The sequence below is a fragment of the Argiope bruennichi genome, chromosome X2 (genome assembly GCF_947563725.1).
Source record: "Argiope bruennichi chromosome X2, qqArgBrue1.1, whole genome shotgun sequence".
Taxonomy (NCBI): Eukaryota; Metazoa; Arthropoda; class Arachnida; order Araneae; family Araneidae; genus Argiope; species Argiope bruennichi.
In genome coordinates, this window is record NC_079163.1 from 53,348,215 (window position 1) to 53,492,393 (window position 144,179).

The window sequence follows — 144,179 nt, forward strand, 5'->3', positions numbered from 1 at the left end:
CAGAAAAAATTATATAGAATAAATTGGTTTCTTATGAAAGAGTATTACAGATACTGGGATGATTATTCATTCTTATTTATAACAATGGTATGGGGCTTTTATATAATTACTAATTAAAATAACTATGTAATAAAGAAGAAATAAAAAACCTTTATGGTATTTTTAGTTTATCATATTAAAACATTGGCTGTTGCGTGAGTCATATGTGATTCACATTTATTTTTTCTAATAAATTGATCAGCTTTCAACTAAAGTTAAGAGGAAACAAAACGTGGGCATGTAATAAGATAAATAGATCGAAACACAGGGTTGAGTCATGACAGAAAACGTGTTAACATTAAAAAAAAAAATCGAAATTTGAACATAATTATGCTAAAAATAAGTAAATTTTACAAAGAGAAATATTAAATAGATCTGATAAATTGAATTTAATCAGCTCTGATTTTCTTAATGAATTTAACTTTAAAGCATTCAGATGGGTTCAAATTTACTGCAAATTTCTTTAAAAATGCTGAATTTTGAAGATTGCAATGAATATTGCATTCTAGTTAGAATCTCATTCTTATACATTTTCATTTAAATTATCATGTTTCAAACTTGTAGAACTGTAATTTCGTAATCGCCTTTTAATTCCCTTCCTTATATGCTAGAATTTGTAATTTTGTATATTTGTGTGTTCTCTAAGACAATGCACTACTTTATTATATTCGGATTGTAAGTATTATTTAATCGTTTTATTTGGTACGGAGGGGTCATCTGGTAAATAATTTAGGAAAAATTATTTCAAGATTTTATAATATTATGAATAATTATATAAGGACTAAAAAGCAGAAAATAATAAAAATAAAAATAGGCACTTTTCTGTACAAATAGTAGCGTACTTTTAAAAATTGCTTTAATTAAATTTTTTCGATGCGTTTTTTGCTTTGACCAATTAATTGTGCCTTAAAACAATCCTTTTCAAAGATAATCAGGGAAAGTGGTCTGCCAAAATTTGTTTCGTATACTCTATAACAAAGGCGTCACTCCGTTCTCCCCCATAAAATTGTGGACTTTGGATAAGGCTGTGAGAGCTTTGCATGGCACTTTCGGACATTAGTTACAAAATATTGGATCCTTGGAGTAAATCTAGCATTTTAAATTAATCAAGCCTTTGGTGATATATCCCCGGCATGCGGTTAATACACAAGTACCCAAAAATAGATTTTGTGTTTTGGACGCCTTTTTTTATGCTGATAAAAACAGAATTTGGCATAACATTACAATTGTAGTCACAATATCACATACCTATTACGTTTATGAGTTATTGCGTTTACATATATGCAAAAGTACCGACTGCCACTCGGTCAACCCTAAAGGAATATTTGGTCCAAAATTTAATAAGAAACTATATTTTAGGCTCTAAATCTGTGTACCAAATTTTATCTGCCTAGATCTTTGCGTTTTGAAATTATCGAGCTCACTTGTAATCGACTTCCTCTAAATGGATTTTGTTCAAAATTTGATAAAAATTTTAAAATTTTGTCGTAATTCCATATACCAAATTTTATCCGTCTTGCACAAAACGTTTTTGGGTTATCTTGTTCAGAGACAGATTTGATTCCAAAAATGTGTTTCTTGGACTCCAGGAAGTCTGAAACGAGCAGATTTGTCAATATCTTGATATCTTTTTCGACAAAATAAAAATGGTTTTTGAACAATAATATGCCTCTATGATTTTGAGGGAAAACGTTAGCGTTTTGATTAATTTTTAATTATAAATCTAGTTAATATTTTGAAACATCCCTTCTTTGTGAGCACCAAATACTCAAGAGCAACTAGGTATTAAATCTGTTAGCATTCGATCCCGTAGTCTGCCTGTGTAGAGAGTTAATATTTTGAAACATCCTTTCTTTGTGAGCACCTAATACTCAAGAGCAACAAGGTATTAAATCTGTTAGCATTCGATCCCGTAGTCTGCCTGTGTAGAGAGTTAATATTTTGAACATCCTTTCTTTGTGAGCACCTAATACTCAAAAGCAACTAGGTATTAAATCTGTTAGCATTGGATCCCGTAGTCTGCCTGTGTAGAGAGTTAATATTTTGAACATCCTTTCTTTGTGAGCACCTAATACTCAAGAGCAACTAGGTATTAAATCTGTTAGCATTCTATCTCGTAGTCTACCTGTGTAGAGTTTTTAACTGTATTTCAACACACATGACGCAATTTGCAGATATTTTGCTAGTATATTACTATTTTAATATGACTTTCTGTCTGGGAAATGACTAAAAAAATTAACTTTACACACAATTTTCGAATAAAAGGTGCTTGAAAATATCAATTTGGAATGCGAATGCTACATTGATTGAATCTTATTAACGCATCAACTGTCACTACTTGTCTGATTGTATATTCGAGTGCTAACTCTTTGTCGTGACAGACAGCAGCATTCAGTTCTGTTTCATATAACCTTGATGAGATTACAACTGAAGCAATTGATCATGCGCTACTATGTAAATTTTACTATACAAATGAATTCTACTGATAGCAGACGTATAGTATATCACATTATGCTACTGCACATTGCGCAAATATAATTCCATGGAAATCATTGCGAAAGGCTTGTCTATGTGTTATCAGCTAATGTGCGTGACAAAACGTAAAGTTATGTTATAATAAAGCTAGTAATATAACCAGGAATTTACAGTAATTAATAGGTAGCATTGATAGTATAATAATATAATTCAGATGAAATCAAATGGGACTTTACAAGCATAATTATAGTAATAACGGTAATAAATATTATTATATCAAATGCTTTGTTAATATTCTATGCATCGAGTTAACTAAAAGTTACTTTTGCTAGTTATTACTGCATCATTTGATAACTAGTAATATCCTAATCCGTTGCACGAAATTTCATGTAATATTTAGAGATATTCACATAAACACACACACACACACATATATATATATATAGTGAAAATGAAATCTGGCACAACCTGCTTTTCAATTCTGTATACTGTTATCAAATTTACGTTCGAATAATAAGTCCAATTAATTAATTACGTACCAATTTACGTTCGAATAATAAGTCATAAATATTGACTCTCGAAAGCAATCTTGCACAAAAGAAAACTTTCGTTATACACTTTCTTTTATAAGTATATTATAATTTAGAATTTTTTTATTTTAAATTATTTTCTAGCTTTTAGTCTTTAAATTATAATTTGTTTTTATAAATATTTCAGAATTTTGAATTTAATTCGTTCTGAAATTTACTACCAGGCGGCGCCAGACGTATGAAATCAAAATTCAATGAAAATAATCAGTTACTGATGATTAAGTTATGGAAATGTTTAAAGTAGTACATTTTCATCGGTAACACTCAAGGGTAAAAAATTTTTATATGTATAGTACACCAAAATTTGAATGAAAAATTATTTACAAAAATCCTTTTACAATCACGGAAATAGACATACTAAATAAGAGTTTGTAGAAAAGAATATACAGGGTGGTTATAATTTAACTTGCCCTATAGACAGCATCCTACAACGTAAACGGATTGCAGCGAAATTTCGTATATAGGCTATTACACGAGATGCGCTCACAGAATTTCGAAAAAAAAAAAAAAAAAAAAGGTTCCAAAAGGTTCCACCTTTTCGGAAAAAATATTAACACAATAAACGTCTAAAACGGAATGCAGAAGCAATATTAGAAATCCAGAACAAGAATTATGAGTAACAAAATGTAAAAACGGGAAAAGCTCTCAATTCTAGGATTTAAAAAAAATGCCGAGATTTGCATGCTTGCGCAGAAGAGGAATTTTTTTTGCAAAACAGATTACGATAAGAAACATTTGCAAACATTGTCATGTTTTATGTCGATGTTTCCGGCTGTAATGTTGACGGTATGATGTTGCGACATTGATTGACTTAAAGAACTCCATGACGCTTCATGTGCGACGCATCACAACTTATCAGTTACGATCTGCTGTTAAAGACACTGTCCATCGACTTGAAATTTTGCAGGTGAATGAGGGTGGTCACATGCAGCATCTTTCCCTACATCATCCTGGACATTATTAGCAACTGCTCTTGTGCAATTTCGTCCTAATCTGTTCTTGTTTCTGCAAACTGAGCTGTTTTTCTCAAACAGTGTACTGTTATTTTTTCCGTACCTTTACATTAATATGGTTCGATGACAAGGTGATCAGAAACTGGTCAATAAATGTTAATATTGTTTCTGTATTCCGTTTCGGTCGTTTATTGTGTTAAAATTAATGTTTTTACGGAAAAGGCACCTTCTGGTGGACATTTTGGAATTAATTTTTTTTTTTTCGAAATTCTGTGAGCGCATCTCGTGTATAGTCTATATACCAAATTTCGTTGCAATCAGTTCTCACATTTGCGTTGTCTGATGGTATTTATAGGGGAAGTTTAATTATAACCACCCTGTATATGGTTGAGATATATCGATCTGTTCTTATTTAGTGCAACATTGATTCATCAGAAAGGTGGTTTACCGTATTTGTTCATATGATGGGAATTCAGATGATGGAACATTCCCAAAATTAGGTCTCTTTTTAAAAATTACTTTCATAATTTCTATGGTTTTGGAGAAAAAGGTATCATTACTTGTCATTAGATTTGCTCCGAGTAGACACAAATATCATTATGTTCCAATAAAATACATTTTTTTTCAGCCCTGCTACCATGGTTTAATGATTGAATATTATACTGTGAGACAAATGAATCAAATTGGCAAAAGCCTTTCAGTTAAACAGATGAGCAAAAAAAAAAAAAAAAAAAAAAAAAAAAATCGTGATTAGAGTTTTTTTTAATAGTACCATCATGGTAAAAAACGTAAGGGAATAGTTGAATAAGGATTTTGAGGGTTATATTGCATACTGAAATCTGGTGGATATCGGTGTTATAACAGATACAATTCCAGATAAAAATATTACAGTTGTCCGCAGCTACGGAATGATCAAAGAAAATGTAAGAAATGCGTAACATACTTTTTAATTATATAAATTTCATTAAAATCTAATAAAGCATCATTCTTCTGGAATGTTTCATTTTCTTGATTACATAGTGACCAATTAGCAGAATCGTTGACCGTCCAAAACTAGTTTACACCAGGATATGTTTCTGGATTAGGGAGGAGGGGATGGAAATTGAACACCTGTTTTTAGCTTTTAAATAAAATAAACTATTAATTTGATAAGACGCGTTTAACCCTTTAAAGGGCCATTTTTTTCTAGTCATATTATGTTAAAATATTTTTAGGCTTGAAATTAGAATAAGAAAAGGGATTCATTTAGCTTATTAGATAAATTTAATTTGATTAATTAATTAATTTGGTTAATTAATAGTTAAGTAACAAATTAAGACACATCATTTTGTCTGAGATAAGGATCTGAAGTATCTAAGTTTCTGACTTACTAAAAAAATTTGTTAGAACTTATGCCAACCTACATAATTTCATACAAAGATTGATAAATTTGATGAGAAGCATACTTCCCACGGCCCAAGAAAGGGTTAAATTAAAAAGCTGGAGGTATTAAAAATATTTTTCAAATGACTTGTCAAACGTTGTCATACTTTTATTAGATCATAAATAAATTTAAAAAAAACTATATGTGGAAAAATTTTTTCATTTAAAAAGATTGGACAAAATGTTTGGAATTTTATTTAAATACTGCTACATAGAAGAAAGTAACTGGTAATAATTTCAGATTGATAACTTCATTATTTTTTTGAAACATTCGATTTGATTGAAAAAAAAGAAAATCCAGGGTCTTCAAAAAACGTGAATGCGGAATTATGAAATGTAAACATTTGAAAAAAGAAAAAAATGAGCTTACTTTGTAGAGGCTGGTTTTCGAAGAATATTAAATACTGATGTTCGAGTGCGTAACAGTCATCACGGAAATGGTTCACGCTTAATAATTAATGCAAAATGTTAATTTCAAATTCAATTTTCAACTACCCTATTTTTCATCAATGAATTCGAATATTTTTTAAAAAAATTAATGTTGCTATAAATTTGAAATTTTTATTAGTTATTTCTTTCAATGCAACCCATATTTAAATATAATTCCAGAAATTTGGAACTAATTTTTTTTTTAAAAAAAGGAAACATATTTTTACAAATGTGCTCTTTTTTAAAATTTACTCACGACTTAATAAAACTATTGTAATGTTTGACAACTTATTTTAAAGGTCATTTTCGTATTTGCACCTTTTCAATTTAATATTTTTCGTTCAAATTAATAGCTTTTTATTCAAATACGAAAAACCAGTTGTTTCATCTACATCCCTCCTCTTATTTCGCAACATATTTGGGTGCATATATTTGGGTCTTTGTTACCCATATTCAAGTAGAATTGCAAACATTTTTCACGGATTAAAAAAAAATGAAAAGTATTTTTACAAATATGCACCTTTTTGGAATTTACTCATGACTGAATTAAATTATTATTATTTTTGACAACTTATTTTACATGTCATTTTAATACTTATAGTTTTTCAATTTAAACTTTCCCACTCAAATTAACAGCTTTTTATTTAAATACGAAAAGCCAATTGTTACATCTTCCCCCCTCCCCCCCTTTTATTCCTCAACATTTTTGAGTGAAAACGAAGAAACCTATTTTAACCCTTTAAAGGGCAATTTTTTTCTAGTCATGGTATATTAAAATATTTTGAGAATTGAGAGTGGCTTAAGAAAAGTGATTCATTCAGATTATTAGATAAATTTAATTTGATTAATGAATAATTAAGTAGCAAATCAAGACATAGCATTTTGTATGAGATAAGGAATTAAAGCAAATAACTTTCTGTCTTATTGAAAACTTCATCAGAACGTATGCCAACCTACATAAGTTCATACAAAGACTGATAAATTTGGTGGGAAGCATACTTCCAATGGCCTTAGAAAAGGTTAAAAAGGAAAACGCAACAGTTTAAAATAATAAAATTACCGTTTTGTGCTTTTTTCATATCAAAGTACAATTCAACTGAACGAAGAATCGGTCAGTTCTGAAGGGGTAAAAAAAAATGAAATTTGCCCCCTCGTATTTTGGAATCAACTCACTTGATACTGAAACTGCTCCCATTCGATTAATATTCGAATCGTTTCCTTTCTAATAAAATCTTTCTTTTTGATGCATTAAACTAAAAATGCGATGATTACAGATGTAATAATATTGTAAAAACATATCTCACACGGTTTTATGCCTGAACATCCTACAACCATACAAAGCCATATAACCTTCCTTGTTTTGTAATTATGTAATATATAGAGAACCCCTGTAGAATGTGCTGACGAGAAGAATGAAGAGAGGGAAAAAATAATAAAAGCAGATCTTCCAGAAGAGGCCAACCATTGGAAATTACCGAAAGAAAGTTTAGATTTTGGAGATTGCTCAACGCTCAATAAGCTCCAGCGTTGCTAAAGAAGGCGTAAATGGGCAAACGTACTGTAGTGCGACTATAGAGCCAAATGAGTTTAGTGAAGAAGTGCTGTGTGCATCAGTTTCAGTAGACTCATCTTTCTTCTTCAGAAGAAAGTTTCTACCTTATTCGAGATTTACTTTAGAAACGACGATACTAGAAAAGACAGTTTCAATTGAGTAGACTTCCAAATGAGCATAGTTATTTGACAGATAACCTAAAAAAAGAGATTCTCCTAATGTACTAGAGCATTAATGGAGTAATAGAGTATTCAAGGAGCAGATTTGAAGAATTTGTTATTCAGAGTTAGTCACAGATGATGTTAAATAAAAAAAAATATATGTATTAATGATGTTGAATTATTGTTGAAATGAAGCTGGTTGATTCCTTCTACGAAGATTACAAAGAAAAAAATATTTTTAATAAGGTTTATTTATTGCTCTAAAATGCAGAATTTTTAAAATAAAGCCCTTATTATATAGAATTGGAATATGAATGTAAGATGAATAATTAGTTTCTATTGAGAAATATTGATAACTAAATTGAAGAATATGATGCTTGGTAGTATTTAATAAGGATTAATTTTGAGATTTTTTTTTCTTTACAATATTTTTTGCAATAATTGCTGAAAATTGTTCTCAGTGGTAGAAACAAACTGTTAGTATCACTGGTGAACAACTTGCAAATTTCTGTCAGCAAGCCCAAAAATGATGGCAGATTCCTATTTGTCTTGTAGGCCGCTATTGGTTGGTGGTAAGTTCTCGGCTTTGGAATCGTAGTATTTCAGGCTCCACCGAAGAACCGTCTTGTAAGTGGATGTGGTGCACGTTAAATCAGTCTGAGCCAAACGTCCTCCCGCTGATGTAGTGCGGGAGTTTTATAGAGGAGGTACCAGCTCAAGGGATGTCCTCGTCATCTGACCATAGTTCAAAATGACGAGGTCAGTCCGGAAATAGCCCCAGTGTTGCTTTAAAACGGAATGTTAATCTAATCTAATTGAACTGAACTGAACCAAATCCTGTTTGTCTTGGAGTATACTATTCACATGCGCAAATGAGTTTAAGTGGAATCATATGACGAAATTGCAAACTTCCGATTTCCTAGCTCAACTCTACAGCAAGGTCACAAAACTTTCAAGGCATTATGAATAACAACCTTTAATTGTATATTGAGATATTTATTTCTACAAATTAAAATCTAAACAATCAACTTCTAAGATGTGCCAGATGTAAAAAAACTGTGAATACAAAAGTTGCATCATGATGAGAAGTATGAATAATTGTTTGTCTTCAATGCTAGAGAGTTAAAGGAAAATGAAAATTTCAGCACCATACCACATACATTTCACATTAAGCTCGATGACCCATCTACGAACTTGACTGATATTTTCATCCTTACTACAGCATATCCCTTGCCAACTGAAATCCAATAAAAATTACTCTAATTAGCAGGATATCAGGATAAACGGCTACATGCAATATAACGTACGCATCCCCTTCCACAAGAATTGCAAGAAAACAAACAACACACCAGTTACGGATCATTGTTCTTGGTGTTCTTGTGCTCACACATTCTTTCAAAATTCAAGATCATACTAAGCTTAAATTTTTTTGTAATTAATGATAGAGAAGTAAGACTTGTTTTGTTTTATGTATGCCATTACAAAAATAAATACACAAAATATTTATAAGAATATAAAAATTAAAATGAATGAAAAAAAAATGACATGATCTTTTCACAATTTACGAAAATCAATGAGATCTTTTAAACTTTAGTCAAGCGTCGTGTCATCTCAACACTAAAGCGGTGAAACGACGCTCTGCAATAGACTTAACATACATCAGGTCCCTGTGTAATGAGGATTTTTGCTGGAATTGAGATTTCGACATCAGACCACAAAGCCTTAAAGCAATATGAAAAACTGAGGTGGAATTTAGTCTCAAAACCGAGATTTTTCTATTAGGATACTGCTATCTAATTAATTTTCCATACGATTTTTTTCATCATGATTGAAGAGGAAATCCATTCCCCTCCACATAAAAAGTATTATAAAATGTCCGAGGGAATTATTGTGTTATTCTTTACTAACCGGTGACGGATTACCTTCTGCCCCATCTTTCCCATGTGTATTCTACATATATTATAAGGAATAAAGATCGAATGAACATGTAAGCTAGTCTATTCATTGCAACTCTTCACTTTCAATATCATCAACGCACACTACACGATGATAGCGAACATCATCATCGATGAACCTGGGGCAGTTACTATTAGCACTATGACAATTGTGTTATTCTTTACTAACTTACTTATTCTATTGTTTTATTCTTTACTAACCGGTGGCAGATTACCTTCTGCCCCATCTTTCCCAAGTGTATTCTACATATATTATAAGGGATAAAGATCGAATGAACATGTAAGCTAGTCTATTCATTGCAACTCTTCACTTTCAATATCATCAACGCACACTACACGATGATAGCGAACATCATCATCGATGAACCAGGGACAATTACTAATAGCACTACGAAAATTGTTTATATGAGTTTTTACAATAGTTTGACAATAAGTGTTTCCTATCCCTTTTTAAGATTTTAAGTTGCGTACCATGCCTATCCAGATTATAATATTACCTCCTCACTAACGGCTCACTTCCAGATGTTCATAGAAGAATATGCATAATTATACGCCAACTATACTGGCATCATAAATCGGATGATAAGCAAAATCTGCTTTCATTTTTGAACAGAACATTCCCCAACTTGTAATCAATTTCGTTGACGTATTCACGACGCCATTCATATATTTGCTTTACGTTGAAAATATCCAATGGAATGTATTTAATCAATTTACAAACAGTTCGATACTGTTTAATCTCTTGATCCTTGTTTAGTATAATATTCATATGTTTGTTTTTCTCTATATCCGTGGTACTAATTTGACAGCAGTTATGGATGTGATCTCTATATAACAGTTCACGCTTTCAGAAATTTTCGCTGGTTAAATAGAATTGTAATGTATAGTTACTATTCCAACAACATAAAATACTTTTCGTGATTGTGCAGTAACGCTTTTCGCATTTCCCTTAACATAAGATTATGACTTAACATAAATTGACTTTTTATAATTTAATCACAATATTAATCACCATTTAATCACGAAAATATTCCACATATGTTCTTTGATTCAAATCACTTACCAAAGAGGAAAAACATATCATAAATCATAACACATTGACATTATCTTTACTATATTATCTTGTCTCATATATTATCCGTTTATATGAATTAGATGTTTGTCGTATGGTTTACCATATTTGCATATTCATTAACCAATCATTAAAATCTGCAATCCATATCCGGCCACAATCCACTTTTGTATATGAAAATTTTATATTACCAATTAATTTTAGAACATCGGTGTATTTTTTTCTATCAAAATTACATTTCTTTATTAAAGACTTTTTGTTTAGTTAAATTTGATTTGTATTAATTGCAAAAAACTTAATCTGAACAGTGATAACAACGCTGAAAATACTTTATGTATTTAATTAATAATGTCAAACGCAACACTAAACATTGTTGTGTTGCTTATTGCGGAGCCACTATATTATGCCATGGGAAGCTAGGCTAAGGACATTGATCTCTGATATGTGACTAGAATCTCTAATAATGGAAAATGGATTCTTTTTATAGAGTTAGTCATGTGTTTTTTTTAAAATAAAAAAGTAGATTAAATGTCCTTTTAAAAATGCTTATCGCGAAAATTGTATCAAAAATTTGATATATAAGATAATGAAAAATTGGTTAAAAAATAACACACAAAATTTAATATGCATCTCTAAAGTTTAACTGCAGCAAAATATATTTAATCATGTATAGAGTAAAATATAGAAACTGAAAAAATGATCAAAATTCACAAAAGAAATTTTTACATTTAAAATATGACGCCTAAAAATGTTCTGAGGAATGCTCAAATAGTAAATAAAAATAGATGCAGAAGTCTGCAAACCTTGATTTATATTAAAAAAAACAGCATATATGAAGTAAATATTTCAAAACTGTATTTATCCTCAGAAGATTATTTGAAATTACTTTCTCCGCGATTGAAGTCATTTTGTTTATTAAAATCGGAAAGATTGATGACCGGATAGTCAGTTTTTTTCCCATATTGGCTTTGAGAATTTCTATCTTTTATAAAACTTAGTATTTTCTTTTTAGTTTCAAAATAAATACAAATTCTTATTTAATTAATTAGAAGAGGAACCTGCATTTTTTATAATTAAAAACTGTTCTTAGAGATTCTTATTTAACTTGACTTATTCATTTCCTGGAGTGTTTCGAGTTTTATAGTTTTGCATATAAATGTATTGATCAGTTAAAAGTATTGATCAGTTAAAAGTATTGATCAGTTAAAAGTATTTATCAGTTAGTAGAATTATTTAATTAAGTTTTAATTCAGTACGATTGTCTGTATCTGGTAGGAATTTGAAAAACATTTAAAAGTTCTTAAAATTTATAACAATGCTTTATAATTCAAAGTAATAATGACTGATAATTCATTGGAAGACTAAAAGAGATAGAAAATAATTAAAATAAATCTTGTACTTATTAGTACGCAAATAAAAATGTCTATTAAAAATTGATAATTTTTTGAAATTATCGTTTTGATAGAAAGTAGAAAGAATAGTTTAGTATGGTATTGAGTTTGGGTATTTCCTTGCATATCCGATCCTCTTGCTTTCTGTTATATTCCCGTTTGAATTATTATTATTTATTTTCATTTTATTAATATTTTCATTTTATTTTTAATGGAAGTCTCATCAGATTTCAAAATTTCCTTTTGATTTCTTAGATAACTCAATACCCGCTCTGAAAAAAAAAATCTTTCACTATTTTTTAAAAAAATTGATTGGGGTTTTGGGCCGCATTTTATTTTTTAAATTCTTTTATATTAAAATTAATTTTCAAAGAATGTAAGATATATAAACGTAACCTAATGATTAAATGCATTCTGTTACAAAATATTCTTGCTAAGAAGCATGGTAAAAATATATTTTTAGATTAATCGTTAGGAAATCAAGAAAGGAAAACCAATTACTAAGTGAAAGTATAAAAAAGTTAATCAAACTGATTAAGTCACTGAGTTAAATTTATCATGGCAAATTCTGGAAAAAGTTTCTAATTTAATTGAATTGTTCAATTTCCATTCCAGAGACTGGTGCTTGCAAGAAAATGATGACAAACAGCATTCAATAAAACTCGGAACTTCAATTTAGCGAAATTATTCGTTTCGTCCTTTAATTAATGCTTAAAAATCGATTTCTTAATTATATCCAACGAACAAACAAGACATCAAATAATTTTGAATCAATGAAATATAAGAATCTTTTAAAAGATTCGAGAATTTAATTATTAACTCAGAAGGTGTGTGTGATTGCTACGAGATTTAAAAGATCAGGTGAAAAGGTATTTAAGGCTGCGAAATGGAAGTTTTGTAAAGTTTTCCGAAACTTTGAGTGTTATGTCGGAAATTAATTTAAGATACCAACTTTTCAAAATATTTTTCCTTTTTGTAAATAATTCAAGAATGCGGAGTGCTTGCGCTATTTTTCAGAAAAGACTCCTGACGCTTTTCGAAGCTCTTTAATCGAGGGGTTGAACAGAAGAAGGGTGATAATAATTTATCTTCTTTAGAAAGTATTTGATTTTAAAGAGAAAAAGTTTATTTAATAGTTTAGAGCGTCAGACATTTATTTAAATAACGGTATATCTTTCGCCGAGTGCTATTCAAAGTTTCTTACTTTCGAAATAATCACCAGGAAAGACTGAATTATTTTGTAAGAATAGATTTAAACAAGATCTTTTAATATGAATGGCTATTGTTTCACCGATAGGTTTAGTAAAATTTTGGGGATTAGATATAGATGACGTGGGGGAAATTTATGATTGAACCTGTTTATATTAAAATTTTAGATACACCATCGCTAGTTTAAAGATTTAAATTTCTAGTTTACTTCATCATCCTTTTAGAACAAAATGCTCTGCAATATTCTCTGGTGATTAAACGATATCATTTGGGATTCAGAATATCGTAGATATATAATGCAAATACCATAAAATATCTTGTCCTTATTGGATATAAATGTGGCGAACTTTTGGTTAAGAAAGATTGGCGGTAGATGGGAGGCACAAATGATTAATATAACTTAAAAAATATATACAGGGAGATTCAAAAGTTAAAGCAAACTCAAAAATTGATAACTCGGTCGATTGAAAGTGGAAGTCTCTTGCACAGAAAGGATGGAAGGGATTTGAATTTTTCTTTATTGATATGAGTGCAAAATTTATTTCTTTACTTAGCTTATTGCATAGTTTATAATTTAAGCAATCCGATGATCTATAGTGACCAGAACGATATGTTGAAGAAAGGAAAAAAAGAATTGAAGTAACAACAAGTAAATGCTTACTTTCAATATTCCTTTAATTGAAATTTCTCTCAAGATCTCATGCTGTCAAACAAGGAACAGCACTTTTTCATGGCATTCATGCCATTTCTGGAAGCATGGCAGAAAAAGTGATTGAACGTTTCGTCTGACTTTTGACTTTGAGTCACAAACAATGAGTATAACCTAATTTTGGTAAAAGCACAAATACACAGTGAGAAAACCTATTTCACAAGACTAATTTATTACTGTTGTACTCAAGATTGATTGTATCATGGAATTGGAGAGAAAAAACGCTAAAAACAATGCCACAATTTCCTGTTCACTAATTCCAGTTGCGTCTGTTCTCCATCCGTGTGTCTTAGATACCTGATCCATCCGTGTGTCTTAGATACCTGATCCATTCGTGTGTCTTAGATACCTGATCCATTCGTGTGTCTTAGATACCTGCTCCATCCGTGTGTCTTAGATACCTGCTCCATCCGTGTGTCTTAGATACCTGCTCCATCCGTGTGTCTTAGATACCTGCTCCATCCGTGTGTCTTAGATACCTGCTCCATCCGTGTGTCTTAGGTACCTGCTCCATCCGTGTGTCTTAGGTACCTGCTCCATCCGTGTGTCTTAGGTACCTGCTCCATCCGTGTGTCTTAGGTACCTGCTCCATCCGTGTGTCTTAGGTACCTGCTCCATCCGTGTGTCTTAGGTACCTGCTCCATCCGTGTGTCTTAGGTACCTGCTCCATCCGTGTGTCTTAGGTACCTGCTCCATCCGTGTGTCTTAGGTACCTGCTCCATCCGTGTGTCTTAGGTACCTGCTCCATCCGTGTGTCTTAGGTACCTGCTCCATCCGTGTGTCTTAGGTACCTGATCCATCCGTGTGTCTTAGGTACCTGCTCCATCCGTGTGTCTTAGGTACCTGCTCCATCCGTGTGTCTTAGGTACCTGCTCCATCCGTGTGTCTTAGGTACCTGCTCCATCCGTGTGTCTTAGGTACCTGCTCCATCCGTGTGTCTTAGGTACCTGCTCCATCCGTGTGTCTTAGGTACCTGCTCCATCCGTGTGTCTTAGGTACCTGCTCCATCCGTGTGTCTTAGGTACCTGCTCCATCCGTGTGTCTTAGATACCTGCTCCATCCGTGTGTCTTAGATACCTGCTCCATCCGTGTGTCTTAGATACCTGATCCATCCGTGTGTCTTAGGTACCTGCTCCATCCGTGTGTCTTAGGTACCTGCTCCATCCGTGTGTCTTAGGTACCTGCTCCATCCGTGTGTCTTAGGTACCTGCTCCATCCGTGTGTCTTAGGTACCTGCTCCATCCGTGTGTCTTAGGTACCTGATCCATCCGTGTGTCTTAGGTACCTGCTCCATCCGTGTGTCTTAGGTACCTGCTCCATCCGTGTGTCTTAGGTACCTGCTCCATCCGTGTGTCTTAGGTACCTGCTCCATCCGTGTGTCTTAGGTACCTGCTCCATCCGTGTGTCTTAGATACCTGCTCCATCCGTGTGTCTTAGGTACCTGCTCCATCCGTGTGTCTTAGGTACCTGCTCCATCCGTGTGTCTTAGGTACCTGCTCCATCCGTGTGTCTTAGGTACCTGCTCCATCCGTGTGTCTTGGATACCTGATCCATTTATATGCGTAGGCAAATTATTTATCAAGGAGATACGCATGTCTGAGAATAAGCAGCTATTTATGTAAACGTATGAAGTAAATATATGAATACTAGTAAAAATCGTTATGTAAACTGGCAGGACATAAGTGTTCTGCCGCTGATGCGGAGCAGAAGCTTGGACAGGGGACGCCAGCACAAGCATTATCCTCGTCATCTCACCAAGATTCAAAATTACAAAATCTTCTCCAAAATATCCCCCGTGTTTCTTCGAAATAGTGTCTAACACTGCCTAAACTTAATTGATCTTGTGTGTGAGACGAATATAGTTAGTGCAGTATACAGTGGTTAAATTTTTTTAAAAAATATTTTCTCCGTTGACTGGTAAACACTTCAAATCCTTTGGATGACTGAATCGGTGGGTGTTGATAATTCGTACATTTAGAAATGAAGTAACAAAATCATATTTTACGAAAAGTTAAAAAAATATATCGTTGTTCATAAAAAAAACAAAATGATTAAAAAATTACGAAACCAACAGAAAATCATCAACTTCATCTTTAAACTAAAAGGTATTTTATTCAATACATGACTATACATCTCGATTCGCAAGTATCATAAGGTAAGAATTACATGGTAGTCATGGTTTATTTAGAATAATTATTTACATACAAGACTTTGAAATACGTATAATACTTGGGCAACGAATTAAATTTTTAAACACCTTTGGAGATATTATTAAGATACCAAGTATAACTAACTTCCAATTGCTGACTATACAGTTTCAAAATAATTGTTTTATATTTTAAAAATAAATAATTTCTTAGGTCGCAATACCTTCCTCCAATAAAACATTTTCTATCCATTTATTAAAGTTTTTGAAAATATTGCAGGAGAAAACTTTTTTATAAGAATATACTGAAGTTTTCTGTTAAAGGATATCTGATTCCACTTTCCAAAATGAAAGGCCAGGACAATATTTCGAAGTGAATTTCTGTAACTGAAATTCATTAGTTTGAATGACATTACTATTAAGTAATGAACTCATATTACTTAAATAACTAAGAGATTTCTGAAAATTCTGAAATTTACTAACCTCGGCCTTTTAATAGGTGAATTATCATTGCCAAGTAACACTGACACAATCTTATTTCCAAAATTATTTATTCTTAATTAAAAGGTGCAGTTTTTAGTATAACGATAAATTTCTTGTAAGGATTGTTTGTTTTAGATCATTAATTTCATACGTTTTTCATACGTTTCTTTTCCTAACCCTTGATTGGCCTATTTACTTTTGAGCACCTATTACAGTCATATCCCCCACCCCTTAAACCATTTCGTCCTGCAAAGAAATCTTTGTTAATAGTAAGTAGTAAAGAAATTGTCAGAAACATTTTTGATTTTGTATTTTATTAACTTTTACTTTCTTGTATATCAAATAAACAAGAAGCATTGTCGTAAAAAATCGAATTCGAGATTTTGATGAATTTCCAAGTTTTAGACCTCCATCGATACATGGAATTATGTACTTCTATGAACATGATGACTCAGACACATTTTGAGCTAGACGGATAAAATTTGGTATATGGTCTTTACACTAAAACTGTTGATTTGTGTCAAATTTGAACGAAATCTATTTAGAAGAAGTTTGTATAAGTGCAGATCAACACTATAACTACAAAAAAGTTAAAAACTAGATAAATAAAATTTGGTATGCAGTTTTTGTATCTAAAGTGTAGGCCCTATCAAATTCTGAAAGAGATTTCTCAAAAGATTGACAATCTATCGATCTCTATATTTGCCTGAATGTAAAAGAGATTGGGCAAAATCGTAACGAATTATATAAGTGAAATTTCATATGAGATCTTGTTAATAAAATACTAGTTTCGTGTCAACTTTTGATTACAATATATTAATGAAAATACATTTAAAAGGAAAATTCGTTTTTTTTACTGTATTACGAAACACAAAACGCTTATGTACCGGACTCCGAAAATAAAACTCTGAGCATTTTTGATGTTCAAAGCCTTGTCCAAGGCTCGCATCTTTATTCGGTAGAGAGAGTATGTTAGAAAGTCTCGAGAAGACTATTGCAGCTGGTTTTTATCATTTTATAATATTTATGTTTCATGTTTTCCCCCATAAAAAAAATTAAGTACATGCATCTGCAGGGGTAGAAGTACCTCAATGTGGATGCCTTAAAAAAAAGAAAGAAAAAAAAAAGAAGAATTAAATTCTATGTGTGGCATTATTTAAAATATAAATTTGAGATTATTAATCTATTTTAAGCATAGCGATAGCCCTAAAACGAGTCTTTCTCACCATGCTAAAATGTCCATGGTAATATAAAGATCGAGTAGCTGTGAGAGCTCAGGCATTAAGTTGAAAGCAAAATGACCCCCATTTCAGAGCATCTCATTCGTCCTCCCAACGAAGGGGGTACGAATCACAATCGACTCATCTCCCCTCCCACTATTTCTATTTCGACCGGCTACGAGATTATCTACTTAGACATCAATTTTTCATCTCCATTCACGACTCCTCCCCCCCCCCCCCGATATAAGGTTAGCAATAAAATAATTTTTGGAAGATATTATATTTAACTATATAATTTTATTAATCCAATGTATATAAATTATGTAAAAATGTAGTTATGTAATGCATGTAAAAATGTAATGAATTGCTGACAGTGTGAAAATTGTCAGCAATTCATTTTTCTACTTGTGTGAATCACGTCGCGCTTCTTTTTTTATTCTTTTCGAATTTTCTTTTTCTTTTATTTTGTTGCATCATTTAATAGAATTATTATTTACTGACTTCATTTGTTTAATTTAAGATTTCCCTCACGTTTTTTCAAAAAAACTGATTTTTGATTTTTCAATCTTCGAAAATAAAATTTATGGACGAAATTTCGGACTACAAATAGGACACCAGATGGAGATTCCGTAAAGTCAATATTTGTACAGCACTCAACAATCTAAAATTTGGGAAATCAGATAAAAAATATCAAAATATTTCGAGCCAAAGTCTAGAAATATCTAGGCAGATGATCCTGTTTTCTATTAAATAAATGAATAAACCTTGTTTACTAGATAGTTTAATATCATTTTAGAGGAGAATTTTTTTTTCCAAACTCGATTTTTTACTTGCTCCTTGAAAAATAAATAATTTCATATTAGGACTCTAAGTTATTGAAAATGAATTTATTTCTCTATGCATTAAAAAAATATAACCAGCGAACAGATTAGGACCACAAAATAAAATGAACATGTATTTACATTTGATTTGATTTGATTTTACATTAGATATATATAGAAGATGCTAAGAAAAAGTTATTGATGAGAATCAACATAGGGGAGAACCTGGTGTCTGAAATCTTTTTTTTTTTTAAAACATTGAAAAAGTTGAAATTCTTTTTAGGTTTATAACTGGAAGGGAGAGGGGTGGGGAGATAACTATTCAAGTTGAGACATAGTTTGTATATTTAACAAAATTATTCTGTTGTGTATAATATGTATAACATGATTTTAGATGTATTTTCCTCCTCTTGATAAGATATTTTCTGAAGTTATTCGAAATATATTATATGCTTTTATTTAATTTGATTCCTGTTCGTTTAGATGGAATTTTTATGTCATTATCTCTCACATATAAGCACTAAAGTTTTAAAATTTTGCACACTTGTGAATCTCGATGATAATATACTATTTAAAAATTTTTAGAACTTAATTATCAGTTAATTTATTAGGTTTATTCAATTTTAATTTCATTCGAGTACCGCTACTGAGTAGTGAAGTTGATAAAAAAATTAATTACAAGGTGCCATAATATTAAAGATAATCGGCTATAAATTAAAGACTAAAAAACTGAAGTAAAGTAAAAAATTTGACATTTTTGCACTAATAAAAGGAGTTTTAGGAACTGCTTTTGTAGAATTTGTTTTAGTTTGATATAATTGCTTTTAAATAAAGAAATTTCATAAATTTTTAGTTTTACAAACGGACTTCAGATTATTTTAAATCAATCAGCTTGTGACATACTTATAGCAAAAAAGTTTGTAAAAACTGTGTACTCTGTAAGTCAAAGTTGGAAGCATTTTAAAATGTTAACCTCTTTTTTTCTTAATGAATTCTAAAATTTATTAATAAATCGGACTTGTTGGACAAAAACTGAAGTGATACGATACTTTTCTATTCAAATTAACAATTCCTTTGAAGATGTGTTCTTGAAATCAGAAAATAATTAGTAAAAAAACTTAAGTTGATATGATGAAAAAAATGATGTGTTATATCATTGATTTCAGTTTAAAAGCATTTTAATGTGTTTAAAAATAGCCATACATGAACAGAATTTTGTTTTAACTACAGTAAGCAACACAGTTTGCAATAAAACATTGTATTGAAAATAAAAGCTTGATTTAATAATTTAATTTCACAAGCTTTCTATAGATCAATAATTGTTAAAAGCATAAATTAAGTTGTTCGATGATAATTCGGTCTCTTGTAATTTTCTGCTAAATCCCTCTGACTGTAGCAGCTGTCAATTAAGTTGTCAATAACTATATTGGGATTTATCTTTGCTCTATTATTTGTCAATTTTAGTCGCCAATTGACTGTAATGGGATTTGTTTTTGTTCTATAAATTATCGATCATTGATTTTAGTGAGATTAGCCTTTGTTCTATTAATTATCTATCACAAAATTTAGTAAGATTTTTGTCTAAGTCACAATTTTCTGTAGACCGATAATTAGTAAAAGCATGTATTAAGTTGTTCAATCATGAAGGCTAAATGCCTTTGTCTGTAGCGGCATCAGTTGAACTGTCATTGACTATAATGAGATTTATCTTTGATCTATTATTTGCCAATTTTAGTTGCCACTTAACCATAATGGGATTTGCTTTTGTTCTATTAATTTTTGATCACTGACTACAGTGAGGTTAGTCTTTGTTCCACTAATTATCGATCAATTTAGTAAGAATTTTGTTCTATTAATTGAAATCAATGAGTTTGATAAGATTTGTCATTGTCCTACCAACTGCCAGTTTGTGTTTTCACTGACAATGATATATGTTTGCTCTAAGAATTTTCAGTTTGAGTTTTCATTGACTATACTAATATTTGTCTCTGCTATATGAATTGTGAATTTAATTTATCACTGGCTCGGAGAATATTTGTTATTGTATTTAAATAAACCGATTGGTATTCGCAGGTTTTTGAATGTGCACGACGTTGTGTTACCATCTAGAAAGTTTATGCATGAAAGTTAGATTATATTTAAGAAACATTATCTCCATATCGGCATCTCGTCAAAAGTGCTAAAAACGTGATAAAAATGACAGCACTAATTTCAAATATTGGCACTTAGGATGAAATGGATGGTCAATTTCCTTCGTGGAGCCGATACCGAAGTAACAGCATTTAGGCCATTAAATGCAATTATGAAGTTAACTTTTCGGTGTAAAAAATCTCCCAGGTGGATTTCATGTAATCTGAACGCGAAAATCCCACAGAGCTGATGGGCATAAAGTTCGAGAAGCACGGTAGGTGCGATAAAAATTTATAAATTGCTCCTGGGACCACAGCACGATAAAATGCCTCAAGCCGTAGTCATCAATAATAACTTTCTTTCGTTCTTCAAACTTTATCTTTTTCTGTGATTTTTTCGGTATTTTTGCCGTCATTTCCTCTCTTTTCTTGCGGAAACGTTCGAAAATAAAAATTTCCTAAAAGATGGCAGGGTAGGAGGGTTGGGGGAGCGTAGCAGTAATGAAGAATGGGCGAAGGACGCTTTTTTGATATCAGAGGCTCTCATGAGCTGAAATTTACCGATTTTCATTTTCTTTACAGCCTGATTTATTTCGGTATTTTCTCCTTTGGCATGTGTTCACATTGGGGAACTTTGTCGCCCAAAGAGATGTTGTGCGCGCCTCGCTGATTTTCAATAAAATCTCGAATCTAAATTCTGGCTAGCTAAAGGATTTAGGGCAGATAAAAACTGGGAATTATAAAGTGTTATTTCGAATTTATAGGACTATTTCCGTGCTTTGAATTTTTCATGGTAGAAAATATTCCTCCCTTTTCTTTCCCAAGAATCATGATTCAGGTAACCCAGAGCAGTATCGTTTTGTCTTCTAGACCAGTGAATTTTTCATGTTTGAAATATATTCTGCTCTGTGGGATCATATATTCTGCTTTCTTTTCCGATTATGGATGATTTATCTGGTCGAAAGAAAGACATGATATTTTTCTACAACTGAAAATTCCTTTGACAACTCACACATTTCATGTTACGAATTCATGCTCTTTCGAGATTCTTGATGAAAAATGAATTAAAAATGAGAAAAGTTATTTCTAAACTGTCACGTGTAGGATTATCTAAAGAATCATTATAAGAATGTTATGTGCTATTTTCTCATATTCTGTCTCCTTTCCTTTAAAGCTATCATGTATCTCATTTCACAGGAAAAAAATTTCTATTAATCTTTCTCTTTGAATAAAAATAAATTAAAGGAGATTCTAAACAATTAGCTCAAAGCTTTGTAGCATAAAAATGCTTTCTTCTTTCTTTCTTTTTATTTTGTTTTTAAGATTTGCTTTTATTTATAAAGAAACACTGACGTAGACACACAAATTTTTTTTTTAATATCGTCACAATGCGCCTGAGTATACATACAATAAACAAAACAATGAAAAGCAATTTTGTGAAATAATTTTAAAGATATTTCTGAATGCTTCCGCAGAATAAAGAAAGAATCGTACGGTTATAAAATCGATATCATTGAAAAACTTATTTTTACTTTCTCGTACACGAAGTATACAAAGAAAAACATTGTAATCATCAAAAAATTTGACCTTGACGAATCTCCTTATTTCAGTCGTGAGTGAGAGTAGTCGGAGTCGCCGACAAGTAACAGAGGTTAGAGGGTTAGACAGCAAGCAAGCTGCTGAACTAGCGATTAAATGCGCTGCGTTATTACGACTGATTGGCGGCATTTGTAGAAAATTTTTTGCAACAATATTTTTGAACCTGTCTGTCTGTGAACCCGATAATTCCAAAATGCTTTATAGTAGATGAATGAGATTTGATATGTGGTGTTTTTATCAAATTCTATCAAATTTTGAGAAAAATCCATTCACAGGAAGTCTGCTTGGGAGTGCAGGTGAACAAAATATCTACAAAATGTAAAGAGCCAAATAGAATTTAAAAAAAAATAAAAAAAATCGTACACACTTTTAGCATAGAATGTGCAGATGTATATGAAATTTTGAACCAAATTCATCAAGGTATTAACCGCCTGTTGGTCTGTTTATTGGTCTGCATGAAACTGCTATAACTAAAAAACATAACTATACAAGTCATTTAAATATCACACCATAATATTGGGGAGACAGTAGACTCACAATGGTAGATTTAAGCCATTTCCATCAGACAGAAAAGTGGAAAAATGATTTTTATTACTTTGATTTTATTGCATAAAGTTATGCAAAACTTCCCAAAAATAGTATGTACGTAGAATTCTTATGTTCAACTTATCTTACTTTACAAGTATGCCTAATTTACACCCATAATTTAAAATATGAATTTTATTCTTTTTTTATATAAGAAGTTTTCACAACAGTTACCAGTTATTTTTATCAGCTTGTTTCAATTGATATTAGTTTGAAGCTACAGCAAGACAAGAAAAGCTTTATAATTTTGAATCTTATTTAGATAATGAAGTGACATCTGAGCACAACTCTGAACTAACCTTCTTCACGATATAGCTATGAGACATTTGAATAGTACAGACTAAATGTGCAATAAGTTTATACACATAAAGTATCCTTCATGAAATCGAGTCTCAAGCCCATATCTTTCAAGAGACCACCGCCGTCTTTCTATGTATTTAACACTGAAAACTGGAAAAAGCAGATAAGGAAAAAGATCATCTGATACTAGCAGTTTGATAATCCTTCATGAAATCGAGTCTCAAGCCCGTATCTTTCAAGAGACCACCGCCGTCTTTCTATGTATTTAACACTGAAAACTGGAAAAAGCAGAAAAGGAAAAAGATCATCTGATACTAGCAGTTTGATAAAATAATTTAAAGTATTAATATTCTAAAATATGCTTGGATAACAAAATTTATTGTATGTAGCTTTATAATATAAAAAGAATATTACCTGAACAGATATTACTTATTTGTAGGATTCATAAAAAAAACTGTGCATGCAGACTATCAGGAGTAGATTAAATATTCATAAATGTGATTACACAATTGTATTCTTTGAAACAAGAACATCTGAATTTGAAGTAGTTATTATTTTGCGAAAACTATTATGCGAGGATCATTACTTCTTATTCTTTTCGCTCTCTTTCTTTTCAGAAATGAATTTTGAAAGCAAATGATCCCTAGTACATCTTCAATTACGGAATGTAACTATATATTCGAAACTGATTTGAAAGTTCGACTCCGCCATTAAGATGGAACGAAGTTAATTATTGTTTCGAAAACTATTGTGAATCCCGAATCACAATCAGTATACATGTCATTATAAGACAAAGATATCTTCCTCTGGATTTTTAATGAAAATAAATTCCATAAATGCCAAAAGCACGCGACATTGTAATTACTTTTTGTGTCAAAGAGATATGTATGAGTTCTGGAGCACTTCTTTTCCAGTAATACTTTCTGAGTAAAATGAGCAAAGCCATGTTCTAATGAATCCATCTGTAAAGAGGGATGAAAAACTAGATTATTTTTTGCCTCGCGACTGACTGAAAAGTAAGCTTTGTAATTAATTATCTCAAACTATTGCTTAAAGGAACAAAAGATTGCTCAGTCATTATGATTCCTTCAATTCAAGTTGATTTTTCTCGGCATTCAATCCAACAAAAGTGTTCTTTTCTACGGTGGGCTGTTGTTAGCGGTAGAAACTATTGTAAGCAACTAAAGATTCAGTATTAATTGGGAAGGGAAGATTGCCATTCATAAATAAGCAACTAGAATACTCGTAAGATATAAAAATAACTCATTCTTTTCGTTTGAAAAAACTTTTGGAGTGAATATTTTTTTTTTCACTTCAATGACCAGACTGAATTCTAGGGTCTTGAAACCATGGAAGAAAAGTTTTGCGAATTTTAATGGAATAATTTAGTTGTTGTATCACCCCCCCCCCTCCCCTCACTCGGAATTCTTAAAGAAACTTCTTTTTCTAATTCTCATCCAATTTAAAAGTTGTTGATTTTGAAGTTTCCCAAAGCTAGTGAAAAATAATAAATACAAAATAATAAGTCTGCCCTCTCCAATTAGCTGAATTATAAGGGTTAGCTGAATTTTATTCAAATAAATCAGTTTTTGCTCGTAATTGATAAAGCAATTTGGATAATAAATGGAAGGATTTTAAAAATCAAAAGAAGCTCATTTTTATTTTTTCTCTGTAATAAACTTATGTAGCATTCAGAAATTCTTTATCTGAAGTTAAAAGTGGAAGGTGAAATTTTTGTTATTATGGAGCTTAATTAGTTCGTATTTGTCATTAATTCGAATTTTTCTTAGAAGGTTTAAATTTTATATTAACATAAAGCTAAATTATTATCTATACGTTGAATTAAATTTGGTTAATTCGAAGACTAATCTAAAAAAAATGTAAAAATTCTTTCTTTTTCTGCAGCTGAATATGCTCGTATATTGTGTCCTCCATGACTAATTTTTTAAGGCCTTTTGCTCAGTGTAATGTCTTAAATGAAAAACAACAACAAAAGTTTATATTTTTAATATGAATGCAAATTTTAAGTTTAATTTAAAGTTTTATTGATTAATTTTTAAATTAAAATTACAATATTCTTTTTTTCTCAACTTATTTATTTGTTGAATTTTTTATTTTAGAAATTATTATAAATTTTTGAATTATATTTATTGATTTATTAATTAAAATAAATATATCTTACTTTATTATATAATAAGACTGTTAAATATTAAAAAATAAATCCTTAACACCATTTTTATTTTGAAGATTGTCATTTTCTCTTGTAGACTTTACTTTTTTTACAGAGTACTTCTTAATTTGAAATTTTAGGTATCTCATTTTTGTTGCTGTCCTTTACACTTCATTTCATTTTTTTACAAAAATATCATTTTAAAATTAATTTAAAATTTAAAAATGATTTAAATTTAAATTAATTGCATTAATGAAATTAAATTAATTAAAATTTAAGTAAATAATTTAAATTAAAATTTAATTAAATAATTTAAAATTAAATTTAATTGAATAAATAAATTAAATTAAAATGAAATTTAAATTAATTGCATCCATGAAAATTTTTGAATATAGATATTATTTACGTTAAAAAGTTCGTTAAAAATGTTTATGAATGAAACGTTGTTATAAAATGTTTTTAATGCATTCAAAAAAATAATTCATATTTTCAACAAGGAAAATAGCAAGTAATTTTCAAATTATATTTAGACAAAATAGATCGAATGATGATAAATAGAAAAATGTTGCATTATTATAAAGTATAATAGCTTCTTGTCAAAATCTCCTGTTATATATTTGATTTTACCATAGCCTACATAGCGCGAGAGCATGTTAAATTTACTGTTAGGATAAAACACCCTTAAGTTGGATTCACATTAAGTGAGGTGACGGTTCAGGTCTCATCCTTATCATCTGAATGCATTTAAAAAATTATCTTTTTTTGCAATGCACTAATAAAAATTTATTCGACTTTCCAATTGTTATCATTTAACAACTTGCATTTCATGTAAAGAAAAAAAATATTAATAAAACATATAACATCCCTTTATTGAATCATATAAAACGTAATTTTGAAAAATGAGTCGTATCGATTAAACGTACATTCATTTTTACACTTTTTATTGTAATGAATAATTTCTTATTTCGCGAAATCGCAGTAATCCGCCTTTGCTATATTTCAGTTGTTATTTAACTAGTTAACTGTTTTCGACGAGTATACTCGTCATGTAAAAAGTACAACATTTTGCCTTATGACGAGTTTATTCTTTAAGAGTAATAATTGATCAGGAGACACAAGTATATTTTACGCAGTAGTTACAATTAATAAATAATTGATCAGGAGACACAAGTATATTTTACGCAGGAGTTACAATTAATAAATAATTAATCAGGAGACACAAGTATATTTTACGCAGGAGTTACAATTAATAAATAATTAATCAGGAGACACAAGTATATTTTACGCAGGAGTTACAATTAATAAATAATTAATCAGGAGACACAAGTATATTTTACGCAGGAGTTACAATTAATAAATAATTAATCAGGAGAGACAATTTAAATACGCATTTTCTTAACAGGTGGAAACAGTTAACTGGTTAAATATTCTTTAGACGCATTTACTATAATTATCTATTAATTAATTTGGACATTTTTCGCAATTTTAGTCTAATTAGTAATTATTTATTAAATTATTTAATTTTCTTCCTAATTACTTTCGAGATTCATTAAACCATTTACTTTAGATCGATAGTCAAAATGCACAATTAACTTCTGCTTAGTATATTATGTATTACATATTGCAATTCCTATGTATTCTTATGTGATATATTTTATATAATTGTACTGAAGGAAGATAAGACAGCTTTTTTAAAAGAAGTAATTGACGAATTTTTTAAAAATAAAAATACAACTGTACTGATTTGTGAAAACTAATATTTTGATCTTTATTTTTTATTTAGTCTGAAAGTTAAAGAAATGTTTCAGTATGTATTTCCATCTTTTTACTTACTTATAATTTCAAACAAGGGTTATTGTAGAAATTAAATATGATGCTACACTTTCATCAGAAAAATCCTTATTTTCTTTTTGAAATTTAATGTACGTAACCGACCTAAATCACTGCGCAGCAAGAGGGATCTAGTAAATGACTCGAAACAAAGAATCTTTTGGAGTTATCTGCGAAATTAGTTCTATCAGCAGAATTTTGCTTCTCACAAAGCAGAAAGAACTAACGCGAACTCCATTAACTAACGAGCAAAAGGAACATGGGTGGGGGCGTAGAGAAAAAAGTGCTGCTGTGACCAATGAGGATGCTATTAGACATAAAAGAATCCGCCCCTCACCTACCTCTGGACATCCTGTAAATCTGAATAACGACCGCCGCGAATAGAAATGTGGGTATTAAAGTCGGATGCAAAATAGCACTGACCCATACATCTTCTCCTCCCGAAAGAGGAGTAGGTGTACGACATTGAAATGAGGCCAATATTACAATACCATTATGCTATACCCTCTAAGGAAGTGAGAACAATGCTTAACTGCATGGTGACTTCTCATCCGAGTACTCGGGATGCCACCAAGAAAGACATTGAAAATGGAATTAAATAGGTTATAAAAATACAAATGGAGCTTAGGAACAAGGGAAAATCGCATGTATTGTAGAAAAAGAGAGTAGATAGTATTGTAGAAAAAGAGAGTAGATAGTATTGTAGAAATGAGAGTGTATAAGCATTGGTTCCGTTATAAGACGATTTTCGCTTTCATTTCAAAATTTTTTTTGATCCCCCCCCCTTTTTGTTTGCTTTTTAGAAATTACCAATATTGTCCCACAGTGTTTAACAAATATATATATATATATATATATATAAAATAAATAAATAAATCTTCCGTATACCATTCTCGTTTTTATATAATGAAATATAGGCATATATAACATTAGCCGCCTTTGGCGACCAGTCAGTTCGCCAATCTTAATGTTCGTTTAAATTTTAATAATTAAATGTTTTACGCAATTCCAACTTTAATAGATTCTTCATCAAAATATATTAAAACTTCAAATTTTGATAGTCATATAATTCACTCATAATATTATAAAGGCCTTCAGTCATAACGTAATATGTATCTCTCTAATTTTCTGTTACCTCTCTTAGAATTTATGCTTTAAAATTAAAATGGAAAGAATTAATCTGCAATTAATATAATAATATTTTTTACTGAAACAAAGCCTTTTCTTATAATATGATTACTGATAACAGAGTCACTTTGCGTTTAAACTTTATGGGCACTAAAGAATATCTTTCTTGATATATGTAATATCTCAAGAATTTGTCAACAAAATTTTCTCAGATTCATCATGAACAGATCGATTCATTAACAATGTTTAATTTTAAATGCATCAAACACTAAGAAAATAAAATGAATCGTTTAAAATAATCGGTCGAAAACAGGTTTAAAAAAACTACTTAAAAAATGATGTACTTAAAACTGTAAGCATATACAAAAAATATATAACTAACATAAATACGATTTACTTACAAAAGCATGCAACTAACCTAAAAATAATTTAAATCATCCGTTGATAGTGGTTGTCATGACAACAATCAGAACAATGCGCATGCGTGGATTTTCTTCGCCAGTTGGGTAACGCAAATGCGTGAATTTTTCTACGCCAGTTGGGGTAACGCTATGCAGATTATACATTTTTAATTTCCTTTATTCTGTGTTATTTTAATTCAAAAGTACTTCAGAATGAATCTGAAACATGGATTAATTAACAATGTTTAATTTTAAATGCATAAAACATTAAGAAAATAAACAGAATCGTTTGAAATAATCCGCCGAAAAATGTTAACCCTAGCCTTATTACTGTTGGGAGAAAAAAAAAGCTGAAGTCTTACTCATTTGGCCGTGGAGAAAATGGAAGATTTTTTTGGCGGGAAAGTTGGCGGTGGGGAAAATGGAAGATTCTTTTGGCGGGAAAGTTAGTTTTTAATTAATAATTAAAATTCTAATTAAAAATTCAAAAAAGGGACCCCAGGTGCACATTCCCGACCTCTAAGGTATACATGTACCAAATTTGGTAGCTGTATGTCAAATGACCTGGCCTGTAGAGCGCTAACACACACACACACACACTGAGCTTTATTATAAGTATAGATTATATTTTAAATCCACCCGGATCAGACATTTTCCTGCTGATATTGAGTGGAAATCTGGAGATGGGATTGCTAATTCAAGTGTCTTGTACGTGTTAAATACGCAGAATTAGAGATTTTGCACAGCTAATGAGAGGGAATTCGGAAATAGGTTCCTAATTGAAGTGTTGCCCTCATCATCTACCAATGATTCGAAAATGACGAGGGAAGTCCCAAAAGAATTCTCTTAATGCTTTTATATTCGATTTCAGTGAACTATAGGGCATGGGTAAAAGAAAAAAAAATGCAGACATTGTATGGTTTTATATTTTACAAATAAGATGTGTGAATGTTGAAGAAACGCTTTTTATGATTAATTATATATCCCAGTATAATTAATTATTGTTAATGAAATCAATATTATTATTTTTACTGGTATTTGAATTTTAATAGAAATTTCATTAAATTATGTGCATTTTCCTTACTTATGCTAATAAGATTTGAAATTAATTTTCAGTTTAAGTCTTCGCTAAATTGAAAATTAAAAGTCAATGCGTTGTTTAAAAAATATCTAAATTACTGTTGCACTTAAAGATTAAAAAAAAAAGCAAACTTTTATGTAAATCATTTAGATTACATATTATTTTCAAAAATGCATAAACAAAACATTGAACATTTCCCACTAAATCTGATTTCACTTTGTTGCTAAATTTTAACAAACGTGACATATGTATATAGATAATTACAAAATCAAAGACAAACCTAATATACAAATGGCATCGAAATTCCAACTATGACATGAGCGCTAAACTACATTCAACGGTAATTCCACATAATGTGTCATATTCCCATCGGGTCCTTTGAGGCATCTGTTTAGTTTAATATGTTCTGTCTCTCCATTCATAAGGTATTATGGGCACCGAATACTGCCATTGGTTTCTAATGGATCTAGACCAGATGATCGATTACGATTTCTATACTTGACTAAGTTTAAACATGAGCGTACTATTATTAAGCTCATTTTTCAACTGCAGCAATGATAGCAGGAAAAATGCTTTTCGAAATTTTTCTTGAATTTTCTGATAAAAGATATCTATATAATGGTACGTTATCCCTTTATCACAGTAATAATTTCCGAAACAGCGAAACTATTTTACTGCTGTTTCCAAAGTGGCAGCTATTTTCACGGATCTATTTTCATTGAGAATTTCATTTCGTTTCCGGTAAATCAGGTTACAAATTTAGCTCACGAGAAATGTGCAATCGCCACGGAAAAGTTTTGTTTTTACTTGTAAAAGCATGATTTAAGGTCATTTTTATCGCAAAAGCCATGAAGACTATACCTCACGTACAACATAACAGAGTCAGAGAAAGAGAGTACAGTTCGTAAGCTCACATTGAAACCATTAAAGGGGAAACAAGTTCTCTTTTAGTGGTCTCCAGAGACTTAAAATCCTGGCGCCGGTAGTTAATTTATGTCGGACTTGATAAATGCAGCTTTCGGTAGCCACCGTTTTGCCACTTCGGGAATGAACTCTGCTTCGACTGAGAGCAACTAACGACGAAAGAAAGTTATTTAACGTCATTTATTAGTTCTATCGTCACGCAGGTGGATCATATTTAAAATATTCTTCTAGAGGTGAATTCAAACAGTGGTAAAAATTTAGAGATTTGGGAAGAAATACTTAATTTTTCTTTAGATGTGAAAATGGATGTCTTTAATGTAATAAAGTTTGAACTGTGAGTATTTTGACTATAAACTGTGGATCAGTTATTTAACGTCATTTATTCTTTCTGTTGTACGCAGGCGATCATATTTTAAATATTCTTCTAGAGGTGAATTCAAACAATGGTAAAAATTTAGAGATTTTGGTAGAAATATTGAATTATTCTTTAGATGTGAAAATGGATGTCTTTAATGTAATGAAGTTTGAACTGTGAATATTTTGATTATAAAGCCATCCCATGTTTTATAAACTACGGATCAGTTATTTAACGTCATTTATTAATTCTATCGTCACGCAAGCGGATCATATTTAAAATATTCTACTAGAATTGAATTCAAACTGTGGTAAAAATTTAGAGATTTTGGAAGAAATATTGAATTTTTCTTTAGATGTGAAAATGGATGTCTTTATTGTAATAAAGTTTGAACTGTGAATATTTCGGTTATAAAGCCACTCCATGTTTTATAAACTACGGATCATGGACTTTAATTAAGTTGTATCTCACGATCTTCACATAACGATGCTTTCATTATATGATAATTTTCGACGTCATATATTACTTCATAGAGTCCAATAATATATTACTGTTTAGTGTAAGCAATTTTGATTAAATAATGTAAGCATTGAATTGAAAAATCACTTATGAAAAATGGTACGTCGAAGAATTATTTCTTGTGGTTGGTTCCTCACTGAGTTACTTGCATTTATTTCTAAATAAAAATATTTGTTTTTGTGTACAGTACCGCTCATGAAAGTTTTACTGATGAATTTTGAAGTACCCTGTGTATTTAAGAAATTTTGTCGATTCTTTGTGGCTCATTCCGAAGAAAGATTATATATCCTCTATATATATTTATTTAAAATGTACAGGATGTTAACTCTAATCATCACTCAATGTCTAATTTGTAAACATTTAGAGATAGAAATTACTTCTATCTGAAAAATACTTTAAGGGGCGAGAAAAATAATATGCCCGTTAATTCAATAAATATATTTCTGAAAAATGGTAAGTTTAGAATTCTTATACAATCCCAGTCATATTTAATAAAATATTTTTGATACACTAACATTTTTAATTAAAAAAAACTTATATTTTCTGAAATTAAACATGTTATGTTTCTTTAAATTTCTTTATCTTAGACCAACCAACGCCTACCTCTAGAAATCAACGTGTATTGACTGGCGGATCTTCTTAAAAGGACATTTTAAAATGTTATAAAATCGTCTAAAATGCAGATTTTTAAATCCACCTAATTCGAAAAGTTTTAACCATGGAAGAGTATAAGTATTTTTTGTTTTGTTTAAAATGTTAGTGTACCAAGAATATTTCACTAAATATAATCATTAGGAACAGAAGTCTGTGAAAATGTTTGGAATTCGTAGTTTTTCAAGATAGCATTTATTGACTCAAATAATGTAAAATATAATTATTTATGCATTAAGAGGCAATATTCTAATGGAAAGCATAAACCTATTTTTAATAATTTAGAAATTTTCTATTGAGCCCCGATTAGAGAGGACACCCTATATATAGTTGCATTATATTATATAACAGGATATTAATCTATTAGCTTTACTCTACATTTTTACTAATTTGGTAAAAATTTCACAAGCCTAGTTCTTCCTCTTTGTTATATAAATTTCAGCACTTTAATATGTTATTAGACATTTGCTCATCAAAAATCAATTAACCAATTCTTAACATATTGTCAAGATGTTTCATGCAAATAAGATTAAGAGGAAAATAGCTGAAATCTAATTATATTTCTACCTTCATAAGAAATTCCAGCAATATAAAATTAGAGCCTAGGTCGCTCTACACAGCAAAATATCAAGGAAAGCGAGATGAATTCTGCTTATCTTTATACCTTTAATATCAAGGAAAGCGAGATGAATTCTGCTTATCTTTATACCTTTACAAGACATTCCAGTGATATAAAGTTGGATTCCAGGAGTTGCTACATTCTGGTGAATTGTATACGCTTAAAGCAGTCTCGAGCAGATTTATCGATCGGAATGAATATCTTCTAATGTTTTTACTATACGTGACAATCTTTGAGTTGTTCAGGTCCAAAAGGAATAAAATACCATGAGTTTTAGCGTCATTCAGCAGAGGAGAAATAAATGTTCGAAATAAAAGTCTAATATAAAAGTGGGTGAAATAAGAATGGGATAACGGTGGGGATTTTTTTTTCCAACTGTAATTGCGACAAAATGGAAGTTCATCTAACGAGCCTTCAGTTGAGAAAACAATTCTGCCAGAATAGGCTCTTGCAACTCGTAGGAAGAGATAGAAAGACCGACACGTCTTCTTCACCTGTAAAACCTTCCCTGTACTTGCTAAAGCCTTTTCTGTCCCTTCTTTTGACGGTTCCTCATTATTTTCCCATTGATTTTTTTCCCCTTTCTGCCTTTTTCAGAATGCTTCTTGATTCGCAGGAATATTTCTTTTCCAACATACAGTGGATTATGTGCGCTGAAAATGTCATTCTTCTTATGTTGTCTTCGGAAAAACCTGTTTCCAGATGGATTTTATTTTAGAGCAGTCAGAAAATTACCTAGGTAGCGCAGACATTGAAAGTCTAAAATGCGGACAAATTGTCTGAAATATAACTATTTTTAGAGACAGGAAAGTATTGCAATAAAATCAAATTGCAGAGCCATATGTTAGTTATACTTGTCAAGTTTTCTAAGTAGAAATATTTGTGAGTTTTTTTGGATTTCGATTTTTTTGGATTTTTTTCGGATTTATATGAAAGTAAGAAAGTTTCAATCATTCCTTAAAGATTTTTGCTTACGTAAATAAGAATAATTTCAAGAAAACGGAGGTTTTTTGGAAAGCTTTTGTAAAACATTGTTTTTTAGGAGAAAATATTTAGATACGTATCACATATAATTACATATGAATATTTTTCAATCTTATCTGTATAAACTCGTCATTTAAATAAAAAATCATGATGACACTTAGTTCAATATATTATTCGACACGATTTGCTGTATTATAGTATTCATTTTACAGTTTATCTGTCATTACTTATATTTTTGAACTTGCACTCAGTTTTATCATATTGAAATTGGATCCTAGATGGCGCTATGTGACATTGTCAGCATGAGAGCAGATAGAAAAAGACTATAATAGTTATAAAACAATGTTTTTTTTGTGTGTGTAAAATCGCATTTTTTCAGGAAAGACACGTATTTAGATAAAAAGCAAAAACATTAAATATCAATACATGAGTAAAAAAATAAAATAAATAGCGGGACTCGAACCGAGGACCCTCAGCACACATGCCATTCATGTTGCTCTGACCACTATACTGTACTGCCCACACTTCGAAGCTGAAGTTCAATATATTTATTCTAATAGATAGTTATAAAAAATTTTTTTCAACGTGAAATTGCATTTTCCGAGGAAAGACACATAATTAGATAAAACGCAAAACCATATCTAAATATAAATTTGACCCAAATCGTTAGAGCCGTTTCCGAGATACACGAAATAAATTTACATACATGCTCGTTTTAAGTTATATGATAGCAGTAAATATATCTTTAAGTTGTAATAATAAAATATATAAATTTTTATGCAATGATAATAAACTATATAAATATCGATGTTATAAAATATAGTTATCATGTTATAAAATGCAATTTAAATATAAGTGTAGCATTCAATGATATGGAAGTGTAATACTAAAGAATAAATATTTTTTTCATTAACCTACTTTTTCTTACAAAAATTTAATTTCTAGCTATCTTGGACTACCATTTTTTTATAACTACAATTGAAGGCAGGCCCATAACTAGAAACTTAGGGAGACTAGAAGAAATATGTAATTACAGAGTGCCTCCTTTATTTTTTTCCTCAATCATAATCCCATTTTTTCTTATTTATGTCTATATAGACATGTCTATATATTTATGTCTATCTATATATTTATGTCTATGATATAGACATTTTCGCAAGAATTGCGCTTTATGAATTTTAAAGCAATGAGACATTTTTCGGTAAGCGTGACTTTAATGTGTGATTTAATATCATCTTTATGTTCCTTTTTAAATCTAAGAGTTACAAAGAATTTGATAACTGAATTCATCTAATGTAATACGGAGAATGGTATAAAATACATATAATACAATTAAACAAAATATTTATTAACAAATTATTCAAAAAATCGGGGCTAATTTTTTGGGTTGATTTTAAATTTGAGTATTAGAAATAAACTTTACTTCTAATAAGATAAATAATTTCTTAACTGAAAGATGAAAAAATCAATACTGTCAGCGGAGTTTAATTTTTCACTTTTTAAAAATAAAATCTGAGATGTAAGAAAATCGATATATTTGTTTATTTTCACCCGAGGGCGCCCTAAGCTTGAGCAACCAGGTTTACCCGAATTGTCCCGGTGGTAGTTGCTGTTCTAGTAGTCAGCTGTTTGATTAAATAAATAACGTTATTTTTTTTTTTTTTCAAATTCAACTTAGATTCACAGCTAATTGTTAAAAATTCTTTATTGCTTTTTTCCAGCATTCTGCACTTGTACTTAAGTTAAACTGTTTTTTATCTGTTATTTTTTAATAACATAAACTCTCTTTGTTGATATTTTGTTTTGATAATTGTAATTATTTTCACATTAAAGTGCATGGCAAAATTTAAAGAGTCACAAGGCTTGGAGAATTTCAAGTAAAATTTTACCACTTTAGGAAACATTTATTGTGAGCAAAAAGTAGAATTTCTTCGTTCGCTAGTTTATTTGTGATGAAATATCGTAAAAATCAGAATAACATTCAGAAAACACAAATCGCTTGATTCCTCTGAATTATTACCTACTATTTTAGTGTTTCGCATTTCTTTTTACTCTATTTAAATTAATGTCTATATATGGAATCTGAGTGACATGTGTTCCGATAAATTGCATTAAGAACTTCCAAAAAATGTCATTATTTAAAAAAATATATAGATAGTGAATGCATTCAAAAACTCATATAAATGTCAGAAACATCCTAGCATTTATGGAAATTTTTATTTGTTTTGATTTTTGTTTCTTATGCATATAGAAGTGTGATTTCTTCGAATATTGAAAAAACTTGCTGAAGAAGTTTATCACTTATTTTTCAATACCTTTCACTTTATAGGAATTCATATTCTTAGAGAGGAAAAACATTTTATTATTTTTAGGTATTTTGATGGAGTAGGTTTCTCAGAACCGACGCTTTCTAGTGAAACAATAGTCCAAATGCTATTCTACAACCAGCATCTATAAGATGGTATTGTGCTGTAGGTAAAGTCCTAATATATGTCGTTTTACTGTATTGTATATTTGTATAATATTGTATGTAGGATTTTATTGTATTGTATAATAAAATCTTTTCAAATGAATTTTCCTATTTATGTGATATTAGTTGAAATCTTGGAATTTTTTTAAATAAATTTCTAATTTTGAATTATTACTTTTTGAAAAGTTTTTTAAAACAGAGGCTTCTTCACTGATGGCAAACGAATTGCTAGAGGATTCAGACTACTTTTGATATCCAAATGTGAAGATGCCGAGAAAAAATAACACATGATCCGAGTACCATTTACCATTAATGCACGATGGATGACGACATGTCACAAAATATTGTACTAGTTACCTTTTTCAGAGAATATTCAATGTAACGCTGATCATGCGTGAAATATTATATTGCGCCACTGCAGATATCAGTTTCCTTTTACAGAGAATATTCAATGTATTGAGGATCAAATAAGAACTGAAGGGATCAGAATATGCATTTGCCATGGGTATTATCGATTGTTGGTGTTTCACTTTGAACAGTGAAAGTCAGCATAATTCGTACATCACACGAATTAGTGATCTATGAAAATATGGATATCATCATTGGTTAGATATCCCACCTGAGGGCACCTCAGATGTGAAAATGAGAAGCTTTTGGCATGGTTGTTGGTTCTTGCAACTCTGGTGGGGATCGTCTATATCCTTCCGATGACGGGACGTGCTTACCATGGGAAGGGTTGTACCTTGGCCGGTGATGGCCATTAGGACTCAATCTTAGTTCCGGCTAATGCTGTCTTGGCGATCTGGTCATTCAGCTTAATCCGAATGCCTTCAATTAGGTGGGGGAGGAGATACACGTGATACATAATTGATGACGACATGTGACAGAATATTATACTACGCCACAGCAGATATCACTTTCCTTTTGCAGAGAATATTCAATGTAATGCTGATCAAATAAGAACTCGAATATGCATATGGTATGAATATTACAGATTCTCGGTGTTTCAATTTGAGCATTATGAGTCAGCATAATTCCTACATTACACGAACCAGTGATTTATGAAAATATAGATATCATCGTTGTTATATCTTGGTTAGATTTTCCACTGGAGGACACCTTAGAGATGAGGATGAGGAACTTTCGGTATGATAGTAGGTTCTCACTACCCTGGTAGATACAGGAAAGGTGAGGGTAGGCTACCTCCTTCCAATGACGAGACGTGCTTCCCACGGGAAGGGTTGTACCGTGAACGGTGATGACCCTTAGGACTCATCTTTTGTTCCGCCAATGCTGTCGCGGTAATCTGGTCATTCAGTTTAATCCGAATACCTCTAATTACGCTGGGCGGAGTAGCCTTGTGTGGTTATCTTTAATACATGATGATGATATGGCACAAAATATTATACTACGCCACTGCAGACACTAGTTTCCTTTTGCAGAGAATATTCAGTGTAATTCTGATGAAATAAGAACTCTAGGGATCTAGAATAGACATACAGCATGGATATTATTGACAAAAGTATTTCAGTTTGAACATTACAAGGCAGCATAATAGGAATTATACATTACAAGGCAGCATAAATCACTGATTCGTGTGATATAGGATCACACGAATCAGTGATTTATGAAAATGTGGATATCATCGTTGTTATATCCTGGTTAGATAAACGTATTAAAATATCATAAATGGCATTAGTAGATCTGTTTCCGACATGAGTCGACTAAGTGATCCCCACAGATCACTTAGAGTTAATGTAAATAAATAATAAAAGAATCAGCAATATCAGCAATCATCTTTAAATATTATGAATCGTCGACCACGATATTTATTAAAAAATTTTGGTGCGCCGTTTAGTGATGTGTCACATAATAAAAAATAATCACTATCGTCAAGCGAAAATATTCAGTGATATTTCACAAACTTGATTTCTTTTTTCGTCATGCAAATACAAGAGTAGAAAGCAAGTAGAGATTTGAACAAAGATTTCAGACCAATTGCATTTACTATAATTAAGCTTAAACTTTTAAAGAAATTTAAGTTAATGCATAAATTGAAGCAAAACATGAAACAAATAATTTTCATATCGCTTATTAAAGAATAAATTTAAACACGACATCGTCTTTCAACAGGAAAAAAAAAAAACTGCATCCATCCAAAATAGCAGATTTCTTTGACAAAATTGTTTTTATTGTATGTGAAGAGAGAGAGAGAGTCACTAATTAATTTAAAATGATTAACGGAGTTTCCGCGGATTAAAGAAGTTTAATATTTTATAAATGAATTTGCGTAGGAACCTTGATTGTTTTATGCTTCCATTTGTAGCGCTTCCGAGAAAATTTTAATTAAATATTGTCTAGAAAATATTTTAAAACAAAGGTTGAAGAATGGACCGTCTTTTATTTTTGTTGAAGACATAAACTGGTACTAAAGCTTTATTTTTCCAGCTAAAGAGTAATTTTGCATATAGGATTAAAAAGCAGAAACCCTTTTTAAAATTATTGTTCTTTTTTTTGTATGCAATATTGAAAAAACACAACAGACATTCATTTTTTAAAATTTTTATTCTGCTTTAAAACGTGTATGCTATTATATTTTTTATAGAATTTAGGACCTATTTATCGATAGTAATGGATCTGCATATTTCAAGACAATAATAATGCGATTATTATTTTATAAACATATAAACATCTTGTATAGTTGCTTGTAAAAAAAATTATTTGGAGAATAGTACAAAAACCAAAAGCAATAGGATTTCCTTGTATTGAGTACCGAATTCAAAGAAATTTTATAAAAAATATACACCTTACATCTATACGTTTCATTAGCTATCTAGATATATCTAAGCATATCTTGTGGTTTAATATTATAAAAATAAAATATTTTTCAAATGATTATATTTATTAATAATAATATAAGTATTTCAAAGCTTTAAAAAAACCTGAATTATTGGAATATTGCCATTTTTTTGAAAAAAAAAAGGTCTTTGTTAACAAATGCAGTTAATTAAAAACATTTAAACAACGAGTTTAAACTGGCATAAATTTCTTTCCGAGCATTTACAGAAAAATAACTTGACCCCCATTTCATTTGCAGTCATTATATTGAAACTTTTTTTGAGATGATATATTTAACTTTTTATAAAAGGTAATCTGTAAAGAGTCGTAAACTTAAAAAAAATCAACGAAATAATCTTCTCATTGGCTATTAAAAATACAAATTCGGCATGGTATCATTTTTCATAAAAAAAAAAAATGGCATTCATTCTTTTCACTGTAACAAATCCCTTGTAATGGTGTTTTTACCGTCTTACTAAGGCAAGTAACTAATTAATGGAGAATGATTAACGAAGCTTCCATGGATTAAAGAGGCTTAATAATTTATAAAGGAGTTTGCGTAAGATATATCTAGATGTACGGTATTGTTTTCTTCTTCTATTGTAACGTTTCGATGAATATTTTTTTTAACTAAATGATGATTAGTAAATATATTTAAACACTCGTTGAAAGAGAAATTGTTCTTTATACGCAATAATGAATTTCCTTGAAATAAAAATTCAAATTTTTTTTTCCAAGTGATTAATAATTTTATGAGCGAGATTAACAATTACGATTCTTGTTTGAAGTTATTGTTTACTAAAAATATTATAGAAATTTGAGCAAATGTAAATTATATTAATATATTTTTCTGTATAAGGAATATGTGAATTATTCTGTTAAGAAATTTTTTAAAAATGAAAGAAACGTTTTTATCTATCGTCTAAAACTAATTAAAATCATTCGATAATGATTCAAATACATTGAAAAAAGAATCTTTTACAGAAGATTATTTATGCAAAAAAAGCTTTAATGATGTTAAAAGTAGCAATATTTAGAATTCTAGATCAGACTGGGAAATCCAGATTGTACTTGTATTCTGCGCAACATTGTATTTGTTAGAATACTTTGTTGCGAACTATTTTGAGTAATTCTCAACGTGGTGATTTACCAGAATCAATAGTTTGTAAAAAAATTGGTCAATTGAAAACGGTTCCGTTTCAAAGACAAGTAGTAAATTTCTTTTATTTGTTATAAAATTTAATTTATTAACTTTGGAATCGATTTCAAAGTGCTAGAGAGGCTTCTTTAAGATCAATCCATAGTCTTACACATTCAATAGCACACTCCAAAGATCATTATTTGTCCATAATGGATTTCGAAGAGAACAAGAAAATATCTATCTTTTTTGAGCTACAGGAAAAGGCACGTAGATATAAACCACAAGAATTTGATTTCATCAAACAATGTAGCTAAAATGAACATAAATAGTTTACTTGTATTCTCTTAAACGCAAGACATCGTTGAGTAAGTCAACCATCTAACTCTCCGACCCGCCCGAAGGCACACGGATTTAAACCATAAGACTGAATGACCGGACCGCCACAACAGCAACTTTGGTGGGAACTGTGGTTGAGTCCTAAGGGCCGTCACCGGCCACGGTACAACCCTCCCCGAAGGAAGTACGTCCCGTCATCGATGGGAGGAGCCAGATCCCCCACCTATTAGTGTACCCTCCAGGATGGCGAGATCCAACCACCATGCCGGAAGCATCTCATCCTCATTTCGAGGTGCCCTCCCGAGGGACGACATCGTTGAGTAAGGAGAAATTCGGCGTATAAATTCAGCACATGGATCAGAACAGAGGTTCGTCAAGTTTTGTTCACAGCCAAGATTTTGTTTGGAGTCAGTTAATCGAAACATCTTCCCATGGGGAAACTTGATACAAGAAATAACCTCACTTATGTGCACGAAAGATTTCAAAATCGGGCGATGATTACTGGGTGATGATTTTGGGCACGTGGACATGAAAATTTCTAATGGGTAGAAGATTCAGGGAAGACATTCTGGTGATCGGTATTGTCAAGCATTTTGAATGGTCACCATGTTCGTACGATCTGAATCTACTGATTGACGTATAGGAAACCCTAGAGAGAACTGACAGTTGCTCAGAAGAGGTTGTATGTGACAATTCAAGAGAAGTTCTCCTTGCGAAGGAATGGGAAGAATACTTCGGAGTTAAAAGGACCATTCGAAAATGCTGATTTTCAGTCTTTTTATCTACTCTGGGATACCATAAGGCGTACTGCTATCGTATAAAATTCTAAGAAAAATTATTTGTTTAAATTTTTACTTTCAAATATTAAAACTTTCGAAAAATTCCCAAGAGCTTGAAGCCATTGTTTCATCTGTTAAATGGAATAAAATGGATTTTATAAGTGACATTTTCCATTGTTATTCTTTTGCTGGACTATATAGGGCATTATCTCTAATTTTTCTGAAAGAAACATAAATGAAACTTGTGTATTTCTTTAAAACATTGATTAATCTGTACATTTATAAGATCAGTATCTGATGTCAGGATCTGCTTATGAATAGAAATTTCTTTGCACGCCGTTCAATGACGATCATTTAATTGCAATACCACAAATAAATCGGGAGCTTCAAACTCTTGGTGCAAACTTTAATTATTGATAAAACACAATTAGATGTCAAATCATCATTCATTGCATGATCGTAAAGGAAGCAGCGAAATGCTAGACAGACAGTCTATTTTGATGTGGATTTTGTAGCTAACATTCGCTGTATATGTAGATGTCATATAGAATGTTTGAGGACTATACACTGTACGGCAATCAAACTTATCGTCGCTGTACACCAATCATTATGCTCATAGAGGGAAACTTGTATTAATGCCGGACATTGTAATTTCAAGTACATTCTATAATTTGTTCCATAAAACATGGTTTTTCTGATCAAAATAATTACAAACACAGCCACCTTTCCACTTCAGCTTCGAACCAGGCAATTGCATTCATAATCGTCTAGATGCGTTCTATCACCTCTTAAAGTCTATATCCTGAATTTTGAAACATATTATATGGGTACTTTAGATTATCGGATAAACCTGCAACCGAAAACGTTATTTTTACTTTTTTGTTTAAAATATTCCGCTACTTTTAATCACTATTTATATTAAGGTTTGTATTAACTGAATGTTGGAAGAAAAACAAAAATTTATAAATAAAGCCTTTATTTGAATGACAAATATAGAAAAGCTTAGAGGAAATGCCATTACTACTTTTAAGCAAATAAAAGTTCACATATTTCATCCAACAGAAATTTTTCTTTGTATTTCTATTTCGATGGAGCATTTGCAAATGTGTTCAGATGCTTTTGAAAAGAAGTTATTTATATCCAACGCTATAAAGCATGAAGTAATATGACCTTTTAACATAACGTAATGCTGCGTTTTAATATGCTAGCACACCAGCCTACGAAAATAGGGGAATGCCACAGAAAGTGAACCAACTTCCAATCTGCGTGTAAAATTGATTTTCTGTACTCAAGGATACGATTCTATAAGAAACAATACTAAAGGCTAATTCAAAAACCTGCATACCATCGCATTATTTTTCATTATTGTTTTTTAAATGTCATTGAAAAAGATTTTCCATTGTTAAAATAACCAACAAATTAAATGATATAATGATAAATTCATACGATGTTTCAAATGTATATAAATGTTAATTTCGAAGTTTGTTGCACTTATTTTATTTGCTTATTAAACATTCTACTAGAAATCGAAAAAATTTGCATTTAAAGAATTTTGGATTAACTATTCGTGAATATATATTACTGTGAGCCCTTGAAGAAAGAGCAGAAGGGGTGTTATTTCATTGCGCTCAAAGTAAACCCAAGTCTCTCAATATTGATTTTCTGTGGGAAAAATGTGTTAAGTATTTTTTGAATTAAGAAAGTATTATAATTTTAACGAATCTAAATATTATTCTAAATAAGTGAGAAAAATTAAACAAATATAATTTGAAAGTTTTTTGCTTTTGCTTAATATGTAGGTACACAATGCAATTTGTTTCTAAGAAAGACATTGGTGATTTTTTTTTTGGGGGGGGGAGGGGTATGATAATGACTGGTGCACATTTTTAATGCTTGGGGTTAAAGAGGTTTGTACTTTCCTTCTTAAAGTAATATCTTCTTTTTCTATTTAATTCAATCTCCATTGCAAAATCAGACAGTTAGTGTACCTTTTTATAAAGCAATTCATTTAACGTCTTTAAAATGCTTTATCTTTTACACTATCTTTGCCTTCTATCTTCTATCGTTATTTGATCATGCAATTACTAATACGTCATTTCTCAATTGATTTCACCTATTTACATATATGAAAAATAACTCCTTCTATATTATTTCGTCACCAACGTGCTTGAAATTGAATGTATGATGGTATAATTTCTTTTATTTAATATTTAATATGGCAACATGGACGACGCCCTGCAGGATACCTATTTAAATGAAATTATAGTGTTGGGCAAATTAAATGGAGACTATTAAGATAAGAGGTATTCTCAAAATCATGTTCTGCAAAATCCTTCTTGGTAAGGGTTTACTATACCTGATTTGACAAGAGGAACAGTAATTACAGGGATCAGCGTTAAATGTTATAATGTGTGGCAGCATAGTTTTTGAGGCACAGGAATCACAATATTTTGATAATTTATTTCATTTATGAAAAGTTATTTACTTTTAGCAAGAGCAGATGTTCACTGAATAAATTTTATCCAATTAAATTTATCTTTCCTTGCTCTATTTTGCTTTGACTATCAGAGTGTCGGCAGGTGGTAAGGATAAAACGCGATTCATATTTGTGTTGATTAAACTGATGCATCTGACAATATTTGCGTTGATTAAGTTTTATGGAAAACATGAGATTATACTAGTTTAAAATTTTTAATGAAAAATAATGCTGCTTACTTATTTTAAATTCAAAAATTTCTGGATAATTTTTATTTCAGCTACATTTTGATTAAAACTTAATCACCGAATTTATTTTAATTTGGAGGAACAGGAAAAATTTAATTTTCTCGCCAAATTTCTTAAAATAGTTTTAATCAACTTTGATTAAAAATAGAACAATCGATAAGCGGGCATATAAATTTTCTCACCAATTTACTGCCACCTACGATGATTAGAATTCATATTTCCTTTAAAAATTCTGATTTTATTTGAGGTGATCTATATTCACGTCACATATATTGAAAGCTTAAAAACGAAACATTGCGATAAAAGATTATTATTTTCAATGATTTTTTTACCTTATTACTTCCGAAAATAATATATTGCTTAAAAGTAATCTTTTCTACTAAGAAGAACAAGAAATGCAAACCCCATTTTCGCCATCAATACATTTTCTTGACAACTTATTTCATTCATTTTCTATAGCTTCCTACCACCTTTTAGCACCTGAGGACATTGAATCAATTTTTCTTTGCTTACATTATGCATGCATTGAATTAAATATGGAATTTTATGCTTGGTCGGCTAGATTCGTTTCCCCCGTCATAAATGGTCTTTTTTTAGCCCCTTAACATAAATTTTCAAAGAAACGGCTTAGGTGTGCTCTAATAGGAAACATGCTTTAGAAAATCCCTTTTTTTCCTTTACAGCTCATAAGAAAGTGACGGAAAAGGTAATTTCAAGTAACTATGAAGCATGTAAAAGTGAGCCTTCTTGAAAGGTTTATGTCTTGGTTTCGAATTGATATAATCTGCTTTCGAATGAGTTGTTTCGGGACAGATATTTATCAATTATTAATCTGCTTCTCAGTTTTTTTCCCATCGTGTTTTCAGCTTGTTATTTTCTTTTGAAATGTAAATAAGTGGAGCGTAAAATTTTCGTCTTAATGCTCAGATAGAGACAATAAGATTTCTCGAATAGAAGACGAAGAATCTTTGTTAAGAAAAATTGTCACATAAAATCAAGTATTATTCGCTAAAGTCTCTAATTTGGAGTGAAAGCATTGGGATTAATATGCATTACTCTCTTATTTTTAAGAACGACTAGTAAGAAATGAACGAGATCTTAATAGGAAAAACAATAGCGAAATTTGTAATTGGAATTGCACGGAGCTCTAACGGAAAAACAAGAATTTTCCAGCATATTTGAATATAAAATGGAAGAAGGTAAAAAAATTACTTAATTACTTATTTGTTTCATTGGAGTTTCTATTAATGCCTCATTTTTATAAAAGCTAAGATTGCATTTTTTTTATCATTTAATGTTTTTAAATTGTAAACTGAAATTAGAATGTTACTGCTGAAATACAGAAGTAAAAGCATATGCAGTCTGTTAAGATTCATTAGTTTTAATCAGAAAAAAGTACGAGAAAAGTAAAACATTTTTCTTCTAATCATTAAAATAAGTGAACTGTATTAATATATTTATCGATTTCTGTATTTTAAATAAAAGTGAATTTAATGAAGAATTCTGTACTGTCACTAAATAATAATATTAAAAACATTTACTGATTTTGACTCTTTGAATTCCAAACCAGAAAAAAAAGGAATTAAAAAAATGGGCATGGTTCAAATTCTCAGCTATATGGAAAATTAGCTTCGTAATTCTTTTTAACTGACCTTTGTGGTTGACCGAAAAGTCTGTTTTTAGCAGATGGGCATGCATGATTTAAAGTGTGATCCATTTTTTAAGCCACAAAAAACCCTTCAATTTAGTAAAAAAAAAGGCGCTTTAGTCATAATTTTTTAATACAAATTTCTAAAAAAAAAGGATGAAAAAAAAACCTCTTGCTTTATTATTTTCCATAAAAAAGATTGGAAAGATTTATTTTGAATAAAATTATTCTCACAAAAAAAAACACCACATGACGTATAGGATGATGCTCTTAAATTTTGACATTAAATGAGCACTACTTTTGTAATGGCACTCGAAGTTAATGACAACACAATACAAAAGTTGATGGATTTTTATTGACGCTTAACATCACTAGAGATAGCGAGACAAGATGAATTATCAAAATAGAGTTGAAAGCCTTTTAAAACTTAATGAATATGCTAATAAGCTCACGGCGTGGGTCAAAGAAGTTTATCTCACTAAGCACGTTGACATCTTCTATGTTCTTGTGAAGTGGGGAGAAAAGAATGCATTTTAGACACATATATTATCAGATGATAAAAAGAGAACAGTCTTTCAAAATCTGGTACTAAAACGATCTTAGAACTACTCAAAAGTCTTTAAACGCAGATTTCACCAATCGAATTTTATTTTATATTATTTGGCGAGAATTCCTTTTTTTTCCCTTTCTTTTATTTTGATTTCAAGACACCGAAACATTAATCAACATTTTAAGCCTGGCACAGATGTGTTCAAGATTGGGTACAAGCTGGTACATCTGGCATAATATAATCTTATTAGGATACTCTCCACTCTTTCAACTTGTAGAGCTAATCAGTGGGAACTCTAATCACTCGGTAGATAATTTTTTCATTTAATCTTTTGCATCATGCCATTTGTGTTAACTAATGTAATTCAAAATGAACGAAGATGAGAATACGTAACTCTACAGAACGGTAGGATAATAAAAAAAAGAGGATCTTATTTTCGAATATAGAGAAATAAGAAAAAAATTTTTTTTACCAAAATTTCATTTTAAAGGGTATAACAATTTTAATCATCTTTAATTTAGAGGCTTTAATTAGAGGATATATCATTTTTTTCACAATATAATTATTTTTCTGAAGAAATCCAGCAACACGTGCAACATTGGCAATTCTTCAACAATTGTTGCAACATGGATAACTTAATATCCAGACTTGACTACACTCTGAAGTGAACTTCTTAATTTTAAAGAATAATTCAGTGGTTTGGATGACATTTGGGATGATTTTTTTATTTACCAAGTTTCTATATCTCAGTAATATCTGGGAATGTTTGAGATCATCGTTCATGGTACTGCAAGTATCTCAACTTATTCTTATATTTTTCGACCTTTCAATATTTAGGCTTTAAATGGTAGTAATGTAATTAAATAATATTGACAGCCACGTCAGATGATTTTTTTAATAACTGATGGATTTCTTCATCAGACCTGGAGATTCTGTGAGAGGATTTATACTCGGTTAGATGGAATTGAATCCTGCGAGTTTCTAGAATAGTTTGATCTATTGCGATATATTTTTTAAAACCTTCTTCATTTCGGAGTCTCTGGATAGCATTTGGGGCATCTAATTATTAATTCGCTTGTATGTATATTGATGCTTCGGTAGAGTCAAGTTCCCATCCATGACTATCCTAAAGAAACTGAAACTTTATTGCCATGCTCGAAATGACTTCTAAATAATTAATAATACCAAGAAGAATGATAATAATTCAAATGATTATTCGAACCTTTAAAATATACTTTCAGACAGGAATAATAGAGGTTTTCAAATTATTAATACTTATTATGATGGACAAGCCCAGAAAAGATAGTATAGTTGAGTTATGTGTTGTGCTTACAGAAAATGGCTATGATAGACGTTTATTCAAGTTAAACGGAGAGTAAATAAAATGCTTTACAGGAACTGGAAGTTAATTGTATGACTGGAGACTATGATTTTGTCTTGTGATTAAGTATTGGTCCATGTATATAAGTAGAGTAGAAACTTGGTTGAAAGTAGACGCGACAGATAAAAGCGTGCTCTTTGCAGATGCAGATCTGATGCCCCTGCAAGCAGTGCAGCTCTCAATATGACCGTTCTCTTAAAATAAGATATTTTCTCTTTGAGATACTGAATATTTCAATGTACTAGAGTTAATGAATTGAAGCCAAATCAGACTTCTGGCAATGAGTTTTATAATCTTCAAATTAGTTTTACTAGAATTATTATGGATTTTGAGATATTTTTTAATTATAAAAATATTTGTTTCGTTCATTTATCATTGGATTAAATTATAAAAATCTACATCATGAAAATAAGTATTGCATATTTTTCACTTATAATATTATTTGGATAAAATTCTACTTTCTTTGTTATTTGTGAAGATTTCAAATCGGGAATAGAGGATTAGGGTTATTTCAAAACGAACTATTCAATAAGCAGAATATTCAATATTTACGAGATTAAAAATCTGAAGAAACAAGATGATATATTTGACTGGTTAGAAATAAGTTATACAACACATCGTAAGGTTCCGCTTTATTATGTGCGTTATTTAATATTTATCTATATATGTGGAACAAGTCCATAAAGCCTTTGATTACACTTAAGGAATTATATAAGAAAGTAATTGAATTACATGACTTGCGGAAATCCAGAGCTGTATATTTGAAAAGCAATAAATGGTAAGATCTCACCAGCTCATGTAACTTTTATCTCTCCAGTTTCGACATTTGTCTGCTAGGTTTCGACAACGCCAGATAAAGTAATTATCCGTAGGTGCTAAAATGTGAAGTCACTGGGAAAACATCAATCTGGAAAAGCCTTCCGAATATGGGTAGTAAAATGCGATCCATCTTACCAATTCTGGTGAGATCAAGTCTCAGTATTTCGCTGTCTATCATTAAGCCCATTTTAATGGTTCTCTAATGGACATCGATTGCCAGTTAATGGATCAGCCTTTTGCAGCGCATCGCGCTGTCGTCCCAAAATTACACTTGCTCATTTTAGCTCTTTGCGGTTACTTTTCATTCCTACAGGCACGTCGAAAAGTCACTTTTATCAGCAACTTTGAATTGACTCGCGAGTCTTTAAAAGGAATGAAATGTAACTGGCTATTACTGAAAGGAATAATTCATGAACAGGAGTAGACTTTAGTTTTAAACAAACAAAGTCTGACGGAATTTACTCTCGCTAAGTTAAGCTCTTTTAATTCTTGTTACGAATAATCTTGGCTTATTTCAATGGCATGTTTCGAGAAACATTAAATGAGTCCATTCCTTGGTTATTTGGCATCGGTTGCTAGCTCTTATGTTCAGCCGCTCCACTTTATAAGCGGAAATGATCTTCAAAGCATTAAAAGCGATGTGCCTCGGTTAGTTGCTGGTTATCCACTCTGGCGTTCAATGAATGGACACCATTAGAAACAGAAATTTTCGACGATATGCTGGATGTCATATTTGCATCTGGGGCTGATTGTTTGGACAGTTGTGTTCACAGGAGATTCAAAAGGGAATTTGCTGCCTTAATGGAAGGCAAAAGGAAATTCTTTTTCGCACCCTTTGTAGAAACTTGTTCATTCATTTCTAAGATTATGGCATTAAAGTTATTCTTAATTATGCAATATTACAGAAAAGGATGGTATTATATTGACTTTTATTTTATGCTCTCTTAAATATACAACGGAATTTATATTTACCCTTTGGGTACATTTGATGTATGAGAACATTCCTCGTTTGTTTGAATTTATGTTTCCATTTTTTTTGTAGTTAGCTTAAATTATCTCAATATCATGTAGCAGTATATATTTTGAATAATAAGAAATAAATGAATTCTTACGTAAAAGCTACTACCTTCACTTGTTCAAAATACAAAAGTCGTTTCAAATAAATGTTGTAATAAATGTTCAAATAAATGTATTGTCAAAGGTTAACTAAAGTCTAGATTTTATAATCATATAGGATTAAAGAAATCTAGAATTAAAAATTTAAAAACGAAATATTATGAATAGTGAAAATTAATTTTTAAACTAAATTTGAAGAAATATTTTTCAACAAATCATTATTTTTGTAATTGTGTTATAATTAGAGAAATATAATTCCGAATAATTGGCATGCGAAATGGATAATTCGAGTTTTGAGCTATCTGCTACGATAGTTTAACATAACCATCTTAAACAGAAAAAAAAAATCAATTTATCATTTTGCTAAAATAATCATAATGTAAAAAGTAATTGAAAAAACAAAAGTTGATACTAAACAGTAGTTTTTATAGTAAAAGCATTTTAATGTCATACTAAAATGAGGAAATAATTTAACTTAATTCTAAAGTAAACTAAATACCATATTCATAGAAATATTTCATTTTCGAATGATAAAGGCCTTATAATTGCGTGCAAAAGCGATAAATATTTCTTTAAAGACGGAATAATGAGTAGTTTCCAAGAATTTTGATTTTAACTTCATTCAATTCCTACATGTTGATTCTGTTTAGCATTTTCCAATTCTTTTTCTTTTCTGAGAAATGATAACGCATCTTTCCAGAAATCCATCCATTTCCTTTGATATCTTTAAATTAATTTTCTCAGGTAGCTGAATTCTATTAATCTGTACAAATTAAAGGATGGTTGGCAAAATAATACAACCACGATTTTTAATAGAATTTTTAATACTCCAAAGTAGAAGTTAGTAGTGTCCTTGTAATAGCAAAATAATCCAATTGTATAGGATAGTTAATTCACAAGTAAGAATGTAATGGCTCTAAATTGAATAAAGCCTTTCTAAAATAAGAATAAAAAGCTTTTGAAAATGCGTTTTTTGTTATGAATAATAAAAAAGAAAAATCCATTTATCTAAAATAATTAGGTAAAAAAATTTAAATGCTTTTCACATTGATAGAAATATTATAAGCAAATTAAAATTTAAGCACATGTATAATGTATTCAATTTTTAATGAATATTTAATTTCCCTATAATATTATTTTCAGCGCTTTAACTAGTACAATTTTTTTACAGTGAAATGATATTTAATTTGTTAAAATATTAATACAAGAGCTTTTAAAGTTACTAATTTGAGTTATTTTCGATATTTTAATGATTACTATATTTCGTAACTTATTATAAATATAATGGGATTTTAAATTTATTTTTTCTCAAACTTGTTATAAGATATATTATGCATACACAATAGGTCGTACACAATGTGGAATACAATTTTGATTAAAATCTATCACAATTATGAATAAAATAATGTGCTGACTATACCACACCTTGTGCAAAATTTCAGAACTCTAGAGCATCAAATAGAAGGTGAAATATCTATTAAGAACTTCCATTTTACAAATATGAAATAAGTTGAAATAGATAAAAACGGTTAAAAAGACATACAATTGATAGAATACTTTCTATAAAATAGTAACGATTTTGAAGTTTTAAATAAGTTACACGGCAAAACTTTGGGCTGAAGTAATCTAATCAGTTTTACCATCAAGGATTAAACTCCGCTTTTGATCTCAAATCTTTTAAGAACTTCCTTCCGCTAGTGTGGAATGGAAATTTGGAGAAAGCATGACGTACATTTTCGTCCTCAACATCCTACAAGATGAGTCCCAAAATAACCTTACTGTTGCTTTGATATTGAAAATAAAGAAAACTAAAACGTAGACCTAAAAAGCGTACAATAACCTTACTGTTGCTTTGATGTTGAAAATAAAGAAAACTAAAACGTAGATCTAAAAAGCGTACAATAACCTTACTGTAGCTTTGATGTTGAAAATAAAGAAAATTAAAACGTAGACCTAAAAAGCGTACAATAACCTTACTGTTGCTTTGATGTTGAAAATAAAGAAAACTAAAACGTAGATCTAAAAAGCGTACAATAACTTTACTGTAGCTTTGATGTTGAAAATAAAGAAAACTAAAACGTAGATCTAAAAAGCGTACAATAACCTTACTGTAGCTTTGATATTGAAAATAAAGAAAATTAAAACGTAGACCTAAAAAGCGTACAATAACCTTACTGTTTCTTTGATGTTGAAAATAAAGAAAACTAAAACGTAGATCTAAAAAGCGTACAATAACCTTACTGTTGCTTTCATGTTGAAAATAAAGAAAATTAAAACGTAGACCTAAAAAGCGTACAATAACCTTACTGTTGCTTTGATGTTGAAAATAAAGAAAACTAAAACGTAGACCTAAAAAGCGTACAATAACCTTACTGTAGCTTTGATGTTGAAAATAAAGAAAATTAAAACGTAGATCTAAAAAGCGTACAATAACCTTACTGTAGCTTTGATGTTGAAAATAAAGAAAATTAAAACGTAGACCTAAAAAGCGTACAATAACCTTACTGTTGCTTTGATGTTGAAAATAAAGAAAACTAAAACGTAGACCTAAAAAGCGTACAATAACCTTACTGTAGCTTTGATGTTGAAAATAAAGAAAATTAAAACGTAGACCTAAAAAGCGTACAAATTTTTATCACACAGTTTTTTAATACGACCATTCTAGTTTTCTATGTGCTTTACATTCCGCATAACGCTGACTATAGAATGTATTTACTATATTATTCCACAGAATAAGTTGATATAGCACATTACAGGGTGATTGGCTTATTTACGAATGACTGTAACTTCATTGAAAACATGATAGGAAGAAAATAATTGAGTACAATAAAGAATGAATCACAAATATTTGTCTATGCGTGCACTTACTGTTCTATGTGATTCTTCTAGTCACATGAGCAATATCCAAAAGACAATTAATTTCATGCTGGACTTTTCCAAGCATATTCGTAGCCATTGATAACTACGCACTCTCTTTATACGTACATTCAATAGTTTTGTTTTTATTAATACTGATTTATGGAATGTTCGAGAAGAATTTAGAGTCAATACAAATATTAATTTAAATGCACGAAACCTAATTATTTTTTAGTTCTGTAAGTGCCCATTTAAATATTCTGGCATTGCTCCTGATATCGTTGGGCAGCGGTGGTTTTGTGGCAAGGTTTGAGGTTCGAGACTCGATTCTACCGAAGAACCGTCGTGTAAGCTGGTCTGGTGCGCTTTAAATCCGTCGGGGCCAAACGTCCTCCTACTAGTGTGGTGTGGTGTGGAAGCTTGGAGAGGGGCTTCCCAGATCAGGTGTCGTCCTCGTCATCTGACTGTGGTTCAAACTTAAGAGGTTCGCTCCAAAATAGCCCTAGTGTTGCTTTTAAATGGGACGTTAATATAACTAAACCAAACTTGATATCGTTGTTTCATGGGGAAACAGAAGACGCCGTTGTAACGTCTCAGTTGCTTGCAGCAGAGACCGAACTGTAAATCTCTCTGTCATATGAAGCATTTTCACTTTTTGGATATGGTTCGTACTACCAATAGTATATGACATATATTATTGGTAATATGGACAATATCTTGGATGTACTTTCTGGATATTGTCCATACTACCAATTTATTATATGATTACAAATAGCTTCCTCCATTATTGCGTACATTTTTTTACTTTAATTATTTACAGAAAATTTATATAAACAGGATAATTATTTGAATTATTCTGTATACTCCTGTTCAAAATTCTTCAGCCGGTTTCATTCAAAATAGGAAAATCTCCGATTTAAGTCTCTAGAAATTATCCAAGGTATTCACAGTTGAGAAAAGTTTGAGTAGAAAAAAAAATTAAAGGATATTAATCTATAAAGATTAATTGGGAGCTCCATGGTAAGAAAAGGACTGACACTCTCCCAATTAATCCCATGCTCGCCACAAACGGGTAGCAAACCGATTCCTTTCAAACCGAGTTGATCATTAGGAGGCGAGTATGTAGTTTTCCAGCTTGGAGTCCCTCCCATCTCATCTTTCTCTGCGGCCAGTGATTTACGAGCCATTAGGTTCTGAGGGCGACCCCACTGAGAAGGACGCGACACTAACTGCTGCTGATGCCACTTAGATTTGTTCCCGAGTGTTCGAGATCACACTGCTGAACAAAGACCTGCTGTTTCCCGGATTGAAATGGAGGTAGAGTGGGTTTCTCCAAATGCGTATTATACGCCCATACAATAAATGCACGCATGAATCTGCGCGTTGATGTTATTGAATTTGATTGGGCTTTCGATGGAACATATTCATTATAGTCCGATAGTTCTGCCTTGTTTATTTAGTCGGAAATCCGTAACGAATAAATTTAAATTGTGTTTCCAAACTGATTTGTCGATGACTAGGTTGATTCAGGGTTTGTTGGCGTCAGGTGGTGAATATACTAATTCTCTGTTCGAGGCACGAGAAGGGTTGTTTAAAACTGACGTGATATTGTTTGACTATTGTGACATGTGCATGCTTTGGAAATTTATTAAATTAATTAACCGTGAGTAAACGTAAAGGTAACACAATATCTGATTCTCTTGAATGGTAATATGGACTAATTGATTTTCGAGATCTGGACGTTAGCATTTATAAAATTTTAATAGTGCTTGAAGACTGAGATAAAATAGAAAGAAACATTCAGAACCTTAGTGTATGGTCTATAAATCATGTTATTTTTCGTACAATCATTTGATTTTAAATTGTAATAGGTACAAATTGTACAGCGATACAAATAGATACAAACTGTATATGGAATATTATTGTAAGTTCATTCGAAAGCTTATGGAACAGACAAGTTTTCTGTAAATTTGATAGATTGGAGCTGGAAAGGTATTTGCGATATTCAATATTAAATATTTTGACGATAATTTGATTCTGCATTTCTCTATGGTTTCGGCGTTTATAGTTCGGCTTTAAATACAGATATTCTGATGGAAATTATGTCATTTTATAGGAGTGTTTCTGCTCTTTCAAAATATGTGCTTATTTTACGAGTAGCACATATTACTCTCAGAAATTTTTAAATTGAGATTTTTTCCCCCGATTAGTGGAACAATTACTTTATCCGCCATAACTTATAAACGCTAAAAGACAGAACTGGAATGGCACGATGTTTTATGATTCAAATAGGTTCTTGTATCAACCTCTTTTATTTGACAGATGACTTCAATCTCACTCTGTATATTAGCCTTTGAAATTATCCGAGCTTAAGTGGCGCATGTAACATGTGTTATTGCTTGTGACATTATCCACAGGACATGAAGGCAATGCATAACAGTAAAACTTCTAGCAATCTACTTCTTCATTCCATACAAAAGCCTTTTATAAACCATAGGTGTGAGGGCCTAGTTTAGGAAATGAAGAACCCTTCTTTCGGGGTTAGATGATAGCGGATTCAGGACCAGATTTCATCAGATCTTTTTATGTGTGTGCGCAGGGCACGTACAAGATAAATTTGGAGTGAATCAAAAGCTTTCTAGTTTGCCCGATATGGAAGTATAGATAATAGGGTATCTGCCTAGGCGACATTTTTGGAATTATTTTTGGATTGGGTTGTTTCACAGAAGCATTAGTGTAGATTCATAAACAGAAGGTTAATCTTGCAATCCAAATCTAATTGTATATTCATATATAATAAATCAATAATTTACCTACATTTAGATTTCCAATAAAGTACTCATTAAAAATTATTATTTAATGATTTGAAAATTAGAAGAATAAGCTTTCAATACTGAAAAATAGTTTTTCAATGATTTCTCGTGCAAATTTTTAAAATTTTGCTTCCCCTTTTTTTTTAAATATAAATATTCACTTTGCATTAATGATTTTAATTATTAATGCTTAATAATATGAAGTAATTGTAATTATGTTCGAGAATTTGAAGAAACAGGTTAGACATAATCTTCTTCATAATATCACGTTTAACCTTTTGCACTCGGATCGCGCCCTCGCACTGACCAATCAAGGCGTTGCATCATTTTGACGTTTTATTTATTTATTTTTCAGGTTTGATTGTTTAAAAAACCCCTGCAGAATGGTACAAAAGATATCGATTCATTTTTTAGGGAAATTCTAATTAAAACAATTGTATGTATTTATTTTTTGGTGTAGTAAACAAGTCCATGTATTAAGTGAATAATTATGCATCAAATTACTTTACCGAGTGCAAAGGATTAAACTCTACTTTGCTCTAAAAAACTTAAATTTTTACTACTAGAAATGACAAGAAAGTTCAATAAATATTTTTTTTGGCCATTCAAAAGTTTAATAAATATTTTTTGGCCATTCAAAAGTTCAATAAATATTTTTTTGGTTATTTACTATGTTTTTTCATTTTTTGAATGAGAAGTTCTATCTGGATGTTTTGAAGCTTTCATTTTTTGAATGAGAAGTACTATTTGGATGTTTTGAAGCTTTATTCTCTTCTTATCCAGTGTGCGCTTGACATCTTTGGCTTCTCTATTATATTAGGAAAGTTCCTTGCGAACAAAAATAAATGGCAGAGGGAGTTTTCAAGCGTAGTTGTCTAAAAATTCGTTCTTGTTGACAACATCTTCTTAAAATTAGATTTTCTTTTTCAGTATTCTGAATTTAAAAACTGGAAAGAAGAAGCCCTATTTGAGGAATCACTTCTTATGCTTCTTTTTTGCTGGGTTATTGTTGATATTCCCGTTTGTGTAAACATAAATAAAATCTTTTCAATATTTAAAGGAATTATTTTCTAGAATTTTTAAAATATTCACATGCCTGTATTTAGCTTTAAGTTTTAGAAATAAGATGCTGCTGTCTATGGAATTCCAATTATACCATAATATAAGAATTTCCTTCAATTTCCTTGTGTATTTAAGGTTCAAAATATTGATTTAGAATATAATAAATTAAAAAAAGATATGTTTGTACTATCTTGTATTGACTATTTGTAAATCAACTATAATTAAATGCTCTTACTACCTTATACAAAATTTATTTCACCGAATTTGTAAAAAATAAAACAAATTTTCAATCGTAAAAAAATGCGTAGTAGGTTCAAATTTAAAAAAAAATTGGTACCGTAATCTTGAGCAAATGACACTTCAAAACAATTAAAAATTTGTAATTTACCATACATGCCACAGGAGAAAAAAAAGAACTTACAATAATATATAATATAGTGGACTTTCTTTATTGATATCAAAATTTAACATCGATTCTTTTTACTTATTAAATATTGTATAGCATTTTCTTCATTATTTATTACTTATGCAACTTTTTTAAAGCACTAAGCCACTTATGAAGCTTTTGAACATTTGCATTAGAAATACATTATAAAGAACACAGTTATCAAAATTGATGTAGCATAAACCATTTTTCTAAAATTATTGAATAAGCGTTTATTATAGCCATGTATATGTTTCATAATATGAAGCCTCAGTGTTGTTCGCCCTTTAATAAATAATGAGCTTTTACAATTGCTCTCTTTAAGCCTTTAATTTTTTTTATAAACATTAAGATGTACAGTTTTAGTTTCATAGCTTATAACTACGAATTAAAATAGAGTTCATGTACTTATGAAAAATTACTTCTAAAGGAATAACACGAAAGAAAGAAATGTAAATTCATAACTAATATAAGAAAGTTTTATGATGATTGATGAAGTTGTACTTTCTCAATAACATTATGTAATTCGGCAAATACAATTCCATTTTACCCTGCGATGTCAATCAATAGATTTGCTTTTTAATATTTCTTTTACATCTTTTAAAAGCGGAGTTGAAAGAGTAATTCGTGACTGAAAGTAATTAATTCTACCAGCCTGATGCGAGAGCAGTGTAACAATTTCGCTAATTTTTGTAATTGCGGTTCGAATAGATAAGATATTTTGCTGGCGCAACTAATCGATAAAGCGGTCGATGACAGAACAGTACGTTGCGCATGAACTCAAACATAGCAGAAGTTGCACCATCAAAGAGAGTAATTAACGAATAGAACTTAGTAAAGGGTAAAAAACATAGATAACTCCGGAAACACAAAGTCTTTAATATTTTTAAAACTTAATTTGCCTTCTTTTTATCGAGGATTTGGAAAAAAAATACCGGATCAGTTTTAATCCATATTTTTAGTTATTTTCATTTATGTGAAGCAAACGATAATAAATTTGTTGAGAAACTTCTATTTTTGTATTTGTTTTAGTTTGTTTTTAAAAACAAAAGAAAACAATTTTGTTTAATCAGTTCTGAAGATCTTTATTGCTGTTTTTATTTATTTATAAAGTAAATGGTAATTATTTTGTCATAAACTTCGCGATGATTTTAGATTCTACAGTGGTTTCAAATTTTACTTACAGGTGTTATGAATTACAAAAATTATTTCACTACTTAAAGAATATCAGCGACTTAATTAAAATAAGACTGAAAAATAACAAGTACCTAAACAAATAGATAACTCTAAAAACAGCTCATTAAAATTTTTTTTAACGTTTATAAGACTGCTAATTAATTACCTTGATTGAGTATTAAAGATTATTTTTTCTGTAAAAATATAGTTTAAGCATTTTGTAACCCGAGGGGTAAAGAAAAAAAGAAATAATAAACAATGATGCATTTTTTAAAATCTGGATTAATTTTAACGTTCATTCAGATAACGTTAATGACGTGTTTTTAAATTTGTATTAAAAAATTAATCAGACATTCAGAACGAACAGTAAGATATTGTTAATTAACATATTCATTAACTTTTTGGAGTGTAACAACACATTTTTAAGTTTGAAACATGCCTTCTTATTTTGTTTGTGGCATAATTGAAGATTTAAAAAAAGATTTTTTTTTTGTTGAAACTTTTACCTATTAATTGAGTTTTAATATGAAGTTTGTAATTATTTTAATAGATTGTTGAAGCAATCTAAGTATTTATAAAGCTACAAAAGCTTTTCTTGTCACTTTTTTTAATCATGTTTTGTTTTAAATTCAGAACTGATGAGATTTTAAAATTTTCTGCAGAATTAGTATTTTTATCCAGTATATATAAACTTTAAAGTTTACGTTTATTTTTCCAACTTTTTTCTTTTATTACTTTTACTTTTCATTTTTTGCTGTTAAAAATAGAATAACACAACAGAAATTATACATGCACAGATTACGTCATAAAAATTAATTAAAGATATTAAATTTTTGTAAAGGCTTTCATTTATTTATTTCCTTTTCTATTTAAACAATTCGTAATCGTTATTTTTTAATGGACTATAAGTAAAAAATTGTAACTCCAGCAATTTAATAACTCTAGAATGTTGTTTTCTGAAAATTGCTCTCCTTTTCTTTACCTTATATTTCTGATAAGAAGACATACTTTGTTACAATAAGAATACAGTATTACTTCACTTTTCTACTTTTCAAAGGACTAAAAGATCAGTGGTAAAACGTAAATCGAGAGTAATCTTTTATATCATTTCCCATTTTTTCTGGCGGAAGGGCAATAAAAAGTGCAACCACGGGGAAATGTTAAATCCGGAAATATAAAAACGAAGTAACACTGTATTTAGTCTTATTGTTAAGTAAACATTTTTAAAGAAAAGATCGTATTTCATTATCCAAAGTATATAAAAGAAAACAATTTTAGTCAAGCAATATTTCCGACCTTTTAAGCTCCCCTCTTCAACGCTCCACCTTCGTTTTAATACTTTTTGTTTTTTCTTTCTAGATTAAGTTTCAGTGGCAATTAATGTAAAAGGTTTGCCTCGATTTACGAATTCACCCTGTTTACACAACTGTTCCTTTTGTCTCTTGAAAAATACAAAACGGGTTAATACATTATTATTAATTATAACATTTCATTTAAAACCACTTTAGATGTTGATTCCCTTGGTGAACTATTTTCTAGCTGATCACCTTAATTGAAAAAAGTGCTAGATATACATGCAAGATGTGACATCCACAAACGTTATGTGATTGTGTCAGGATACCCACGAGTTTTCTTAAAAGAAAACATTGTCAAATGTGTTATTCAAATATGAAATTCAAATACAAAAGATGGCATCGCAGGAATTGATTGGAAACAGATTGCGTTTGGTAATTCATGTTATACAGGAAGTGATATTTTATGGTACAATTTTTTACAATGCGAATTCATGAAGAGCTTGCGTATTTCACCTTATATTAGGAGGACTAAAAGTATAGTAAATTAGTTTAATATCGAAGCGGGAAGCTACATGTAGTGCTCTTGAGAGATAAATCCCATCATTTCCAGCATTGACTAGAAGACGAGAACAACACCTGAGTAGGTATCTATTTCTAAAACTACCATATCAAACAGATTTATCCATAATGACAGACTTAACGTATACCGGAATCTTCAACAAAATCTGATTTCGGACTTGTGACTAAAGCCGCTAATTCTTGATCATTCCACTGAAGTGATGGTGCATAGATTTAGCCAATTATTATTAGTAATTCACGAGCACTTCACGCCAGTTTTAAGCCATTCCTTTAATGAACCCCGCAAACCCTGTTCTCCAAGTCCATCTACCCTACATGCATTCACTGAGTGTTTATTCCTGAGTGTGCGGAAAAATGGATCTTCAGACGCGATGGATACAAATGCAACCTTCCACTATGTACCACACCAAAACTGACATGTTTCCATGCTGATGACCTGATTTGGAATGGGGTGATTATGAATGGCCAACTTAACACTGATAATCGCCTCTTCAGCCTTGCAGAAAATTGAGTGGTTACTGCTATATATCTACAGTTAGTGATAATATAAGTCAATAACAACAGCCAACTGCTAAAGCCTGCTAGATTAACAGTAAAAAGTTAAAATTAAAATGATGCATGAAAGAAATAACGCAGCGAACGGAACTAATGAAATTACACTTTGTCATTATCTAAAAAATATATATATATATATACAATCGACAGCTGAAACAAGATAGTCGATAATGAGAAATGATATCAATAAAAAGAAGAGCGAAAACAAATTAAGAAAGAAACTAATTCACTAAAGAAGATAAAATTTTCTGCATAATTAAATACAAGAAGATGCTAAAGTTATGAATAATACAGTCCAAAGTTGATAATCACTGAACTAACACGACATGAAAGTGGTAAGAAATAATCAGACGAAAGAATAAAGAGAACAGATTCAGGGCTGATTTCCTCTTATTTAATGAGATAAAAAAATAGTTTGAAAATAATAAAATCTGTTGGGAAAGATGATGTAAAAAAAAGTGAAAAGACAAGAAAGATGCTGTAAAAATAGAAAGAAAATAAACAAAAATCTTAGAATTGTTTAATTAAAAAGACAAAATATATTAATTGAAGAAAAAGGACAAAATAAATATCTGTGATTTCATAGGGAATAAAAAGTAAACTTATTTGAAGAAAGAACCTCTTAAATGTGAAATTTTTCAATTGCATAACTTCTCTTTGATGAAGAATTAAGAAACGTTCCCAATATATAAAAACAGATTCTCCAGAGGTATTGCAACCTTTTAATAAATGAAATGCAGAATCTGCGTTTTTCGATTCTCAAAGAAGAAAAACACTAGAAAAAGTTTTTCAATTAAGAATCAAGCATCTTTTTGAGATAGCTATTCATTAAATGGAAGTACACTTGTGTAAACTACCAAATAAACTTCAAATGTACTTCTGATAACCAGTGGGGGTGGTCTCTCAAAAGCTTTCTCGCATAATCTCTTATGAATGTATTATTCCTCTACTTCTTCATAAAATTGTGTACCTTGAGAGAGGTCGTGAAGGCCACAAGTGCTCAGATTTTTATTTTCAGAGTCTCACGCACGATGGCTGTATGCTTCCTATTATAGTAAAGAAAATCGGTACTTATGTATCAATTGTATGGTATTGGTGAGCAACAGTTTGAAATATCGATTGTTGGAGTGGATCTGGCGCGAGATCTTTGACGATTTTTTTTCCATCTCGGTTGATTGTTGGTAAGTGGTTAATACACAAGTAACAGAATATAAAAGATATATTTTGGACGCCTCTTTCACAACCGATTGAAACCAAAATTCGAATTAGAACTATAGCTATAGCCACAAGATTGCATAAAAAATACAATTTATTTAATCAGTTATTGCTTTCACATTAATGAGAAAATTCAGAGAGACAGAATGCCAACCCCTTGAAAGATTTGGTTTAGAACTTGAGAAGAATTTATATTTAGGATTTCAAAATTATGAACCAAATTTTATCTATCTAGCTCTTAACATTTTCTATTTGTCATGTTCACTTGCACTCGAACAGCAGACTTATAGGTTTCATTTGAATAGATTTTGTTCAAAATTCAATAGAAATCTACATATTTGGTTAATATACGGAATTTCATACGAGTAGCTCAAGCGTTTTTGAGTTATCAAGTTCACAGTCTGACAGACACACATACTTGAAGATTTGTCAAAATCTTGATTTCAAATTATTTGACGATTGCAATGCTTTCATTTTGCATACTCCATATACGAGGAAGCAAAAATATTGTTACAAAATTTTTTCTCCTACAATAAATACCGCCGATAAATCGTAATGCAGCAGCACATTTAATTGCTAGTTCAGCAGCTTTCTTGCCATCTAATCCTCCAGTTTCTCAACTTGTCGGCGACTCCGACTACTCACTCACACCCGACTTCTGACGATCCACTCACACTTCACTTCACTGCAGCTTCAGAGTGTTCGTCTTTTATAGTTCCGGAAGGCGGGGCTAGAATCTTCAGACCAATTAGGGCGTACCTGGGTGTATCTCGGTTATTACTGGATGGATCGTGAAACTTCTCGAACTTTCCAGTATGATCCATTTTGTCACCAAAGTCGCCAAATGATCGCCAAGTTCAGCCCGCACAGGACAGATCTTACAACGGTTTTTCTTACGATGACATTAGTCGTGCCGGGTAGCAAAATTACAGATTTGTAACAATATGAACGTTTGTAACATAAAAATGATTCACATTGGATTTAGTTATATTGATGTCCTGTTGTAAAGTAACAGTAGGGCTATTTGGGGGGGACTCGTAATTTTGAATCGTTGTCAGATGACGAGGACGACACCTGAGCTGGCACCCCCCTCTACACACCGCACCAGTGGCAGGACGTTTGGCCCTGACAGATTGAACGTGCAACAGACCCCTTTCTTCAGTGAAATCGGGTCTCGAACTTGAAACATTACTGCTCACGAGCCGAGACCTTATCACCAGACCACTGCGGCCCCTTACATAGGATTAATGAGATAAGTTGTACCATTTTCTGTTAAAATATGCTCTGTGTAATATAGAGGCAGACAGAATGAGCAACAACCCTCAAATTTAGGCTTAAATTTTTTAATGGATAATTTATTTATGTTTAAAGTTGAAGGAATGAATATCCTTTCTTTAAATTTTTACGTGCCAATACTAAAAATGTTTGGCATTACATAATGATGTTTTTATTTAAATCTCTATCTACCACGTTCATTAATCTTACAAATGTTACAAGTTTATGCAAAATAAGAGTTTCAGAAAGATGGAGAGAGTGCATTATTATTATCAACCGAGTTGAATTATTTTTGCATTTTTATTTATTAATTTATTTCAAAATGATAGAAAAGAAAGGAGACAAATCAGCGTTGGTAGTGAATCAATTCAATATAAATCAGCCGAGCAAAATAATTGGTACTTGCAAAATTCGGAAGGCTCTCTTATTGACTTTCTCGTTTATTTCCTCATAATGGCGGTCGTTTTTTAGATTCAGTTTCGTCACATAATGAAAGGACAGAGACTGAATTTGAAAAATTTCTCGGCCAGTGAATGTATTTGATCCAAAGTTTGGAAAATATTTATGTTATGAGGATCAAATATCAAATTTCATTTATCTAGCTTTTTCTGTTTGTCAGTTAATATGTCCTTATGCACAAAGATAATCAGATAGACAACATTTTGTCTAAGGTTTGAGGATTTCTTTTGAAATTTAATCTGATATCGACGTATGATGCAAAGTTCGCATACTAAATTTCATTTATCTGGTTCGTTGTGTTTCTGAGTTATTATATTTTCATACTCATGGATAGATAAACACAACGTTTACCATTTGGCTGATTTGGACCAAAATATCATACGTATTTACAATTTAGATGTTAAAACCGTGTATCCAATTTCCTGCATATATTTTGTACTTCTGTTTGTTCATCTGTTTGTTGCACTTCAGTTGTTTCATTTGCATCCAGATGGAAACATAAAATATTTAAGAAAATTAATAAATGTGTTTCTCCGATTTTTAAAATTTAAAGGAAACTTTAAAATTTAAACATTCATCAAAATACTTCGTAAATTTCGTATGCTTGATAGTGAGAATGAAATAATCTGTCAAAATGTTTATAGGGTAGTGTCTCATGTAAATTTTTTTGTGATAAATTTTTGGTACACATTTTTTTTTCTTTGATCCTGTGTTTTTATTTTTTTGAAAAAACTTTTAAGGATAAAAAAAATTATTTGCAAGGAAAAAAAAGAGACACTGACAATTATGAAAATAACAATATTATTAAATGACATATGAAAAACAAAATTGATTTAATACATTTTGATATTTATAAACTTTTATTTACAAATAAGCATGCTTATTCTGCATATATATGTAAACTGAAAAGCGTGGACATACACACAATGGTGGTGTTATCTGGTTGGCGGTCTTTTCTTCATTTGAGGAATTGCCGCATGGGCTGCTTGTAAAAACGACTATGATTCATCGGTTACAGAACCCAAAATTAAATTCGCGGCGGCCAGTTAAAGAAGTATTTTCCTTATGCCCAAGCAGAGCGGGATTGATTTTACATGGATGTAAGTTATCAATTAATTGGTTCTGTTTATTATATTAATTTTTGATATTAAAGAATTAGAAGATTATTCTGTCAAATCTTTTGCTATCTTCAAATTGTATTATTTACCAATAGTATTAAATAGTTTTATTCAAAGTTAGCCCGGAAAAGGAAAGATCTGAAGTCAAATAAATATAATCATTAATGCACTATTTACTATTAATTTCTTTTCATGATAATAACTCATTAAGGCTTGTTAAATTATGGTCCGTTTCGAAACTATTCGAAAAAAACTGGAAATGATGTCGAAACTAGGTGTTGTTGTCTGATGGCACAGACAACATTTAAAATAAAATTTAGAATGATTATTTCAGAAGAAAAAATATTGTTAAAAAGGATTACTGGAGAAGAATAGATTAGCCTTAACCAAAACAGGATATTTCACAGAGCATTTTAATTAAAAATGTAAAATCAAAATAATAATTTTTGATTAAATTTGTTTGTTTCCTTTCATGATTCAAGAGATAAGGTTTACAGTAACAGAAATATTTTGTAAGGAAAGAGTAATTTTTCTTTTAATGATGGAATATCTGAAAATGACAGCAGAAAAGTTACATTAATCAGTAAATTAAGAATTTCAAATTGAATTGATATATAGTTAAGAATCCAATTAATATCGTAAATTAAATACGAAGGGATTTTTATACAAAAAGACATGTTTACAGTAACGCTGAAAATTCGCAGTATCGTAATTCGTAATGCACACACACACACACACACACACACACACACACACACACACACACACACACACACACACACACACACACACACACACACACACACACAATGAGGTAAAGTACTTCATTACTTATTTCAAATCAATATCATTATAAATAAATGTTGTTTTTTGTTGTGTTTAGTGCATGTTATTTGTAAAACGATTCAAAATTCCGAATCATTCAAATCTTTATAATGCGTTAATAATATTCACTAAATGCAAAAAAAAAAAAAACATAGTACATTTATAAAAATATTTTTATATGTAAATTGAAAAAAATACTCTCGCAAAAATCATGAAAACAAAACCGAAATAAAAAAAGAAAAACCCATGATGAAAATTCTTTGAAATTGTAGTAAAGTTCTTCACAACACAAAATCCTTATAAATGGATCGTATGATTTTTTATTCGATTACTTAAGATATTTTACCATTCATTTTTATTATATTTAAATACATTTGGGAAGAAATATCTACTCCTAAGCAATTGATTTCCCCAGGAAATCATAGGAGACATCTTTAGCCTAGGGACAATCCTTGATTAAATGCCTCTAATAGAGAGAAATTTGGAGCCCCCAATAAATGAAGGGCAATATCGGATCCTTTTCAGAAGAAAAGGCAGTGCCATCAGATAGATGCCCCACGGAATCGCGGTTGCGAAATTTGTTTTCATGATTCAGACACAAAGATGAATGGCAAAAGTTGATTCGGGGGACACAAGAAATGGGAGCGACAACAAAATGAATAACAACTGCCAAACTGAGTTGGAAAGGAAAGAACCTTTCACGAAGGGGACGGAAGATGAATGAGTCCAACAACTAGAATCCATTGCATCGGCACCTGGACAATAGATGGACGCACCCTTCACCTTGCAATGCTACAACCAGATGAATTTACCGCTACAGACGAATGGGAAGAGCACAACTTTAGTGCCTTCAAAGACGTAATAACAATGTTGGTGACGATAAATCTGTTTCGGTTGTGATAACGAGAGGGTGATTTATGAAGGCCCGGAATTTTCGAGGACGAAACGTTTTCAAAAACATCCATCATCTTCTCCTCCTATATACCTATATCTATCAGAGTAAAGGATGTCTTTGGAGATACACTCAGGTTTCCCATTGATTTCCATTTGTTGTCTAGGAATTTTTATAAATTAAATTCTGTCGTGTGAAGAGATATGTTATCGGAAATATATGGGGTTATTTTCAAAAGGTGATAAATAAAGGGTTTCAGTTGCTGCTAGAGTTGGTCTAAATAATCGTTTTAAGACGTTTTAATCATGATGAAATTGTCAATAAGAGTAATCAACGTCTTTTCACTGAACACAATGAGTAAGATATTTACAGCTTTTGTTTGATAATGAAATTATTAGTGGTTGTTTGCAAGGTTAAGATACTATTAAGATGGAAGTGCTTCATTAAGCTTAGTATTGATCAAAAATTGAAATAATTCAGTTCATGATTATTTCTATAAAATGAGCAATAATTTTTGTTTTAATAGATGACTAGTATTGAAAGGGATTAATTGTGAGCTCAATTTTTTTATTTTCTTGCTTTCACAAACGATTAAAATTACAAATACAAGACAGAAAAATCATGAATTCGTTGTAATTATTGAAATACATGAAATTAATTTATTTGTAAATTGAATTACTTTATTATAAGTAAAGATAAAATTGAATATTTCAGGATTCATAATTTTTAACGACTTGTTTATTGGCCTGCATGCTTATCTCAATTTATAGTCAAATTGCTCCTTTATTACTGTTATGGAGACACTTTTACACATTTATGGAATCAAATTTCAGAGTAAAATATTCATAGTTTTATTATGATATGTGAATTAATTTCTTGTAGCAAACCCTTTAAAATTAGTACGCAGTAAGATTCATAATAAGAAAGCAGACAGTCATTTTTTTAAAACTAGACAAATATAAAAAATTGATATTTTAATATGATAATAAATATACGAATAAAAAAATTCTTTATTTAGAATATATTATTTAAAGGTTGTTTTTTCGTTAGATTTGCTCAAACTGAATAAAAGATATTCTAGTAACAATAAGTTCATTCATTTCCCTGTTTCGAAGTGATTAAATATTGCAAGATTACAATATTGCATGTGCGAGAACAAGTTCAACTGAATATTAAAAATTTTCCTACATCTGATACTGTTTAAAGATACTGTTATATTGAATACTGATACTGTTATACTGAAGATTATGTGTTCTCATGTTGGAGTGGTGTGGGAGTCTAGATATCGAACCTCAGAAGTAAAGTTCACAATTATCAGACTTTTCCCAAATATCCTTTATGTAATTTCAAATGGGACATTTATTTGATTATTTTTTTCAATACAAGAAGTTACCTTTCAGTCAATCTAGGATAATAATCCTACTACATTTCTTTTCATAGCATCTAAACCTCAAAATATTTAAAAGAAATCTCCCTTAAATTCGAATATTTCCTGTAATTCTAAATTTTAGGGGGTATTTGTTCTGTTTTTATAGCTACAAAAAAAAAACACCGAACACTTTTTAATTTATTAAAAAATCTACATGTAGATTGAAAAAAATATTTAAAATGGTAACCTTTTCTTCCCAAGAATTCTTCGTGATATAAATTGATGATTCTTTGAGTAGCATGAAGACAACCAAAATTATTCTTGAGCCTTTGTTTTCTCATGACCACATTTGATGTTCATTAATTTTGAGTCATAAAAACATTTCCACATTAATCCCGTCTGTAGTTTGTTTAAGAGTCATGTATTTATGTATTGTCTAGACAAATTTGTTTTTGCGATGTAAGACAGAGATCGATAGAATAAATAAAATAACAACTATCCATATAAAGCATTGTTCTGTTTATTCTCTTGTGATGTGGAAGATTTGTTGGGAATCTTAGACACAACAAGAGACCCATTAAGATTAACAAAACGTAAATTCATTCTGACAAAAAGGGGATGATTTCATGCGAATGAGACTTTAACATTCACGCCAGGAGCAGCAATGCATTTTATAGAAATAAGTAATACAATCATTTTTAGAAAATAAACACAGAACATTCATAAATCAAAATAATATGACTGAATCACATGAAATATTATTCCACTATTCAAATTGAGAATTAGATGATCAAAGATTTTGGTTATAACTACATTTTGTAGTTTTCAGTGAGCTGGTTTAGGCTTGGTGTTAATATGTTAATATATTGAATGTTAATATAATGTTAAATAATAACATGTAAATATGTTAATATAATGTTAAATAATAACATGTAAATATGTTAATATAATGTTAAATATATTGAAGCTCAAAATGCTTAATACTTTTATAATAAGTTTGCTTAATAAGTTTAAAGAGTTTTATTAGCATCATATGTTGTCATTGTTATTTGAACATTGTTAAAAAATTTTGATGTCCATTTTTAGCAGTCAAAGAATAGCTTCTCAATGGGAGGTAATACGATAAATCAAAATCAAAACCCTGAAAATTTGAATTAGATAGAGTTTTACTTCTTCTTCCTTCAATTCTATTGAAAATCACTTGATCATTTATCTTTCTAATAAATTTATACTTATATTAAGGACTTCTGCTAAAGTCGAGATTTCTTTTCTATTAGCGATACGCAGTTGCAGCATATTGTACCAAGATAAGATCTGTAAAATTGAAAAAATAAGTCAACCTTCAGCTGTGCATGCGTCTATAGTTACCTGCATTTTTGATATGGCATTTGGTAAGTGACAGCTCTTTGTTAATATCAGGAATTATGTTAGCATAAATAAAGAAATCTTTGCTTACATTTGTTAACACATTGCAAAAATGTTTCAAATATATTTCATTCCGAAAATAATTATAGCTTGAACTTTTGAAGTTTTCCTTTAGGTGTCTAAATCAAGGACAAATAGTCATATTTAGCAAGTTTTGTACAATAAGTCTGTTTCACTGTAGTTCCAACTTCAACATCTGTTTGAGGATTACTTGCCTTTCAAAATTCTGATTATTCGTAACAGCGCAATAGTTACAAAAATTCAATTTATTATATTAGCATATGATGGCGTAGTTGACAAATATTACTTCATATCAACTGAAAAGGTAACTTAATTTGCTGAATATTGTATTTCTTTATCTAGCATCTTGTTTGTTAAAAAAATGGACAACAAAATGAGCACTTATAAGCTATTATTTAATATAAATTTTTATTCTATTTAACCCACCACTACATCATTCACAAAATTAACTAATGGTTTACCCTTCTGTTCTTTGACCTTTACGTAGTGAAGATGGCCATAAAATAACTTTCCTTATTTAGTGATATTTGTCACTATAACTGATTATAACGGAATGAATTTAAATTTCATATATTGGCTGTGGGGGACATGACAAGATAAATTCTGTTAAAAAAAATAGAATCTAAAGAAGACGATAGGGAAGATTTTGGTGCTGCTTGTCACGCGCCAACAAAGAAACTCGCTCATCTAGGTGGATTATGCAAATTTCCAATGCACCACTCATTCCTTTTAAAAAGGGGAGAGTTAACATTCAGTCAGCGGTTCTTTGATTGACTGTTGATTTGTGCCTAATAAGCGTCCTACCTTATCTGAGCGTGCTCTACATGTAAAGATGTTTTACCACAGAAAGTGTAATATTGCAGCGGCTTTTACGAGATTTAAAACGCTTCAGAACTTCGTTTAAGTCCAATGTTTGGAGCAGAGTTGATTCAACTATGATTCAAATATTCGAGGATACTAGATCGTTAAGAATTAAACCCAGCGGAGGATGAAAAGCAGATTCAGATGATACAGTTATAGAAGTTCTTACAAAAAATGATGCTCAAGAGTAGGAATAGAGAACATTATACACGAGATACAACATTTTACACTCAATGAAGGTCAGCACACTAAAAATGATGCATGTGATTCAGGAGATTCTAATGTAATTCATAAAAGATTATTTATTTTGACTACAAATAGCATGCCACTCATTTACGTTTGAGCATTTTTTTATTACTTGAACATTAACGAAATTTTGCATTATCTATTTTTGGTGCGTTCATTGTAATTATGGTTTATTTTCTGTTACGACAGCGCCAAAATCTCATCTACATATAACTATTGACATTATTTCTTGTGGATTCTTTCTATATGGCTTCATTTCATTCATTAGATTTAGCTGTAGGAACAAGGAAAGTTATCTTATGGCTAATCTATATATCAGAATATCCCTATAAGTTAATATGGCAAAATACTGTTTCCAAAAAGAAAAAAAAATATCCTTTTGATTTGTGAATTTCATATCCAAATATTTCAATTTATATATTTTTTACATGCAAATGACCAAAATGGGCTATTCGGTACTAGAGAATTAAGGGAAAAAAGCTTGTATGAAAGCAAATAAATTTTAGGAGTTTACGACGCATCGTGGAATCTTTTAAGGTTTTTAATAAAATTCACTAGCGAAAAAATAATTTTAGTGTAAAACAGTACAATGCGAAAAGCTCTTAGTTAAAGTAATAAATAAATAGGGTTTAATAAAGTAATCAATTAAAAATTTCTCTAAATTTACAACTTCTTTAATATACAATTTGTCGTCAGCACGCAACAGCTTGCATTGACCTTATTATATTCCTAAATTTAATTTTTAACTCAACTAAGATGCTATTTTATAAAAAGAAAATGACGCATTTATTAAAAAAAAATCAGCTACGTTCTTACACACTGAATGAACGATAAAACTTTGTTGTTTTTAATTATGCAAAGCATAATGCAGAAATAAATATACTGGCAAAAGCAATTATCGCTCAAGTTATGTAAACAAGCACAATCTGTCATCTTTAATTATATTGTACCGTAAGTTTTCATTATCTATCTAAATTGTGGTGCCGTTAAATTTACTTGGTAAATTTATATATATTTTTTTATTTCAGAATTAAAAGGCTTTATAACGTTTATTATCTCTTCTAAGAAAGAAATAATTTAGTGTTAACAAAATCTTGTAGATAAATCTAAACATATTATTTAAAGCGCTTATTCTCTTTTTTAAACAAGGTTCATGATTTTGGTGAATACACTATAAAATTCATCGGTGGAAATCTTAATTAAAGAGTTGTGCTGTAGAAAGAATTTATAAATAATGAAAAGAGTAAAAAATTAGTTTAATGATTTAATAAAAATGCAAAGCCATGAAATAATGTTCAATTATTCTTAAAAAGCAAAGTAATTGAGCTGATGTTTGATTTGTTACAATATGTTTCAAGTGTATTATTCTGCCGAATGTAAAGTTGTCTAGAACAAACTACAAGAGCATCTGTTTTTGCTATCTACTATTCAACTCAGCAGAAAATCAATATTCCAGACTGAGGAGAAAGAAGTAATAAATTTGAGTTTGCGTCCAAATTAGAACCCCGCATCTGATGTATTATATATCAGATAAGAGTTATGAAGGACAATAAAATGCGACCTTGAGACCAGAAAACTAATTCCATTAAAGTACATTTTCCTGAAATAAATTGATGGAAAAGTTTTATATTTGCGTACGCCGAATAAAATTCTGTCGTTCGAAAAGAGAAGATGAGTCGATATGATCTCAACATCGTGCACTTTGTTTTATTGAAAATGCAATCCATAAAAACATACCACTCTTATAAAAAAATTTGAAGTATATGTTGGACCAAACTCTTTATAATAGGCTGTTCATAGGATTTTTTGGTTATTTCCGAATTGAGAAATTGAGATAGTTGAAGACGAACTTTTCTTCCACTTAAATTCAAAGAAAAAGTATTCCTCCTATAAAATATTTTCTGAGCTCTAAAATAGCACATAAGATCAAGTCGGGTTTTATTAATAAGGGTTAAATATTAAAGTTGGATTAATTCATGGCCTTTGCATAATGAATAATAAAATAGATGAATATTTCTTACACTTAAATTCTTTGAAGAAAAAGTATTCTTTCTATAAAATATTTTCTCAGCTCTGAAATACCACATAAAATCAAGTTCAGTTTTATTACTAATGGTTAAATATTAAAGATGGATTCATTCATGGCCTTTGCATAATGAATAATAAAATAGATGAATATTTCTTCCACTTAAATTCTTCTAAGAAAAAGTATTCTTTCTATAAAATATTTTCTCAGCTCTGAAATAGCACATAAGATCAAGTTCAGTTTCATTGCTAATAGTTAAATATTAAAGATTGATTAATTCATGGCCTCTGCTTAATGAACAATATAATAGCGAAGAAATAACTAAAAGAAATTCACCGTTATACATGTCGAAAATCAGAACCTCAATACTTTGATAATACTGAAATACTGAGCTCAAAATGATAAAATATTATCATAATACATGCAAATGTTTTTGAAAAATATTAAAAAGTGTGCATATAGTGTCAGCGAGAAAAAAGCATTTATGAAGAGTAGGCAGCTGATAAAAGAGAAATGTGAAGTTCGCTTCATATCATTTACACACGTTAAGTGCCAAGCCTATTTCGGTCTCTTTTCCTTCTATCGTACGATATCCGATTTCTTTTATATGAAAATATCGTGTCAATCATCGGTGACTAATGCAGTCCGAACGTTTAGTGTCAATCACAGGTGACTTACGCAGTCCGAACGTTTAGTATCAATCACTGGTGACTAACGCAGTCCGAACTTTTAGTGTCAATCACCAGTGACTGGCATGACGCTTAACTTATTGATGAATGTTGTAAGTTTATTATGTAACGATTATCTAATGTCAAAAACAATTTTTTAGACTGAATTGGTTTGCAAGCAATGGGTGTTCTGGAAACAAATCTGTTAGGAATCAAAGCAGCAAGTGATTTACAAATTCATGTCAGTGAGGATCATAGTTATAGATCCTATTCCGTGTAATTGGTGGCATGTCCAGAAGACACGAGGAATCTGATTCATTTTAAATAACAATAAAAAAGATGAATTTTTTGAAGGCCACTAGATATTTACAAATGCGTAAGAGCACCTTTACTAGCATTATTTAAAAAGATGCACAAAACTCGTCTTCTTCGAAATCATCTTCATAGCCCGCAGCCTTTATTCAGTAAATTGTATCTTGACAAACAAGAAATCGGTGACTTGGAAAAATAAGGTTATGTACTAGGATATATTTAAAATATCTTTCTCTCATCTCTTCTAACTATTAAGTCCATTTGCTGTTCTATGATTAGTATGATATAGATTAAAGATTATTGCTTGTTGACAGGGCCTATAACGCGTGAGCAGTTTGAAGAGAATTGGGAATCCTAAGACAGCTAGCAAATCTCATGCCACGAAATTCTTTTACAGGATATATCCTATTTCCGCATAATCTACATGTAAAAAAAGGCATCATGATTTCTTTCCATGAATATTGCTCAAATTTCAGGAAATATTACAAATGGTATAGACTATCTAAATGAAATACTGCATTTCTATTTGTGGAGCTTTAGGGAGACGAGCTAGCCAAACTATTTCTTCAGGGATGACAATGCCTGTCCTCGCAGGATAGACTATGTAGATGATTTCCTTGAAATGGAAATGTGGCATTCCAAATATGGCATTCCTCTAACTGAATCTTCAGACTTAAACTTTATACAGAATATGTGCAACTATCTTAACTAACAAGTGTATATTCATCGTTATCCAAAGAGCACTTTCTTTGAAGAATTTAATACTTGTACCAATATATCATAGACATAATCATTACAAAATCCTTCTCCATTGCCAATCCTAGCCATTTTAGACTTTTATTAGAATCAGCACCACTCTAGTGTTTATGCAAATATTTTGTAAACACGCAAAGATATTGTTCAAATTTAAATGTAATCAATGTTCAAAATGTAATCAGACATTTCTGATTACATTTTTTCATATACGAATTACTCATTTGTAGACGATATTTTATTTTTAGATCACAAAAATGTGCGACCCTTGAACTTTTGACATGCGTGTGCATAATGTTTGTAAAAAAAGGGAACTTTGTAATCCATTTTTCATACATTACTGGATGCCCTTGCATATCAATTTGTACAATTGTAAGTTCTCGATAGTAGTACAGTATTTTATTTTCGGATTTTTACTATCATCTAATCATTAATAGATTCAATTTTAATTCCATAAGCATGGTTCTAGATAGAAGACAATTCCAGAAGATGATTTCATGATTCCATAATATTTATAATAATGAATTATAAGCAAAAGATTAAAAAACAGTAAATAGTTAAAATTAAAAAAATAACATTCAGTATGGTTTTAATTATTTTAAAGTCTGCCTTCATTTTCTTCTATATTAATGAAATATAGCACTACAATTTTCTTCCTTTAATGCTCGAATAATACAATTTTTAAAAAGGAAATTATTGAAGGGTCTTAATCATATACATTCTTATAAGCGTATATTTTACTAACAGAGAATAACCCTATGGAAAGATGTTGGTATGATGTTTCAATATATTGCTTTGCTATATTTTAAAAATATAATAAAGTTTCTAAACTGATTTGATTTTCACAAAATCGTCCCAGGAGTAATTAAATACCTTCTAAGTTCATGATCTCGAAACATCAGTCCAAGTTTCTCGACCCTTTAACACACAGGAAAAGTAATTTCCTCGAAAGAGATTTCAGAAAGGCGCACATTTCAATCTTTTTCAATCAGTGTCCTCCACTTTCGCCGCCATCTGTGCTTCACACCGCATTAAAGATCTTTTCACATGTTGCCTCGTCCTATATTGCTTTCTTTCCATGGCAGAAGGAATATCATCCGATTTGGGGAATAAGCAAAAGCGCTTCTCCTGACGTAATCTCCGGTTCTTTTCTTTATCACTAAGTCAATACTGAATGGGAGATGAATTATCATCTGATATTTCTTCTTTTTCGCTTTCGACCCACCATCTGTTGAAAGCTTTCAATAGAAGAGGAAAAGCTGCAACACAAATTCTGACCGCAATTGACAGGAAGATCAATGCGGGAAGCGAAGAATCCCCAAAGGTGATTTCAAATGAATTGCACCAGACCTGGGGATTATTGCTCGAGTAAAATCTTTTAACATTTCTAATAATATATTTGTACAATTTTGTACGTTGGAAAAATAACAAAAGAAGAAAAATTATTTTAAAGAAATATAAATGACGTATAACTGCAGAAAAATCTGCAACATGAACTCTAACCACAATTGGCGGGAAGTTGAAATAAAATCTGAATCTTCAAAGACGATTTCAACTTATTTTCTGTAAAGAAAGAACTTTACCTTAACAACATATGTTAAGGTAAAAATTAATTTAATGTTCATGGATGAAATATTAAAAAATAACAAGTTCTTAACACTTCTAATAATATATTTGTACAATTTTGTACGTTGAAAAAATAACAAAAGAAGAAAAATTATTTTAAAGAAATATAAATGATGTATCATTCTGCAACATGAACTCTAACCACAATTGGTAGGATATTGAAATTGAAATAAAATCTGAATCATCAAAGACGATTTCAAATGCCTTTTCTGGAAAGAAAAGAGAAATATTTAACAACTTAAGTTAAGGTAAAGATTGATTGAATGCCCATGGATGAAATATTAACAAATATTTTTACAATAAAACATTTTAATAATTTTAAAATTACCGTTGTACAATTTTTTACATTTAATAAAATATCGTAAGAGCAAAGCATACATTAACCATTAGATTGTAATATTTTGTGTGAAATAAAATCTGAAATATAAAAGTTGTTTATATGAAATATAAAGCCATTATAGAGGTATATTAATTTAACGGCATAAGAATCAAAGATGCTACGATTGATAGGAATTTAAAAACGGGAAAAATTCTTAAAGGTAGTTTTCAAATGTAGCACCTTTTTAATACTTCAATAATAAGCGTATGAATAAACATACATTTCAGATATTTTTATCTTTTATTTTCAATCCTATTTTGTATGAATTTTTGATTCATATACTGTTACGAATTTGTAATAGTGACTCCTGCACACGTTCCTTCTTATCGCATAGTTTATGGAGTCTTACGCTGCTACTATCTTTTCTCCTTTTTAGTACAATAACAAAAGGATGTTTTAATAATATTATTCAAATTCCCATTAATATAAATTTTTCAAATTTCAAAATTAAATTAATTAGTGATTAATTAATCAAACGATTAATTGATAATTAAATGCTAAAAATATTAAAATTATACATTCATTCACGATTTCAGACCTCCATAGAGAATGTCAGAACTCTAGCATTCTAGAAAGAGAAACAAAAATGATTATGAAATTCTATTTTTATAAGTTAGAAAGAAGCCGAATTATATAAAGTTTGTAAAAAGAATATAATATGAATTAAATAAGTATTAAATGGCTGCTGGATGAAATCTGAAACTAATTTTTTTGAAACAGGTGTGTCAGAGTTAAGATAGGATAGTTGGTAGTTTAGTATCTATTATCCTTGTTTAAGAATTTTCTATTAGATATTAGAATAAAAGATTTGTCTTTTGCAATTGCGGGAGGAATCCCTAATTTTTTCGGATACAAGATTTACTTCTTGCAATCGCTTGTGGAGTTATTAATTTTTGTAGAATACAAGATTTGCCCTTTGCAATCACTCATGGTTTCACTAATGCTTGAATTCCTCATTAATCTAATGATCATGTTGTGTTAAAAATAGTAATCATGCCGTGTTAAAAAAAGGAAAAAAAAAAGATTAGAGCTATCTACAGGATAATTAGGAGAGATTATAGGAGAGAAAGATTATATATTCTCCAGGAAAGAGAAAAATTTATAATTTAGAGGTAGAGCATTCGTTTCCATGGTTTTCAGAGAATTATTCAGCTGCTACAGAAGCTACACAGTCATAGAGGAAATGGCTGCGCAGGCATCTTTATTATTTAATCAAATATATTTCCAATACAACCAAATAGAATTATTTTGAAACAATAGTTGTTGATTGGTAAGAAGAAATAAAAAGTTTATCTACTACATAATCAAGCGTTTTGTGAGGAAACCAAATTTACACCAGCCAAATACAATCTCTTATACGGCCCCTATATATCAACCTCTAAATAGAAATAATCACTTCTATTTAGAGATGTGACTTAATTCGCGTACACCGGTAAAGACTCTTATCATTAGTAAAAATAAATAGAGCCACGAAGAACAAAACAATTTTCGAAACTAGGGCGTTTTCCCGCCACACCCCTGATGGAATAAATTCATTTCAGAAATTCTCCTCCCCTTCATTCCATTTTCTATCACTGTTTACTTATCGTTTGACGTTCCTTGTCATTCATTAAGCTACTTTTTTTTTCATCTTTTCAACATTGTATCTTCATAATGGCCAATTTAAGAGATGCATTCTAATTAGTGATGTTGCAGTTTTAGAAACTTGAGTGGTAAATTGAAGAAATGCCATTTCCAACTTTTATTCCATTTATCGTTTTCTTTTGTTGAGTCGAGTGCGGAATGTCCTTGAATTTATTTTAGCGGTAATGAATCTTCTCGTAAAAAGGAATAATTTTTCAAAATTATACATAGATTGTCCGCTCTAATAGTGGTTCAATAGCTAATTTATAAACCGTTAGACAAAGCATTTACTTCCATTTCGAAAGAGGATTTAAATGATGTTAAGAATTATTTTTTATGATGTTTGAATCAATAAATGTGATTCTAAAAATGATGTCAACTTTTTCATATGATTCTTAGATCTTATTGCCATATTTAGTAAAATATTCTTGCGACAGTCACCGTATTCTTTGATTGAAACTGAATGATTCATATAGCGTAGAATGTATATTAGACGATTTAATGATTTCATTGTACAACTCAAAGGAGATCCGTCAATGAATGGACAGCACTTGCTTAAAGCGGTCGTTGATTTGCTTAAAATAAAGAAAAGCAAGATTCATAGCTCTGTCAGTTTTAGGCTTAGATGAGCAGAAATTTAATTGCTTAAAACTGTAGTAATTCAAAAATATATTATTAAAAACGATTAATAGAATCATTAGGACACGATTACCTTAATGTTAAATTACGGTAAATGTTTTTTATACATTTACCCTAATGTTTAAAAATTAAACATTAGGGTAAATAAATAAAATGCTATTTCTACGAAACATTTATCTGCTTATTTTTAATTCACATAATTTTAGATTTTTTAATTATTTTTTATTTTAAATAACTTATTTGAAGCAAAAATATTGCAGTTTTAGCTACCTACAGGTTTAATTTTCTCAGAAGCTGACGCATTGATAATTAGAATGTTTTTTAACTCATTTCAAGAAATTATAGCTTGCATTTTAACAGTAATTAATTTTATTAATCTTTGAAATTTCAATTATATCTTAATTCAAATTATATCTTAAAATTTCAACATTTAAGCTCAAATTCGCATCTTAGGAAAAAATAAAATTAAAATCCTTTTTTAAATTAGAATGTATAGGTTTTATTAATTAGAAATTTAAATTAGAGAAATTCTTAGAATTTGGAAACCTTAAATTACATAAAAATTATGTTTGATTCTGAAGTTTGTATTAACTATGAATTACCAATATAATTTAAAACTGTTGATTAGTTGTTTTTAAAAAAAAAGCGTTGAAATTGCAAATAAATAGTGAATATTTTAAGTGGTTGAAATCTTGGATATATTTATTTAATTATATAAATGTATTAAATCAATGAATCAGATTAATTAATTATACATTAAGGATAAAATTAATGTGAAAATAATTTGGATAAATATACTTTACTATCATGAATCATATGTCTTAAAGATAAAAATAAAAAAGTACATAAAAATACAAAATTGTTAACGATACTATAAGCAAATATAATAACTGTTAATTTAGAATGTTTGAATTAAAACTTATTGTGAATAATATTTATGGAATTTTAGATTTGAAGAGAATAAGCGAGGAAAAGTAATTTGACATAAATGTTCAAATTAAAAATAACCTCACTATTATGAACATTTTTTTAAATACATTATGTAGAATATAATTGTAATTACATACAACTGGGATTTTCAAATTTCAAATATTTCACATTTAAAACAAATTTTTAATTTAAATATTAATTCTAGAAATACTCCTACGAATATGAAAAAGCCTCTATTTATTTATTCAATTATATTTCTATTTTATCATATTATAAAAACAATAAGAATTAAATTATATTCACTTGAGTGATTGTTTTCTTTAAGACCTTCACATTTTTTTTAAAATTCAAGTAATTTTTTTGCATTAAACTAGGGCCTTTCAGAATATTTAAAATCAGCTAAGTTTCAAACAGTTACGTAATATAATTTAAACTTTATGGAAGAACAATCACATATTACAACCGGAATTCTCAAGATACACGAATTGATGATCTTGATATTTTTAATAATGATTTATTGACGAATTATAAAGAAAAAAATATACATTCCAATTATACTTAAAAAAATCTACATTTACAATCTACATTAGTAATATCGAAAATGTTTAAAAGATGTATTATCAGTATATAGTAATAATATTTTTACATTAAACTAGGATATTTTCCCTTACGAATATTTAAAATTAGTTGAGTTTTCAAAACGTTACATAATATAATTTTAACTAATTTGATACAGGAACATTTACAAATTAAAAACGAAATTTTCAATATATATGAATTGATGATGGTGATATTTCTAATGATGGTTTATTGGCGAATTATAAAATGAAACATATGCATTCCAATTATATTTAAAAATCTACGTTTACAATCGCAAATATTTAAAATATGTATTATCAGTATACAATAATAATATTTTTGCATTAAACTAGGGCATTTACCTTCTGAATATTCAAAATTAACTAAATTTCAAAAAGTTACATAATATAATTTAAACAAACTTGATACAAGGATATTTACATATTATAATCGAAATTCACAAGAAACATGAATTGATGATGGTGATATTTCTAATGATGGTTTATTTAAGAATTATAAAGAAAAAACATATACATTCCAATTGTACTTTAAAAAAATCTACATTTACAATCTTCAGTAGTAATATCGAAATGTCATGTATTATCAGCATAACTTTATTACATAGTAATACATACTTTTTTACATAGTAATGCTGAAATAATGACTAGATAAAGTAATTAGCTTTTTTTGTGTGCAAAATAACACCTGAATTTATTACACAGAGTAAGCATTCTCTCAAGAAAGGAATAAATGCAAGTTTCCTGTCCGAAATTGGACACAATAAACTGGAAACATAATTTTCATGTCTCACTAGACCTCTGCAACTATAATTTTATGGCATTCACGAATTGTGTTCTCTCTCAAAGGAATAATTACAACTTGTCCCCCATGGCAGAGTACTAAATCTAGTCCAGCAATTTCGAATTCTACAGCACACTAATTTTTATTTAACAATCTGTAACACTGAGATAACATGACAACAATAACTTTTATCATCAAGGCAGGATATATTGTTTATCTTTAGCGGTTTTTGACAGCTAATATCTTACAGCACCCCAGGTATCACATCGGTTTTCTTAATGGTCCCTAAATCACTTTAGAAACAGTTTGCCCATCAGATCTGCAATCTGCAAAAATGCTGTTCAATTAATTTACGACGTACTTCTAGCGTATTTGTCGCACTAAATTTCCCCTTCCGCAGATTACGATTATTAAAGACCCATTAAATGAAAAGAGTGGGAGCAATTATTCTTGACTAATTCAAATCATCCGTTGATTTTCCACCTGTTTCTTTAGCTTTGAATTTGAACTGAAGTTAATTTGGATTTATGGTTTTTATTTATGAGGAGAGCAGGAGGTTCGCTGCTATGGCAGGTGACCATAGAAATGGCAGGTGATTTTTTATTTTATTTTGGAATGACATCTCTGAAATAAAAATGCTCTTTTTCTGTGTTTTATTTTCTTTCAGGTGAATTAAAGCATCCACTTCAGCAGTTTCAACGCTTCGATGATTTTCAAAGCAAAAATAAATGTGTACTTAGCTCTTAATCGGACGGATCACTGTTTTTCACTATGGATTTCAATATATTCATATATCAAAAGACTTTTATTTTTATCAAAAATAAGTAAATTTATTTGGTATTAAAGCATTACTCTTTTCTAATCACAAGTATATATGTGTTGGAAATTTCAAAAATGTTAATAATGATCTTCAACGACACCAGCAATTAGAAATAAATTCTTTGCCCTTTATTTCTTTCTGTATATATCTGAAATGCTGCTTATTTCTCTTAAAATTAGCTTGAAATTAAATATAAGTAAATCGAACCAAGTGAAATAACTTTCTAATTTACATTAAAGGGAATTAATTTAGGATTAAATTTTAAATAAAATATTTTAACTCAATAACAATAGCCAAAAAAATTAGTAATATATTGAAACATAAAATATTAATACTTCAGTTATTTGTCATTTCAAGCTTTTACAATACTGAACAAATATGAAAATGCTGATACAAATATGGAAAATCATCAATATTAAAAATTTTTGAGTAGAATCAGTACCACTATAATAGGAATTTCGATATAACCATTTCAAACGCTGATAGTAAAAGAATAATTGCCCAAGAGGACCATTTGAAGCAGATTTAAAATATTTAGATAAAATAGATGATCTATGGAATGGTTATTCAAAGTTTCCCTACTTTATTAATATGAAGAACAAGGATGAAAAATTTAATTTAAAATAAATTCAAATGCACATTAGATTTTCAGTGGACTCAAGGAAGATGAGCGATTTATTAGAAACTTTGAAACTAAAAGTTATTTTCAGATTGGCATTTTTTAATTCTAGTCAACTAAATTTTTTCAATCGAGGTTTTGTAAATTTAATTAAATAAGTAGGAAAAATATAATAAAAAATAATTGATTTTTGAGCTTAAATTTTTAAGTTTTAGTTGCTTTATTAAAAGTCTTTATTAGAAGAAATTTCCTGCATCGTCAGAAAAAAGCAAAAAAAAAAAAAAAAAAAAAAAAGCTTTTTTTTCAGAAAAATCAGAATGATTTTATATAAAATTAATTGCATACAAAATTAATTCAAAATACGTAAATTATTCAAATATACAGCGAATTGCAGAGGTGATATTTTTTAAACTTTGAAGTTACCTTATTTCAGATACCTTAAATAATAAATTCCACTTGTATCGCAAATGGAGAATAAGAACTATCTTTATAATTATTTCTATCACTTTTTCAAAATGGATTCTTGCTATTCAAGAATATTTGCAAACAAAAACAGGAAATGTTTTGAATTATTTTACCTAACTTATGATATGAAAAGCATGCTATCTATCTTTAACATCTAATCACAATGGAATGCTTTCTTTCTCTTCTGTTTTCCATTAATATCTTTGCCGATAATTTTGAACTGTCTCTCAATTGGAGTAGACAGTTTATTACGAACGTTTTTTATTCAACTGCTTTCGTAATATAAATATTCTTTTTTAAGCAAAATCTCTTAGGAATTTTTTATTTTTTACAGAATAGTACGGGCTTATGTAAAAATCAGCGTGAGCTTAGTGGGTGAATTTAAACTTTGCTAAATTAAGAACTGCCGCTATAACATTTTGAACCCATTAGGAATGCAGAAAAGATATATAGATCGATAGATAACATCACATATTTTAAAATTTTTCACATTAATTTCGCCTTCGAATTTTAGCATTAAATTACTTATATTCTATCGAATTCCTTTAAATCTTATAAAGTTTTACAGAATGTTTGGAAAAATAGCGGGAGAGGTATCCTTTAAACTTTCTTGCATATTTTCTAATGAATCCCTCTCCTCCAGCATAAAATTATGGAACATGGGTAAGATTGTGAATATCATGAGGGCTCAGATTTTTATTTTTACACCCTAGAGCTGTGTGCTTCTTAGTATAGTAAAGAAAAACAGCGTTTGTCATTCATTGCATGACATTTGCAAATAATAGTTTAGAAATAACTATCTTTGGTGCGAATGTCTCATTTTTCATGAATCTAGCGCAGGATCTTTGGCAATTAATAACTGGCATGTGTACAAGTAAACAAGTGCTAGAAAATCGAATTCGTATTTTCCTTTTTCCCAACCGATTGAAACCAAAATTTGACATAGATCTGCTGCAATTGTAAACACGAGATATATCACAATTCCTGAAATGCCTGAATGTATTTATAACATCTATATATTTCTTCTTCGAAAATCTTCTAAAATTCTTCGAAACTTTTAAAACCAACACTTTTATTTCATTTCCTTAATAATTTGCTTTCATATATATATTTCTTCTTCGAAAATCTTCTAAAAATCTTCGAAATTTTAAAAACCAACATCACAATGCCTGAATGTATTTATAACATCTATATGTTTCTTCTTCGAAAATCTAAAAATCTTCGAAACTTTTAAAGCCAACACTTTTATTTCATTTCCTTAATAATTTCCTTTTATATATATATATTTCTTCTTCGAAAATCTTCTAAAAATCTTCGAAACTTTTAAAACGAACACTTTCATTTCATTTCCTTAATAATTTCCTTTCATATATATATTTCCTCGAAAATCTTCTAATAATCTTCGAAACTTTTAAAACGAACACTTTCATTTCATTTCCTTAATAATTTCCTTTCATATATATATTTCCTCGAAAATCTTCTAATAATCTTCGAAACTTTTAAAACGAACACTTTCATTTCATTTCCTTAATAATTTCCTTTCATATATATATTTCCTCGAAAATCTTCTAATAATCTTCGAAACTTTTAAAACCAACACTTTAATTTCATTTCTTTAATAATTTGCTTTCATCTATATATTTCTTCTTCGAAAATCTTCTAAAAATCTTCAAAACTTTAAAAACCAACATCATAATGCCTGAATGTATTTACAACATCTATACGCTTCTTCTTCGAAAATCTTCAAAACTTTTAAAACCAACACTTTTATTTCATTTCCTTAATAATTTCCTTTCATCTATATATTTCTTCTTCAAAAATCTTCTAAAACTCTTCGAAACTTTTAAAGCCAATACTTTTATTTCATTTCCTTAATAACATACATTAGATGCAACGAAAAAAATATTTTATTTAGTTGCAACTTTAGTTAACCATATCTCCAAATTGAATAATAATAAAGTTTATATAATTAAATAAGTTTAGGAACAATTCAGTCCTTTGATTTGTTGATTGCATATTTTAAAATTCAGGGTATATTTAATCATTTTAATTAAGGAACTGGTTGTGAAAATCCAAAAATTTCTAAACACTTTCAGGAACGAGAGTTTCAATAATCGTTTGTGTTCTAAATGAAATAAAGGAGAAAATATCTAAAACAATTTTGCATTAGAAAAAAAAAATTGTGGAAAATATCCACAACAATATAATTCTCAATTTTAAATGTGAAAGATCTAAAAGTTTAAAAATAAACTTTCAATTCAATGTTCTATTTCATATCTTTTTTAAAAATATTTTGATAGCATATATTACACTTATGGAAAAAAAAGAAAATAAATGGAAATCGAAATTTTTTTCTCTATTTGTTTGCACAAAAATCTTAAAAACAACAAACATTCTCACTTTTTTTCTTTCAATAACACAAAACTGAAAAGTAATTGAATGCCGTATTAATGTTTTGAAACCTATTAGAATAAGCTATATACATATCTAGACATATTTTAATTTTTTTTAATACTATAAAACTGCAATCTAATTTATTAGTGCCTTAAAAATAATAAAGAGACGCGTTAGAAAGAAATGCATTTCACGTGTGAGCGGGATTTTTTACTTCTTTTCATCCCTGACCTTTTTACGTGATGTTCTCTTAATAGACGGAATCGGATTGGTGAACCGGTTCAGGGAGTGGGAAACGTTCCCTCGCTTTTTGAAAGAGTGTCATTATTAAAACATTTTCTGATTTCGACACTCTAAATCATTTCTCATTTCCTAAATGTATTGTTCGAGAGAAGAAATAAAACCCCCTCCCGTGTCTGAAGCCCAAAGTTTTAGCTGTCCATCAAGCCAGCTGTCCCTTCTTTTACCTCACGTGACCCCTTTTTACTCCGACCCCTCTCACTCGGGGTTCAATCAATGAGTACTCAAGAGAAAAAGGTTCAAGCTGTTTGTTCATTGATCAGACATTTTTCTCTTTTCTTATTCTTTCCGAGAGCCTTCCCAAGTTTCTCCTTTTTTTCCCTTCCCATCTTTCTCTGTAGCAAAGAAGAAAATAGCAGTAATAAAGAAGAAAAACAGAGGGAAGAAACGGGAATCCAAAACACGAAAGAAATTGCTTCCCCGGTAAGTGTTTTTCGCTTTTTAGTTTCGTCAATCTTTTGAACTAGTCCATACATCGTTTATAAATCATCACCCAAAACAAAAGATGAAACTCTAGAGAGGAAAAAGTTAAGAAAAATATTCGCCATTTTCCTTTTCCCCTCCACGCCAGTATCCGGAATCAAATGGATTGGCAAATTGATTGATAATGCATCATTCCGAGGAATGGAAGAGGAACGAAAAGAAGTCTGGAACAGTAACAGAATTATCCATTTGTTTACTCACTCCAATGACCCAAAATCCGAAACCATTTTGAAAACTGAAGATTAAACGGATGCATGTGAGATATTTCACTCGCATCAGATTTTTCTTCCGAAGTAGTTAATCTCAACTGTTTAAATAATGAAACTGAAAAGGCAGCATAAATTTTTAGGAAAAATAAGATGATGAGTTTGAAGTTCAACCTCTGTGGTAGAAATATTTAAATAAAGAAAATAAATATTAACATATACAATATTGGGAAATGTGTGATGAAAACAATTTAAAACATAAAAATATAAGAAGCGATCTAGGATTACAAATTTTGAGTAGAAAACGTTTTGAAGAACATAGTTTTAAAACATTACTACGGATATATTTATATTGCACTAAATGAAAAAAAATTGTACCCATGGCCTATTGGCATCCAGAATTTTTGAAACATTAAGTAATATATATATATATATATATATATATATATATATATATATATATATATATATATATATACCACTTATGCTTGGAAAATTTGATTTTCTAAATAAAAATTATTCTCTCATATTCATAATATTCTTTCTCTCTCTGCGTTTTGAGTGCCAAATTTTTTATATTCTTTGTGCAAGGCATTAGGCTAAAGGATGATTTATACAATCTGGTAAATCTTAGATTTTACCAAATGAAAATATATGAAGCTTGACAAAATTATTTTTTGAGGAAGTTTTAAGAATTTATACAAAAGTAACAATTCTTTCTTAAAAATCTTTTCCTTTTCCCGAATGTAAGGAAGTTAAGGATTCATGGTTGAAATCGAGAGTTTTCAATGTATGGAAAAAATGACACTCGAATCTTTGCTTGAAGAATGTTTGAAAGAATCTTTTCAAGAATGGACCAATATTTTCTTTTATTAATCTTAAAAACTATAATTCCAAATGATTATGTCTTTCAGCACGATGATACCAGTATTTCTATCTAATTTAACATCAAGAATAAATTAGAGACAAATAATACAAATATCATGCACAAGTAAAATATATTTGCTGTACAAGGAACCATCTTCTCCCCTTCACTTATTCTTCAAGGAACCATCTTCTCCCCTTCACTTATTCTTCAAGGAACCATTTTTTTTACGCAACTGAATATCACTTTAAGGATTCTAAAAAGAAGTGTCCTCAGAGTTTATCTGAAATTGATCCAGTACTCTTACAAAAATAAATCGATTGATATATTGATGTCATAAGTTAAAAAAAAAAAAGATTGAAATAATAAAAGATATCGGAGAAGAAAATGAAAATACAAGTAGTGTCATTATATGTTTGTTATTGTGCTTTTTTGTTTCTAAATAGAAATGGATAAGAAATAAAATTTAAGTTTAATCCTTTGCAAAATCCTTACTTCCTTATTACTGTATATGCATTCATGTACAGTAATAAGGATGCATGCATGTTGTACAAAGAAGCGCCTTCACTTCTTTACTTATTCTGCAAAAACTATTTTTTATGCAACTGGAGAACGCTTTAAGGTTTTTAAACAGAAAAAAGAGTCGATAGATTTAAATTAAAATTGATCTAGTACACTTACAAAATTAAATTGATTTGTATATTGATGTCATAAGATAAAAAATATTTGAATCTGATATTGGAGAAGAAAATCGAAATACAAGTATTGTCGATGCATGTTTGTTGTAGTGCGTTTTTTGTCTCAACTCAGAAATGTTTAAGATACCAAAATGTAAGTTGAATTCTCTGTAAAATCTTTATTACTGTATATGCATTCATATGTATAAGAAACAACTTCAACATGTATATTATTCAATTTTTATTTGACAATTTTTTTTTTGAGAATGTTTGTTTTTGAAACATATTTTTATGAAACACAGAAAGAATATATTTTATAATTAATAGAAATAGTGAATTTTATATGACTAAAAGTTGTATATAGAATGTAACAAAAATTTTAGTGTTGGTAGAAGCGTAGTAATTTACAAAATTTTGAATTGATTACAATAACCATAGTCGATTCTTGAAATACTTCATTAATTTCTTCCGAAATCTAATAAAACAGTTATTTCTAAACACTAAAAATAATATATTTTGTAGAAAATATACACAAGGTCATGTTAATGAGCGCATGAATATACTGCATAAAATATGAAGAACACTTCTATTAAGAATTTACTATTATCATTATAAGAAATTTCAGTTTACATACAGTATTAAATTGTAAACGATGAGCTTGGATTTAATTTTAATTTTAAAATAATAAATTAATGAAAAATTAAATAAAAGATAAATTACTTATAAATAATGCGATTAAAACTTGGTGTAACTTTATTTCCCAGTTGAAACTGAAATTAGTATTTTTGCTGTTAAATTCTTGTCGAATATACAATTTAAAAAAATTTGAAAAAAATATTTTGAGAATTTTATTAGTGCAAATGACCTTTAGCAATTTATTTTAATAATAAAAATATACAATGGGATACCCAATGAATATTGTGATAAATTTGAAAGAAATGAATTTTTAAAAATATTTATAAAACGATATCAAATTTCTAAAAACACCTCTAAATGGAAAGAATAAGAGTGGGAAATTTAATCTTCGTAGAATATTTATTAAAAAAAATAATGGTAAAGAGAATAAATATGATATTTTATGATTAAACTGTTTGAGCAAACGTGTGTTTGCACAGCAACAATAAATGCTTTTGTGATTTGTTTGAGCTGACGTGGGAAAAAATCCCGTCATCTTGATTATTATTGTCGTTTGATGAGAGCTTATCGTACACAAAATGAAAAAAAACACCCACCCATCATTATTAAGAATTTAATTTCGTGATGACTATTTAATAAAAGATGTCCTTGTTTGAATAATTCATAAAGCCTAACGATATGAAAGACTCGATGATAAGAGGGAGATGATAACACTATGGACAAGCAAGAGTTTCAGTGACATCATAATATTAATGCCTTTCACCTGCTTGACATTCCTTTCTTTCTTGAAAAAAAATGTGTTAGATATATCTTTAGTTAAGATATCTGAGCAATCAAGTTAAGAACGTCAGATTTATGTGGATGATTCTGGTGCAGTATACATTATGAAGAATGACGGTCCAACGATTAAGACACTGACAGGAGTTGCGACACTGAGGACAAATTACTTTAGTCTATTATTGTTTTTTTTTAAAGCAGTATTAGTATCTAGGATAACACATTCAACAACACAAAGGCTGCCATGTGATTTTGACGTTGAGAAATGTATAAAATATGGGCTTAAATTACTCGTTGAAACTAAGATTTTCTTGTTAAAATTAAATTTTGAGATTAATAAGTATTATTATCATGGTTAACACATTCGGCACAGTAAAAGCTGCCAACAGCTTTTGATGTTGAGAAATGTATAAAGAATGGACTGAAATTTCTAGTTGGAACTAAAAGATTTTGCTTGTTGAAATGAAATTTTGAGAATTATAAATTTCTAAGTTTGAGAAAACGATATTTGGGAGTAAATGAATTTTCCATAATATTTCAATAAACTTTAGCATAATTTATTACTGAAGAAAAGAGCTTCACATTTTATTAAAAAGCATTTATAGAATTCCTTTCTACTTACTATATTGAACGATCAGAGTATGAGTTTGGGAAAGAAGAGGTCTTATAAAAGAGGATTAAAATTGCTTTTATGTCCTATTTCTTGTTTAAAATTAATTTTTAAAGAATTTGGATTGAAATACCAGAAATAATAATCAATACATAAGTAATTAAAACAATTTAGAAGTTCCATCAGCGAGAAAGTCCCAAAAGGAATCGATAAAAAAAAAATGGCGTATATTGTACCATTAGATAACAAAAATTGGCTTTCTGTGTTCGAATTTGTACTAGCTATCTGAAACTAGAGAAAGTCTAAAAAAAAATTCTTATCTTTTCAAATTATGCTAATTAAAATAAGTGAATATTGTGGAAATATACTAGAAATTTTAACACAGAAATATTTTTTAAACTAATCGGATTTCATTTTTAAATTTGATTGAATTTTTACAAGTATGCAATTTAATTTCGAAATTTTACAATTCAAAACTTATTATTTTTGAATTTCTTTTTCATTTTATAATTTAATTTTCTTGCAATTGTTATACCACGTTCGTTCCTAAAATTGTCTGTCTATCCGCTGCAGAATGTAATGTATGTATATCTATCTCACATGCAGCATTAAATGTTTTTTTTAAAGCGGTTTGATTATTCCTACTTTTATTTTCATTATTCACATTTTCAGAAGCTATTTTAAATGTTCTCGTAACTATTGAAAGCAAAATTATGAAATAATTGAAATTTCAAAAAAATAAATTATGAATTATTAAGTGAACAAGTGACACATTTTTTTGGAATAATGTGCATTAAATCTTTTTATCAACCATATAAAACGTTATTTTTCTTTTAATTTTTTGCCTTTTTCACTACTTACAATCAACCTACAGAGCTATTTTTTTTGTCTCCGTGCCAAAAATATAAAATTTTTCTTTATAAACCAATTTTCCATGCTCTAAATAGTGTAAATGAAGTCATTTTGTATTTGCACCAATACATTCGCTGTAACTGAGCTCTAAGCATTAATACTTTAATTTTTTGTCATTTTTTTATATGCATGAATAAGATTCTAATGGCATTTGAATTATTTGCTGATACTAATCACGGTTGTTACGGACTCAACAATGACTCAATGTTACAAAAATTATACTAATTTTATTTAAAATTTACAAAATAAAAACTACATGTTGCCGTTCACAAAACAAACAAACCAATAGTTATTAACAGTTATTATTATTCTTAAATACTCACATTTCTTTAAAGTTTGAAATATATTTCGTCCCTGGGATCTATCATGGCAAACTTGTTGACTATTCTACTCGGTTGTTATGGAAACAACCATGACTCAATGCTACAAAAATTCTACTAATTTTATTTAAAATTTCCAAAACAAAAACTGCATGTCGCCGTTCACAAAGCAAACAAACCAATAACTATTTACAGTTATTCAAAATAGTATTCATAAAAATCCAATTATAAGTAAACTTGAAAATAAGGACGTGAGTGAAGTTGACAATATTAATTGAAAGATTAATGTAACAAAACAATTCTCGTTAATATTACCAATTGATTAAGCCAATGTTATTAGATCAATTATTATGCTTAAATCACGACTTCATTTCTTCTAAATTCGAAATACATTTCGTCCTTAGGATCTATCGTGGGCAACTTGTTGACTATTCTACTCAGTTGTTATGGAGGCAACCATGACTCAATGCTACAAAAATTCTACTAATTTTATTTAAAATTTCTGAAACAAAAACTACATGTTGACATTCACAAAATAAACAAATCAATAATTATTTACAGTTATTCAAAATAATTTGCATAAAAATCAAATTACAAGTAAGCTTGAAAATCCCTACCCCATCTTAAGTGGGGTGTAACAATATTAATTGAACGGCTAATGCAACCAAATAATTCCAGTTAATATTACCAATCGATTAAATCAATATTATTACATCAATTATTATTCTTAAATAGCCACATTTCTTCAAAATTCGAAATACATTTTGTATCTGGGTTCCATTATGGCCAACCTATTGGCATAAGGGTTAATGCAATTAAAGGTTATTACGTTATTGATTGCTCAGAAGGCTATCAGTGCAATTCTTTTTCTGAAAATGCTTTGCGTATTGCAAGTACATCTTTATTTTTATAATTTTTAGTTGATAAAGCATTCAAATCGCTATCTTTGTACTGTAATAGAAAATGCCGCCATTTATTGTAAACATAAGTGAAAAAGAAAAATATCCAGGGGTCGCTCTATCCAGGTGTCAAGTCAGCCATTTTGAGATTTACATTTTGTTTTTTAAATGCTTAATTATATACCGCTTGAAATGAATGAAACAAATTGAAGTATTCCATGCGCATACTGAACTTTTTCTGATATTGGTTAGGAATGCTACCTTGAAGATTGACAAAATTCAACTTGATTCTGGTAAGTGAGTTTTACTTTTTAAAATATAATAAAAATATGTATTTCATATAGAATATAAACGAATGGGGTCTCGAGGATCTTTATAAATCGGCGGATGACTTATGAAACATCTTAAAAGGCATGCTTTTAACCGTAGTTACTATCATTATATATTTGGATTGTTTCAAATACAAATATTAAGTTCTTTTCCGCAGGGTCTTATTCAAGATATAGGAATAACTACCGATTTTATTGATCACAAGTTTTCTGTGTTTGGACAAAGTTATTTGTCAAATGACGCGTCGTCTTTGTTAATTGAATCAAAGCAAAGGAAAAAATATTTATGGTCGTTAGAATTGGATCAATTTAGTTTCAACTGCTAAAAACAAAAATCCATTTCGCGCAACAGAAATAAGGCTAAAAGCCCCTTTCGATCGAAAGTCTGGTAAATTGTGTTTGCAATAGAAAGATAAATACTAGAAGGAATAAGGTTAACTGGTTGAACATAAAATGACTTACTGCAAAAATAAGATGAATTCTATCTTCTGTGAAGAAACTTTGTATGATGACTTCCCGTTCTACGAGATAAATATTTCAATGCTGGCGTCAAAAGGAATATCTCCCTATTTGTTCACGTTGTTCAAAACCCACTTTATCCAGACAATAGACCTATAAAAAAAGTAAAAAAAAAAAGCACATGTTTGATCTTCTATCGTATTTTCCACTACATTACCATCGTTTCTATAAGAGTTTGTATTAGATCAGAAAACAGGAGCCTCAGCTTTAAAATCGGAGTATGATAGTGAAAGCGATGATTCGGAAGAATATATAGTTGATTTATTTAGTAATTTCATTAGACCTCAGTTTAATTTAGATTTCATTTAATTCGAGTTATTTTGAAATCCCGTAGTTATTTAGTTCCATTTTGGCTGCGAATAAACTCTTTGTATTGTTACTTCTTAATAGAAATGTTCTTTGGTATTGTTATAAATACTGGTATTTTTTATCATGGATTTTTAAATTAATTGTATTTTCCACTACATTACCATCGTTTCTGAAAGAGTTTGTCTCTATTAGACAGGATATGATAGTGAAAGCGATGATTCGGAAGAATACGTAGTTGACTTGTTCAGCAATTCCATTGGACATCAACTTAGATTTCATTTAATTTTAGTTATTCTGAAGTCCTATAGTTTAGTTCTATGTTGGATATGCATAAATTCTTTTGTATTACTAGTTAATAAAATTTTTCTTTGCTATCGTTGTATAAAATAGCATTTTTTCATCCTTAATTTTTTAAAGACCCCCCTTTTATTTCATTATTAATACTTATTGAACATGTTAAAGGCTTTCTAAATTTTTATATGAATGAAAACTTTTATAGAAAAGCTGTATTTATTTTGCGATGAAAAGCTTGCAGTTTATTATAATTAAAATATCCATAGAAAAGAATTGTGGGTTTGAAATTTAATTTTACTAACAACTATTAAAATGTGAATTTGACGATTTTCTTTTTATCCAAATTTCTTGTTAAATAATTATTTGGTGGACAATAAAGTGTCTACTATATCTGTCAGATATTGACTATCTCGTTATTCGGGTTAACAAAAATGAGATTTATGCAAAAATAGCAGTCGAATGATTTCAAAACAGCGTGTTAATCTAACAAAAAAAATCGCATTACCTAGTTCATTTGTAGATTGTCAAGTATATTATTTGTAAAGAACATCGAAATTAGTTATCTTCTGCTGCTTATCATAAATTTCAACTCTGGAACATTAATTAAACGCACTAACTTAACCTGAACTAATCAAGTCCCACGATAATATGATGATAGCATGACATTTAGCTTCCTCGAAATTTGAATAAGTTATTAAATTTTGAATTAATTCTATGAAAAATAACATTTAATTGCTCTCGAAATAATTCAAAATTCAGAATATAATTTAAAGAAATAAAACCAAACACTTATAATAGTTTGTGTAGTTAATTCGATGCTTTTGATAAATTCAATCAAATATACTTTCATAAAATAGTCTTCATACAAAAGCACGTTTATAATTCTCTCAAAGAGGAGATTACGATTTTAAATATCGTACAGTCTCAAATTTACCTTCGTAGAACTTTTTCTTGAAAACATTGCATTGCATTACACTTAATTCTATCGCATTTAGTAATTTTTCTAAATCTATTGATACGCAGATAATTGTTTATAAAATAATATTAATAAATGTTTCGTACTAAAACTGAATTGTAACTATTTATTCGCATTTCACAATTTATAAGTTGAAATTTTAAGTTCTCCATCAATAGCTTAGTGAAGTGACTAAGAACTGCATATTAATTTTGCAAATAGTATTTTATATATTGTTTCAAATAAGCTTTATAGAGCTAGAACAATCTGTTACGGGTTCAAAATTGATACACGTATCGATTTTGCTGCATTTGATTAACTTTTTATAGTTCTCTGATGTATGATTATAATATACACATTATATATTCTTCTATATACCTACAACGGATTATCACCTACAACGGATTTTTTTTGAAGGCTCGAAAAAGTATTTTAAAATGATAAATAAGATAATCGGATGCTTAACATTCGATTGAGCTATTTTAATAGCTCAGAAATACATAAAGTCCATAGTTAAACATAATTTAAATTCAAAAGTAAGTGTGCTTACTACTACCCGTTCAGGGTGCGAGAGTTTTTGTGACGACATTAAGCTTCAGCGTTTGTCATTAAATTTTAACTCCTTGAAAAGTTTTCGGAAATGAAATACCATTGTATTGCGTAAGATATTCTTATATTTAATTATCAGAATTTGTTATTGAATTAATTAATTTAAATTCAGCACTCATTTTTAAAAATGAGCGAGATCAGTTTACTCAAATGGAGTTTCTTAAAATTCGAAATCTTCCTGTTAATGATTTTATGCATATTTTGACTTCAGTTTTGATGTGTGCATAATTTGAATCCTGCAGTTTGACTTTTTAGTTCATTTCTGAATGAAAAACGTGGTTATAAGGTTATTAATAAAATTGCATCAGATTGCAACAATTTTATTTTTATGCAATTTATCGATCCACCTAGTCGTACTATCAAATGTAATAAAATAACTTACGTAATAAATAACTTTAAATGTAATAATGTAATAAATAACTTTAAATGTAATAATGTAATAAATAACTTTAAATGTAATAATGTAATAAATAACTTTAAATGTAATAATGTAATAAATAACTTTAAAGGTAATAATGTAATAAATAACTTTAAAGGTAATAATGTAATAAATAACTTTAAAGGTAATAATGTAATAAATAACTTTAAAGGTATTAAATAACGTAATAAATAACTTTTAGTTACGAGGAATTCCCTGATTTCTAACTACAAAAATCGAACAAAGTTGTTTCAAATAACTTAAAATTAAGTGGTAAGTATATTTACCAGTGGACATTCGATTGCAGTTTTGCTCTAAACGATCAGTGGTAAGTATGCTTACCAATTTGTTTTCCCTGAACGATTTCTGGTAAGTATATTGACCACCCCTTATTTCATAAATTAAAAGGTAAAACACAGTATTTGAAACATCATTGATATTTTAGTATTTGAACCCTTTATTTTATATTTATTCTATCATGATATAACCTCAAATTTTATTTGTGAATGTTCCGGAATTATATCCTATATAGGGTTAAACGGTTTCTAAGTTTGTGATATTAAAAAAATTCTGTAATATTTATAATTATTTTGCCAAGTAATTCAAATTCAGACCGCTATCAAAGTATTGAATTGAGAACACTAACTGAAGTTAAATTCTTTCTAAGGTAAGAAAGAATTTAACTTCACCGAAATCATCATTTGACAGAAAGAGCACAAATCTTGATGAGTTTCAACCTTTCCGAGCGGGTTCCTTTTCTTTATTTTGAACACACCGCATTTTTTAAAATAAGGACACTTAAAAAGAATTCAGATCCGTAATAAATTCAGATTTTTCGACGGGAAAAAAAAAAACCTTCGCCTTTTTTTTTTCTTTCAGGGAGAAAAGAATAAAACAGGAGCTAAAAAAATATTTTCCTAGTAGCGATGGCTGACTTTTGCATGCGTCGTCGCCAAGATATTTTCTTTCCGCGGAAAACGTAAAAATTAAATACAAATCCCTAGGCAGACATTTTAAGGAAAAAAGTCCCACGCAATCTGTTACTATCTCCAGGAAAATCGAAATAAAAAATACCATCCCTAATGATAAGGGAAAAACGGGAAGACGCTCTGGCTCGTGATAAGTAGTGGGAATTGGACCGTATCTCTTTCATTTTTCACCCATCATATATATGCGCATATCTCACTCAGTTCTCCCTTTTTATATAACATCACACGGCACCAGGTGTATATGAGATATACCCTATTGTCCTCAAGGGAGGGTGAAGTCATTAATACCGCTGTGGGTTCTAGGGGGTAAAAAGGAGATGTCTAGAATGCCTATCTGTTACTTCAATTTCCAACCACCGTTAGAATCTTTGTAGTGGAATTGATGGTACTAAGTTACAAAATATGTTTTCCTCGTCTTTTGAAATAATTTCTGATTGCTGATCGGTCATTACATAAAAATCCTAAATTTAAGCAGTAATTTTTTGAAGAAATTAATCTTGATTAATTTTTCTCCAGCAGGAATTAGAAAAGATAGCCAATTTTTAAAAATCAGCAGAAATTAACAACCAGGAAATACACATTTATTTATTTGTTGAATGCAGTTGCGATTAATTAACCCTTTGCGCTCGGAAAAGTAGTTCGATGCGTAATTATTTACCTAATACAAAAATTTTATTACTCTGAAAAATATACATAATTGTTTTAAGTCGAATTTCTTTGGAAAATTAAAATACATCGTTTTACCATTCTGTAGGCGTTTTTAACAATCAAAATCTCCCTCCGGGGACAGCTCGAAATGAGGAGATGCTTCCGGTATGGTGGTTGGATCTCGCCGCCCTGGAGTGTGCTCGAAAAGGTAGGGGGTCTGGCTCCTCCCATCGATGACGGGACGTACTTTCTTTGGGAAGGTTTGTACCGTGGCCGGTGAAGGCCCTTAAGACTCAACAACTGTTCCCGCCGATGTTGCTGTTGCGGCGTTCGGGTCATTCAGTATTTTTTTATCCCTGTGTTTTCGGGCGGGTCGGAGAGTCAGTGATGTGACTTAACAATCAAAATTGAAAAATAAAATAAAACGTCAAAATGCAAATTAGTCTTGAATGGTGAGTGAAAGGCACCATCCGAGTGCAAAGGGTTAATAAACGAGGGATTGGCAAGTTTCAACTTGCATCGTTTTAGTGAAATTTGCATCGTTTTTTTATATAAATTTTAAAAACTGGGGATTTGAAATAAAATATTGCAATTTAAGAACGTAACTATTAGATTATGGCTGGATGAAATTTCGTATTTTTTATAATTCAAATATTGAAAAGTAATGAGTTTTCCCTTTTAAAGTAATTCCTAATTTTTAAATGACATTCAATCTAAGCCGTCACTCTTATGTAAATACAATAAGAAATGGAAGTAAAACTATCTATAGGGTAATTAGAAAATCTACATTATTAGCTATAAAAGGGGAGGAAGATATAATATGTAATATTGGAGGAATTTGATTGAATCTGTAAGGGTGTGTGTCTGATTTACGCATACTCTAAATTTGTAGCGAAATGTTAATTAGATAATAAGGAGTTCTTCAACATAAACAATTTTCTATTAAACTTAGTCTCTATTTCAATTCAGGTATATCGAAAGTGTGTTTCGGAAAAAAAATGGAACGTTGTTGCATCGTATTTCAAAACACTGCCCCCCAAATTGCATTTCTTTCCTCAGATTTTCATTTTCTCTTATTGTTTTAATTTAGTGAGTTTTAAGGACTCGTGTTATATTTCGATTTCTAAAAACTTGAAAAAAAAAATCATTACTGGCATAGAATAGCCTATAACTGCCCTTCCGGGCAGTTTAATCTCTTAAATCCTATACAGAAGGATTAATTATGTCTTATAAGAGACATATTAATAAAAAGAATAAAGTTTTAGGGTAAAACAATGAACTCTTTTAAGAATTTTTTTATCAATTATGATAAAAAAAACCATTGCATCCCTTTTATAAGCTTATTGTCGATTCGACAACGAATTATAGCTCTCAATGTTTCTAAATAAGGATTATTGCTTTATGCTGTTATAATATTTCATTTCATTTACTTGTTTCGAGTAAGGATAATGGGATAGTTATTTTCTCATAAAATTGATTAATGCTTTGACGTAACAAGCTACTCTCCCTAGCAATATCTGCTTTATTTCTACATACACAAATGATCAGTAACAATGCATTGCAAAGTAAATATTTCATGATATATTGAAGAAAATATAAGTTCAATAATAAGATCCAGTTCTAATCTTACCTTCATAATATAATCTCATTCATAACTTATATTCTTTTCAATAAAATATGTTTAAAGGTATTCCGATGAAAAAAAATTATTTCCGTTTATCTTGAACCCAAGCATTTCATGATGAATTTGTTTTATTTTGTAGATAGAGAAAAACGATTCATATTGTTATTTACTTGAGCAATGCCATTAATAATCGTTATCATTCATCAAAGTTAATTACTGGATGGGTATTTTGTGTTCGAAAATAAGTCCATTAGTCTTTGTGCGGTTCATTTGATCCTTCTTTCATTAGAAATGATAAATAATAGAATTTGTATGAAAATTGTATTTGGATTAAATAACAGGATTTTAGTCTGATAATAAGTTTTACATTTTTTTTATTAATCTTAATATATTAATGGTAGGAAAAGTTGCGTGTTTTAAGTGCTTCTGTAATAGTCAACGAAATTGCTTTTAGTTACATTACTGATTACTGCAAGGGTAATTTATTAATGACTTCTTAAAGAAAAGCAGGTGTTTTCGATTTTCTCCATTATATTCATTCTACCGAAAAACGTATATTGTAGTTCCTTTACTGGTAAAACCAACTTTTCTTCGGGAAATAGCGAAAATGGTTTGTAGAAATATGAGCGAAAACATGTTGCTCTCTGAGAAACTTAACTGTTAAATAAATTGAAATCAATATATCTCTAATTAGTAATTTATTTTTAATTTAAATAAGATATTTCAGTGCCTTGTTTTTGATATGTTTATTAATGAAATTTTAAATACTTTCCTTAACATCTAAATACTTTCAAAGATAGTTCCGATTTACAACAAGAACTGGAATGTTTTCTTCTATAAATAACAAAAATTGGTCTTTTCGTTTCGAAATGCGTTTTGCAGTCAACACTTTTGCTTTACAGATATCATTCACTAGCATTTCGTGATCTCTTAATGCCAAAACTGAGTGTGATTGAGAAAATCGATTAGAATTGGCAAGGAAGATTATATATCCTATCCATATAAATTTGTCAATCCACACCACTTGGATTACCGAAGAACCGACTTGTAAGTGTGTGGTGCGCTTTAAATTCGTTGGAGCCAAACGTCCCCCGCTTGTGCGGTGTAGATGCTTGGGGAGGGGATGCCAGATCAGGTGTCGTACTAGTCGTCTGACCGATGTTCGTCCCCAAATAGCCCTAGTGTTGCTTTAAAATGGGATGTTTCTATAACTAAACTTATCCACGCCACTTGGAATGAGGTATGAGGTAATGATAGTGGGGTGGGTAGTAGCTTCGATGAATATATGGAAAGGGGAGGTATTGTGTACTCTAACAAAGTTTTAATCGATTAGCTTCTAATAAAACAGGCGTGAGGGGATAGTCAGACAAAAAAAGATTGCTAATATTTACCAAGCTACTTGACACATTTAACAATCATGAAAGATCCAACTTATTCGTTCCTAGTATTTCTCTCATGGAAATGGAATGGGAGAAATTATTAATTATATTTCTTCATTAGTTAAAATTACATTTTCCGATTAGCATTTTGAAGCTACGCGGATGTATTTTTTAAAGTCTTGTGAACCAAAGCTGTGACTAAATTACGATGATACTCCCTTTCAAAATTTCCTACCGCACCAGCGGGAAGACAGTGGATCTCCTTTTCATTTAATACGCATTAGGTCCGTATATAATATACAGCGGCTATAAAGTGTTAGATTTGAACATATAGATCATAGGATGTGTCCGTTTATCTATAAATTTGGATTAAAGATCAAAATTTAAGTTTTTTGCTACATGTAGAAGTGCAACATGCAATAAAAATAAATGCTCTAAATATTAATTTTAATTTTTTTATTTCTCTTATTTACACATGAAAATAATTCAAATACATGCAATTTCTATACATTTTAGCGCTTTATCTTTTGTATATCAGACAAGTTATTGTACCACTTTTTTAAGAGAAAAAAATTAATCATTGAAAAAAATTTCTTAAAATTGATTTAGTTGACGGACATTTATATTACCTATTATGAAAGTGATGCCCCTTTTGTGTTCGAAAGTTTCTAAAAATTGAAATTAGTCTTGAAATGGTTTCTGAAGTGTATATTTATTTTGGGATACATTTCAAAGAGAAGAATGTATTTCTATGACTATACAAAGATAGAAATGAATTTCAATATCTCATGATAGTATATATTAAAAATAGTTTATTAAATAATTAGTTGCTTTACTAACAGGAATCGGTAAGAATGCAAGGAAACTTTGTACTTTGATAATTGCTAAATCAACAATCTGTGAAATATTGACACAAAACTATGATGAAAATTTATATATATCATATAAATTTTCGGTCATAAATAAAAAATATTTATCATAAATCGTAAAGCGTCCTAAAGTAAAAATATTTATCGTAAATCATAATATCATGGAGTAAAAAATATTTTATAGAAGCGCTAAAAGAAGTTTCAGGGCAGAATGTAGTGCGTGCTGTATCTTAGTTTCTGAAAGTACTTATATTTTTTTCGGAACGATTTTTCCAAAACTTGACCCATCCGGAAATGTGGTCATAATAATCCAAATAAAGATATCAAAATAAGAAAAATCGAACTCGAGATAATTTATCTCTTAGATACAAATACGACAGCTGAATAATTCGATAGCAGCAACAAAATTGACAGTTAAATGAATAAATTTTTATACTTCTGTATGTATGTATGTATGTATGTATATAAGTATTTAAATAACATCCGATTTTGTTCTAGAAACTTTCTTGCTGATCAAATTTAACTTATTTATAAAAGTAACTTTCATTCTTGGTTTTTTACTGAATTCAATTAATAAACCCTAAATTCTGAGAATCAAATACTTTGCAATCAGAATTCCCTTAATTTTAATTTATCTAGTATTACGTTTTAATGCATTTATACAACTGACATATAAAAGTCATATTTCTGTTAGAATCTCAAAAAGCACACTGTTAAATATATATAAAAAAGAAAGCAATATTACCTACAGAATAAGCAACCTGAGAAACTCCAATAGTCGAAAGCTTCATCCCCCTTGAAATTTGATGACTTATTTTGAAAGCTGACATGCCAATTGACGACGTGATATATCGCGTGACTCTATCACATTTTTAAGCGTCTATATTTCTATTATCTGAATCTTTTCCAAGGAAATTGAATCTTCCCATAACGGCTTATTACGGCTTTTGGAAAACTAGATATCTCTTATTCCGATTGAAATGTTGATAGCCTCTCCGACAAATAGTTAGGTATAAATTTTCAACAGTCTCCTCCAGCGGTAATGAATGACCAAATGATGATGTGTCAAAAAGGGATGACAGTAAAAACGACGTTCCTCTCCGTCGGAAAAAACCCCCCTTTGCAGAGAAAAATATGCAGAGAAAAAGCAGTGGGCCCGATGAGTAATGATAACGCCATGCCATTTGTAGCAGTCCAGGTTACTGGAAGCTGTCTCCTTGAATAATGAGCTCTTATTGTCTATATTGGTCATTAATCAAGTAAAAAGGGGCTTCCAGTACTGTTAAGGCTCACTTAATTCAGCTCAGAATTTGCTTTCAAGGCTGTATCATTCCATTTCGAATGAAAAATGTATTCGAAATTTGCTAAAATGATGGAAGCTTTCCAAGCAAGATCTTTACTTCCCCCATCCTCAACTTCGTTATTAGACAAGAGTGAGTGGTTTTCAAAACTTTCAAATGGAAGGAATAAATCTTCATACTGCTCAATTTCAAGGGGATGGACGTTTTTGTCATTAGCTTATAAAGGGCGCCGGATTATGGGCTTATCGATACACGGGGTATCTTTTATTTATCCCCAAAAGTTATGAGAGACTGCTACTTTTTTTTTTATTATTTCTCTTTTACTTTTTGGGCACAGAAAGATGCTGGTATATGAAACTGAACACAGTGCAATAAGTCTTTCATATTGTTGGAATGCACTTAATTTTTTCCTCTTCTCATTTTTCCTAAAATGTAAAAGAAAGCTATTTTCCTTAATGGTAATAGTGGAGAGCCCATTTTGTCATACCTCTCTCATGTAAATGTTTTCTTAAAAACTTCAATGGAGCGACAATAATTCTTTTATGCCCACTGCATCCTGTCCATAAACGCAGAATTGATAATATTTCATTCTGTGATGTATAGATCTGTTTTCGTATAGATAACAAAATGACAGCCATTGTATCCTGTTATTAGCTATTAATGTAAGAGAGCGAGGACTTTTACCATTTCAAATATATGTTGAAAAGAACTTACATAATTTACGGAATTCTTATACGTAAAAGTAGAAAGTTATAGATCATATAATTAGATTTTTATTTTTTTATGTTTGCACATTTGATATATTTTTCATAGATGTTTTCAAAATATGTATTATAAAACTCTCTCACAAAAGAAAATAATTATTAAGCATTTAATGTCTGTTGGATTGCAAAAATAAGTAAAACTCCGTTAAATTAATATTTATGGCCACAAATAAGTTGACACATGATAAATAATGACAACGAAAATGAAGTTTACAAAAACAGAAATAGGTTAAACTTTGATTGTTTATGAAAAAAGCCATTTCTATCAATTTACAACTTGAATATGATTATAATTTAGAATTTTTAAAACTTTTTTATCGCTTGCTTACAGTGGTTGCCGAGTGAAAACACATCACCCTAATTTTTGTCGTATTTTTTGTACTAACATGATACAATTATTTAAAAGATGGTGCAGTAGAAAAGGAAATAACACAATCATGCGTTTCTCTTGCAATCCAATTAAAATAATCTTTTCAAGTGTGTCCTATTTAAATATATATCGCAATATTCATGAGAAAATACAAATGCTGTGTTTTCCTTGGTTAATCTTGATACAAAAGTCTTGCAATAAATTCATGGACAAATTTCGCTTTAAAATAATTATTTACACGACATTTAACAGCTCTGATATTCTAGGTTTAAAATACAGCATTGTACAAACTTAAGAATTTTGTTTTTTGTCGATCATCCATACTAAGGGAAAATTCTAACGAAATTGTGAAGAAGTCAGAAGGTTTGTTATTGACTGAAATGTCTTTCGTTACATTTTTATTTAAATTCTTCTTCACATAATTAAACAAATTCTTAAAGCTTATACATATTAGCGAAATATTTATTTAACGATTTTTGTGGTTTATTTTTGTAAATCAATGAAAAATAATTTTTATGTAAAAATTGCTATAAAAAGTTGAAAATAAAGAATAACTTCAGAATTTAAAATATCAGTAAATCGCTTATCTTCATTAAGATTTGATTAAATATGAGAGGAAACGTCGGATAGTGAATCTCCGAAATATTGATGACAATGTTCCATAATATTTGTGTTCAGATGTAAAATTTTTGTAATTTTCCTAAAAATATATATGGTTTCGCATTGTGAAGTCTGTCAACTAGAAGAGGAGGAAATGTCACATTTGACATTGGTTTAATCATGTCAAATAGCTTAAATGGATTTCACGTTATCAAAATATGTCATAAAAATAATGCTGTTTTTGTGGCCTATTTTTTTTAAATGTATCTTATAACTTTTTTACATCTTGGTACAGATTTACAATAATGAAATATATTAAAATTAAAAAGATTAAACTAATAAGTTTTTATAAGGCGCACTTTTATCGCGGCACAAGAATGAAGTAAATTTACTTTTTTAAAAATGCGGGAGTGAAAGTAAAAATCATAAAAGCTTGACCCGCTGAAAAATATTTGAGGATGAAATAAAGTCACAAAATATAAAAAGAGAAAGAAAACTCTTAAAAATTATTAAAAAAATATCATATTTATTTAATATTCGCTTTATGCGTTTTGATTGAAAATTTTTCCTAGATTTAAGTATGTTACTAAAAGCTTGCTTCTCAAAACGTTTTATTATTTTCTATCAAAATAATAAATCTCATCTCTATACTGATTTATTATCAAAATAATTCTTTTAATAGAGAAATGCTGCCACTTTCGAAAACTACATGTTTTGAAAGTATCCATTACATTATTAAATATTCATCAATTTTTTTTAAAAAAAATTGACACCTCATTTTGACTTATTCATTTCTTTCTACAACTGAAAGATTTCCTGAGAAAAATCCTCGAAACTCCTCGACGAAATAAAGAAAACGCGCTACGATCCTCGAAGCCTATGAGAAATAAGCAAAAAAGAAAAAAAAATCAGCCTTCAGCTTTATAAGGAAATTTACATGAAATGAAAAAGCTGAATCTGACGAAAATGGAACGATGTTGGCGCATTCGAAACCGCAAATCTTGAGATTTTATTACATTGGAGTTATTTTCGAATCTGAAATTGCATTGAAATAGAATCAATTTCGAGAGCAGAATGCAATAGGTATTACTATACGGAGTAGTTTAAACTTTCCACCGATATTAAAAACTAGGAACCGGGTAAAGGAACAAGAAGCGTTTTCCGCCGACCATCCTTTTGAATCCTCTCGCCGGTTCAAATAGAGATAGATCCTAGAAAATGTATTTGTTGCTGTTTGGCCTGCCTTCTCTTTATTTTTGGCCTTTTTTGTCCCTATTTTGGCCTCAGATTTTCTTTATGAAAACCAAATTGCGCATTAGTTCGGATCTTTTCTGATTGAATGGAAAATTGTAAAAATGAAATGTGAATTTGATACTCCGAATGCTAGAGAGCGAGAGATAGAATTGTTTTTATATAAAATTGTACTACATAGAATCCATTCCTCTTGTCGGAAAGAATCTTCAAAAGTGTTTTATATTGAAGTTTAGTTTCTAGGATAAGGTTGCTACCTGACAGAATGTTCAATAAAATTGAACTTACTCTTTTTATTTAACAATAAGGTTTGGGGGGATTTGTAAAACTACAAATATTGTTCAAGCGAAATGCACCGGAAAGTAAAAATTTCGATGATAAAATTTTTCAAATAGTTTTTTAAAGATTTGGCTGCATGTGTTACGTTGGGACTTTCCTGAAGCATATTCTTTTTGATACAGCGTTGGGTTTCGTAGGAATGAGTTTTGTGCTTATAAAATTTACAGAATTCCTTTTCTATAACTTTATTGCATTGAAAAACTTTTTGATAATGTAAGTGTTGATCTGATGTATTTCTTAGAACAAAAAAAAAAGCTACTGAACTGGGGCATATTTTGTCCGAAAAATATTTTCAATGATTGTGATTCTCATATTTAGTGATGCAATGACTGTGAATCTCGTATTCAGTGATGGTTATTTTTCAATGACTGTGAATCAGTGTTACCCCCGCCCTTTTTATGATACATGTAAATTAAGAATTTGAAGAAAAAATGATTAAATCAATAAGTACATTTATAAATGCGTAAGAAAAATTTCTTTAATATAAATATTAAATATCTGTGGTAAGAATTAAAATCTTTAAAGCTTGAGTAATAAACGTCTGTGTGACTTTTTTATTAGCTTAGATATCTCGTTTAAAAAAGTTCTTTTTTTGTTGAAAATAAACTGTAGAAGTATTTATTTTTTTATATTTATCTATTAAAAAACGAATTAAATAAATAGGGGAGAAAAATTACAGTTTATTTTCGTTTGTAAGTCTATTTTTCCAAATGGGATCCTATCAATATGATTTAATGCATGCTTTGATAACAAAATTACATCATATATATTCAATTAAAATCCTTCAGAATGAGATTACAGCAATCGAGATTGTTGTAATTTAAAAATAGTAAGGAATCGTCATTCTAATGACGAAATTGAGCAAATCATTAATGAGTTTCAGGGAGAGGGAAATCGGTCTCGTTTAAATCAGCGATGAATGTTTTTCTTTGCAAGTAAAGAATTTTTCCTGCAAAGAAATTTAAGCGTTTTAAATTAATCTAATGCTCATTTCACTGATTATATAAAAATTCTGTATTTTTGAAAAAAGTATGTTTTATCTGTAATGTTTTTTCTGCTTCTAATAAATTTCAGCAAGACGGGGATACTATTATTCTTTTACTTTTAATTTTCTACGGAAGGAAAAAAAAATCTTATTTTTCAGCGTTCTTTATATATGGAAAGTAAACTTATTCAACCAAAATATGGAACTATTTAATCAACCGAGCTCACACATGCATTCAGCTTTTGATGTCTGATCAAAACTTTTTCTGTTTGCAGATGTTTCAGCAAGGGAAAAAAAAAATAGCAGCTGAGATCAAATATTTAATGATGGAAAAACATAATTTCTTGGGAAAAAAATACATTATCAGCGTTAGATAATTTCAAAAAATACTGGAATTATTAAGACAGTGGTATGAAAAAAAACTATTATGAATTATGAGTTGAAAGTCAATATTAAGGATAGTTTTTAAAAGCTAATAAAAAGGTTTAAAACCTAACTTCTTTTTTATCTCCACGATTTACATAGTATCGATTGAAGCCTAAATCCTTGATTTTTGTTTTTTTGTTCCAGTCACTGTTTTTATATTAACTGCTTTAAGTGCAAGAATAAAATTCAATGTGTATGAACTTGATGACGTTTTTATATTTAGATTTAAGGTACGCGACTACATTCGCAATGAAGTGTTTGACAGATGCTGTAAAACAGTTTGGAAATTATACATAAGAAAAGATTGAAAAAACTTCTATTTAAACCAAAATATACCAGTTAAAAGAAACGTTTCTTAAAGATTAGAAATAATAACGATTAATAATTCTTTTTTAATAAGGCTTAAGGCGAAATTTTTAATTTAAAGGTTTATCAAATGATTTGCTTAAAATTTTGTAGATCGCTTAAGAAATATATTACCTAGTTCCTGAACTAAAAAACATAAGCAAGATTTTTATTCACCCTTTAAATATTAGGATTCGACTGATAAATAACATGAAATTTTCATTTTTTTTTTCAAAAAAACTATAGAATATTTCTAATGAATAGATTACTTATTCTCTATTTTAGGATTTGCAAAGAAAATTGAGAAATTATTATACCAAATTTGAACAAAAAATACGTATTACATTTTAATTCATGTGGTTTCTCACAAGAAATCCAACCAAAAAGCAGAATTTGGGAAAATAGCATTTAAAAATGTGAAATAGAAATAAGGCGTGTATAAATTTAGATATAAAAATGGGTGAAATTTTCCAAAAATGATTTAGAAATAAAATTGAAATGTTGAAATGAAAAAAGAAAATTGTTCAAATGTTATTAGATAAAAAAAAATCATATTTTCATTAAAAAAATCAATTTTTAACCCTTTAAAGGACCATTTTTTTCTAGTCACATTATGTTAAAATATTTTTAAGCTTGAAATTAGAATAAGAAAAGGAATTCATTTAGCTTATTAGATAAATTTAATTTGATTAATTAATTTCGTTAATTAATAATTAAATAACAAATCAAGACGCATCATTTTGGGTGAGATAAAGAACTGAAGTATCTTAGTTTCTGTCTTTCTAAAAAAATTTGTCAGAAATTATGCCAACCTACATAATTTCATACAAAGATTGATAAATTTGGTGGGAAGCATACTATCCACGGCCCTAGAAAGGGTTAAAAAATGAAATGTTTCTCACTAGCTTTCTTACGAGCAGAATCTGTTTACTATTTTAGGATATTTCTTTTCAAAAGCGGGGACAAATGCTTACGACAAAAATTTTCTTTACAAATTCATTTTTTATTTTTTTAAATTTCATGCAATTTTTATTTAATAAATTGTATGAAATTAAAATTTTCAGATTAAGTTCGAATGATAAATAACTAATTTCTTATTTGATTTTTATGACAAGATTTAATATGCGACTCAATTTTGTAATTCACATTGAGATTTAATTAAAGTCGAGGGAATGTATAATCATAGACACACTCGGTGCATTACTCGACATGAAATCTTCCGTTGATAAAAATGAAACAAATTTTGCAAGAGGAAATAAAGATATTGGGAGAACTACAAACTCAAAAACTGAAGAAAAAAAATCCACCTTGAAGTCTTATGAGGTGAACCGAGCTTTAATTAGCGGAAAAATAAAAATAAATAAATACCCAGAATGCAAAGTAAGCGGTTATCTAATCAACCACTAATTAGCTAGTTGTCGTGAAATTACTTCAACTAATAACAAAAAAATTAGTATAAACAACTTGGGAAAAATTAAATTACATTTCAGCAATGTTTTGAGTTTGATTGATTATGAATTTTTCATAAAAAAAAAAAGTGCTCAACTAATCAGTAAGTTATCATTTATATGAACTGTTAATGTGCACATTTTCAACTAAACAAGCTTATTGATAATTTTCTTATATTTCAAGTGGGTATTGCATATTATCTCCAATCCCTGTTTTAGTATTTGTTCTTTTGTCAAATTTTTAAAATATTGCATTGCTCTGCTGTAAATAAGTGCTATTATGCATTTTTAGAAAATTTTTCCTAAATATAGAGTATTAAAAACTGCTAGAATTAATTTTGTTCTTCTTTAATAAATACTCAATTATATTTTAAAATTTTCTATTTTAATGAATCAGAATGAATTAATTTTCTATTTTTTTATGAATGATTTTAAATCAATGTAAAGCATTCATTTTAATATAAAAAACTATTCATAAATTAACGGTATTTTTTTCCCTCTATTTTTTGCATAAATTAACAAAATAAGGTGTTTTGTGTGGTTATCTTATATTTGCTTTCTGTATAAGTCATAGAATTCAAAGAGTCATAGAAAAAAAAAAGTCACAACTCGCAAGGACGTCACATGATGGGATAACACTACAGGCATATAGTACATACTGACGCGTTTGTGCCTCGTAGTATAATTTAAGGAATGAAATTGTAAATGTCTACTTTTGAATCATTTGGATCCAAAATTTCGTACCATTTTATGTCTCTGATTAAAGACGAATATCAAATCTTTTACCCAAGTCACAGAGTTTTTGAATTATTGCATACATTTATACACGAATTAACAGACCGATATATTTTTAACTTGTTGACGGGACAATGCATTACAATTTTATATATAGCTATGGTTTTTATTACAAAACCATATGCCAATTTTCATGCATTTGGATTATCTTCTAACCCTCAATTTCCATATTTTTGGAGCTAGAAATTCTGAGTTATCTCTATCTGTCTTGTCTATACAGCCTTGAGCGGTTGAAACACTTCCTGCTGATGGTTTGTTCAAAATTTAATAAAATCTAAGAATTTGACTTAAAAATGATATGTCACATTTCATTTCTATAGCAATTTACAGCTTTAAGTTATTGAGTTCAGACACTGATAAAGAAAAGTAATTATCAAACTCATAAAGATCTCAAATGTGAAAATTTAGCAGGGAAAAAAAAGTAAATATTTATGAATCGTACCATAATTTACAAGGCGCAATTAGTATATGATTATTTATATAGTATAAATGCAAGATTTGTTCTCGAATTGATCGTCAATAATAAAATGAGACGTGTATAGTAGTAATGAAACATCTTAATTGCAATACTTATGAATTTTGTGTATCATATACCCTAAATTTAGTGCAATCATATCCACGAAATGTTATTCATTATAGATGAGTTAAAAAAAACGCGACGAGGGATAAATCAGTAAATGTATATGAATTGATATTACTTTATCCTGAACATCTTTTCAGAGTTCAACTGTACGAAAGGAAGTCATTAACTATTGAATATTTGAAATAACTCTATCAATAGAATTCAATAAAGCATTCTTCATTCTTTAAGTAGCCTTTATAAAGGATATTAAACATGCCACTAATGAACAGATCTGAATATATTCCTTTACGTTTTGTTCTATACAAAGTATAGAACGAGAAACACTACAATCATTAAAAAATTCAAGATTTTAATAAATATCCGCGTTTTAGATCCTCCTACTTCCTGCAAAATAATTTTTAGAATTTCACTTACAGGTTTGTAAAAGAACACGACAACCCAAAGTCACAGTTAGATAAACAAATAAAATACATTACAATGTAGATTTCTAATTTTTTAAAAAAAATGCTGTCCAATTCTGCTCACGTGGAACATCATAACTACAAAACATAATTGATTTGAATTTAATTTTGGCCAAACGTATCATTGGATTGACTGGTCTTTCGCACTGCTTAGCGTTTCAAAAATTTTGCCCTTTTTCATATCTCAGACTCTCTCTCTCCTTTTGCTATTATTCCTTCCCTAGAGGGGGGCAGCGGTGGCCTGGTAGTGAGTTCTTAGCTTTGGAACCGGAGGGTTTCACGTCCGAGACTCGATTCCACCGAAAAACCGTCGTGTAAGCTGGTCTGATGCACGTTAAATCCATCGGGGCCAAACGTTCCATCCGCTGGTGTGGTGTCAAAGTTTGGAGAGGGATTGACAGCTCAGGTGTCGTCCTCGTCATCTGACCGTGGTTCGAAATTGCGAAGTTCGTCCCAAAATAGCCCTAGTGTTGCTTTGTAAAAACGGGACGTTAAGATAACTGAACTGAACTGAACTGATCGAGTTTTAATAAATCTCGGCATTTTAGATCCTTTTAAGTCTTGTAAAATTTTTGGAATTGCATCTACAGGTTTGTCTGTCTGGGAATTCGATAACCCAAAGTCGCGCTTAGATAAACAAATAAAATACACCATAATGTAGATTTCTATCATTTTTTTATAAATTCTGATTTTAAAAAGTCTGTCCGTCCAACTATGTTCGTATGGAACATCATAACTACAAAGCAGAACTGATTTGTATTTAATTTTCTCCAAATGATCAATGGATTGACTGTTCTTTTACTCTGATTAGATTTTCTAAAATTTCGACCTTTTTCATATCTCAGCAGCCCCCCTCCTTTCCTTTTGCTATTATTCCTTCCCCAGAGGAAATAACCCTTTGGATGAAAATTGCTGTTAGACGCAATAAACCAAAGTCTGTCAAAGACATTACAGAATGCTTTTACGAAGAATCGAATAATTCATATGCATGACAAAGTTATCTATTATTTTGTCGATTAATCAACGAATTTTATGATCCAGTGCTCTTAGATGATAGCTGACGAATCTTGCATGATTCCTTCTGAATACTCGAATGCGACAAAAGCGGATTTCGTCTAATAAGGATAGTTTAAGTACTGTGCAAATGTATTTATCATGTATACAAGTATTTCCATATCATTTGAAAGGAAATATGCTTTGAGAAATCTTTTCATGGAATATATCTATTTCTGCAGGCAATTAACACTAGATAAATCAAATATGGAAATGAAGATTGTGGTTAGCAGTTATTGGAAATACAGATATTTCTTTGTTACGTGATTAAATTACATTTCATGGCTTTAATGAACATTATGCGATATATATATTGATTTAATAATATTAGAAATTTTATTTTGTATTTTTCACTATTATTTATCGGTGATAAATTCTTTTTATTAATAATATCTGTCAACGGGTTGGACAGATAGATTTTAATAATTACTAAGTAGATGCATGGATTTCAACGCTATTGTTATCTTTTTGCTATTGAATTTTTAAATTTGAGGACATATATTGGTAACTGACGTAAGTGCCAAAAAATTTAAAGATCACTTTAAATTGTCAAATGAGCAATGTCTTATAATATCGTAAAAGTACTCATACCAGGTAGTCCTCTAAGCACTAGTTCAAAAGAACGTGTAACTTAGCGTGAACTAATGCTTAGAGGACTACCAAGTATTTTTTAGCTTTACCACAGTAATTATTGTAAGATTTTTGACACTTGCATCGTTTACCGCTTTAAATCTTCACTTTATATGAGTCTTTTACCCAATCTAAGTATATAATTAGGCTCTTATTTGTAGTAGGTTATATTCAAAACAACATTACCAAAAAAATTAGCATGACATATGAAAGGTTATATGTAAAATTACAATTCATCTCTATCATTTCTGAAAGAAGCTATTTTAACCCACTTCATGGCTAAATGAAGTTATTTTTATTCACTTTTATAAAACTTTACTTGTTTAATCATTGTAAAAGTGAAAATTTCACAATTGATTTTTCACCCACTTTGTGATATATTAGTTTTAAATCGGAACACACTTGTGTGTTTTAGAAGAGGAGACAATATTTAAATATGTTCAGAGCTGAATCATTAGTTAATTGATTAATTTAATTGAATTTCGAAGCCGCCTGATGGTAAGTTGGATAAAAATTTAATTTTAATATTTTTTATGATGAATTATGATTTTAAATTTTGGAAATAAGAAAATAATTAAAACAAATATCTACTTTTCAGCACACTAATAAAAGTGTTTTCAAAAATTGTTTTTATTCAATTGAATCGAATAAATAAATGGAGATTATCGCCAATGACTCGGCTGTTTTCAATTAATAATAACTCAATTCTGACACTGTATCATTTTCGAACATAAAATATGCGGTCATATGAATTGAAGCATTTCGGAAAATAAAAAAGAAAATAACTGAAATTAATGGAGTATAAATAAAATCATGGAAAGAATACATGTACTTAAATATCTCTCTATTTCTTTTTTGAAAATCTTTATAACCGTTTTGGCGAAAAAAGCCAGGAAAATCCGATGTCGAGCCTATGATCAACCACGAGTCTACTTTATGCCGCGCTTTCAGTTTTAAGTATAGGCTTGAAAAAATGGGATCGATCGCTTAACATGCTAGGGCGGAAATTCATGGCGTGAAATATGCTGTCAATCTCCTTTCCCCATTGGAAGAATGATAACGGAATTTAGTAGCTTGGATAACATCCACCCTGTGTTAAGTATAACTATTGACCTTCATTTTTCCTGGTTTGAATGGATGCCTTATAGCCTGCAGTCTGTATGGTTTTTAAGAGTTGCTTTGGCGTAGATTTATGTGAGGCATCTAGAATGCGCTTTACAGATTTTTTTATTTAAGAAATAAATATATAATGCCCTAAAAATTCTCTTTGAAAGCTATTCCTTCAGAAATGATATATGTCGCCATACAAGTTTCAGTTCTACTTTATGATAAAGAAATTTTATGGTATTTTGAATACGGATTTTCCGAAACATTTGCAAGCATTTTTTATTTTTTGAATGCAGGAATAAAAAACTGTGGTACATCATTTCAATATTTTTTTATCATTATTATTTTAGTTAGGCATGGAACTTGGTTATGGTGATTCATTTATTTCGGACATGCGTTCTTGTTTTTAATGAACTGTAAATGTATTCAGGAAAAAAGAAATATTTTAATGATTTGTTTAATTGTAAACATTTTAAACTGTAATAAAACTAATCCCCCATCCAAACTTACACAACTATTTTATATAATATTGCGACAATTTCAGTTCCAAAAACGGTGTTTATTTATTGGGATATAATATTTTCATCCAGTAGAAAAAATATATTAGAAACAAAGATTTTAGTACTTCTTATTTGAATCACGTAATCATTAAAATTTGTATTCTTAGTGTTGAATCGGTGAATATCTCCTGCTATAAACTAAGACGAGATATATCTCAAAATAAGTATCGGCTACTATTTCACTGAAAGAGTATCTACTGCTATGTAATAGCTCATAGAATGTTAGTACAATTTAATAGCTTACAGAAATAATGCATTCAATTCGATATTGGGTATAAAATCTTCACGGCATCGAAATATTTTATCTGAATATCATTATACTTTTTCGTACTGTAATGATATTTAGATTTTTTGAAATATGGAAATACCAGAATAAAGAATTTAAATCGAGGCAGAAACCATATTAATCAGTTCATAGTTGAAATAATAGAATAAATGATACATGCTTCATGAATTATTTGTTACTTGTACAACATTTTTCTTCAATACTCACAACTTATATAAAAAAATTAGCAGCTTATGATATTCAAAAAGATTTTCAATTGAATTTTCTTTTTAATAAACAAATTAAAGAAATCTACGGGATTTTAATAAATGGAATCTTATTATTCGTTCAAATATATGAATAAAAAATACTCTGTTCACCAAATTATTATGTTTTATTACCACTTAATTCTTTACTGCTACAGCATTGAATAAAACTATTTTAAAATCAGTAAGCAAAATTAAGTCAGTATAATACAAAAATTAGTGGAATTCAAAATCATCTCAAATTTGTCAAACTCTAGCCTGGTCGAAACGCATTCCGTTTTGAAACGATTCATTCTGAAAATAGAATGTACAATTTAATTTGATAGTAGATATAATTTAACTGTCGTTGAATTAATATGAATGGATTATAGACTATTTACAACCGTTTCAATCGGCTTCTTTGTTTTTCTCTTTGAAACAATAAGTAATCGTGACTGCACATCGCTGCTTTTAAATGAAAGAAAAATCTTTTAATATGAGATTCGAATCGAAAGGAAACATTTCAGCACAACAAATCAATTTTTCCAAATCCTAATCATTGTTCGAAATGTTACCGAATTCCCAGTGCGACGTCCTGACTCACCAGGGATTCATTTACCCGAATTCAAACAGCAAATTGCTCCCTAATTGTTTCAGTCACAGAAGTTAACTGCAACCAGCAGCTCTAGTTTGACAGTTACTAAGTGCTCTAAAGCTACGGTCATCAGGATTTTATAATTGATGACAGCGCGTTAGCTACCTGCCCTTGCATCTCCAACTCGGATTGTAATGCCCAGCTCAGCATATTTCACTGGCAAGTAGACATGCAGTGCTTCCAGATAAGGCAATTCGAAGAGCCTGGGGGTTCTTTTGTCACAGCGGCCTGTCCCAGTGGAAATCACATTTAGACTTGCGACAGACTCTGGCTGAGTTTGAAATGCTAAATTGTCGAGAAACTGCTTAGATTAATAAATATTTTATTTCCTTCCTTTGCCAGACGAAGAGGACGGCGCCTCCCGAGAGTCCATTTGAAAGCGATTTCTCCCATTCCGAAGAACTTTTCTGCGCTCTTTACGGGGAATTTAATTAAATTTTATGCTTGTACTTAAAAAGGAAGTGGAGGCGGCATTTTGCTTGATTTAATTTCGCTACTTCTTAAAAAACGCAGTAGCAAAAGCAAACCGTCACTTTAACGAATGAATTAAATGCCACTTTTTAGTTGAACAACGGCTCGAAAATGACGAAAAAAAGTGGAAAAGAGGGAAGAATTAAAAATGTGGTCAGCATGTTGAATGCTTATGGCATCGTGCCATTTTCTCACCCAATGAAAATAAGTATTTTTCTCGTGATAAGATTTCTTCTCAAGCTAGATACAGAATCTGTCATATTTATTCTTATAGTAAAATTTATTATTTATATTTATTAGGAGCTTGACATGTTTGTGTGTGACACATGAAGCTGGTGAGCGCTATAAAAAATTAATAAAGCGTGTTTTCTTAGGGAAAAGTGTCGCAAAATGATACGGGGTTTCTGTGAGACTTTTTTTTTCCTCTGCCTTCTGGATGTGGATTCAATATCGAGATGGAAATTACATTCTGGTGTGTGCTGTTTCATGGATATGACAAACGTGGATGTCACACTTATTTTAAATTAAATGAACTAAAAAAATGACGGAAACGGGGAGAAAGTGTTATCAAGAAGGATATTACGTTTATTATTATCCTTTAAGATTAAAAAGTTATGGATTGGAAAGTTTTTAAAGTGGTTGATAGGAGAAAGAATAGAATCTGCTTTCGGAGTATTATGTTGCAATTGTCAAATATAAAAGCAATTTAGTTTAGTCAAAATAGGAAAAAGAAACTTTGATATTTTCTATCTGTTTAAAAGTAACTGTCTTATAAGTCGCTTGTTGTTTTAAAGAACAGGCGCACTAAACAATATTATTGCAGATTTCAAAATGTTTTTAAAATGAGGCATGATGCTGTGATGGATTTACATAAGAAATTGTTAATTTTATAAAATTTAGTGAATGTTATATCGGAGATTATTTTGTTTAGACACAAGCATGATATTTTTTATAAAAAATTCCTTACAGTACTTCTCAAAATTTCAAATTTTTTTAAAAATCTAAAATTTGAAAAAAAAAACATTCAGGGTCTCGTCACAATTTTTATTTATCGAAGCTTGAAGAAAAGAATAATATCGGAAACAATTTAGATAAGTATAAAATCTATTTTCCCAATTTTCATATTCATATGTGTTTGCATATTATGTTATATATTCATAAAGATGTTTTGATAGCTTAATTGAAATTCTTTGTATAGCAGACACTATTAAAATTGTCTGCTATTCAGGGCAAGAAATTTCGTGTATTATTTTTACAAAATATTTGGAAACAGTGGTGTGAAATATTTCGTAGATTTTGAATTTAAAAAAATAATGCATTTAAAATGAATAGACTTTTTCCCGATACCAGAAGTGTCTATCTTCTATTTAGCTGATGCGTTTGTTCTGTAATTTTAGAAATTGGAATTCCAATTTAGAATAATGAATTTTTGTTTCATTTCATACATTAAATTTTAAAAAATATTTTATTGTCGTTAATTTTAAATCTATCGCATACTGTTTATATTAAATTTATGCTTTCAATCATAATTATTTCTAGTTAAACCAAGAATATTCTAAATAAAATTAAATAAACAATTTTTTTAAAAAAATTATTTTTAGTTAACCAATTTTAGACACAGAAACTTATTTTTACATTTGGTTTGAAATAATTATTATTTGAAAATTGCTGTGCATTTCATAGGCTTAAAATATTTTTATCACTGGTATTTATTTTGTGGATTTTTAAACAGTAGGATTGCGCATAAAAAAATTAGTCTGCAACTCTTCTTGCATTTTTCAGTATTATAAAAGATAACTTCTTAAGAAATTATTTTAGGTTAACATATATCTTTTAAATTTACTGAGTATTTAATTTGAAAAGAATTTTTTTTGGTTATTAAAAATTTTCGTATTTATTTTCAAAGCATGAAGTCACTGCAAATTTTCGAGCTGAAATATTTGAGTTTTTTTTTCAACCAAAGAGGTGTAACGATTGAAAAAATATCAAGAATTATAGAATTATTCAAATAAATTAGAAAAATATCATGAATTCCTCCGCACAAAGGAATATTTAAATAACTGCTACATGTTTTATTAATCTTTGTATAAAATGAATATTTTCAAACAAAGAAAATTTAAATATTTCCAGATATTTCATACTAAGATATGACATCATTTCGTAAAATATATAAGAAAACATGAAAAGTAAGAGATTTATTTTTCAAAAGGGATTCGTTCTTTGGATGTATCTTACTTGATGTAAAAGCTTTGAAGATTATTTTAATTCTTCTTCCCTTTCTCTAGAAGTTTCTCTTAAGAACTTCTTTAATCCTCGCCTTAGTTTCGAAATATATATAAACTATCTCGGAATACTTCGCTATTTAAATATTATTTTTATCAGCTCCAACAAAAGAAAATTTTCTCTAGACGGGAAGATTATTTCCAAAATCATAGAAATCCTAAGCCTTATCTCAAACTATGCAGTGGCGCTAGGGGCTCTTTCAAACAATACGAAAAAGTTGGTTTTTCCAAAGATGCATTCAACAAGAAATATTGAAGGAAAGAAGTGACATTCCGATGCATTCGCTTTTTCGAAGCCCCTTTTTCCTTCTTTCTATCCCCGCCATCACTTTTTTAATCTCGAAACCAATCGGCGCATGAAAGGAGCCGCGTGCTATGCATCTTACACGATTATAGAGTCCAGCAGTTTAGATGAAACAAGTTTCCACGATCACTGCTTGTAACAGAACAAAAGAGGTCGTTCAGTTTGTATCAGAAGCGAAGGTCGAGTCGGACATTTTTGGTCTCTTTGATGTTAGCTTAAAAAACTTCGCTTTATCCGAATGCCATGTTGGTTATTTTAAGTAATACCAATGTATTTTAAAGATAATTTTAAAAATGTATAAAACATGAAGTATATTGCATATAATATTTATAGTATTATATACTCCTTTCTCTTCTCTTTATCTTTGAAATAATAAATTCTTTTGTCATAATTTAGATGCATCTCAGCGTAATGTAATAATATTTAAAAATATTTCCCGAATGAAGAAATCTCCTTCTTGAATAAAATATATAAATTATTTTTGTAGATGAGCTTATTAAGTTTAATTATTACATGAAATTTCTTTCGAAAAGCTTAACCCTACAGTGCATCGTGTAGAAATTTGGTTACACGTTTTCATTTGCAGTTAAAAGCTTCACATGCTTGTTCTAACAGGCAGTAATGAATTCTCAATGTCTCAATTCTTTAAATGATTTTTGATAAACATTTGTAGAAAAGACCTATATATGGCAATAAAATTACATGTAAAGTGGAAAAAATACCAAGATGGCTGTTGTATGAATAGCTCTACCATTATAAATACTATCAAAGTATTTTTTGCGTTGTAAAAAATATATTAATGAAAAGTGATTTTTATCTATATTGTAGAATTACTATAATTTTATTTGTGTCACTGGATTATAGTTTAATTCATAATGTAATCATTTGGCATATTTTTATTTTTTTAATTTCACAAAAAAAAAATTAAAAATTTTTTGCTTAATTGTATGTAACTATTCCAAACACATGTATTTCTTTTGTAAAATAATAATAATAATAATAATAATAATAAAGTCATTCCCTCTAAGATTAAAACTTTCATCTTAAAAAGTGATGAAAACACTAATATCAAACAAAATTTATTATTTTATTTATCTTTGCCGTTATTTTTTAATCAGAAATGATTTTCTTTCAAACGTATAGTCTATATTATATCACTTTTTGGTAGACTATTGTGGATTTGCATGACCTATTGAATTTTGTACTATAAAAAAAAAGCCATCTTTAATTCGACTACCATTCACTCAATTAATGACACGTGATATATTCTTCGGATGTGAGCATTCTTAGTGATGAATAACTTTCAAAAATGCCGAATTTGTGTCTGTATCTGGATCTTACTTGAAGTATAGATAAGCATTTTGTCACTGATTCTTCTGTATTGGGTCGTTTCTATTCATTTGTAAGATATCTATATCATCACAACTTCTCATTTAAATATTAATACCCAATTTTAGAAATTGAGAGTCAACGCATGAATGCGATAAAAAATTTTTATTCAGTCATTCATCTAATCATTATTTTTACCAAAAATGACATCTAAACCATTTATAATCTTGTGATATGACATATACTCACTTTAATGTTTATAAAATGTATAGAAATTGATAATCAAGGATAAAATCCTTTTTTCAAAGGCTGAAAAAGGATATATAGATTTCATTAAAAAATCATCAATTGGAGAAGGATATATGCTTATTAAGTATGATGACAGCGAGGGTGTAATTCTAGTCTTAAAACATTTTATGAATTGGCGAAAATGTGATAAAATTATTCCTAAACACGCATGTCTTCCAAAGTACTAGAATCAATCAAGAGATGTAATTTGAATATGGATCTAAAAATACTAACATTCAATTCCATGCCACAATGTTTTTAGCGTGAGTTTAAACGCTGATAAGAACATCATAACCTTTTTCGATTTAAGTTCCTTGGCTTTTTAGACGTAAAGATTGAAACAGGAAGGTATTTGCTTTCTTCTTAGATGGGAATAAAAGAATTCATTAATAAACTAAATAACTTGGTTATAATAAACCTGCACCTGCATTTTTCTTTTTAATAATCAAATAATGGCGCGCTCCCCTTTTAATCCCCTACTAGCAGAACTCTAAGAATTACTCTGCGAAAGCAGAAACCTTTGTATTAAACCTTTGTTTAAACCCCTGGTTTTCCTTTCTTGCCCTTTTTATTCATGGATTTAATCTCAAATGAAGCTTTGAGTTGGTTTATATCAAAATCCATAATTAGCTTCGACTACTAAAATGAGAGTATCTAATTTCAAATGAAAATATTCTGTTCAATTCTTTTTAAAATAATCAGTATATATTTATAAATAAACTTTAAATAAAAAAATGCTCACTTTTTTTTTCTGCAGCTCAGTTTTTAGAAAATTATTTTAACTCTTTACTTGCGGACGCCCTTTTCCGATAGCTGGCAAATCCAGTTTTTTCTTGAACACACACAAATTCCTTCAGTCATAGAATGCGAGTTGACTGCTGACTATCACAGTAATGAGTTTACAGTCTCGCGCTTTAACGCTTGTTCGGTTTTGACTCCGTTGACTCTCCTGCCTGCAATGTGTTAAGTTATTTGAAGTATTATTTAGCATAATTTAGAAGATATTGTAACATTTCAGACATCAAGTGGCATTTTTTCTGTCATAATTTTTTTTCTTTACCACCGATTTATTTAAACAATTTTACTATTGCAATTAATTAAAAATTAAAAAGAAATGTTTATTTTTTATTTTTCTTAATTTAAAATTTTTTATTAAATTATTGGAATATTTACAGAAGAATTTTGTATTTAGCATGAAAATATCTATCATAGACAATATTATGAATATTGATTTGAAGTTATATTATGGGCATTGGATCTAACATTGCTAATACCAGAAAATATTAATGTGGAGATAAATAGCTGTAATTATAGGTATATCATTAATAGTTAAATACATGAAAATGAGTAAATACATAGAGCGTAGTTAGTAAATGAAACTAATCAACATAAAAAAAAAGTGACCGATCACTCATTAAAATTTTAATGTGAAATATATTTACTAAGATTTTGAAATAGTTCTATGCATATTCTAGTTCTATTTACCAAAAATATTCTATACATTTTTCACAAATAATGAACACTGAGTTTTCATTTTGCATTTAAAAAAAAAAAATGTGTCATTTTTTTTTTCTATCGTGTCTAGAAGCCTTTTCAGATTTCTTTCGCACAGCCATTCGAAGACAAACTCTAAATATTGATTTTCCACAGTTAAGAATCTCATGGATACTGCATGAGAAATATGATCTGAGTTTTTGCCTCCAATAGTCTAGTCAGCTTTTATGAAACCATTTACAGTTCTAAAATAAACAAAATCTTAAATCTTTCCTGTAACGTTTTTTTCTCTAATCCATTCCAAAATGTAAAAAGAATACCATTTTCTTTCTTATTATATTTCAAAAACAATCCCTTCTACATTGAAGTGAACCGAAAAAGCATTAATAATTTTGCATTTCATTGTTTAGATTGAATTGCAATCTTTAAGAGACAAACAAATTATCTAACTGAAAGCTATAATTATATCTCTTAATCGAATCGTGTCTTTTGGTAAACACGTCCGTCTTAAAATAATAATTTCGCTGTTTCAAATCTTCACTTATTCTTAGGAATTTTTAAAGATGGAGAATAACAATTTTGTTGTCAAGTTGTTTTATAAAGCATATTTCCTCGTCGGCTCGGTTTTAGAAAAACCTATGAGGTTTTTCTCACAGACTTTATTACTTCAGAGAAGTAAAATCTCAATTTCTTATTTTTTCATCATCATCTGTATTGGTTTTCCGTTTCTAAAACAACATAAAAGAATGGAGGTATTATCGAAAGTGTTCTTTATGCTTTCAGCTTTTGCTGAGTCAAAGAAAAAAAATTGGACAGTTGTACTGTAAGATTATTTAAAAGTGTCATTAAAAATGGTAGTTCTATCTAGATAAATAATGAAATTAAAAACATGTAAGTTAAACAACAAGACATATATGTATTTTTTATTCTATGGAATAGTTTTTGCATTTTAATAATAATAAACTGTTGGAATAAAAAATAATCATGATAATCATGATCAATGTTAACATCTCGTTGAATATTTAATCACAAGAAAGAGTCCATAAATTCTAAAATTTATTAAAATGATAAATGTATAATTTATTCACACTTCAGTGATTATTTATTAGAATTACAGAATATTAAAAATAATACTACGTTTTTACATGCAATCAAACACATGAAATGTAAAACTTACATTGGTTCTACTACGAGTTTAAAGTAGTTCCAGTTATAACCTACGATGCACCCATGAGGAAATATAAATATAAAAAAACTAATATTTTTGAAGTAATACATTTAATTAAAATTAATATTCAAATTTGACAAGCATCGCAAATGCTTTAAAATCCCCTTTTTTGTCAATTCTATCACACAAATTACATATTCTAAAATGCACGAGTTATATTACTAACTATGCATTAATTTAAGTAATACTTTTTAAGTACTGAATCATCATGCTCTATAAACTTCAAGTTTTTTATTTTCTTAAGTGCTATTTTTATATTTTATTTTTTCTATTCCGAAAAAAAAAGTTGCTCTTCCACCCATTTCTTCAGCGGTTCTTTTCAAATGTATAACCGACAAGGGCAAATTTAATTCCATTTTTACGTCATCTGGATTCAATTAAGTTAACATTTTTCGATGATAGAGGATTTATGATCTTTGTCTAAAAGCAAAAGCTATAGTTCGCATTATTGAATGTCTTTTGATAATAAATTAGTGCAAATTGGTAGTTCCTTAATAGTGACAGAAATGAATTAGGATAAGTGACAATGTGTTTAGATATATAACTAACAAGTTATTAATTTTAAATCATATCAGTATGTCTTGCGAATCCGAATCCTTTCTTGGTACGATTTCAGATACGGCAGTTATAAAATTTTAAATAAAGTAGTAAATGATTGAAGTTAACCTAGTAGAATTTCGAGAAAGCGATTGATAATATACAAAACAGTGAATACTTTCGAGAACAGAAAATTTATAAATGTATTGCTGTGGTAAAAACACAAAATGCACAAAAAGTATAACAAGATGACAAGAATTTGCTCAGAGATTATACATCGACGTAAAGGCAACCAAATATGGAACGCATGTTTAGAATTTGCTGATGCAAACTGTTCTAATGCAAATATCTTCAAGCAGCATATTTCAATAGTAAAAATGATTTCAATAGCTTCCGTCTATATTATTAAAATAAATGCAGATAAAGCTTGTAGTGTTACCATAATAGCAGATACGCTGGAAAAATTCTTTTTGTGATGTTGAATTAGAATGTATATATTTCTAAATTATTATAAGTGAGAAAGTGCATTTTCACTATTTAAAAAAAGCAATGGAAAGGCGTCAATTCTATAGAATAGAATATTACATCAAACTCTACAGGACGCGAGTTGCTTGTGGTTTCTTGTAAAATAAGTCAAATGATAAAATTATTTAGTGACCAAGTTTAAAAACAACATAGTTTTGCTAGTAAGTAAAAGTAACCGAAGAAAAAGAAAGAGGTAAACATAGAAAGAATTTTCAATCATGGTGCATTCATCAATGTTTGGTCTCTCATGAGATTAAAGTAAACCAACTTCGAACAAATATCTTTCTTGTTGTACAAGAAAAACTATCGTGCAGTCCAATTACCTGCAAGACGAATCTTTGCAATGCGTAAAGCATTTTCTGTGTTCCACGGAAATTCACTATATTGTATTTTGATCTCGTCCTGGTCTTGCAACAAAATGCAATGAATCAATTGGTTTTACTTCTCAGAAAATCCCTAAACCAATAAAATGCTTTGACTGAACATATATTCGTTGCAAATCCTACTTATTTTTTATTGGAATCGTCTATCTTAAACTTGAATTGAGCAGTTCCCTAGTTTATCAGGGTAAAATCAAGAAGAAAAGAGAAGCGAAATTGCGGTACTAGGCAAACAAGTTTCTTTGTTATTCTAAGCAAATCAGAAAGCCAGCTCTATTTTATTTTCGCATTCAGAGATTTACTTTTGAAAATTACCCAAGAAAAGACATTCTATATATGACAAACATCAATTTTCTTTAACACTTTTACGAATAGTAAACATTTAAATGAGCCGTATAAATAGAAAGTTGATTTCTTTTTACTTTGAATTGAAAATTGGGATGCTGTTGTCTTAATGCCATGAATCACAACTAAAAGAAATGACATTGCAATCACGTCTTCAAACGTGTTAAAGAATAAGTTGCCCTTTAAGACACGTGATTGAAAGGGATGCATTTTCCATTTAGCTTGCCTTCTCAATGAAACGGTTGAAAAAAACTATCGAAATGTCTTTTGCAGATATTATAAAGCAGGGGATAAAACAAATCGAAACAGTAGAAATCGTAAAAAAGGACGTTTCATTACGTAAAATTAAAGGTTTCTTGCATTTATATTTTTAAAAGAATACGATACTGGTATATGAAATTGGGTCAGCTTTGTCGTCCTTTCTTGTCTTTCAACTGCTTCTCAATGTGTAAATATACTTCTAAACCATTAAAAAGAATCAGTCTTTATGGCTAAAATAGCCATAAATAAACGTTAGCTTAAAATAGCTTATAAAACGATAAGCTAATTTAATATAAATGAACGTTTTATAGAAACATTCATTTGTTGAAAAATAAAAAGCAATATTGACAAACTCGCCCTTGAAAAGGAACAACTGTGCTAAATGTGTTAATATCAATCCAAATCCACAAGAAATATAAAAAATTTTTAACTGTGAAAACAATTTATATGTTAGCATTAATTCTTTATCGTAATAAATCTAAGCAATAATACTTAGAACATAAAGCTTGGCTTGTTATAATTCACATATCTCAATATCCATACCTTAAAATTAACTGTTTTCAGTTTCGTCAGCAAAAGCAAATTTTTAGTGGTTTTCATTTTAAAGTAGGTCAATGATCTACACTATATTTTGGGCATTCAGAAAAGCTTCATCAAATACGTTCTAAAAGTAAAGGAATTTCCTTCTAAGATTCGTACGAAGACACCATATACTTCCCTTCTTCATGTAATTGAGTAAGTTTATCAGCAAAAGGCTTGCCACTCTTTTTCCCTAAGAATTTTACCACAACAAACAGTCCATACTTTAGTTTTGAAAAACCATACCATATCCTGGACACTAATTTTCAGCATTTCATCGTGCTCATCTTATATGCCATGTAAAGAAAATGCAACCAGGTTCAACTTTTCTGTTTTGATAATTATTTTTGTTTTTACATTTACGAGCCCCATATCTCTGATTTTATTTGCTGTAAAAGGAATTAGTACCTTACAATCAATTGTAAAATTGTGGATTTTGCCTTCCTAAAGAATGTAAGAATTCTTTTACGGAGAGCATTAATAAGTTTAGGCTAGTTTAAACTGTTAGGTTTTATATGAGGATCTCATCTTCTCTATTAATTGCTTAATAAGATCTGACGTCTTGAATTTTTATTATAATTCTGATATCTTCACTTCTTAACATGATCCTTATGCATCTTGACACCTGAAATAATTATAAGGCAAACACAAAAAACGCATGTTTTAACTTTTTAAAGGGGCATTTTTTTCTAGTCATATTATGTTAAAATATTTTTAGGCTTGAAATTAGAATAAGAAAAGGGATTCATTTAGCTTATTAGATAAATTTAATTTGATTAATTAATAATTAAGTAACAAATCAAGACACATCATTTTGTCTGAGATAAAGAACTGAAGCATCTAAGTTTCTGACTTACTAAAAAAATTTGTCAGAACTTATGCCAACCTACATAATTTCATACAAAAATTGATAAATTTGGTGGGAAGCATACTTCCCACGGCCTTAGAAAGGGTTATAAAAAGTATATGGGAATGTGAGAAAAAGACAAAACTCTAGACTGGCAATGTTGTTCCTTATTTACATTGTTAAACCAAAATATAACATAAAACTCCTATTTAAAAGCGATTCTGAAGTGGAGTTGTATACTGATTTAAGCAAAACAAGTAGTTTTTTTTTTTTAAAAAAAATTTGAATAAATAGACTGTTTGAATCCCTTAAGTTGACAAAAAAAATTATTAAATAAAAAATAACACCCTTATTCAATAGTTAAGCACAGATTAAACTCGTAAATAGTTGACACAGGTTAAAACGCGTAAAAATGATATCATTAAACTTCTTTTTACGATGAAATCATGGCACCTTTATTGTTTGTTCAGAAACTTAAAGGGAACAAAACACATTTTCGTTCAAAAACTTGCAAAGTTGCCTTCCATGGCAAAGATCCTCCAGTTTACGATACCCAAAAATTTATAATTAAAATGTTATGACGGAAAATTATAAATAATGTGATTTATTGAAAATGTATACCATGTGCCCATAATATAAAGGCTTGTTATATTCAATATTATTTGGAAAATTTAAGGAAAGTCGAATGGTTTCACTCTTTAATTTAAAATAGGATTCGATTAGGAGAATTAAGTTTGAAAAGTAATTCAATCTCTTCAAAATGATACATTTGAACTTTAAACAAATGATTGAAATATACCAAATTGGAACATATAATAAACTACTGGTAGAATTATCAAAAAATCACGATCATAAACCAACTTGGTCATTAATAAAAATCTATGAATAAAATATGGACAAAAATTCTGATACAAAGACCGTTTTAGAGAGGAGGAAAGGAGACTTGAATTTCGGATACAAAATCTGACCTCTGTTAATCGCATCATGATATATGTTTATTGAAACGACTGTTTGATTTATCTAGTATAATATATCAAAGTGCGTCCAATATTATTTTCAGAAATTATTTCCCTTTCTTAGGTAATATGAAAGTGAGTCATTTTTATCTGTCGTTTATCATTTTTATTAAAATATTTAAAATCGGATTACTGACAAGACTTGTGATTCTTCATAAGTCTTGAGAATATCTTTTATGCATTTAGGCGCCTTGCTAATTCATTTAATGACACAGAACCAAAAATGGCGTTGGCGGACCATCTTGCATTTTACAAGAAATCTCAAAAGGGAACAAACTAAAGAGTAGTAAGAAAAGAGTAGAAGGAAAGGAAAAAAAAATTCTCTCTGACAATAATGAACAGAAAGCAATCTAAAGCTGCGTAATTCAAATCAAATCACCAGCACAATATTGTTAGGTCCCGGTCCACAACTAGCACGGCTCCTTCCTTATCAACACTGGGACACCCGGCTTCTCCTTCTGGAAGACAAACATTGACCTGGGACTCAAGCACTAGGGAGGTTGAGTAATTGGATCAGGTGCCAGGACCTACCAAACCTACCCTCACGCTAGATTCCCATATTATATTGATGACTTCTTCAGAAAATTTCCCGTCTTCTTTATTCTTATTTACTTTGATAAGCAAGTAATTTACCTATGTTCCTGGGGAAAAAAAGTACCGCGGGATGAAGACAAAAGATCTAGTTTATTACTTTGCTTTAGTTCGAAGTTCTCCTTTTTTTTCAAGGAAGAAAGAAATAATTTTATTTTTTATTTTTTGCTGTTTTTCAAAGATAGGAGTATAAAACATCCACAAATTGATTAGTTTAACATGATGTCCCTCGATTCTCGACTCCACTTCCTATAAAACTGAGGTTGGTCTTTTATTATTATCGTCATGTTGTAAAAGTACCACTCCTCCACCCACAAGGACTGACAGGAAAACTTTATTTTGATTTGGATTTCTTCAAAACAAATACCTCGCGTCTGGTTTCCGTGCATATAAATTGCGCAGGAAACTAAAGACACGTCGGAAAATATTTTCTATTTATTTTGATGATTTTTCATTCTAAAGAATTCAGGATGGATGAACTTTATCCAAAGAGCATTTTTGTAATTTTAGTGGGGGCATTATTTTTTATCATTCACAAGTCGTTTTTTGTTCTTATAAAAACAAGAGCAGCTCAAAAAGCACTCGAATGCTGCCTTTTTTCATACATTAAGCGTAAGCAACAGTAAAAGTTTTTTATCGATGACCTAGAAGGCATCATTATTTAGAGAGTTCTCACTGAAACTAGATATTTATTCTAAAGAAGTATCTTTGCAGTTCTTTCAGTTTGGGTTATTTTTTTTTCAAACTATTTTTTTCTTCATTTTCTGTATTTATATGCGAATGAAGAGCATGTAATCTAGGATATTATCTTTGCAATAAAAATGTTTTTAAAGCATATGAGTTTTTTTCGTTGTTTTAAAGCATACGAGTACTTCAAGTTATTGCAAATGTATAAACATTTCATTTGAATGAGATACAATATTTTTATATTGCATGTTGAGCGTGATAGTATAAGTTACGACTTACCTTAATTTGAATTTTAAATCAAATCTGATGGTTTTCTAGACTTTAATTTTACTTTATAAAGCCTTTTATCAGAAATATCATTTCTGAAATTATTCTACGTAATTTAGTTCTAGAGTTTCATGCATACATAATTAGATGAAGTCGTATGTGGGACTTCTGTTTTTTCAAGAGTAAGATTAATCTTCAAAATGTTTTGTTTGTTATTGATGATGTAACGGCAGAAAACTAAATTTTGAGCAAATTTGCTCTCCCAAATATAATTTGGTTCTTTAAAATATATGCGTTAATTTTCAGTTTTATTTTAAAATATAGTGTCAGACAAAATGTAGTTTCTGCTTCACAGTAAAATAATAACTATTTAAATTATAGTAAAGGTGTACTATCTATTAAATATCTGTCTTCGAATATAGAAACCCATCTAGTTTTTATGCATGCACCAGTTGTCTTTGATTTCGTCAAAATAGAGAAGAGATAATGATAGAGTATGTTATTTATTGAAACAATAAATAAAAATATTTCAAACGAAACACAAGTTCATGATTAAAACAAAATAGAATGAGCCAAAAAGAAAAGGATCCATCGGCATCATCGAGGCAGCCTTTTGAAATGGTCTAAAATTTTTTTCAAATAGTGATATTAAAAGCTTCATTATTCGATCAGTTTTAGTTGCAGAATAATGGATTTTTGTTTGCTTAAAATCATAGTGTGCTAAAACTATTATACTAAATATGATTCATAAGATCAGAGGAATGTATAAAATTGTAGATTTCATAATTGTTTCAGCGGAATTTAGTGTCTGAAACAACATGCAATATAATTATTATGCCATTTAGAATATTTTTCCGATTAGAAATATAAGCCTTAGCTTGGTGCAATTTTTTTATCTATAGCTACCAAATGTGGTACAAATACGGTCTGGAAGGTGTAATGTGCGCTTTTCTAATTTAAATTGATTAAAAATTAAGCAAGATTTTGGCATTTTCCATGATAACTCCGAAAATACTATTGTATACAATTTTTCTATGTAACTATGCATTAAGTGTATTATGAAAATAACCCGTTATGCTGCATGATTGTATAGGCCTGTCTTTAATTTTTCCCAACTTGTTTCATTTCAACTTGCATAATGCGCAGAACTCAATTGTGCTATCACCAATTTAATGCTGGAATTAACAGAGTATCAAAAATTAGAAAGTGAAGTTACAGCACCGTGTAAGACAACGTGCAACTAAATGTTAGATAATGCAAACATGTACGATTTTCATGCAGTTTTGACATTTGATTTCATTAGGAAAGTTCTTTCACACTAAGAACAGAATGGATGGCAGACAACTAAAACGTCGCTATTTAAATTTCTATGTTAATTTAAAAATATTTTGCTGAGAAGGACGATTAATGTCAAGTTATGGGAAAAAAAAAAACTGAAATTGAACACAATCCATATGTCCTATAAGTCAGTTAATCATCAAATTGAACTGTTGTATTTTGAAAAAATAAAACAATGTTTATATTTTGGCACATTTCCTTGCTTTGTTTTATCTTTTATTAAATGTCTTCGGGTTATTATTGCACTGAAAATGGTTTATTGATAAAAACTGTTTTCGTCTTTTGAACTATTTTAGAATCTTTCTCTCATGAAAACATCAAATTATAGTTTGTGACAGTTGTTAGCATATTTGACTTCGAAATATTTCACGAAAACTTGTTATATATTGTGCATATACTTTTACATTATAATTTTTTGTAATATTTTTCTTGTGAATACAGTTTGTGATTTTTATATACTGTTATGCTCCTGATTTCGTGCTTTGCGAAAACTGAAATCTTTCGTTAGTCGTACAAAAACAAGTTAATTTACATACCATTTTATCGAATAAAGAATTGATTATCGATATTAAATTGCGTGTTCGGAGCTTTATTCCATTGTTTATGTACAAGATAAATTATCGGACATTGATTTGATGTATTAGTGAAACTTCAATACTAATTCTTGGAAAACAATTACTTGATTTTTATATTGCATTGCGATGGCAGCTTTCAATAACATGAAGTTTAAATGCTTGCATTTGCTTGTTTAAAATCAGATACTTCTCTTAATACAATAGCTGTTTTGTATCGAATTTTTCTAAAAAAAAAGTACTTCAGTGACTTTTTTTCATCATAAACAAGTGCGTTTTATTTTTCGTAAAAAAAAAAAAAAAAAAGTAAAGCGTGCTATTTTTTCATCCGAAGGAATAATTTAGCTTTATTAAATTTTTTAACTGTGGATAAAATCTATTTTCTTTTACTTTAAACATCTTTTTACATCTACTTGATTTTATAAATTTTATGTTATATAACATGAACACAATATTATGAAATGAGCGACGTTGAAGTGCCGGAGCAGTTTGAAGGAAATACAGTCATAGTATCTAGAAATCATTTTAACCTTTAAACCTATTTTCTTAAATGATAAAAGATAAATTAGAAACCTTCCAATATTATTCAATTGACTATGTCTCTTATTTACTTTGAAAGAAACGCAGTTGCAAAACTTATTGGTAAAGGTGTAAAGCAGAAAGAGACAATTGGCAATTCTATCAATGGCGAGGAATAAGAATTTTTATGGACATAACCTGATATGGCATTTCTTGGAGGCTTGTGAGGTTAATCGTATATGGCTGATCAGTTGTCAGAAAATACAGTATTTAGATTTTGAGAGCAACTTAGGAATTAAAGTATTTTTGTAAATGAATTTAAGTTACGAGAAAAATAACTAATTTTAGAAGACCAGAAAATTGAATTTCATCTACATATGTATATCGTGAAATTTTAAAATGTAGAAATACAAATAAAGTATAAATCGTTGCTACAATTTTTTCAATATTATATACTCTCGAGCAGTTAATAAATGTTTAAGTGAAAACGGATGTAAAAATTGTTATGATATACGAATGTGCATATTTAAATTTGTGTGTATAGTCGCAAAATACATTTCAGTTTTTCTTTATTTATGCTCTTCTTTATTTTGCATTTGTTTCCTCTTTCATTTTACCGCTGTTGCTTTGCAGCTGCTGTGTCTTCTCTTGCATTTTCCAGCTGCGCTGTCTGCGTTTCGTAATTTTTTTTTCGATTATTGCATTAACTGCCTCATTCACTTCCACAACATCATCATTTGGAAGTGCTAGTTTTAATGAACTAAATAATGTATCATTAAAATAAAATTTATTCAAAATAATTACATTTCACTGTTCAGGAATTTTAGAAACTTATGATTTTAGTAATGTTACTAGGTTTTACGTGTTAGTCCTGGCCTCATTTTTAAGATGAAGTAAAGTAGAAAAAGTTTTTTTCATAAAACGTTAAGAAACTTATAAAAAAAATTTCAAATTTTTGAACCTGATATGTAACTGTGACTATATAACTATAAAGTAAGAAAAAAAAATGACTAATACATTTATCATAACTTCGTTTCATCTCTGTTAATGATACATTTTCGGTATTCGTTTCAAAGAAGACAATTTTTGAAAGATTAGATTTCCGTTAACTTTCAGGAGTCTATGGACAATAGAATAGGAACAGCTTCTTGAAATAATGAGCCAATATCAGACGGATTATAACCTTTTACTTGCATAACTTTGAAACTCTGGATATGACGCTACAAAGAAAAGAATCTAAAAGAAATAAATAAATAGAAGAAACAAAAGAATCTATGATATTCAGACGTTTTTCCTCCAATAGAATTGTCTTTAGATGATGACACATTGAAGGGGAAAAATCAGTTTACATGACGTGTGTAAATTGGAAAATTGAAAGGTTGGCTGGTTGCTGGAAATTTCTTACGGGCCTTCTAAAAGGTGTTTAACAAGTTATCTAACTTTTATTTGCGCTTGATTTGAGTCTAAGTGCACTTGTCTTCTTTCCTAATTACAATGTCAATGTTTACCGAAAGGGTTTTATGAAGAGAATACTGGTTCTCTTAAAATCTTTAAAAATCGAAAACGTCAGTAAATTCTATCTTTAAGTGCCTGAGGTGATAAACTTTCTAATGAGTTTCAACATCGGGGAGACAGTCAATTCTTTAAGACAGCTTCGCATGTATACGTTTGCTGAGAGATAATAAAGAAGATTTAAAAAATGTTGATCTTTTTCCATTTTGCTTTTCTCTGGAGGTATTTTATTTCGGAATTAATTGCGCTAATTAATTATTAAGATAATTATTCGTTCATTCTCTTTGATTTACTGCTAAATACAATAAGGAATGTTATGTATTTGTAGAAGGGCATTAAGCTATTAAGGCATAATGAGATTTTTTTTTGTAAAGCTACAAGGATGAGTTTTAAAGAGTGCTGGAATTTTTCTTAATTATATCTCTATTAGAATGCAAAGAAAGCCCTTTTCCTAACTTACTTGAGATCGTAATTTTCTTGAAATAATTTGATAAAATGTTGAGAGATTTCAGGAAATTTTTTTTGCCTTCAAGGATTTATGAAAGATTTGTCCTTAGTACATAATTATTTACGGAATTAGTACATTGAGAGAAAAACTCAATAAAACATAGAAAAATAGATATTATTTAATAATGGAATTTAATTTGTTTGGAATAAAAATTATTAAATAGATGGTTTACTGAAATATTTTGTTATTCCGAAAATATAATAGAAGAAAGCAAATGCTGACTGTTATCTGCGATTCGAACAGTTTGATGTCGGTTTTGCGTATTCAAAGCAACCTTTAATTTGAATAGTTTGAATATACCACCTAAGTGAATAAGATAAAATAATATCAAAGGGTAATGAGCCATAAGGAATAAGAAATGTATTAAAGAGGGAATAGGGAAGAATACCCAAATGATTTTAAGCAGATGCAGTTAGTAGAAATCGTTTTTAATTAAAAAACTGGTTTTCAAATAACTTTGTCAGTAAATTCCAGGAAAAACTTTGTATTTTTGTATAAATATTCTTTAAGTTTCTCCATCTTCTTTTTGATAAGTTCCTTGTAGAAATGTTAGAAATAGCAGCTACTTAGTAATCACATGAAAAGGCATCTTAATAGAACATAATGATTAAAAAAATGATGGTCCAGATTACCATGGATATGATGTATAGTTGTGATCATATCCATTAATACTATGGGTAAGATCATGCAGAATAGACCTGATTACGGTCATATTATGCATAAAACCTTCTCAAGAATGTATGCCCATAATGAGATCATTAACTAGATTCAACAAGATAATTAGGTAGCTAAGAGAACAGGAATACCATCTTACTTATGCGACAATTTCATTTGCGACCTTCATATTAGAGTCAAAGAGTTTAATCGCATGAGATCAATTATGAAATAGATGGTTTACTGAAATATTTTTTATTCCGAAAATATAATAGAAGAAAGCAAATGCTGACAATTCGCAGTTTCTAACTATATTGGTAACATTTACCTTTAAGGAAGAATTTTGATGTACAGTTTTATCCACCCAAGTGATGTGGCAGATGTCAACCTGACATCTGCTAACATCTGCAATGACAAATTTCAGAAAACCAGAAAATTTAAACTCGCATTTGCTTCAAGTTAGTTCGAAGCTGGCTTATCGGGTATGTTTGGAAATCAAAGTTTTGTCTGAAGTTTCGTCCTCTTCGTCTGAGTTCAATATCAAATAATATGTACATATGAATTCAAGTTTAGGTTTAAAATACCCCTATTGTTGCTTTAAAAGAAATAGAGTAAATAAATAATTCAAACAAACTGAAGTTCGTTCTGCCTTATAAACTTATTTCGTTGTAATTTGTTACATTTAATCGAATGAAAAGTTTACATTACTTATGTATAAGCCCAAAGGTTTTTCCAGTGAGAAAGCTTGAATGCTTTAGTTTCTTTTGTCTATTCGGGGAATTGAAATCTGACATGGGATCCATAAATAAATTTAAAATATAAAATATTTTAGCAAGTGCAAAATAAATTCTCACGTTACTTATTTTATAAGATTAATCATTTTTTTCGTTTAATATAAATTCTGCTCATCTGCTTGAAGATAACAATATTCATAGTTCGAACCTTTACATAGATTGCCAATAAAATGATTGCTTTTATCTGAAATATGCTATTGTATTCGCCTTCTGTTCCGATCGTAAATTTGATAGACAGTAGATGATTTAAATTTAACTACACCTATAATTTTTCTTTTTATAAATTTTGTAATTATTATGAGAATCTTGATGTTTTCTAACGTTTTTTTAAGGTTAAATCCCTTCAAGTATTTTCTTGTTAATCGGTTAATTTCTTTTATTTCATATTTAGATTGTTCAGTGAGATGTAAATAATTCTTGGAGTTTTTAATTTTTGATTCATTGTTGTTTTCTTTTCTTGTATATATTCCGTGTATAATCGCTTGTTTTTGGTCATGCGGCGCTGTAATAAAATTTTTCCACCATGTACGTTCTAAATTAAACGAAATTAATTCATGAGTACAATGAAATCAAAGGCAATGGATAAGTCATTGAGTTACTAAAGGAACATTTAGAAATACATTCGATTGATAGTAAAGAAAAATTTGATGTTTCGGAGAGATTTTAATTTTTCGAAATGAAAAAGGAATTTTGAGCTAATTTTGAATCGAATTTCTCCGAATATTTACTTAGTTTTGGTCATAGATTTAACTTTGAAACAAAAAGCAAATATATTTTGTGGAATCAAAGCATAAAGGAATGAAAAATGATGAATTATATAAGTTGAATTCTACCACTAAATAGAAAAAAATTGAGATATTTTAAGCAATCTTAAAATAATTAAATAATTCCTAATTATACGAAAATATCATAATGTTAGATAAATTTGGCTTTATAAGTTTTATTACAGTGATCATTAAATATAGCCTAAGTTACTGATTTTGAATTAAATTTAGCAAAATCTTAGATATTATAAATGTAATAGTGGAGCTATTTGGGAAATAAAGTGAAACGTTTTTATTATTTTCCTCTTTAAACCTAGAATAAATAATAAAATTTTGCACTAATATCAATAAAAAGAAGGGTTTAACTGTTATTTCCTAAAAAAAAAAGTGCATATATGGATTATTTTTCTTTTGAAGTGACATTATTGTTTTTACTGTGAAATTGTTTCTTACTGGAATTGAAAAATGGAAATTTACGTTCATACAAAACTTCCATCACAAACAGTTTAATAATTTTATTATTTACTGTTTAAAAAGAAATATGTGGAATTTTTTTCAAATGAAGCAAAATTTATTCCGAGTTTTAAAGATAGAAAATTTGCCAATAGCGGAGAACATAAAAAAAAAAGTTGTTTTTTAAAATTTGTTTTATTCCATCATATTAAATTTATTTTTAAAAACAAATAGAAGTTTTTCCCCCTTGTATACAGCATTTTGAAAATTTGCGTAATGGTCTTTCAATTCATTCAAGATTTGCGATACCAAATAAGATAACCAGATGATTCGCATAAGTTCTTTTCATCGAAAAGAAAAGAAAAACATGCCGACAAGGGGGAAAAAGCCCCAACGACATTTACCGCTTTCACTTTTATATCAATCTTATTTCGCTGTTTACAATGAGGTGAAAACTGGAGCCAAAACGAGCGACACAGATAAAAGCAAACAGCTGCAATATTCTTCGCAATACATTCGGAAAGTAAATAAATTGCATTTTTCTTCCAAAGATGTATGACCTTTCCATCTTTTTCGATAACATAAAATCCAGCCTTCGCCTATGAAAAGAAGATGCAAAGGTGATGGAAAAACCATTTTTATAGTATTAAAAATTCCAGCCTTGGACCTGAGAAGACGATTTAAGTTTATTGGTGGAAGAGAGGTTTCCAGGCAATCAGCATTTTCCAGATGCGGCTTTCATACTCATCGATCAAGTTGTCGGTGAAATATTGATACGCTTTTCTGGAGAAGCCTTACTTTGCATTCTTCTTCGATAACCTTAAACTAGACTGATTTTTTTCAACGTCTCATTTTTTCTTGTTTGAACTTGAATATCTTCCCTCAAAGATTTATTCCTGTGTATATAAGAATATTAAAAAAAAGTCGCCAAATATTCTTTCCACCCGCAGCAAATTGCGTGGAAAAGAAAAAGAATTTCGAAAGACAACAGCACCTGGATATCAATCACATCTTCTTTCTACATTTTATTCCTTTAGAATAGCACTACCTTGGAGAAAAAGATTATTTTATTGCTTCAACGAGTTGGTTCGGAATTAACACCCTATTAATATGTGACAGGAAAACTCATCTGCTGTTGGCATCGCATTCACCTTGTTAATTCCGAGCCGTAAACTTTTCTCGCAATAAATTATGCAAATAAGCATTTCTTTTGACAACGAATGCGCTTCAAATTGAAATGAATGAATGATATGCAAATTATTTGAATACCGCGTCGCCATTCTGACATAAAAATAGCTTGTGTTAAGGTTAGCAAAATATTAAATTGATAGCTTGTATCATTAACAGCTGGCTATGAGAAAATGTGATAAAAGGTGAAACATTATTTTTAATTACTTTTTTTTTCAGGAATATATTTTTGTGCATTCTTAATAAATATTAACCATTAAAAACATCCATTAAATGATGTTTAAAATTTAAGTCGACACAATTTTTGATCTGATTATATCAAAATATCATGAAAACACATTATTAAAAATCCCCAAATCATTAACTTGAGCTTTTACCTTTTAAAATAAAAACTTATTAGTGAAAAATGAATTACTCGTAGCAAAAAAGAATTTGATTATTTCATAAAATTGTTTTGCGTTTAGTAAATTCATTGTCAAAATTATGAATCTAAAATGATGTTTGATGAAGCTGATAAAGTTATATCGAGCACTTGTTCAACATATTACTTCATATTTTGCAAAATACAATGCATACCATTATAATGCTTAGGTTCATAATGAAGAATTTTCCTGCATTTTGAAAATCGCAAGTCATAATAGAGGGAAATCATAAATTAGGAGATATATTTAATGTCACGAATCTCGAATATTTTCCTTAGCAATATATTAATTTAAAATCGATTTTAAAATTTTCAAACGTTTTTGTAGGATTTAATTTCCAAGAAATTTTACGAATTCCACGGAATTTAAATTATTTCTACGATATTAAATAAAAATATAAATTCTATTTCTCACATAGGAGTAAAGAGGACAGAAGTGATTAACTTGTAGTTTCATTGACCATTTTGCTGTAAAATTTACAATTAGCTTTCGCCGCACTTTGATATACATATCTTAGAACAAGATAGATATTTTGGACACATTTTGATATACATATTTCGAGATGGATATTTTGGACTCATTTTGATATACATATCTGGAAAAAAAGATATTTTGGACTCGTTTAGATATACATATCTCGAAAAAAAGATATTTTGGACTCATTTTTGATATACCTTTCTCGAATCAAATATATTTTGGACTCATTTTGATATACCTTTCTCGAATCAAATATATTTTGGACTCATTTTGATATACCTTTCTCGAATCAAATATATTTTGGACTCATTTTGATATACCTTTCTCGAATCAAATATATTTTGGACTCATTTTGATATACCTTTCTCGAATCAAATATATTTTGGACTCATTTTGATATACATATCTCGAAACAAGACAGATATTTTGACATGGTGATAATGGAAGTTTAGGATGTTATATTCTTTCAATTAATATTAAGCAGTCGTACCACTCACAATGAAATGTTTTTAATTAAATATAATGCGGGATTGATCTTCTCGAAACTTTTTCATATTCTCATTAATGAATTTACTTATTTATTATACCACTGGTAAACATTAGTTACGAAAGAGTATTTTAAATTGCTGTCTTTAGCGATTTTATTTGACAGTAATCACTGGAATGCGTTTATTACACAAGCACCAGAACACGAAAATTGTATTTTAGACTTCCTTTTTCAGACCGATTGAAACCAAAATTTGACATAACTGCGATTGTAATCGCAAGATCATTTCTCTTTGCGCTCCTATGCTCAATCTGACTGCAATTGTGCAGAACGCATCGTTTTCAAATTTGTGTCGGTTAATGATTATAAAAGCCGAAAAACAGCAAATATTTTTACTTTTATTTTTAGTAATTTTAACAAACCTACAATTATTTTTGAGATTTCTAAGTACTGAAAGGAATCCTTATAGACGCATATGTAAAATAACGCATTCTCATTACTTTTCCGAATGATGAAAATGGTTAAGTCATTGAATAATCGCGTTTATATGCATTCGGAAGTGGAAACCGACAGATGATCAACCATTTGACTGCTTTTATTGAAAATTTGAAAAGAATCTACACTTTAGATGCTAAATTTTCATACTAAATTTTATTTATCTAGTTTCTTATGTTGTGAAGTTATGCCCATTTGTACTGGGACAGCTGGACAGACACACTTCCTCTGAAAGAATTTCTTTCACAGTTTGATAAAAATCTACATATTTGATGCAAAGACAATGTACCGAATTTCACCCATCTAGCTTGAAGTGTTTTTGGGTTATCAAGTTCACAGACAAATAGACGGGCAGATAGACAAATAAAATTCCAAAAAATGTGCTTTTTATTTTATCCCGGTAAGTCTGAAACTTAGAGATTCGTTATAATCTCGTGTCTGAAATTTTTGACGATTATCATACTTTTTCTATGTATACTTCGTATGCCAGAAATAAAAAGAGCAATTTCATCTTATCTCGATATTCTCATGTAAGCTGGAATACATTTACTTTCTTTGATATTACAGGTTTGTCAAAGGTAAGGTTATTCATAAAGAGCTTAAATTCAAAATTATTTTTATTCGCATGAAAAACTTGTCATCAAATTCCTAGAAAAAAAATTCAGATTCGTAGTTAGTTGCTGTAAAAAAATATTTGTTTATTATCAGCATTTACAAAGTCCAAAGGAAGGTTTAAATCCATGCGGACATCAAATCTATGATTCTTGAGCTATCCCTTAATGGCATAATTATGTTAGACGTAAAGTCGTCATTCTTAATGATCTTATTTAAATAGAATTGCGACAAAATTTTATCTCCAAAAACACTACTAGGATTCGCAAAAAGCTATTGTAAAGAATACCAGTTGACCACTTTTCAATTTTCAGTTTCAAAAAGAAGCATACAATTAGCTAAACTACGCCTTTGAACATATTTCTGTTAGAAAAAATATTTACTAGACATATACATTATTTTTGTTTCTTTTTATAGATTTTCCACATCTGCTCTAAAGGTGCATTTTTAAAGACCAATTATGCTGTCCAGTTTTGTTATAATAAACGTCAGTTAATAGAGTCTAGCTAAAGATAAAATAAAGATTACAGAAAATAAATCCATTCTATTTAGGAGAATGACAGCTATGAAAAAACTGAAAGCTCTTTTAGTTATTGTTAGCACTTAGAAGATATCATTACAGTTTTGAGAAATGTGTTTATTCAAATACTAGAATTATAAATTAAAGCAGATATTAATTAAACCCTTTAGAAAGTAAACATGAATTGAAAAATAATTACACACACACACAAAAAAATAATCGTACAATGTATGTTTTAGAAGTACAAGTACAAAAGTTTAGAAGTAGAAGTACAAACTTTAACCACATTTCTTTGTAATTAAATATATAATTAGTTTGATTTTAGATATTAGAATATTCCGATTTTTAATTATTAAATCGAGTCAACATCAGTTGATAAAATTTTTTTAAAGAAAGGCATTCATTAGTGTACTCATTTGACAAAATTTCTTTGCGTTCATGTCATTGAAAAAAAAATATTATTTTAAACGAAATTACGCAATTAGGAGGAAAAACCAGTTAGCAACGATTTCAGTCATTTAAATATTTTTTTTGCGACCTTTATTTCCCCAGTCAAATTTAAAACAACAGGAGCATTACAAAAAATGGCCGGTAGAATTTAATTTATTGACAAAGTTCGTTAGAAGCGTTTATTAATGACTGTAAATACAAAACTAATTTTCCAGCTTCAAAATTAAAAAAAAAATGCTTTGAAGAAGAAAAAAAAAGTATGTTAATTTTAACTAGCAACAGCTGGTAAAAAAAATCGTTTTCGTGCAACCATTTAAACTTTGACGATCGATGGACATAAAATGACATTTAAGCTTTGTTCAGGAAAGAAACTCTTTAAATATTTTTTGCTTTTGTTTAGCATTTAAATTAATTTTTCTGTCCAGGTTCCCTAGCAGCTGCACTAATTTTTTTAAACCTATGGAATTTCAATCTTTAAAAGAAAGAGAACGATAAAAAAAAAAAATCCCCAAACAAACCAGAAAATGTTTTGTAAAAGATAAAGCAGTATTTTGACTATAATGAAAACAATTTCACTCAACGATATTTTAATTTAGACAGATAAAAATAAAACATCTTTTTACCAAACGACTAAAAAAAAGTCTGAATAGCTTTTATTTGAAAAGCTCGATGTTTCTAAAAAAATGAAGTTATTTGTTCGACGTCTGTATTGTACGTTTTTCCTTTCTTTTCGGCAGAATTAATTAAGAAAACTATGCTTCAAAACTTTCTCTGTACGCAAGGAAACATAAAATACAAATCACTAATCTTCTTACTTCAAAAATGAGCCTTCCAAGACATTTACTTTTGGATAGCAAGGACATTAGAGTGTTTTCAAAGAGGCGTTCTTTCTTGAGAGGAAATAATACCTAAATAAATTCTCATTTACTCACTCTTAAAAAAAACACTCTCTTCCAAAATTATTTCAATTAAAGCTTGAAGTAGGAATTTGGGCTCTTTAAGTGATAAATTGGTTTTTAAAACCTTCTATGTTTAAATACTTCTAAAATGTAATCAGCATTATATTAATAAGTTCCTATGAATACTTAAAAGAATTATGAATTGAGTAAGAATAAGCGAGAGTTTAAGCATGTGCTTGAAAATTTTAATTAAAGAGCATTTTTTGGCACACTTTAACATAAAAGATGGTTCATGGATTATTTAATCAATTTACGTTCTAATTACATGCAATAAGAGCAAATGATATTTCTTGCACCTAACTTTTAAAAATTATTTTTAGGTTGTGTTTCCTTTTGTTTTCACAGAGAGAGAGAGAGAGAGAGAGAGAGAGAGAGAGAGAGAGAGATGCTGTTTCACATTGAAATTTGTGTGATAAGTATTATAAACGGGGGGGGGCGAAAAACTAATTGATTTTCGAATTGACTGAAATTTACTTTCCATATTATTATAACATTAGAAACAGTTGTATCAAATCATTCTGAAATGGATAATCAACCATATATGCCATCACTTCGAGGTATCTTAATACTTGTGTGACTCTAATCAAAGCATTGATGAGCCACACAGTGCGTCACTATGCCTAATCAATTAATCTTGTATATAATCCAAAATTATACTAATTTTGTAGAGTCGAATCTATTGCTTTAATACGCTAAAAACATATATAACTTTAGTTGCGAAAAAAAGTAACTTATATTTCTAATGGAGAGTCAGTTTCAGTAACTTTAACTATGTCGACGGTATAGTAAGCTCATATCCTTTAATATCGATACAATAAATGTTAGAAGAATTAAAATCTAAAGCATAATGTTTTTAGTGGAGATAATTTCCTCTTTCATAGTTATATTTTTTTGGATTTTTAATCAGTTAACTGTTTTGACTTCTTCGAAAATGCTATCTAAATTGTGTCGCAAAAAGTGAGCGATGACGAGTATACTCGTGAAACGCAGAGTATGTGTAATATGAAATTATGTTGTAATGAAATTACTTTTTTATTTCAATAATCACGTTTATTTACTTAAACTAACATACATGGTTTGCATATGAACGAAAATAAAAATAAAAAGATACATTTAAGAAAATTCATATTATACGCGGGTCTTTTGATGATAATCATTAATAATCTTTTATTTGTTCCTTTGATTTCAACTTGGCATTAAAATATTATCAACATCTTGAAATTTACGAACATTTTTGAGTTTTTACTGAAATTGTAATTCAAACTACAAATTTTCACTACTTATTACTCCTGACGAATAAATTCGTCATAACGTAAAATGTACTTTTTCCATGACGACTATACTCGTCAAAAACGGTTAAATAGTTAACAAATGGGACATTAAATTCCTAAATTCTCAGATTATTTACAGTTTCAAAACAGAAACATTCATTAGCATTTAACTAAAAAAGACATTACGAATTTTCTAGCAAAAATTGGCTTGAACAAACAAACAAGCCACAATTATTCTTACATAAAGGAAAACGGAAGTTTAAATAATGTATTCCAGATAACGTTATAAGAGAGCTTTGAAAAGATTTTATCGATATAGTAAATATATCCTATTTACTTCGATATATTGCAAAATTTAGTAGTCTTTTGAAACGTTTGGATAATAGCGTCCTCATAATAAAAATAAATCATTCAAAAACCTTAATTTCCGATATGAAGAATAATATAAAACTGCCATTTTTGTTATGAAGTTGGAATTTAATTCCTTGCCGATGTATAAAGTGCTTTGATTGTCGATATCTTGTTCTAGATTTATTGGAAAGCTATTTTTGTGGTGAATAGGCTGGAAAAAAAATATGGAAGTACATCTTTACACGTTAATATTAGCTTATGTTTTTAAGGAGATGAGAAAATTTTCGGAACGTTGAATCTGCTTCGAATAAGCAATGAACAATGTCACGCAAAATGTTCATAAAACGTTTGTACCGTATGCGAAATTAGATGTACTTCCCCCTTTTGTTTGCTGGTTTTATGCCATTACATAAATTCAAAAGTTGACTTTTTTAGCAGAATTTTTAAATATTCAGAATAAACAACAACAAAAAAAACTTTTTTAAAAGCAGTTATTTATACAAAGTTTTGTTTTTCAAATTGATCGAAATGTTCTTTGTTATTTAGTTGATTTTAAATTATTCGCAGTATTTTAACAGCACTGTTTGATAGTAATAATGTTAAAAAATTTCAAGGGGGAAAAGTATTGAATAAAATTTGTATTTTGATTTCTTTTCCCAAATTTTAAAGTATTGATTTACGCAAATGAAATTTGTTGTAAAAATTTGTTCGGAAATAATGTAGGATGTTAAAATAACCTAGAAAAGATATATGGATTAAACGAAATAAAATTCGGTGTACCAAAATATACTTAATTGTAAAATTGTATTCAGAAAGTACTATTGATAAATCTTATTTTTATAAAGATTTAAAAAAAAAAAAATCATATGTTTATCAAACCATACGTGCACATATTTTTAATAAATGTTTTCTAGATCCATTTAAATTTTATCTCAAACTCTTTAAATCTTTGAAATTCCTTAGAAAATATTTCGAATTTATAAACCTGTCATGTTTAAGTATTAAACAATTAAAATACAGAATTCTACCATAAAAAAAATGAAATTTCGCCATGCTGAATAAGTTTGCTCAATTGTTCATTTTCAGAATGTTTACAAAAGTATTAAAATGTACAAATATATTGTTACATTGAAATACATTTTGTTTTTTACTTTTTGTACTTATAAAGTAAGAATGTAATAATATGACTATATGGAAAATACGCGTTTTTTTTCCAGTATTCTTGAAGTGTATATATTTCTTCAAATTTGTTGTGGTAATTCGTATGTATAATATTTTATCTTATCGGAAATAAAAATTTGCATCAATTTTATTTTTTAACTTGTAAAATAGGTATAATCATGTACCTTTATATGCCGGCATATTCATAAAATTATCCTCTAAAGTCAAAAATTTATTCTAGATTACAGTTTACTGAAACTTGAATCTCGATTTAATGTTACAATGCATTCTGAATATTCATTATTTAGAAGCTTTGAATACGAATTCTCGAAGGTGTAGTTTAATGAAGTAGTCACGTTTTTCTTCGTCAAATTTAATTTAAATGATAATTTCTTGAGATATCACAAAAACGTTATTCCGTCAAGATGAATTTAACACTTTTCTTTGGTTTCTTATTAGTATAAAGCTTGTATTTATTTAATAAAAGTATTTAATTGGCACAAATCATATTCTTTTTGTGATAGCCAAAAATATTTATCTATTCCGCCTTGCCAAAATATTCGGGGGCATTTTTAATTTATTACAGAAAACTCTGTATCAAACATTTTTTAAATATTCATTACTAAA